The sequence below is a fragment of the Salvelinus namaycush genome, chromosome 25 (assembly GCF_016432855.1).
Source record: "Salvelinus namaycush isolate Seneca chromosome 25, SaNama_1.0, whole genome shotgun sequence".
NCBI lineage: Eukaryota > Metazoa > Chordata > Actinopteri > Salmoniformes > Salmonidae > Salvelinus > Salvelinus namaycush.
The window spans coordinates 12,098,712-12,202,960 of NC_052331.1; the positions used below are offsets into that span (position 1 = coordinate 12,098,712).

At 44.2% G+C, this 104,249-nt stretch overlaps 1 protein-coding gene across 6 annotated transcripts; it reads right to left on the reverse strand.

Moving 5' to 3' along the window:
• Positions 1–8,470: 8,470 nt before the first annotated feature.
• LOC120020255 (E3 ubiquitin-protein ligase mib1) lies at positions 8,471–98,879 on the reverse strand. Of its 6 annotated transcripts, none has more exons than XM_038963800.1 (23): positions 98,673–98,879; positions 97,812–98,026; positions 97,096–97,267; positions 89,429–89,558; positions 76,709–76,813; positions 74,870–74,936; positions 74,170–74,374; positions 73,782–73,968; positions 70,744–70,888; positions 70,385–70,518; positions 69,414–69,521; positions 68,994–69,191; positions 68,273–68,424; positions 20,285–20,417; positions 19,432–19,518; positions 18,723–18,881; positions 17,382–17,563; positions 17,030–17,219; positions 16,639–16,717; positions 16,329–16,472; positions 14,893–14,973; positions 14,235–14,335; positions 8,471–10,941 (listed from the first exon to the last, which is right to left on the reverse strand). In XM_038963800.1, exons 2-23 carry the CDS (start codon positions 98,011–98,013, stop codon positions 10,801–10,803), a joined length of 3,102 nt encoding a protein of 1,033 aa, XP_038819728.1. In that variant the 5' UTR covers positions 98,014–98,026; positions 98,673–98,879; the 3' UTR covers positions 8,471–10,800. The 6 variants fall into 6 exon arrangements, with proteins under 6 accessions (XP_038819728.1, XP_038819727.1, XP_038819730.1 ...); XM_038963799.1 differs by having other exon boundaries at positions 98,484–98,879; XM_038963802.1 differs by having other exon boundaries at positions 14,893–14,970; positions 16,386–16,472; positions 97,812–98,879.
• Between the last annotated feature and the right edge of the window lie 5,370 nt (positions 98,880–104,249).

Genomic DNA, 104,249 nt, shown 5'->3' on the forward strand with positions numbered 1-104,249 from the left:
AGATTTGGCATGGGTCCTGAGATCCTCAAAAGGTTCTACAGCTGCAACATTGAGAGCATCCTGACTGGTTGCATCACTGCCTGGTACGGCAATTGCTCGGCCTCTGACCGCAAGGCACTACAGAGGGTAGTGCGTACGGCCCAGTACATCACTGGGGCTAAGCTGCCTGCCATCCAGGACCTCTACACCAGGCGGTGTCAGAGGAAGGCCCTAAAAATTGTCAAAGACCCCAGCCACCCCAGGCATAGACTGTTCGCTCTACTACCACATGGCAAGTGGTACCGGAGTGCCAAGTCTAGGACAAAGAGGCTTCTCAACAGTTTTTACCCCCAAGCCATAAGACTCCTGAACAGGTAATCAAATGGCTACCTGGATTATTTGCATTGTGTGCCCCCCCCCTCCCCAACCCCTCTTTTAAACACTGCTGCAACTCTCTGTTTATCATATATGCATAGTCACTTCGCTACTGTACTATAACCTCGCTACTGTATATAGCCTGTCTTTTTACTTTTGTTTATATTTCTTTACTTACCTATTGTTCACAAAACACCTTTTTTGCACTATTGGTTAGAGCCTGTAAGTAAGCATTTCACTGTAAGGTCTACACCTGTTGTATTCGGTGCATGTGACAAATAAACTTTGATTTGAACAATGTCTACACTGTATTTCTGATCAATTTTATGTTATTTTAATGGACAAAAAATGAGCTTTTATTTAAAAAACAAGGACATTTCTAAGTGACCCCAAACTTTTGAACAGTAGTGTAGGTACAGTTGAAGTCGGAAGTTTACATACACCTTAGCCAAATACATTTAAACTCAGTTTTTCACAATTCCTGACATTTAATCTGAGTAAAAATTCCCTGTCTTAGGTCAGTTAGGATCACCACTTTATTTTAAGAATGTGAAATGTCAGAATAATAGTAGATGAGAATGATTTATTTCAGCTTTTATTTCTTTCATCACATTCCCAGTGGGTCAGAAGTTACACTCAATTAGTATTTGGTAGCATTGCCTTTAAATGGTTTAACTTGGGTCAAATGTTTCAGGTAGCCTTCCACAAGCTTCCCACAATAAGTTGGGTGAATTTTGGCCCATTCCTCCTGACAGAGCTGGTGTAACTGAGTCAGGTTTGTAGGCCTCCTTGCTCGCACACGCTTTTTCAGTTCTGCCCACAAATCTTCTATGGGATTGAGGTCAGGGTTTTGTGATGGCCAGTCCAATACCTTGACTTTGTTGTCCTGAAGCCATTTTGCCACAACTTCGGAAGTATGCTTAGGGTCATTGTCCATTTGGAAGACCCATTTGCGCCCAAGCTTTGACTTCCTGACTGATGTCTTGAGATGTTGCTTCAATATATCCACATAATTTTCCTGCCTCATGATGCCATCTATTTTGTGAAGTGCACCAGTCATTCCTGCAGCAAAGCACCCCCACAACATGATGCTGCCACCCCCGTGCTTCACGGTTGGGGATGGTGTTCTACAGCTTGCAAGCCTCCCCCTTTTTCCTCCGAACATAACGATGGTCATTATGACCAAGCAGTTCTATTTTTTGTTTCATCAGACCCCACTGTCCAGTTGCAAACCGTAGTCTGGCTTTTTTTATGGCGGTTTTGGAGCAGTGGCTTCCTCCTTGCTGAGCGGCTTTTCGATGTCAATATAGGACTCGTTTTTACTGTGGATATAGATACTTTTGTACCCGTTTCCTCCAACATCTTCACAAGGTCCTTTGCTGTTGTTCTGGGATTGATTTGCACTTTTCGCACCAGCGTACGTTTATCTCTAGGAGACAGAACGCGTCTCCTTCCTGAGTGGTATGACGGCTGCGTGGTCCCGTGGTGTTTCTTTTTGCGTACTATTGTTTGTACAGATGAACGTGGTACCTTCAGGTGTTTGGAAATTGCTCCCAAGGATGAACCAGACTTGTGGAAGTCCACAATTGTTTTCTGAGGTCTTGGCTGATTTCTTTTGATTTTCCCATGATGTCAAGCATAGGCACTGAGTTTGAAGGTAGGCCTTGAAATACATCCACAGGTACACCTCCAATTGACTCAAATTATGTCAATTAGCCTATCAGAAGCTTCTAAAGCCATGACATCATTTTCTGGAATTTTCCAAGCTGTTTAAAGGCACAGTCAACTTAGTGTATGTAAACTTCTGACCCACTGGAATTGTGATACATAAGTGAAATAATCTGTTTGTAAACAATTGTTGGAAAAATTATTTGTGTTATGCACAAAGTAGATGTCCTAACCGACTTGCCAAAACTATAGTTTGTTAACAAGAAATTTGTGGAGTGGTTGAAAAACGAGTTTTAATGACTCCAACCTAAGTGTATGCATGTAAACTTCCGACTTCAACTGTACGTGGTTGCAAAGGGCTTCAATGTTTACAGCTCGATTTGCCAAGGCAGGATACTCTGAGCGCAGCCCAATCCAGAAATCTGCCAGTGGCTTCTGATTAATTTCAATTTTCACAGAACCGCTTGTTGCAATTTCGATGAGGCTCTCTTGTTCAGATATCGATAAGTGGACTGGTGACAGGGCATGAAAGGGATAACGAATCCAGTTGTTTGTGTCATCCGTTTCGGGAAAGTACCTGCGTAATTGCGCACCCAACTCACTCAGGTGCTTCGCTATATCACATTTGACATTGTCCGTAAGCTTGAGTTCATTTACACACAAAAAAATCATACAATGATGGAAAGACCTGTGTGTTGTCCTTGTTAATGCAGACATAGAAGAGCTCCAACTTCTTAATCATAGCCTCAATTTTATCCCGCACATTGAATATATTTGCAGAGAGTCCCTGTAATCCTAGATTCAGATCATTTAGGCGAGATAACATCACCCAAATAGGCCAGTCGTGTGAGAAACTCATCATGCAAGGGGTCAGACAAGTGAAAATTATGGTCAGTAAATTAAACTTTAAGCTCGTCTCTCAATTTAAAAAATGTGTCAATACTTTGCCCCTTGATAACCAGCGCACTTCTGTATGTTGTAAAAGCGTTACATGGTCACTGCCCATATCATTGCATAGTGCAGAAAATACACGAGAGTTCAGGGGCCTTGCTTTAACAAAGTTAACCATTTTCACTGTAGTGTCCAAAACGTCTTTCAAGCTGTCAGGCATTCCCTTGGCAGCAAGAGCCTCTTGGTGGATGCTGCAGTGTACCCAAGTGGCGTCGGGAGCAACTGCTTGCACGCGGGTTACCACTCCACTATGTCCCCCGTGCCATCAGTACAGATACCAAAATGAGCAGCAGCTACATTTGGCTACATATGGACCGTTAGTGAAATTCCCACGACAGTGTAACAGTTAATGTGATTGGATGTTAATTATTTGACTAGGCTACCTGTATTTGACATTGTGTTGTTATTTCGCTGAACACTCATTTTATTTTTGGCCTTGAAAACGAGGCTACTCAGGCGAGAAAAAAACCTCACCCAAATGTATAGCCCCGTTGGAAAATATAAATGGACTGTTTGAAAATGTGAAGAACAAAACATTTAAACCATTTAAAAAAAAAATGTGAATCACATTTTAATTTGGCGTACCCCCAACGGCATTGCGCGTACCCCTGGGGTGGTGGTCCACAGATGGTGGTCTCAGAGTCATGTACCTATGTCCCAATGGGATTCCGGAGTATCGCGTCTTAGCGTCTCTGGACTATGCTTCATGCAATAGTAGTTTATCACAGGGGTTTATGTCCCAGGTTGTATTTAGGCTTAAAAGCATGTGTGGCACCTCTATGGATATGTGTGCTTACAGTAATGAAATGTATGTTTATGATATGAAAATGTATTGAAATTCATGCATGGTGAAGGGTTATTGGTCATTGAATGATACAGTATGGCATGATGGGTAGGCCTATTGCTATTTAAACCATGGCATTTATTTGTTTGGGAGACAGGACAGGGAACAGGTCCGCATGCTGCCATGTTACAGGTATAGTTGAAGCCCGGGTTTTGTTTGAAAATCTCTATTTGGTTCAGTGTTTCCTTTTGTTGCAACAACCAATTTGTCCTTTTGTTTTTGTAAATACTTGTACAGTTCGCCAGTAATCTTCACATTTGCCAATAAAAGCCTAACTCTAGGCAGAGAAAAACGATCTTCATTGTCAGCCTCCTCAATTTTCAAATCCTACCACTAGGTCAACCTTCACAGAGGGTTACTGGGATGTCATTATTAAATATAAAACTTCTAAAAAAGATTCTGATAGGACAATTTTTACACTTCCACCATATGACAACAATACAGGCTATCTGCCATCGATAAGAAAGCATAAATGAATATGACATCAGTCCCCACAACAGATAAGAGTTAATAATACTGTAGTAGGATATCTACTGTACAGACATTGCAGTATTCCATACTGTGGTGCATTTAATTGCTCTGCACATGCAACCGTAGGTGTATGCTAAGAAAGTGTAACTTGAGTGTTCAAACAACAAATTGGGTAACATGTGAACATCACATCAAGTCACGAGTTGTTTACTCATTTGTTCCCCCCTCCATGTTACATATGTGGTATGTTTCCCACATAAGAGGGCCTGGACACTTTGCCCTGATCAATAGCAATAAAGCAATCCGTTTGTCAGTCTGGGCCTGTATGAATGGAGGTGGGGTTGGTGAGGAGGAAGAATATAGCTCATTTACAACTTTACTGTAGAGGTGGGGAGGGCGGTGGTTTCAGGCTGAACTCCATGAACAAACATACACACACGAGCATGCACGCAAACACGAGCGCACACACACACACAGCCCCCACCCCCTACCCCCAGTATAAGGCCCCCTCCAAGAAGTGCATGTCAGAGTGCACTTTGCCCAGGCCAACCATAAAGCCTGACCATAAATATAGCTCTGGTTCTGAACTGGGTGACATGTGAGAGGACCTTCAGACGAAGAGCGATCAATGCCTCCAACACAGCACTCAGACCTAAGACAGGCACATATACTGCCAATTGCCAAACAGTTATGAAAATACATTACTCTTATCTGGAACTGGGATGACATGTCAACATCCCAAATAAAGAGGAAGGAATCAATTCCTTCCAACATGGCAGATTTGAAACTAACAAATACATTATTCTGAACATATCTAGGGGAAATACTATTTTCAAAAGGGGGTGGCAAATTGATTTCCCTTCATAATGTTCTGGTAGGAGTACATGCATGTAGCCTCTCTGAGTTATGTTGAATAGGCCAATAAACTGACTGGGTATTGGATATACTGCCACCTTGTGGTATGCTCTACAACCTGCACTTCAACTATATTGTTCCTCATCCTTCTTTAGTTTAGAGAAATATAATTCAACGTTTTGAAGTGATGGCATACTGAAACCTTCAATAGAATGTTTTCCTGCACCAAACATTATTTTAGCCAGGTATGCCTTCGTCATGGTGCTTCCACAATAACTTTAAAGGGAAAGATCACTGCAAAATCAAAGTTGACAAAAAATTGAAAGTTCAACTCAACATCTCCATTTTTATTTTTTAATTGAATATCAGAAACATACAAATATACTTGCAGTGAAGTCGCTCAACAACTACACCACACCAGTCAACCAACAGATTCCCATTCAGAGTGACACAGAGAAGCATCCTGGGTCAATGCCCTGCATAAGGGCATATTGACAGATCTCCCAACAGGCCAAAAAGTGTGAACCCGAACCCGCCAAGATCCCTCCACAGTTCCCCAATAGCTGTCCCTCAACCATTCGAGACCCCTCCCACAGTCCCCCCCAAGAATAAAAAATACAATTAATTCCATTCCCCACCCACAAGAACCCCCCAATGCTCCACCAAGAAAATGAACTAAAGAGAAAAAATAAAAAAAGACAGAAGACAGCGAACACGGCAAAAAAAACAAAAACAAAAAACAAAGGACATCAAGGACAACTAAAATCATAACAGAAATTATTCAGACCCCTTGACTTTTTCTACATTTTGTTACATTACATCCTTATTCTAAAATGGATTAAATTGTCCCCCCCCCATGAATCTACACACAATACCCCATAATGACAAAGCAAAACAGGTTTATAGACATTTAATTTGTATTTTTTTGCAAAAATATCACAAGTATTCAGACCATTTACTCAGTACTTTGCTCAGTTAGTCCGGGCAGCCAGCTCCATGAAGAGTCTTGGTGATTCCAAACTTCTTCCATTTAAGAATGATGGAGGCCACTGTGTTCTTGGGGACCTTCAATGCTGCAGACACTTTTTGTACCCTTCCCCAGATCTGTGCCTCGACACAATCCTGTCTCGGAGCTCTACAGACATTCCTTCAACCTCACGGCTTGGTTTTTGCTCTGACATGCACTGTCAACTGTGGGACCTTATCTAGACAGGTGTGCCTTTCCAAATCATGTCCAATAAATTTAATTTACCACAGGTGGACTCCAATCAAGTTGTAGAAACATCAAGGATGATCAATGGAAACAGGATGCACTGGAGCTCAATTTCAAGATCATAGCAAAGTGTCTGAATACTTACGGAAATAAGGTATTTCTGTTTATTTGTAATACGTTTAGAACATTTTTGAAAAACCTGTTTTCGCTTTGTCATTATGGGGTAGTGTGTTGATTGATGAGGGACATTTTTTAAAATCTATTTTAGAATAACACAATGTGGAAAAGGTGAAGGGGTCTGAATTACTTTCCTAATGCACTGTAAATATAGACCATCGGATGGAAAAGACACCACTTACCATCTGTGTGCTGGGTAAAAAAAGACCACTGAGGTTAAGGGGAGACAGTTGGGTGAACAGCTGGATGAATGATCCCTTTAAAACATAGTTTTGCTGTTTCTGTTGTGTTACACAGTATGTTATGTGGCAAGCCCTAGAGGGCCTGGTCCTTGTCCTGAGCCGTGGGTGTGTGATCAGCAGCAGATAGGCAAGGCAGGCAGTCTGCTGGTGGACTCCAATCATGGCTCAGACCCAGCCAGGCCCAGTCGTCCATTCAATCATCCATCACCCTGACTGACTGACTGCAGCACTGCCACCCCGTCGGGGTGCTGGAGACAGCACTATCTTCCCTGGCCTGAGGATCGGGGAGAATGGCTGTGCTGCATGGGGAGGGGAGGGCTGTTTGCTGACTGGGTCATGAGGGGTCGGGGGTCGTTATTCCCCCACCAGGCAGTCAGTTTGTCAGTTAACCCCTGCTGGGTTTGAGTGACAGGAGCCCATTAGTCCAGCCCGGGCAAGAGAGGGATGGAAACGACAGTCACACCAGGACACGGAGGACACTGACTGTCTTTGACCCCCCTCCCCCCAGCAGTGGATTTAGGTATAGGCGTCATGGGCAGCCGCCCAGGGCGGCATGGGACACCCGTACAATTATTATTATTTTAAATATTCCAAAAGGTAACATTTGCGCGATGGGTTTTCTATCGCTCATTTACACATCACGTTAATGATGTCATGTCACCGTGTGGGACTGTGGGCCAATTAACCTTGTCGGAGCGGGCGCCCTGATTCTAGTTTGTGAGCTAGGCAGGCCACTGCCTGGGAAGGTCTCCCACTCAGAAGTACGAGATGGGGAGGGGGACGGGGGTAGGTTGACCTCAAGTCTCCCCACTGGAAGCCTGAGGTAGGGGAAGCGGGGGAATCTATCAAATAGCTCACCTCTAACTTTGTACAGTACTAATGCAATTTAGTTTGTGGGTTTCTTGTTTGAAGTGCAATAATCAGGTTCTCTTCTTTACAAGTGTGTTATTCCATTTGTGTATTTGTGTGATATAGGATTTGTGAAATGTAGTTTTTGTTTGTTAGCAATAGCGTAATACTAATAATTCGATTCTCTTTTTCAATTTTTATTTATATACCCCAATGTGTTTCAATTTGTCTTTACTTATTTTTGTATATATTTTTATATGGTTTTAAATATTATGATTATTTATTATTGTTGTTCAAAATGTCTGAATAAAAATGAGTTAGTGCAGAATGGTGATTATTTTTTTGTGTTGTTCAAAATGTCTGAATAAAAATGAGTTAGTGCAGAATGGTGATTATTTTTTTGTGTTGTTCAAAATGTCTGAATAAAAATGAGTTAGTGCAGAATGGTGATTATTTTTTTTGATTTCTTTTTGGGGGGGGGGGGGGTCACCCAGGGAGCCATACAAGCTAGAACCACCACTGCCCCCCAGGACTGTGCTGTGATCAGTGAGGGAGATCATAGAACCATCCCTAGTGTCGGCTAATTTACCTTAGTTTGCAGCCCTTCAATTTTGTTTAGTCAATTACTGTTTTGTACATTGATGCGATCAGCCAAATGCCTCTAAATGTTTGTACATTTGTCAGACACAAAGACAGTGCGACGCCAGCCTACACAGCAGGGGAAGGCAACATGCTAATTAATTGTCCATCAAACATTTATAAATAAACAAGTTGACACTGTCGTCCTTCAGTCAATTTACATTCACAAGAAAAAAAGGGAAAAAAAGTACCTGTGGTTAGATGTACCAAGGTTCATTTTTAACTTTATTTCAGCTATACGTTTGTCTTTTAAAGCACTTTTAAGCAATACAGTGACCAGCTTTCATGATACATGTTGTACTGCATACATCAAACATTCATGCCAAAAAAAGGAAAGAGAATACTACCGAAACCTTTTTAAATCTGAACAGATATAAGTATGGAAAGTAAGGTACAAAATAGGCCTTTATAACAACTGCATCAAGACAACACTACGATAAAGCAATATTAGTGCTTCAAGCTTTTAAAATGTTAACGTGATCAGTGAACGGAATATAAACTATATTTCCTAAAAGAAATTGCTCATTTTCACTGGCAAACCCATTTGCGAGGGAGCTGGTCACCTTATACAGAAGTGAACTGCTTTTCCCTCCAGAGAGGGATGTGCTGTATTAGTGTCAACTTTGCCAGGGGAACCATGTTCTTCTTAGCCAAAAAAAAACACTGGTAGAAGGATACATGAAGAACCGGACAAAAATATATCCCTTTCCTTATCAATCAATCTTACTATTGACTCTGAACATGTTAAGACTTGCAGAGACAAAACAAGATATAAAATAATACTTTGATAATTTTTTTGTTGCTGGAAGTCTATCAAAATAAAAGACCAATTTCAACATTGATATTGAAGCAGGATGTGTGGGTGTGGGAGAAGCTACATCTAAATCCTATTTATGGGCAGCAATACAAAATAATTTACTCTATATTATCGTTTTGGCTTTCCATTAGATTGTACACTAGCTCAATACATTATTATATATTTATTTTTTAAAGAAAATACATTTAAATAAAATACAAAGTAAAGAGCACCTTTTCCCCAAACAACGTCTTTAACAGGTACATCATTTTTGGAAGCAATGGCACAGGAATAATCAATGGTTATTAGCGGTGCTTATAAGAATCATAGGATGGATGAATATCAGACAGACAATACCACCTATAGTCTCGGAACAGCTCCACAGCAACTTGTGACATACGTGTTGACATACCGTTGTACAAACGCTCAATAATGTGCGAATGCATCCATCCAGCGAGTACATGACGGACACTATTCACTTAGAGAAGGAAGTCGGCTGAATGAGACGTGTCTTGACTTGCATCTCCACTGGGAGTACAGTATTTAACCGCTGCAGCCCAAAGGGGATGCAATACTAAACATGTGCTGCCTGCCTGCATTTCTCCACAGAGAGAGAGAGGGTGGTAAACAAGGTACAGCTGATGAGGCGTTTACCTGGCGATTAGACGACCGCCGTATCACTACGTTATCAGAGTTAAGGTGGAGGTGGACCTCCAAAGTCATGACAGAAAGAACAGCACTTTTGCTTTACGTTCAATCAGAAGTCTTTCTACCTAGAGAGCATGCTAACTAGTGCAAACCTGTCCTGTTGATTGGTATTAAACACGCCGTAGAGGAGCATGTCACAACAATAACCCTACCTCAAATATGCACGTGTCGCAGGAGACCGGCTGAACTTTTTAAAAACGGACTTTGCATTTTTACAAACATGCCATCATACTGTAATTATCATTGATTAATGTTGAGTAAACTCCAAAAGAACGGAATATCCCAGTCAGTAGCTTCCATTATGAATACGCTTGCATAAGAAACACAATTCCAATAGAACCAATGATAAATGGGCTTTAGATTTAGCATCAGAGGCAGTCTTCCAGGCCATTTCGCAAGGCCAAGAGTCCAACATGACAGGGCTGCGTGCCAAGGACCCCACCACAGATATCATTGTAAGAGGACGAGTTTCTCTCCCGAGAGAGAGAGAGAGAATAATTTTTGTAGAATCAATGATAAACGGGCTTTAGATTTTGCTTGAGGCAGTCCAACAGAAGAAGAGTTGACGTGTCTTCCGGGCGTGTACATTTCCCAAGGCCAAGAGTCCAACACAACAGGGCTGCGTGCCAAGGACCCCACCACAGATATCATGATAACAGAAATGGTAAGAGAGAGATAGAAAGCAAGGTGAAAGGGCATTCTGAGGAGCAAAGCACTTTTTCCTCACACAAGGGGATCAAGAAACTAGTCTGCTACAGGCTTTTAACTGAGATACAACACCAAGGTTCTCTTAAGACAATGTCAGCTTTTTTTTTTTGTAACAAGGTTTCCATTTTTAAAAAGAAGCCACAATTGTAACGCTAAGGTCTATGTTTTGTTTTTCTGGTTGTAAGACGTCCTACGCTGGGCAGGGCTAGCAGACACAAAGGGGAGAGCAGTGAAGTTCAGATAGATGAGAGAGCAGCAGCTGGTGTGGTTGGTTGTTGATGGGGGGGGGGGGTGGTATAGTAGGCCGAGACTGAAGCCTGGGGCTCTAGTAGAGGAGGATGCGTCTCTCGATGGCCTTGCGGCAGATGGGGCACTCGCTCATGCGGTCGCCACACAGCTGGCAGGTGCCGTGGCCACACATGAAGATCATGTTCTTCAGCCGGTCCAGGCACACCGGACACATGGTCTGGAGAGATACGCACAGTAACACTTAGTACTCATCCCAGTTCTGATATAAACATACTGTATTTGGAAAATGGTTGCTGTAAGACATGGCTACAGATGCCAAGAGAGTATAAAGCCATGTCTAAGGGCAAGGAAAAGGTGTTTAATATCCACACGCTACTGTGCCGTCAGAAAGTATTCATAACTCTTGACTTCCACATTTTGTTGTGTTACAGCCTGAATTCAACATTTCTCACCCATCGACACACAATACCCAATAACGACAAAGTGAAAACATGTTTAGACATTTTTGCAAATTCAGTGAAACAAAACGGAAATCTAATTTACACAAGTATTCACACCTGAGTCAATACATGTTAGAATCACCTTTGGCAGCGATTACAGCTGTGAGTATTTCTGGTTAAGTCTTAAGAGCTTTGCACACCTGGATTGCACAATATTTGCACAGTCTTTTTTTTTCTTTCTTCAAGCTCTGTCAAGTTGGTTGGTTGAGCATAGCTTGACAGCCATTTTCATGTCTTGCCATAGATTTTCAAACCGATTTAAGTCAAAACCGTAACTAGGCCACGCAGACCTTGGTAAGTAACTCCAGTGTATATTTGGCCTTGTGTATTAGGTTAGTGTCCTGCTGAAGGGTGAATGTGTGTCCCAGTGTCTATTGGAAAGCAGACTGAACCAGGTTTTTCTCTGGGATTTTTACTGTGCTTAGCTCTACTCAGTCACCACCCCCAAACAAAAAACCCTAGCCCTTGACCCATGACAAGCATACCCATAACATGATGCAGCCACCACCATGCTTGAAAACATGAAGTGGTACTCAGTGATGTGTTGGATTTGCACCAAACGCTTGTAAACTCAGCAAAAAAAGAAACGTCCCCTTTTCAGGACACTGTCTTTCAAAGATAATTCGTAAAAATCCAAATAACTTCACAGATCTTCATTGTAAAGGGTTTAAAAACTATTTCCCATGCTTGTTCAATGAACCATAAACAATTAATGAACATGCACCTGTGGAATGGTCGTTAAGACACTAACAGCTTAGATGGTAAGCAATTAAGGTCACAGTTATGAAAACTTAGGACACTAAAGAGACCTTTCTACCGACTCTGAAAAACACCAAAAGAAAGATGCCCAGGGTCTCTGCTCATCTGTGTGAACGTGCCTTAGGCATCCTGCAAGGAGGCATGAAGACTGCAGATGTGGCATGGGCAATAAATTGCAATGTCCGTACTGTGAGACGCCTAAGACAGTGCTACAGGGAGACAGGATGGACAGCTGATCGTCCTCGCAGTGGCAGACCACGTGTAACACCTGCACAGGATCGGTATATCCGAACATCACACCTGCGGGACAGGTACAGGATGGCAACAACTGCCAGAGTTACACCAGGAACGCACAATCCCTCCATCAGTGCTCAGACTGTCAGCAATAGGCTGAGAAAGGCTGGACTGAGGGCTTGTAGGCCTGTTGTAAGGCAGGTCCTCACCAGACGTCACCGGCAACAACGTTGCCTATGGGCACAAACCCACCGTCACTGGACCAGACAGGACTGGCAAAAAGTGCTCTTTACTGACGAGTCGCGGTTTTGTCTCACCAGGGGTGATGGTTGGATTCGCGTTTATCGTCGAAGGAATGAGCGTTACACCGAGGCCTGTACTCTGGAACGGGACCGACTTGGAGGTGGAGGGTCCGTCATGGTCTGGGGCGGTGTGTCACAGCATCATCGGACTGAGCTTGTTGTCATCGCAGGCAATCACAACGCTATGCGTTGCAGGGAAGACATCCTCCTCCCTCATGTGGTACCCTTCCTGCAGGCTCATCCTGACATGACCCTCCAGCATGACAATGCCACCAGCCATACTGCTCGTTCTGTGCGTGGTTTCCTGCAAGACAGGAATGTCAGTGTTCTGCCATGGCTAGCGAAGAGCCCGGATCTCAATCCTATTGAGCACATCTGGGACCTGTTGGATCGGAGGGTGAGGGCTAGGGCCATTCCCCCCAGAAATGTCTGGGAACTTGCAGGTGCCTTGGTGGAAGAGTGGGGTAACATCTCACAGCAATAACTGGCAAATATGCTGCAGTCCATGAGGAGGAGATGCACTGCAGTACTTACTGCAGCTGGTGGCCACACCAGATACTGACTGCTACTTTTGATTTTGACCCCCCCTTTGTTCAGGGACACATTACTCCATTTCTGTTAGTCACATGTCTGTGGAACTTATTCAGTTTGTGTGTCAGTTGTTGAATCTTGTTATGTTCATACAAATATTTGCACATGTTAAGTTTGCTGAAAATAAACGCAGTTGACAGTGAGAGGACGTTTCTTTTTTTGCTGAGTTTATTTATGAAATGAAGTTGTATTTTTGCAGTTGTACTTTAGTGCCTTACTGCAAACAGGATGCATGTTTTGGATTATTTCATTATGTACAGGCATCCATCTTTTCACTCTGTCATTTAGGTTAGTACTGTGGAGTAACTACAATGTTGTTGATCCATTCTCAGTTCTCTCCCAACACAGCCATTAAACTGTTTTAAAGTCACCATTGGCCTCACGTTGAAATGCCTGAGTGGTTTCCTTCCTCTCCGGAAACTGAGTTAGGAAGGATGCCTGTATCTTTGTAGGGACTGGTGTATTGATACACAATCCAAAGAGTAATTAATAACTTCACCATGCTCAAAGGGATATTAAATGTATTTTTATTTTTAAAAGTACCATCTACCAATAGGTGCCTTTCTTTGCGAGGCATTGGAAAACCTCCCTGGTATTTGTGGTTGAATCTTTGTTTGAAATTCATTGCGCAACTGAGGGACCTTACAGATAATTGTATGTGTGGGGTACAGAGATGAGGCAGTCATTAAAAAAAATCATGTTAAACGCTATTATTGCACACAGAGTGAGTCTATGCAACCTAATATGTGACATGTAAAGCACATTTTTACTTCTGCACTTATTTAGGCTTGCCATAACAAAGAGGTTGCGAATACTTAGACTCAAGACATTTCAGCATTTCATTTGTAATTTAAAAAAAAAAAAAAAAAAACATACTTCCCCTTTGACATTATGGGGTATTGTGTGTAGGCCAGTGACACAAAAACTCAATTGAATCCAAAGTAAATTCAGGCTGTAACAACAGAACGTGGAATAAGTTCAAGGGTGTGGATACGTTCTGAAGGCATTGTAAGTGAAGGATTATTGGATGTGCCTAGCATACACACAAAGTGTAGATATCCCCGTGTAGATATCCCTTTAGTAGATATCCCCGTGTTGTCTTTCGTACATACCACCACGCTTACCTGCTCCTTGATGTCCTGCAGTTGTTGCTGCAGCTTCTGAACGTCAGCGTTGACATTGGTGTTGTCTTTGTCTCTCTGCATGGCCGGGATATTACCGCTGGCTGTAGGAGGGAAACAAGGATAGAACGCACACAAAGTTGAGAAAGTAACCAACAACCAACATATGCAGGCTCTCAAACTAGTGGCCCCCGAGCCGTTTCAATGCAGCCTAGAGAGACCGCAAGCGGGAGAGATTGAGAGAGAGAGAAGGGCAGATGTCTTTCATTCTGTTGGTGGCAATGTCAACGCAAACCTCCCTTTTATTGACATGCTGCTCTAAAGGCCAAACCAATCAAGCAATCATACAGCCCTGTCTATGTGGGACATTCTGGTAAGAGTTCTACACTTGAATCCAGGCCTTTTTTAACAAGCAGGGATTTCAGAGTTCGACACATGCACTTCCCCAGACAGTGTTTGGCCGAAAATGGTCCGAGGCCACGTGCTTGAGGGCACAACCTGACTGAATGGTGGAAATCAGTGTAATCGTGGGTGTGTGTGATTCTGTGTGTGGTGTGGAGCGGTGGGCGAAGGAAGAGGGGGTTTAGGCAGCAGGGCCTAGGCCAGGCAGGGCAGACAGCAGAGGGGTTTTTTGAACCAGGGCAGAGGATGAGATACTTACACCAACTTAGCGCCAGATTGTTGGGCTGGAGCAGATCCTGCTGCGACCCCCCTGCCATTAGAGCTGAGTTAGAGCTACCTGCTGAGAATAACCAGTCACAGTGTTATAGCAGGAGCCCCAGATACAACTCCACAAGACAAGGCCTGAGGAGGAGCAGTCTACTCTCTATTAAAAGGCCTCGAGAGAGAGAGAGAGAGAGAGAGAGAGAGAGAGAGAGAGAGAGAGAGAGAGAGAGAGATAGAGAGAGAGAGAGAGGGCAAGGAAAATGAGGTTATTAATCAGAAATAGATGTTAGGTGGTGGGGGGGGGGTGGGGGGGAGGAGTCTTCGCTAGATCGAGTAAGGCAGCTGGCTGCAACCGCTTCCGTCCAAGTCGAAAAACAAAAAAAACACTAAATAGTGTTATTAGGACCAGGAAAAAAGCTGTTTGGGTCAGCAGTACCCAGCAGGTAACCTGACAACTCTTTAGTGCTCCCCATTAAACACTAACTAACACTAAGGCTAGGAGAGTCTCGTCTAGGTTGGCATCCCTCTTCAAATGTCAAGGGACATACGGGAATGTGCATGTGCGCATCTGTGTGTGATAGACGATGTACTTTGTATTTGAAGAGATCGGTGTGTGTGTGTATGTGTGTGTCTGTGCGGTATGTGAGTTTGTGGCAACACACAGAAAGATCTTTCGACAAGCGAATCTTCAGCAGATCAATATAAAAATCAGTGAACTTACAACAGTTTCCCCTTTAACTCAACATAAAATAATAAGGACAACAAAATAAAGGGAACTGCGTGTGAGGTGCAGTCATAAAGGAGGGACAATAATGTGATCGAAAACCGTGTGCAACTTAAAGACAACACTAGGGGATGGTGAACGTAACCCAAAATACACACATTAAAAAAATGACCAACATTGTACCGTCACTGCTTAGCTAACAGATTGATTTGGATGGAGAAATGGACTGATGGCGATATTGGAAGCAGTTTGACAAATATACTTCTTGGGGCCAGTTAAGGGAGAATGAATAGCCAGTTATGGAGGCCAATTTCTGTTAATCACATGAGTGCATGCTGCTAAAATGTTATAAAACTGACGTGATTGAATTACATGTTATGATGAAACACATTCTATAAAAATTGGTCAGCCAGTTCTAGTCTGATTAAGTTGACGATCATAGATGACGCATTAAATGACCTCAACTAGGGAGGTGGTGTCCTAGTCTGGGAAAATAACACACTCGACTAAAACACACAAAACAATGACAACGCCAACGTTTGAATAATGAGTGAGCAAGACGGCTGTGAATCAGAAAACCAAAGCCAACAGCAACAGAACATGTTCATCGTGGGGGGGGAGGGTAAATGAAGGGACGGTGAGTCATGACAAGAAAGGAAGGAGGATAAAAAGGGAATTAAAAGGGAACGTGTGGAAGATTCACTCACTAAGGTCCTCATCATCCTCATCATCATCATCATCATCAGCTGCATCATCCTCCATACCTTTCCCTCCACAACACAGGACGAAGGGCGTGCGGCGTTCCACAACAGCCCGGCATTGTACGCACTTCTTCATGAGGCTGGCACAGTCTGCAGCGAGGGAGGGAACAAACACGGACAGAGTCACAGGTCAGTTAGGCCCGCTGGAAAGGGCGAAAGACTCGGGATAAAATCGGTCAGTTCCTGCAGCGAGACGGGGCCCCGTTCCACAGGGCACACCGGACGCAACCTAGGCTGGTTCACTTAATGTACTTACTCTCACAAGCGCACATGTGACCGCAGGGCTCGAAGAGCACGGCAGCCTTCTTGTCGGAACACACGACACACTCCTCAATCTGTACGGAGACAACAAAAACAAACATCTGATGTCAATGAAAGGAAAAAGAAAAAGTCGTACCTCTGATTGGAGGATGTCTTTACCCCCCCACCCCCCAAACAGATTGAAAACATCTATGAATTGATTCTCTCATTAGTAACTTATACAGCTTGATACTAACCGAAGCGCAACAATAGTTAGCCTAAATCATTCACGGACATCAATGGGAGACTTCGAGCAAAAAAGTAGATCCTAAGACAGAATACCGCCCTAAAATGTTCCAATACAGACATGATCACTTTATTGAGGCTGGGTAGGTGTGCAACAGTACCTTGGTTCTGGACTGGACCTGGTCCTTGCAGATGAGACACTTCTTGACGCGGGGGGAGCAGAGAGAGCAGGTGGCGATGTGTCCACACGGTCCGAACAGGGTGTCTCTCTTCATGTCAGAACACACCATACACTCCTCCAGGGTCTCACCGTTACTGTTCAGAGACGGGCTGCGAGAGCCCACCTGGCCACTGGAGGGGAGACACGGGGAGAGAAGAGGGCATTTGTGAGAAAGAGGAGACCGGATATAATGGAAGATAGGGGAGACAACTACTTGAAGCGCGACAACCGTGTTATAGTGTGGGTTATAAAGTCTGGGCTGGGAGCTGGGTAAAGGAGCTAGGGTTTCTTACCTGGACTTCTCCTTGTGGCACTTGGCCAGGGCCTTACAGAGGCTAGGGTCGGGGCAGAGGTCCAGAGGGGACTGGCCCTTCTTGTTGCGGATGGTCAGGTCTGCTCCGTTAGCTGCCAGGAAGCAGGCGATGGATGCTGCACTCTTCTTCTCTGCTCCCTGGGTGCCCAGGCCCATGATCAGCTGTGGAGGACCAACACACAGGAGTCAGTAACGCTGTCTTTTTCTGTCTCCCTTATTCTTTCACCCATTCTCGGTCTTTGTCCCATTCCATCTCCGACTTACCCCCCCTCCCAGCTCCACCAGACAGAGGAGAGGAGAGCAGAGCAGACCATGTCTAATTAGAATGTGTGAACTAGCGTATAGGGCTGTACAGGTTGAGGCTGGGTCCCTCTCCCATAGCATCACATTACAAGATGACAGTTGAATTAGCTACCCTAATGGCTCCATCAGTACAGATGTAAGCCACTGGTTAGAAAGAGTCAGACATGTTGAGGATAAATGACTTGGGAGACGGGGGCTTTGAAATGGCCCAGCCAGCCGAGTGAGGAGCTGTCTTGGCATAGTAATGAGCCGAAACGGTGCTTGAAATCACAATGAAGCAGGCCCCCTTATGTATATCTCTCAATGGGACTTTCTTGTTTAACCCACCTAGATAGAGTCCATTGACGCGCCAGTGAGTCAAAATCCCCATCAAAATCCGTCAGTTTAAGCTAGATATGTTTTTTTTTGTTGCTTTGGTTGTCTCAATCCACCGCATCCGCCAGTGTCGCACTTCCGCATCTGCGGTGAAAGGCGGCAGAGCTAGAGCGTTGTCTCTGTCAGACCATGAGACATCCCGAAATCAATCTTCTCACTTAAACGTCTGTAGCGTCCGAATGGTTTGGCCTACAACCTATAATGAACCGCTCTATGGAAAGGGGAGACTCCCACGAACGCGATGGTGTTCTCCGTTTTGCTCTACGACCCCACAAGTGTTACGGGACTCATCTTCAGGTAACCGGTACCGGTTTAAAAAAACGAATGAAGGTATGAAGGTTGTTTACCCAAAAAAGGCATTAAATATGTATTAAATAAATATATATATTTCATGAGTTTACAAATAAATATCTGCTAGATTTAGGACAGACACTTCAAAACCTTGTTTCTTATGATTTATTTTTGGACGGTCCTTTTTGCCATTTATGAATGTTTTACTCAATAGGGGTCCTAAAATTCCAAATCAAATAGCTAAATGATCCATTGTTTGACAATCTTAAAACAACTCCATATGTTAGCTTAGCACCCCCCCTCCCTCGACATCTTAGACTATAAATAATTAAATAAATGCTTAATCCCGTACCGTGTTTTTGGATGGTTCCCAGGGCTCCACCTTGCTGACGTCCTGCATGTCCTGCAGCTGGCGGAGCTGGGACAGCGTGTGGTGACGCAGCGCCTCGTGGAGAGGAGTGTCCCCATCCTTGTCCTGCACGTCCAGCTTGGCCTCCGCTCGCACCAGTAGCTGGAGACAGACAGATACAGAGCGTTCCAAATGAACATGGTGCTAATTTATAATGAGCATTTATTTGTATAACAGTTCAGTACCAATTTTTCAAAACGATCATCATCCAAATGAGTATAGCATCATATCGTAGCAAGACGTCCAAGCACATGACTGTGGTCCTGCTGTGCCAGTCTGAAGCACTTCCCAACCACTCCACAAGATGGTGATGTAACAGCTTTACCCAGACAGGAGCCACATTACTCCCCTCTCACGTTCCCTCTCAGAAAGCTTTCTCCTTTCTTTGGCACTACGTCAGCTTGGACCTAGCGGGCTAATTCTACTGCAGGAGATCCTCCATTTTAAATTAAACGTGGGTTACTGTCTTTGATGTTCTCAACAGCCTTTAGTGCACCGTCAGGGGGACAGATAGTGAGATAACTACAGATAGCATCTTCAATTAGTGGTAGGAGAGAGGGAGTGAGGAGAGGAGCGAGGGAGTAAGGAGAGTAGCGAGGGAGTAAGGAAAGTAGAAAAGAGGGAGGGAGTGAGTGAGTGAGGAGAGACTGACCCTGACTATCTGTGTGTGCTGTCTCTCCACAGCCAGGTGCAGGGCCGTCTGTTGGTTTACATTCTGGATGTCCAGGCTGGCACTGCCCTGAAAGGAGGAAACAGAGGGAACACACAGAGACGGGGGGGGGGACGGGGGGGGGGGGGGGGGAGAGAGAGAGCTATCGTTCAAATATTCTTGTATAAACTCCCCAGTATAACATGCACACACTGGTTCTGCGGTGTACCTCCTAATGTATACTACAGTACATTGGTGCATGACTGCATGGTTTAAGCTAGGGCTGAGCAATATATTGAATTCATAGACATTGATATAAAAGGAATTGGCGACTAGTTCTCATTCTGAGAAACAAGCGTCTTCTTATCCAGGTAGGCGACTTGATTTCAACATCTAAAAGTGGACAGGCTAGCATGTTGTTCAAACAGATGGAGATGGACAGAAGGGTGTGTTCATAACAGTTCAACTGTTCTACCTTGTTAGCAAGCAAATTGATCCAAGTTGGCTAGACTTTACATATAAAGATTAGCTGGTTACTCACTAGCACGTGGGCTTGTGCTTCAGGGATTGTTTGAGACATTTTCTATAACGCCTGCTACAAGAAGTTGGTCATTCTTAGTGGGGATGTGCATTGTACATGGCTCTGGTTAAATTTGTAACCAAAAGGGCATTTTCATAGCCAGATCAGTGGCTATTGAAAAAAGCAGGTTCAACTATTTTGATAAAATGTTAAAAAATGATGCTCTTATGGTTGTGGAAGGCATATATTTGGCCTAGGTATAATTTTACAAGCCCAGAATTAATTTGGCTATTCCAGACTGTTTGAAATGCAGTGGGGTGTTCGTGTGTGTCATACCTGGTGAACAAGCAGCTCGGCCACCTCTACGTGGTTGTTGAGTGCGGCCAAATGCAGGGCGGTGTAACCATCGTCCTTCTTCTCGTCCACGATCCAGGGCCGCGGCAGCTTGGACAGCAACACACGCATGGCACTGCAACGAGAGAGAGAGAGAGAGAGAGAGTGAAACCGAGAGGGAGGGAGAGAGAGGGATGAGCAGGAAGATGATGGTTTGGTGCATGACAACAGAATCCTAGGAAGGAAGGAAGGAAGGAAGGTCATGGGGGCGCAATCAATTGATCAGTGCTGAATGACTAGGGATGAGTCCCAAATGGTGCACTGCCTTTGACTAGATTCCTACCGGCCCTATGGGATAGGACAGTGATGGTCCAGTCACGTGGCCAGGATACATTTTGGAAATATGATATGAACATTCCTCAACGTATCAAAAGATTCGATTCTATATATCAAAGTCCAATACGCCGCTTGAAAGGCATCACTCCACTGAGAACCAACACACACTACAGAGAAAGGTGCCGAAACATACAGTGCACCAAAAAAACATTATTATTATTATTATTTTTTAACACACACACACACACAGGTTCGATTTTTTTCAACAGTGCATTCATTCTTACATGGAAACTACTAGAATGCTAACGATGGGCTTGGCTATTGGCACAACCACAGCTTCTATTTAGGCTAACCTTTGTGGAGTACTGTACAAGTGCCTGACGGAATTTGAGAAACCCACATCCTCAAGTCAAACCCAGTTGAAAGAAGAGAGAAAGTCTTTCCCTGGTGAAGCAGCACAAAAGCCCCCGTTATTGAGAGGCAAACTGGTCATTAACCACAGTTAGCTGCTTTCAGTCAGTTCTCCTTATGGGGGGGGGTGAGAGAATATATTGTTTAAACAGGGTTGTTTAAGAGGGGTGCGTTGCGAGGCAGCAGCGAGTGGTTATGCTCCTGTTTAAAGGTCATTTGGAGGTTACATGCCTTATAGAGAGATGGCTGCTGCATGGGGAAACGACATGACACGAAGGCAAGTAGTAGTGTGTCTGGACTGGAATAAGGCCTATTGACAATCTGCAGAGCACTTGGAAAAGAGAGCCAACTATGCAATGACGCCACACCAAAACAGAAACGGGATAGAACATTGGACTGGAGAGAGCAACATTACAATGGAAAACTGGCCTATATGGGCAGACCCTATTTGAACGTGGGAGAGAGGCGGAGCGGTAGAAGGACAGAGACAGGCATGCGACAAACCCCCTGCTGAGCAGACTGGGTCTTCCATCAAACCTCAGCTAGCCAACACACATCCAATTATCTCTCTATCCATCTCTCCATCCCCTCTTGCCCTGCCCTGCCCAGCCCAGCGTAAGCAGCCTGGGCTAGAAGTGACCAGCCCACAGACCAGTCAAGTAGCTCTCATCCCATCACACACTGCATGCAGTGAGGCAATATCGTAACCTCCCTAATACAGTCAACCAGGCCAATAGTCAAAGACTAAACCTGGCTATATCTACTGACTTTGTTGGGAAACTTTTCACAACGGCGTAGGTTGCATCTTTGAAACTGCGACAAAAAAAACAAAAAACAGCCAAGTACAAAAGGGTTTTGACACGGCTGAAAAGTTCTGGCAAGGCATGTACTAGAGAACCAGCGGAGGAAGGAAGAGGGAGCGCAGTAGTTGCTAGGTAGATATTAGGTCCTTATACACATGTAGTAGTGAAACAAAAAGAACGATAGAGCAAGAAAGAAAGTAGAGACGCAGGCACACGCTGGGAGTAGAGTAGGCTTTGGGACTCGGAGCTCTCTGGAGTACCGGTTAGCTGCAGGGTGGATTCTGCTAAACCCACACTCTCTCTCTCTCTCTTTAGAGTAATAAATAGCATCAGCATAGTAACCCTCCCAAGCTGCAGCAGAAGTTCAGTATATATCTGTACAGAGCAGAGCTGGCTGCTCTATTACTGCAGTGCTGCAGAATACCCTGATCCCCAGTCTCTCTCTCTCTCTGTCTCCGCACAGCGTCTGTCTTAAGCACACCTGCATTGCTTGCAGCCATCTTAAAATGCTTAATGCAGGAGAGCGTGGCTTAAACGTGTTGCCAACCAGCCACAGCTCTACTGCTACCAATTTTCTAAACAGTCAAGACGTGTCACTGCGAAATAGTGCAGTAGTTCGTAAGATATAAGATAATGATCACGTGGGACACTTTCAAGAAATTTCCCTCAAGAATATTTAAACAACTGTATAAACGAATAAATATTTGACAGCTGTATTCTTCTTCTCTATTCTACAGGACTAAAACACTTGAGTTGAGAGAGAAGATAATGTTGTCATCCCAAGAACTCTCTACAGCGTGACATTGAGAGTCAACCTTTCTGAATTGCACTCTCCGTGACTACAAGAGTTTATGAGACCCACAGGCAACCATCCCATGCAAAAGCTTGTGTTCTCTGGTCCTTGCTATCTGGTATCCTTGGGATGTCCCTACCCAATTGAAGATGAAAGGTAAAATGGTTAACGATGCAATATGTAACCTTTTGGGCGACCCAACAAAATTCACATAGAAATGTTAGTTATAGATCTGTCATTCTCATTGAAAGCAAGTCAAAAAAGTGGTAGATCTTGTTCTATGTGCACTATTTCTATGCTCCCCATCAAATTTTGTTTTTGCGTCTTTTACTTTCAGTCTTGTATACCTGCTTCAAACAACTTAAAATAAAATATTTTTGGTTATTGAAAAGATATTTCACAGCGGTTTAGACAGGACAATGATTCTCTACACTATACATTGTTTTGTCAAACTTAAAATTAGCAGATACCCATAGACTTCCAGTCATTGCGCTAAAGCTAGCTAGCATTGGCTCGCAAAACTACCCCTCTAACTTCCTTCATACTGGACACAGAGACAAAGGAATGGTAACCATGAGCTCAACTGACTCTGGGGAAGCAGATAAAGGGCCTCACTGCAAAATAGCCTATTTTGACTTTGTGTCTGTGAAAACTAGTGACAACCGGAAAATGACGCAATTATTCCAAAACTCATTGTTGGAACACATATTTTAGGTTGTGTTCCGCAAATGTGCATGTAAAAATGGAACAGAAAAAGCAAATGAACATCGTCTTCAAGAGTCAGTCAGACCTACAGACGTTTTCGTGAAAAGACAGATTTTCGTAATGTCTCATGGTCTCACAAACACCGCTGTAGCTCGGCCACCTTTCAACGCATGATGCAGAAGGCCAACAGAGGCAGATGGGGTGGATTGAGACGCAGCCAGAGTAACAAAGAAAAAACATCACTGGCTTAAATTAACAGATTTTGATGGCCATTTTTTAATGTTACTTAGATTAAAGATTTAAGGATTAAGAGTTAAGGATTAAGGTAAGCTTAAGGTTACAGTAAGGATAAGGGTTAAGCTTAGGGTTTAGGGTAGGGACATCCCAAGGATTCCTAATAGCACTAACCTTAGTTCTCCCCTCTCAGGATTGGTCGAAAAATCTCCTCAACAGACAATTTAACCAATGACAGCCCACCTTGCCTCCCCAGTCCCAGGTCCCCCACCAAAGTGACTAGGGCCTGGCAGCAGACTGGTGGTCTCTGGTGTTTGCTAGGTGGTACTGCGGCACTGTGCTGCACTGATCAATTAGTGCTGGTTGGGGTGGAGAGAGACAGAAAGGAGAGTCTCTCCAGTAAAAAAGAAGCTTGACCATAGAGATGGATAGAAGTCGCACTTGCACACTGCATGGACAGCGCCATCGAGGACTTTTACATTAGCTATCATGGCAAAGATAGGTACTCTCTCTTTCCAGCTCTATGAGGCTGAATAGATTGACAGGCTCCCTGCCACGCTGGGTGAAATGGGCAGACATTAATATTAATGCACCTGCCACGCTGCCTGGCTGGCATTGCTACAATGCAGTTAGCTATTTGCCGAAGAGACAAGATTTTTTTTTTTTTTAAAGGGGAGGATGGATGAAGAAATAACATACTAAATATCTCAAACTAAAAGCATAATTTTTGGGACAAATCACTCGCTCAACCTCGTTTAGATCTATTACTAAATGTTAGCATTGAGCAAGATAAGGAGACTAAACTGCTGGGTGTGACCCTAGATAGCAAGCTTTCATGGTCAAAACAGACTCAAATGGTTGCTAAATGGGAAGAGGTCTGTCCATGATAGGGCGTTGGTCTGCCTTCTTCACATCAATGCACAGAATTAAATAGAGCGATGACTACATGTAACTTATCCACCCCAGGTAACTCAAGCCAGCATTAAATCCAGTTTCAAAAAACAGATAAAGTTTGACATTTTTGCAAATGTATATATTTTTAAAAATACAACATTTACGTAAGTATTCAGACCATTTACTCAGTACTTTGTTGAAGCACTTTTGGCAGTTTTACAGCCTCGAGTCATCTTGGGTATGACGCTACAAGCTTGTCACACATGTATTTGGGGAGTTTCTCCCATTCTTCTCTGCAGATCCTCTCAAACTCTGTCAGGTTGGATGGGGAGCGCCGCTGAACAGCTATTTTCAGGTCTCTCCAGAGATTTTCGAACTTGACTGGGCCACAAGGACATTCAGAGACCTGTCCTGAAGCCACTCCTGTGTTGTCTTGGCTGTGTACTCAGGGTCGTTGTCCTGTTGGAAGGTGAACCTTCGCCACAGTCTGAAGTCCTGAACGCTCTGGAGCAGGTTTTCATCAAGGATCTCTGTACTTTGCTCTGTTCATCTTTCCCTCGATCCGCCGCTAAAAAACATACCCACAGTTTGCTGCTGCCACCACCATGCTTCACCGTAGGGATGGTGCCAGGTTTCCTCCAGATGTGATGCTTGGCATTCAGGCCAAATAGTTCAGTCTAGGTTTCATCAGACCAGAGAATCTTGTTTCTCATGTTCAGAGAGTCTTTAGGTGCCTTTTGGCAAACACCAAGCGGGCTGTCATGTGCCTTTTTACTGGGGAGTGTCTTCCGTCTGGCCACTCTACCATAAAGGCCTGATTGGTGGAGTGCTGCAGAGATGGTTGTACTTCAGGAAGGTTCTCCCATCTTCACAGAGGAATTCTGGAGTTCTGTCAGAGTGACCATCAAGTTCTCCCGATTGCTCAGTTATGCCGGGCAGCCAGCTCCATGAAGTCTTGGTGGTTCCAAACTTCTCCCATTTAAGAATGATGGAAGCCACTGTGTTCTTGGGGACCTTCAATGCTGCAAACATGTTTTGGTACGCTTCCCCAGATCTGTGCCTCGACACAATCCTGTCTCTGAGCTGTACGGACAATTCCTTTGACCTCATGGTTTTGCTCTGACATGCACTGTCAACTTTGGAACCTAAAATAGACAGGTTTTAATACATTTTAGAATAAGGCTGTAACGTAACAAAATGTTGAAAAAGTCATGGGGTCTGAATACTTTCCGAATGCACTGTATAATCTTGTATTGTAATTTGCACTGTACTATGTATTAGACATATATATTCTTTGTATGTACTGATATGTAGGCCGTGTGTGTATTTCAGTACTTTATTCATCATTTTCTGTACTAGGAATTATGTCATGTTTCATGTGGACCCCAAGAAGAGTAGATGATGCTTCTGCAGTGGCTAATGTGGATCCTAATAAATACCAAATACTTCATGTTTTATCTTGGAGGTCTGTGAGTGGGTTTTCACTGGGAGAAAGGGGGTATGTGGGAAAGAGGGGGAGATAGAGGGAGAGAGCACATTGGAGATGGGAGGCAGAGGCTGTGAACCTCTAGTAGTAGCAGGGCATATAGACTTGGCCAGGGCGTTAACACCAAGGAGGCTTGGAGAAAGATTCTGGAGCATGTGGAGGGAGGGAGGGAGAGAGGCCAAGTGTTAAAGGATGATGGAGACTCGAGCTGGAGAAATAAAAAGGCAAGCTCCTTTTGTTAGGATCTGTGTTAAAGCTTGCAGGCAGCAAGAGAGAAAGTGCCTCAATGCAGAAGGGCACAGCGGAGAAAGGAGAACAGGGGAGGGAGAGAGAGAGATGGATAGAGGGAGAAAGGGACCAATACAGATGGGGAGAGAGAGAGAGAGAGGGATAGAGAAAGAGACGGAGGAAGAGAGAGCAGAAGTGAAGGCGTGATGGAACTGGGTCATGCTGCGGGAGATCTCAGAAGTCCCTCAGGAGCACTCTATCAGGGCCTGTTGTCTTGGGCTGCAATTTGTCATTGACTAGGAGCCTGTATAGCGAGGGTGTGTGTGTGCATGGGTGGGTGGGAATGGTCAACAGGGCCATTCTGCTACCCTGTCCTAGCTGACAGCCAGCTGTGTGGTGGTCAGTACCTGGTACCCACAATGCAACAGGAGGTGAGGGAGAAAATAACTAATAGGACAGAGCTAAATAAGAACAGTGTGTTCCATAATATGTTTCGCTGACAAATAACAAAAAATCCAGCCTTAATATATTTGGTGTTGTCAATATTTTGGAAAGTTAACAGATAATGCGCTGTTTTCATCACGCAGGTATTTCATTGCATAAATATGGCTAGATGGAAACCTGTCTACTGCCAACTCCTTAAGGAATTTCATGCCAAACAAATTGAAACAGACTGGCATTCAGGCTACCATCCTCTAGCCGGTGCCCTCTCTCTGGTGTGAGTCTGGGGAGTGACAGTCTTCAGTGAGAGCTAGGCTAGATGATGTAAATATATGATGTAGCCTAAATAAGTAAATAGAGCCCCACAGGTTGGTCTTGGCTATCAAAAGGGGGATGGATGCCCAATGACCCAGTCCCACCGTTGAGATGGACTCCACCCTCTAGTCTCTCTCAATGTAGACTGAAAGGCTAAATAAACCAGTGCAGGCCAAAGCAGCACATCACAGAGGAACCAGGCTCCAGCTCCATAGAAAAGCCTTTGATTAGGCTGGCGTGGCTGGAATAATTCTCCCTGCAAAGTGACCTTCGCTGTCTACCTGTCGTAGTGGGTGCTTATGTTAACCACTATTTATTTGCATAAAACGGGATGGGAAGAAAGTTAATTGACTTGTGCATTTCTATGTTTTGGAATGGCTTGAATTGCTAAGCAATATAATGAATTTTGTGGTGACCAATAAAAAATTAAAAAAATGACTGGTGCATTTTTTAAAGCAACCGACCCAGATGTGGTTTTGTCCATCTCTGAAGTAGGCAATGATAATGCGTCGTTTAATTTTTTTTATCCTTAAATCACTTTGCATTGTGGAACATTCTGATTCATAGCAATTTAAGAAGACAGAGGTAGACAGTGAGGGGGACCTGAATTGCACATTAATGTCCCATTGGTTCTATATGACCCAATTATTTCCCCACAATGCTCCTCTGCCCCTTGCACTTCATTCCCTTCAGCACCTTAAAAAAGCCTCACTCATCTCTGCACCAGCCATAACACACGTCATGCCATAATACTCATAATCTACGTCCTGCCATAATACACGTCATGCCATAATACTCAATCTACGTCCTGCCATAATACACGTCATACCATAATACTCATAATCTACGTCCTGCCATAATACTCACAATACACATCCTGCCATAATACTCAATACACGTCATGCCATAATACTCAATACATGTCATGCAATAATACACGTCCTGCCACAATACACACCCTGCCATAATACTCATAATCTACATCCTGCCATAATACTCAATCTACGTCTTGCCATAATACTCAATCTACGTCCTGCCACAATACACGTCATGCCATAATACTCGCAATACACACCCTGCCATAATACTCAATCTACGTCCTGCCATAATACTCATAATCTACGTCCTGCCACAATACACGTCCTGCCACAATTCACGTCCTGCCATAATACACATCCTGCCACAATTCACATCCCGCCATGATACACATCCCGCCATGATACACATAATCTATGTCCGGCCACAATACACATCCTACCCCAACACACGTCCTGCCACAACACACGTATAATTCACGTCCTGACATAATATTCCTAATACACATCCTCTAGTGGGGGAATGGATCCAGAAAAATGTAAAGGGGAAATACAAGGGTGTGTGTACGTAGATCAAATCACATTTCATTTGTCACATACACGCGTTTAGCAGATGTTATTGCGGGCGTAGCGAAATGCAGTATAACAGTAATATCTAACAATTTCACAACAATACACACAAATCTAAAGAAAAGGAATTAAGAATATAAAAATATTTGGGCTAGCAATGACAACACAACAACTTTCCAAGTCACATGGACTAATGGACAAAATAGCTGGTAAACTATTACAGAACATTCTTTCACTACTCCGACCCTGCCTAGTGAGACATCTGCAATTTCTTTCACTACTCCGACCCTGCCTAGTGAAACAGCTGCAATTTCTTTCAATACTCCGACCCTGCCTAGTGAGACAGCTGCAATTTTTTTCACTATTCCGACCCTGCCTAGTGGGACAGCTACAATTTCTTTCACTACTCCGACCCTGCCTAGTGGGACAGCTGCAATTTCTTTCACTACTCCAACCCTGCCTAGAAGGACAGCTGCAATTTCTTTCACTACTCCGACCCTGCCTAGTGGGACAGCTGCAATTTCTTTCACTACTCCGACCCTGCCTAGTGAGACAGCTGCAATTTCTTTCACTACTCCGACCCTGCCTAGTGAGAGAGCTGCAATTTCTTTCACTACTCCGACCCTGCCTAGTGAGAGAGCTGCAATTTCTTTCACTACTCCGACCCTGCCTAGTGAGACAGCTGCAATTTCTTTCACTACTCCGACCCTGCCTAGTGAGACAGCTGCAATTTCTTTCACTACTCCGACCTGCCTAGTGAGACAGCTGCAATTTCTTTCACTACCATCCTTACCCTCATGATTGATTTCCTGACCATTTTTTCACCACAACTACCATGACTCTGACCATCAAAAATGGCACAAACAACACACAGTATAACATAAAAACTATTCTTGCCCCTGGGGATTTTTCATGCTGTTTCACACTGAGGTTAAGAAGCCATGCTTAGAGGGATTGACTGGGGGTTTGCAGAGCAGAACAGTGGTGGAGAATTAAGCTGCTCGAAGCGAGGGCCTTCGATCGACGGCCAGTCAGGCAGCCTCCTGCCTGTCAAAATATGGTCGACCGTCCGAGAGGCACCAAGGATCTACAGCATGCTCGTAAATCTAGCACTCTAAATCACTGGCTGCCTCGGCTTCCGGCCACACACACACACACACACACGTTTACACTCCGACGGATGGCTGAGTTCACTCTGTAGTAGATGAGCTGCAAGGGTACCAGCCACACTAGAATATAATAAACCAACACCTTTAAACCAATAACAAAAGGAGGAACAACCCTTTACCAGATTCTGTACATAAGTAAAGTGCAGTAATTGTAGAAGATCCAAACAGAGATTAAGAGGCTGCTGCAGTGTTGCAGGGATGGATGGGAGTCCTGTGGTGAATTCTAACTTCTCACCCTCTTCCCTACTACAAATGACTTCGGGGATTGAAGATACACGGGCAGAACGGAGTCCATATAGCTAATTAAAATGTATCCATTGATTGCAGAGGAAAAATTGGGAGTAAAACGCTTTGTATCCGCTACTGTCCCCCCCCCCCCCGAAGCACTGAAACAACGGGGCCATATGCCCCAGTGCAATACAGAGGATATGTATAATGTGGCTCACGAGGGAGCTGGGCTGTTTAAATGTACATTGTTGTACAGATAAGAACGAGCCCATAAAAACATGAATAAATTCCAACTGTAGTCCACCAGATCCGTGTGGGTGCATAGATAGAGTACCATACAGTTCTCAAGTTCTTGCTTTTCGTGTCCAAAATACAGGCTAAATAATGGACTTTTGATAACTTCTGTATGGTTTTCCTTATTCGCAATTTCTTATTCAATGGTGTTGTGCAGGGGTGTCAAACTAATTTTGCCCCAGGTTGCCGCATTTGGTCTTCAACTGAAAATGGATTACATATTTCCTCGCCATCAAAACTTGCATAAAATAATCCTCCATTCATCATTTTTGGAATTTTCAATATTTCATGCCTGTCTAGCTTTAATTTCAGTGATTATTAGCTAGCTGAACAGTCAAAAAACGGTATAAATGTAGTTCAATTATCTCTACACAGTTTTGATTTCGTTAGTCAGTCTGTCCTGCCACCCCCCGGATACACAAACCCACAGCAGGCTGGATTGGACCCCCTCGCTTATTTTATGAATATATACAGTTGAAGTCTGAAGTTTACATACATCTTAGCCAAATACATTTTAACTCCGTTTTTCACAATTCCTGACATTTAATCCTAGTAAAAGTCCCTGTCTTAGGTCAGTTAGGATCACCACTTTATTTTAAGAATGTGAAATGTCAGAATAAAAGTAGAGAGATTAATTTATTTCAGCTTTTATTTCTTTCTTTCATCACATTCCCAGTGGGTCAGAAGTTTACATGCTACCAAATACTAATTTAGTGTATTGCCTTTAAATTGTTTAACTTGGGTCAAATGTTTTGGGTAGCCTTCCACAAGCTTCCCACAATAAGTTGGGGGAATTTTGGCCCATTCCTCCTGACAGAGCTGGTGTAACTGATTCAGGTTTGTAGGCCTCCTTGCTCGCACACGCTTCTTCAGTTCTGCCCACAAATTTTCTATAGGATTGAGGTCAGGGCTTTGTGATGGCCACTCCAATACCTTGACTTTGTTGTCCTTAAGCCATTTTGCCACAACTTTGGAAGTATGCTTGGGGTCATTGTCCATTTGGAAGACCCATTTGCGACCAAGCTTTAACTTCCTGACTGATGTCTTGAGATGTTGCTTCAATATATCCACATAATTTTCCTGCCTCATGATGTCATCTATTTTGATAAGTGGACCGACCCTCCTGCAGTAAAGCACCCCCACAAGATGATGCTGCCACCCCCGTGAGATACAGTGAATTATAAGTGAAATAATCTGTCTGTAAACAATTGTTGGAACAATTACTTATGTCATGCACAAAGTAGATGTCCTAACCGACTTGCCAAAACTATAGTTTGTTAGTTAGAGGCGCATGACCAGAAAGCATGCTACACATTTTTTCCTCCGGTATTGAACACAGATCATCCCGTCTTCAATTTTATCGATTATTTACGTAAAAAAATACCTAAAGTTGTATTACAAAAGTAGTTTGAAATGTTGGGACAAAGCTTACAGGTAACTTTTGAGATATTTTGTAGTCACGTTGTGCAAGTTGGAACCGTTGTTATTCTGGATCAAACTCGCCAAATAAATTGACATTTTGGATATATATCGACGGAATTAATCGAACAAAAGGACCATTTGTGATGTTTATGGGACATATCGGAGTGCCAACAGAAGAAGCTCGTCAAAGGTAAGGCATGGATTATATCTTTATTTCTGCGTTTTGTGTCGCGCCGGGAGGGTTGAAATATGATGGTCTGTGATTGTTAGCTGGGGTGCTATCCTCAGATAATAGCATTGTTTGCTTTCGCTGTAAAGCATTTTTGAAATCTGACACGTTGGCTGGATTCACAACAAGTGTAGCTTTAATTTGGTGTATTGAATGTGTGATTTCATGAAAGTTTAATTTTTATAGTAATTTATTTGAATTTGGCGCTCTGCATTTTCACTGGATGTTGGCCAGGTGGGACGCTACCGTCCCACATATCCCAGAGAGGTTAACACATTTGAGCCAATCACAAGTGTTGTGACAAGGTAGGGGTGATATACAGAAGATGGTATTTTACCAAATAGGACTAAGTCCATATTATGCCAAGAAAAGCTCAAATAAGCAAAGAGAAACGACAGTCCATCATTACTTTAAGACATGAAGGTCAGTCAATACGGAAAATAAAACCCCTTGAATGAGTAGGTGTCCAAAATCTTGACTGGTACTGTATAACGTAATGTATATAATAAGATGGGCTTTCTTTGAGGGGGGAAGCAGCGTCTTAATTGCACGCAATGCATCACATAGACTTTTCACTTCAATCTCCTGTCACACTGCATTTATATGAGCGGTCCAACTTAACCAGGTAACTCACTGTGAATTATTCACCAGATGTCAGATTATGAACATTGTAGAACCAGATCTTTCCTAGATCAGAGTGTGTACCATGCATGCAGTAACATGGTGGCTAAGAACACACTAGATTTGAATGTGTACCATGCAGTAGCAGGCTGCAGTATTGTAGTCCTGGGATGACTCATCCATCAAGATATAATATGTTCTGCATTAATCTAACATGGACTACTAAACCGGTGTGGTTCATGTGCACAACATGATGTAGGTTAGATCCCATTATGAAGCTTTGTGCACTCAGAATTCGGTTTCATTACATCTACAATAACCATGAATGAAACAAAAATAATAACATAGTCAACAGTGTCCAAAAGGTGTCCTCCACAACACGCCGAAACACTATCATTGACTATAAAGAACTATCAAGTTGTGCCCGAATAGAAATTACGACAGCCGTTCCAATACAGCAAATGAATATAAACATTTGTTTTTAAATGGAGTGAGAAAATATTCATAGACCCGTCAGCCGTGTAGTAAGGAGTATATCACCTTCATATCCTATATTTATCACCTGCATTGCTGAAGCACTTAAAGGGAAACACAAATAAATCCTGCTCTTTCTAGGTTTGGCAAAGAAGAGCAGGGCACAGTATACACACAGTACCACTGCTTCATATACAGTACAGTGTTTTTTCTTTGTCAAAATGGGACTGTGCGGTGGGCGTGGCAATGGGTGCAGTCAGCCCGTCGACGCAGCTGAATTTTAGAACAATATTTTGTTAATTTTTTGTTTACCCTTATTTTACCAGCTAAGTTAACTAAGAACACATTCTCATTTACATCAACAACCTGGGGAATAGTCATAGGGAAGAGGGGGGATGAATGAGCCAATTAGAAGCTGGGGATGATTAGGTGGCCATGATGATATGAGGGCCAGATTGGGAATTTAGGCAGGACACTCTTCAAATCAAATTTTATTGGTCAAATACACGTGTTAAGCAGATGTTATTGCGGGTGTAGCAAAATGCTTGTGTTCCTAGCTCCAACAGTGCAGTAATATCTAACAATTTCACAACACACAAATATAAAGTAAAGGAATTAAGAATATAAATATTTGGACGAGCAATGTCAGAGCGGAATAGACTAACATACAGTAGAATAGAATACAGTATAAAATAATGAGGTAAATAATGCAAAATATGTAAACATGAAAGTGACTAGTGTTCCATTATTAAAAGTGGCTAGTGATTTCAAGTATGTATATAGGCAGCAGCCTCTGTGCTAGTGATGGCTATTTAACAGACAGAAGCTGTTTTTCAGTCTCTCGGTCCCAGCTTTGATGCACCTGTACTGACCTCGCATTCTGGATGATAGCTGGGTGAACAGGAAGTCGCTCGGGTTGTTGTCCTTGATTAAATGTTTGGCCTTCCTGTGACATCGGCGCTGTAGGTGTCCTGAAGGGCAGGTAGTTTGCCCCCAGTGAACCTCTGGAAAGCCATGCGGTAGCGGGCGGTGAAGTTACCGTACCAGGCAGTGGGTGAAACAGCCGAACAGGATGCTCTCAATTGTGCATCTGTAAAAGTTTTGTAGGGTTTTAGGTGCCAAGACGCACTGTTGCGCCTTCTTCACCACACTATCTGTGTGGGTGGACCATTTCAGATCATTAGTATTGTGTACGCCGAGGAACTTGAAGCTTTCCACCATCTACACTGAGGTCCCGTCAATATGGATAGGAGGGTCCTCCCTCTGCCGTTTCCTGAAGTCCACAAGCAGCTCCTTTGTTTTGTTGACGTTGAGTGAGAGGTTATTTTCCTGGCACCACACTCCCAGGGCCCTCACATCCTCCCTGTAGGCTGTCTCATCATTGTTGGTAATCAGGCCTACTACTGTTGGGTCGTCAGCAAACTTGATGATTGAGTTGGAGGCGTGCTTGGCCACGCAGTCATAAGTGAACAGGAAGTACAGGAGGGGGCTGAGCATGCACCCTTGTGGAGCCCCAGTGTTCAGGATCAGCTAAGTGGAGGTGTTGTTTCCTACCGTCACCATATGGGGGTGGCCATTCAGGAAGTCCAGGACCTAGTTGCACAGGGCGGGGTTCATACCCAGGGCCTAGAGCTTAATGATGAGCTTGGAGAGTACTATGGTGTTGAATGCTGAGCTAGTCAATGAACAGCATTCTTACATAGGTATTCTTCTTGTCCAGATTGGATAGGGCAGTGTGCAGTGCGATGGCAAATGCATCGTCTGTGGATCTATTGGGACAGTAAGGAAATTGAAGTGGGTCTAGGGTGTCAGGTAAAGTGGAGGTGATATGATCCTTGACTAGCCTCTGAAAGCACTTCACGATGGCAGAAGTGAGTGCTACAGGGCGATAGTCATTTAGTTCAGTTACCTTTGCTTTCTTGGGTGAAGGAACAATGGCGGACATATTGAAGCATGTGCGGACAGCAGACTGGGATAGGGAGAGATTGAATATGTCCATAACCACTCCAGCCAGATGGTCTGCGCATGCTCTGAGAATGGGGCTAGGGATGTCGTCTGGGTCATCAACCGTGCGAGGGTTAACACGCTTAAATGTCTTACTCACGTCGGCCACGGAGAATGCCACAGTCCTTAGTAATGGGCTGAGTCGGTGGCACTGCGTTATGCTCAAAGCAGGCAAGGGGTTTAGCTTGTCTGGAAGCAAGACGTCGATGTCTGCGACGGGACTAGTTTTCCCTTTGTAGTCTGATTGTCTGCAGACCCTACCACATACGTCTCATGTCGGAGTTGTTGAATTGCAACTCCACGTTGTCTCTATTGTCTCAACTCCACGTTGTCTGTATTCTGCCATATTCCCAGTCACCTTGCCATGGTTAAATGCGGTGGTTTGCACTTTCAGTTTTGCGCGAATGCTGCCATCCATCCACGGTTTCTGGTTAGGTTTTGATAGTCACAGTGGGTATAACATCTCTAATACACTTCCTGATAAACTCAGACACGGTATCAGTGTATTCGTCAAAGTATTTCTCGGTGGGAACCCGGAACATATCCCAGTCAGCGTGATCAAAACAATCTTGAAGCGTGGATTCCAAATTGGTCAGACCAGCGTTGAACAGTCCTTAGCACGGGTACTTCCTGTTTGAGTTTCTGCCAATAGGAAGGGAGGAGCAAAATGGAGTCGTGATCAGATTTTCCAAAATGGAGTCGTGATCAGAAGGGAGGGCGGGGGAAGGCCTTGTCGGCATCCCGGAAGTTGGAGTAGCAGTGGTTGAGTGTTTTAGCAGAGCGAGTACTACAGTCAATGTGTTGATAGAACTTGGGTAGCGTTTTCCTCAAATATGTTTTGTTAAAATCCCGAGCTACAATAAATGCGGCCTCAGGATATGTGGCATCCAGTTCGCATAAAATCCAGTGAAGTTCTTTGAGGGCCGTTGTGGTATCGGCGTGAGGGCGAACATACCAGGCTGTAACTATAACCAAAGAATTATCTTGGGAGGTTAACCTCTAACGAGTCACAAACCCGGATCCGGGATCCCCCCCATCAAAAAAGCTGACTAGCATAGCCTAGCCTAACGCCACAGGGATATCATATAACATAATTTTCATGAAATCACAAGTCCAATACAGCAAATGAAAGATAAACATCTTGTGAATCCAGCCATCATTTCCGATTTTTAAAATGTTTTACAGCGAAAACACAATATGTATTTCTATTAACTAACCACAATAGCAAAAGACTCAACCGCATATTTTCACCATTTTTCTAACGCATAGGTAGCTATCACAAAACCGACCAAATAGAGATATAATTAGTCACTAACCAAGAAACAACTTCATCAGATGACAGTCTTATAACATGTTATACAATAAATCTATGTTTTGTTCGAAAAATGTGCATATTTGAGGTATAAATCAGTTTTACATTGCAGCCACCATCACAGCTACCGTCACAAATAGCACCGAAGCAGCCAGAGTAATTACAGACACCAACGTGAAATACCTAAATACTCATCATAAAACATTTCTGAAAAATACATGGTGTACAGCAAATGAAAGACAAGCATCTTGTGAATCCAGCCAATATTTCTGATTTTTTAAGTGTTTTACAGCGAAAACATAATATAGCATTATATTAGCTTACCACAATAGCCAAACACACAACCGCATATCAGCAGCAAAAGGTAGCGATCGCAAAAAAACAGCAAAAGATATAAAATGAATCACTAACCTTGACCAACTTCATCAGATGACAGTCCTATAACATCAGGTTATACAATACACTTATGTTTTGTTCGAAAATGTGCATATTTAGAGCCCAAAACCGTGGTTATACATTGTGAAAATGTAGCAACTTTTTCCCAGAATGTCCGGATATATTTCTGACACTCACCTAATCTGACCAAATAACTCATCATAAAATTTACTAAAAAATACATGTTGGATAGCAAATGAAAGATACACTAGTTCTTAATGCAATCGCCATGTTAGATTTTTAAAAATAACTTTAGTATGACATACAGCATGCATTATTGTGAGGCAGCGCTCACCAAAAAGGCAGAGAATAGGAGTCAGTATTTTACACAGAAATACGAAATAACATCATAAATGGTTCTTACTTTTGCTGAGCTTCCATCAGAATCTTGTACAAGGAGTCCTTGGTCCAGAATAAATCGTTGTTTGGTTTTAGAATGTCCTCTTCTCCTGTCGAATTAGCAACATTAGCTAGCCATGTGGCGCACACATGCCCAAATTCTCCTGACGCAAAGAAAAGAAAATTCCAAAACTCGCACTAAACGTTCAATAAACTGATACAACTCGGTTGAAAAAACCTACTTTATGATGTTTTTCTAGTATGTATCAAATAAAAACAAAGCCGGAGATATTAGCCGTCTAAACCGAACGCTTTTCAGAAGCCAATGCTGATGTCCTTCCCGCGCCTAGGGTAGAGAAAGGATATTGTGGGCATGTCATTCCAAGAGCTCTTGTTCGACCTCAGATCAAGCTAGACACCCCATTCCACCTTCCACTGCCTGGTGACATCTAGTGGAAGGCGTATGAAGTGCATGTATATCCATAGATTTCAAGCAATTGAATCGGAAAGCCCTGGAACAGAGCCTCGATTTCAGATTTTTCACTTCCTGTCAGGAAGTTTGCTGCAAAATGAGTTCTGTTTTACTCACAGATATAATTCAAACGGTTTAGAAACTTGAGTGTTTTCTATCCAATAGTAATAATAATATGCATATTGTACGATCTAGAATAGAGTACGAGGCAGTTTAATTTGGGCACGATTTTTTACAAAGTGGAAACAGCGCTCCCATATTGACTAAAGGTTAATCATGAAACATTCACCCCCGCCCTTCTTCCCGTATGCGCAATGAACTGAGAACCCAGCTGGCTGTATGGACCCAGCTGGCTGTAAGGCAGTATATCCCGAAAGAGTTATGTTTCCGTCATGTTTCCGTCACGTTACAATCACTGATGTCTCTCTGGAAGGAAATCCTCGCCCTGAGATCGCCAACTTCATTATCTAGAAAACTGAACATTAGCGAGCAATATACTCGGAAGTGGTAGGTGGTGTGCACGCCTCCTGAGTCGGACTAGAAGTCCACTCGGAATACCTCTTCTCGGCTGTGTTTTTGATCAGCCTCTGGAATCAGTTCAATTGCCCTGGGGGGTAAACAAAGGATCCGATCAAGGAAAGTAAAATTCTTGGTCGCAATGCTGGCGAGTTACCGCAACTCTGATATCCAAAAGTTCTTCCCGGCTGTATGTAATTAAACAAAAAAATTAGGGGCTAATAACGTAAGAAATAACACAAAAAAACTAAAACACTGGAAAGTTGCCTAGAAGCACAGCTGCATGATCTATTGGCACCACTTGCCTTACGATAAATGCCATGGGATCTTTAGTGACCAGAGAATAAGGACACACGTTTAATGTCCTGATAGACAGCACTTTATATAGGACAATTTCCCCAATTAATGCCCTGGGGCAATGGGATATTTTTTGATGGCCAGATGAAAGAGTGCCTCCTACTGACCCTCCAACACCACTTCCAGCATCATCTGGTCTCCCATTCAGGGACCATCCAGGACCAACACTGCTTAGGTTCAGAGGCAAACCAGCAGTGGGATGCAGGGTGGTATGCTGCTGGCAGTGTACAGACATTCTTGCATTTTTAAGCATAGTTCCTGCAATTATTCAAAATTCTTCATGGAACAGAGCATTTCTGGTCGTTTTAAAGCGAATTTCCTACGATTCTACATATTTTGCCATGGAGCTGAGAGAATTTTGTACTTTTAAAGCAAATTTCCTGCAATTCTATGAATTTTGCCATGGCTAATGGTGTGTTCTTTTACTTAAACATAACAAAATCAATACAGCTAAATTTATGTAATTTTCAATTCTCCCTGACAGTCTAGCTTTTATTTAGGTGATTATTAGTTGTCAGATTATATTATTTAATAAAAAATACACTGAGTATACCAAACAATAGGAACACCTAATATTGAGTGGCACACCTAGGGCTATTACGGTGACTGCACTACCTACCGCGAGGTCACGAGTCATTAAGGCAGTCAAAATCCACGCGACCGTTTAGTCATGGTAAATAGGCTTCTCCAAGCTCTGATGCTGCTGATGGTCATTAGTAGCCTACCAAACTTACTAACTGCCAAGTACTCTGCACTCTTATTGTCCCTCTAATCACTCTTATGCAAATGTTATCGAAAATCAAATCAAACACTTAATAAGAGCCCATGAGCTCATGTTGTGCAACATTTCTATAGGCTAAATGTAGACAAAATCTTCCATATGCACCTCAGAATTGGATAAGGAAGTCCCCGATGTGTCTGTATTCACTTGTAGTCTGTGAGAAAGACCAAATCACGTGACAGAGAGCCATGTGAGTGAGAAGTGCTTCGGAGCATGCAGCACGCAGGGAGAAGGGAATTAAAATGATTATATTCAGCCCAAGTGCACAATGGTTACTGGATGCAAAATAAAAATAAAAAAATTATGGGGCATTACGGCCACATAAAGGGGATACTGCCGGGAAATTCAAGGCATTCAAGTGCTTTTCAAATTGTGAACGAGAGACTGATGAAGTGCGTACAGCCTGCACAAAAAACAAAGCAGAGCTCATGCCTTTCATATAACTTTTTTCAAATCATCAGTCGCATCATGCAGCCATACAATGTATTAAAAAGCAAAACATATAGCCCGACGATTGTATCACAACTAAAGTTACATACACAACTCTAAATTAAGCATATAGGGTACCTATTTCTTTGTTAACCGCTCAACACAGAATAGCCGCATGTGTGCACTCCCTCATATCATTTGGAGAAAATATTTATATTTTATTCAGCTTTGTTCAATTGTATTCTTCATACTATAAAATAATGCCATGTAATTCTAAGCAAATATTGTCTGCTAAATTACCTTGTGTAGCACACAGCCATATCAGGAGCTAACATAAGGACAACGCAGAGTATGCTATTCTGTTCTTCTGAAATAGACATTTTCTTCATATCATCTTTCTTTAGACCTGTAAAATGAATAATGGATTTATTGCGAAGGTGTAGGGTATATTACATTCATTTAGACTTTTTTTTTTTTTTTTTTAGATGTTCCAAAAGGTCTGCATCAGTGGCTGTGTGTGGAAGCCAGGAGATACTACATTTGTTTATGTTAATTAACGGTCAATTACCGTGAGATTACAGGAAGTTATTTGCTTGACAATCACCGGCTGACAACATTTCGTGACCGCCACAGCCCTAGGTTGCACCCGCCCTCAGAACAGTCTACAACAACGTGTCGAAAACGTTCCACAGGGATGCTGGCCTATGTTGGCTCCAATGCTTCCCACAGTTGTGTAAAGTTGGCTGGACGTCCTTTGGGTGGTGGACCATTCTTGATACACACGAGAAACTGTTGAGCGTGACAGACTCAGCAGTGGATTTAACAAGTGACGTCAAAAAGAAATCATAGCTTTCACCTGGTCAGTCTATGTCATGGAAAGAGCAGGTGTTCTTAATGTTTTGTATACTCAGTAGGTCCATTATCCTTTCTACATCATTTAGATCTGGCTTTAGTCATTTAAGTTTTGATTGAAAGCACCCCCCCATGGGCATTAATATGGACTTGGTCCCCCCTTTGCTGTTATAACAGCCTCCACTCTTCTGGGAAGGCTTTCCACTAGATGACGGAACATTGCTGAAGGGACTAGCATCCAGTCAGCCACAAGAGCATTAGTGAGGTCGGGCAGTCTGCGTTAAAATTAATCCCAAAGGTGTTTGAGGGGTTTGGGGTCAGGGCTCTGTGCAGGCCAGTCAAATTCTTCCACACCAATTGACAAACCATTTCTGTATGGGCTCCCGAATGGCGCTGCGGTCAGTGCTAGAGGCGCCATACAGACCCTAGTCTGGGCTAGGCCGTCATTGTAAAATAAGAATTTGTTCTTAACTGACTTGCCTAGTTAAATGGACCTCGCTTTGTGCACAGGGGTATTGTCATGCTGAAACAGGAAAGGGCCTTCCCCAAACTGTTGCCACAAAGTTGGAAGCACAGAATCATCTAGAATGTCATTGTATACTGTAGTGTTATGATGAACTTATGTAGCCTACCACTTCGTGGCTGAGCTGTTGTTGCTCCAAACGTTTCCACTTCACACTAACAGCACTTACAGTTGACCCGGGCAGCTCTAGCGGGGCAGAAATGTGTTCCTTGTTGGAAAGGTGCCTTGTTGAAAGTCACTGAGCTCTTCAGTAAGGCCATTCTACTTTTTCCTGTTACATTTGAGTGTGTGTGTGTGTGTGTGTGTGTGTGTGTGTGTGTGTGTGTATGAAAGTGAATGTGTGTGTGTACATGCACTTGTGTAGTCACTTTCACCCAAAAGCTCTGTGTGTCCTTAAGCAGGAGAGCAGCACCCATCCTCCCCACCCCATACATGTGCTGTAGCAACACAGTGGCCAGGACCTGACGTTTTCAGCACACCACAGAAACAGAGAGAGGGAGCATTTAAGCACAGCCAAGTGTATCTATTGGCCCAGAGCCACACTTGGCCCGACCGCCAGAGGTGTGGTAGTTCTGATTGGACAATAGACACGGGTGGATTCAGGCTTGTATTAGCTTGTCCTCTGGCTGATCTGTTGGACAGATCCCAGCGCTGAGCGAGAGAGAGGTGGACTAAGTGGACACTGGCTGGGTTGGGGATGTTGGAATTAAAGTCCCTCTCTGCATGTCACTTGGGTTCCAACAGGTTGGAGGCAGTGTCATTTAGGTGTATGGTAAAACTGGCTCTTGGCAGGGCTCTACACGTGAGTTTTTTTACAAGGAGCATGCGTGCGCCTAAGTTAAAATGTAGGCGCACAAAGAAATAAAACACACTTTTTCTAGGTGCACTGTGTGCTACTAAATTAAAATTCAAGGTCACACAGCAAAATATTTAGGCGCATATACGAGTAAAATGGTCCTATTAGGCTCTAGACACACATAGCGAAATGTGGTCTACAAGTGCAGCTCATCTCGTCTCCTTCCAAAGGTTACCTGGAGTAACGCATCTCGGTGAGATCACATATCTTTTAATGAATTACAGAGCACTTATCTCCGTCCTCCAGCCATCCAATCTGGAATTAGGCCAGATCAACTGGGGAAAGGACCGATCATACACACTGCAGATAAACAACAAACGTATCATAATAAAAATACAAAAAAAGGCCTCTGTATGTAACTATGTGTCCCCTCTTGGTTTTATCCTGCAACAAGGAAAACGCTCCTATGTTCAATGTGGCTCAGGAGAATTGTAACTGTGCGTGCGAGTGAACATACGGCAACAGGGAGTAGTATTGCATTATCCTCGTCAAACACCTTCCCCGTCACCTCCCTTTATTGACACTGTGCAAGCACCTGTCTTAGTCCTCTCCCATATTACCATATGAATATGAAAAACCATCAGGTAAAAATGCCAAACATACAGAGTGTGCATGTACGTACCATACACACTGAGTATACCAAACATTAGGAGAAGGCTCCTAATATTGAGTTGCCGCCCCCCCCCCCCCCCCCCCCCTCAATGCCCTCAGAACAGCCTCAATGCGGCGGGGCATGGACTCTACAAGTTGTCGAAAGCGTTCCACAAGGATGCCGGCCCATGTTGACTCCAATGCTTTCCACAGTTGTGCCAAGTTGGCTGAATGTCCTTTGGGTGGTGGACCATACTTCAAACACAAAGGAAACTGTTGAGCGTGAAAAACCCAGCAGCGATGCAGTTTGAGACACAAACCGGTGCGCCTGGCACCTACTACCATACCCCGTTCAAAGGCACTTAAATCTTTTGTCTTGATCATTCACCCTCTGAATGGCACACATACACAATCCATGTCTCAATTGTCTCAAGGCTTAAAAATCCTTCTTTAACCTGTCTCCTCCCCTTCATCTTCACTGATTGAAATGTATTTAACAAGTGACAACAGTAAGGGATCATAGCTTTCACCTGGATTTACCTGGTCAGTCTCATGGAAAGAGCTGTACTTATTGTTTGGTATACTCAGTGTACATGTGCAGTGTGTGTGGGCATGCTTGCCTTTGTGGGTTTGTGTGTATTTAACTGTGTGTGTTTTGTGTGTGTGTGTAGCTTCATTGTTTGGTATACTCAGTGTACATGTGCAGTGTGTGTGGGCATGCTTGCCTTTGTGGGTTTGTGTGTATTTAACTGTGTGTGTTTTGTGTGTGTGTGTAGCTTCATTGTTTGGTATACTCAGTGTACATGTGCAGTGTGTGTGGGCATGCTTGCCTTTGTGGGTTTGTGTGTATTTAACTGTGTGTGTTTTGTGTGTGTGTGTAGCTTCATTGTTTGGTATACTCAGTGTACATGTGCAGTGTGTGTGGGCATGCTTGCCTTTGTGGGTTTGTGTATATTTAACTGTGTGTGTTTTGTGTGTGTGTGTAGCTTCCCCTGCAGTGTGGCTTGATGGAACAATGGCTAGAGGATCAGAGGCTGAGGTTGGCTGCAGCCACAGGCTAACCCCTCCATCAAGCACACAGTCACCCCCCACCCCCCCCACCACCGACCCCCTGGTAAGTGTAGCCATTCATAAATCACTTTAATTCCATCCGGTGCTCAAGAGCCTCACCCTCCAAATGATTCGCAGAGTGGCGCACCGGTCTAAGGCACTGCATCTCAGTGCAACAGGCGTCACTAGAGTCCCTGGTTCGAATCCAGGCTGTATCACATCCGGCCGTGATTAGGAGTCCAATAGGGCGCCGCACAATTGGCTCAGCGTCGTTCGGGTTCGGCCGGGGTAGGCCGTCATTGTAAATATGAATTTGTTCTTAACTGACTTGCCTAGTTAAATCCAGGTTAAATGAAATAAAATAAAAAATTCGGGGGGAAAATGGTTGAGGGAGGGCCGACGAGGGAGTGATAAAGTAATATATATATATATTTTTTTTAATGTAACCTATATTTAACTAGGCAAGTCAGTTAAGAACAAATTCTTATTTACAATGGCGGCCTACACCGGCAAAAGCTGGACAGAGCTGGGCCAATTGGGCGCCGCCCTATGGGTCTCCCAATTACCGTCTGGTTGTGATACAGCCTGGATTCAAACCAGGGTGTCTGTAGTGACGCCTCTAGCACTGAGATGCAGTGTCTTAGACCGCTGCACCACTCGGGAGCCCAAAGAAGGGATGAAGGGAAGAAGATTCTTGCTGATGGAAGGAAGAGTGGGAAGGATTTACCTCAAAAGCACAGTATGGTAACAGATCTGTGTGTGCGGTCTTGCCAACTTCTATGGTCATCATTGTCATCGATGATCACAGGAGTTGGCAAAATAGCACAAACAGATCTGGGACCAGGCTACAAACTAGACTCAATTGAAAAAAAGAGGTTATAATCCCGCAATGGTGTTGGTGTGATAGACAGAGCTGAGTTGGACAGCTGAAAGAAGCCTCACGGGTCAAACTTCAGCAGCCAGGATCACAAAGTCAAAGACCTTGAAAAAGCTTCAAGATGATCTGAAGGATCTTCAACAAACTCCTGCAGTCCATCAAGTTCGAGGGAATCTCTTTCAAGTCCAGACACTTGTGACAGAAGCTGTGTCAATCACATGGGAGAGTATCAATTGAATAGCCCCCCAAAATGTACTTTTTAAAAAATCTGTTCAACCTGAGAGCACATTGTGAATGTCGAGAACACGTTGCTCAAACTCATCCACTCATTCTGGCACATGGAAAGTCCAAAAACAAGTTCTTGACTAGTTTTCAAAAGCTTTCATGGTTTTTGCACACCGAAATGTTCGGTTCCAGAAAGGAACCGCATTGAGACCTACCAAAACACTACGTTGCCAATCAATCTCTTATAAATGGCTTGTCTTAGTGGAACTCTTGGTTGAATGGAGTCGTCATCTTAAGACAGTAGATTGAAAACAGCTACCCCACCCCTTTATCCAGCTGAAACCATCCAATCAATTAGTGCTGTGGCCCCTTCCTTCGCATATTGATCGATTACCTGCTCAGCTTAAACATCCAGCCCGTACTATTTATCACCCAGGCAGGGAGGACGCATGTGAGGCCGCTGGGGCTGGTTGAGTGATGCTGCTTCAGAGACAGATGCTTGCCTGTCTTGAGGTAATTCTAATTAAACTGCTGGGCTTGGTTCAGGTTGGGCTGGCTGGGCGAAACGGGACCAGTCAGACAAACCACTGAGGGTTTAGCATTAGGGACTGGAGTTTTTCCCCTGGCTGACCAGGTCACCTGACCAGGAAAACTCCAAGCTCTAGCCATAGCCTCTAACTGGGGCCTGACTTTGTTCGGTCAAAGTCCATGTGTTTGCGAAGCAGTACCTCATAGTGGTACATTTTTTGAGCGACCGCTTCAAGTGAAGCAAACTCAACGGCAGCACACTCTTACACCACACACTGGCGGGAAAATGGCTGCTGGCTCGGCTGGGGTTGGCTAGAGCAGAGGAACTCGCTATATGAAGGCTAGGGTGTTTTTACACTTGGTCTCTTTCAGACAATTCATGTGAACTCAAGGCAGTTGACTTAAATTGTTTGTGCAGTGTGAACAATCCAAAAGGAAGAGACACCAGAGCCCCGAAAGCGAACTGAGACCATCTCGAGAGGTGGTCCGTGTTCGGTTCGCTTGAATTCCGCAGTCTGGTTCCCTTTTTAGGGCAAGGTGAACACAAAGCACCCCAGGTTCACTTGTCATTATTCCCACACCACACACTAGACAACTGCAACACCATTTCCCCTGCCATAACCCCTCACACTGATGCCACAAAAGAGAGACGATGAGCAGACTGGCAGAAAAAAACGTGTGCTGTTTTCGGCTACTGATTAGCGATTGTCAAGTACGTGCAGAAGTTTTTTGTTCAGATTATTTGTTTGCAATATGTTATCTGTAGGCTAAGAGAGCTTCATAAGCTGTTTATTCGAATGTGGGGGTTAAATACTGTGAGAAGACAACAACGTATTTGGTTACAATCAACATAGGGTACTAAATGTATTCAAGCTTTTAAGGGGTGGTAGCCGACATTGAGTGTGAAATTTTCAATTACAGCGTTATTTAACCTGCAGTTATTCTTCTGCTATCTATTTTGATACCAATAATATTTCCATGTTAACAGTATCTTCTGATTGCATTTAGTTAAAAGATGAGACAATAATAATTGCAATCTATTAGCTTCCAAAATAGGTTTGTCTAGCTTTGCGATACTTCCTGATGGATTGGCTTATCCTGCGCACTTGGTGAAAACCCAAGTGAATGTTGAAAAAAGATCTTGGTTCCTTTCTAAACATAGCAATGTGAACGCAAAGGGGACTCGGACCACAAAAAAAAGTGAATTGAACTGGCAAAAGATTTGAGTCCTCATTCAAGGCAAGGGCAGTGCGAATACAACGCCAACAGATATTTTACTTATTTTTTTACCCCAGAGTTCACTTTAAAGAGGACTGAGATCGGTGACAACGTGAAAACATCCCAATAAAAGGTGTGTCAAGGAAGAGTCAGCGGTACCTAAAGTAGTAGACAGCAAGCATCACATCATAGTCAATAAGTTATGAAAGAATAATGTTGATGTACAATATTTAATGAGAAAGAAAAGAGCTGGCTAATAAATTAACTTAAAATCAGCAGAGAGCGCAACCATTAGTTTGACTGGTGGAGCCCTGCTTGAAGCCTCCCTTCTGGGCAGTGGGACAGCCAGCCTCCTCTTTCCTGCTACTTACTGCATAGTAGACCTACCTCACACATAAGGCTGGGCAGTATACCGTTTTTTACGATATACCGGCATTGATGCACGGGACCAGTTTGGGTTTTTACTTTACCTTCTATAACGGTATTTGAATGTTTGGTTTGTTGACATGTGATATGCCGTGTGTAACTTCAATTTTTATAATTTACTCCGCTACTTCAGTTCTCTCCGCTCGCTCCATGCTGCGTTCCACACAGACCTAGCCCCGTCACTCAAGCAGCGCATTTGTTGCTTGACAACCAGACACTTACGTTCAGTCTGCATGGTCAATGCAGCACATGCAACAATGTTGTTGATGACGACGATGCTGTTTCCACTTTGCTTCTTAATATAAATCCACAATTACACAGCTATTTTGTGTTTTCTTAGCAAGTTGTGGCTAAGTCGTATTAGCCACTATTGCTAATCGCTAGTTAGCTGGCTAGATGTACCGAGTCAGAGCAAATTTAGCTAGCTATGCAGCCTGATACCAGTGATGGTGTAACATAAATCAGCATGTTGTTTGTGCAACAGTATCTTTCAAATCAAAGAGGAATAGTAGAAGCATGAATATGTTAGCTACATAGAGTGGCTAAGAGAAAACATTGAATGTATCCAAAGATTATTAAGTCCCCTAGGAAACACTGACCAACACTTTGGTTCTTACCCTGGTATTTTCATTCGTTGTCATGTCAAACAGTGAGCCCACTATCATTTTTTAAACTATAGAATTAGATTAATAATTTTTCCACAGTTCACCCAAGTGTGTTGATCTAAACCGCAAGTCAAATAGCCACATTTGATTAAAAAAAATAAGGCCTAGATTTTTTGCCCATATTGTCCCACCCTAACATGGCAGTGTGGAAATTCTCTCAAATGAGTGCAGGAAATGCAGAAATCGATGAAAATGCAGAGTTTAATTGAACAGTATAAAACAATCAGAGTGGAGAGAGACCCATTGAAATCTCATAGAATGTACACTATATATACACAAAAGGATGTGGACACCCCTTCAAATTAGAGGATTCAGCTATTTCAGCCACACCCATTGCTGACGGGTGTATAAAATCGAGCAAACAGCCACACAATCTCCATAGACAAACATTGGCACTAGAATGGTCTTACTGAAGAGCTCAGTGACTTTCAAAATGGCACCGTCATAGGATGCCACCTTTCCAACAAGTCAGTTCGTCAAATTTCTGCCCTGCTAGAGCTGCCTCTGTCAAATCAAATGTATTTATAAAGCCCTTCTTACATCAGCTGATGTCAAAGTGTGGTACAGAAACCCAGCCTAAAACCCCAAACAGCAAGCAATGCATGTGTAGAAGCACGGTCAACTGTAAGTCCTGTTATTGTGAAGTGAAAACGTCTAGGAGCAACAACGGCTCAGCCGCGAAGTGGTAGGCCACGCAAGCGCTCAGGACCATCGAGTGCTGAATCGCGTAGCATGTAAAAATCACCTACCCTCAGTTGCAACATTCACTACCGAGTAACAAACTGCCTCTGGTAGCAACGTCCGCTACTGTTCGACGGGAACTTCCTGAAATGGGTTTCTATAGGAGAACGCTACCTGCCCCAATGCATAGCGCCAACTGAAAAGTTTGGTGGAGGAGGAATAATGGTCTGAGGCCATTTCTCATTGTTCGGGCTAGGCCCCTTAGTTCCAGTGAAGGGAAATCATAACGCTACAGCATACAATGACATTCTAGATGATTCAATACTTCTAACTTTGTGGCAACAATTTGGGGAAGGCCCTTCCCTATTTCAGCATGACAATGCCCCCGTACACAAAGCAAGATCCATACAGAAATGGTTTGTCGAGATCAGTGTGGAAGACTGGCCTGCACAGAGCCCTGACCTCAAAAAAAATGTTTTTTTTTAATACTGTGATACTGGCCATATCACCCAGCCCTACTCACACATACATAAAGTAGCGTCTGGACAACGCAGCAGAATGACACGTGCCTGACAGGAGGAATGCGGCAATGAAGAGCTGTTGAGTGTGTAGCGGTGGCTGAGAGCGGGGGGATGTACGCACGATGGTTGAGTGGAGATGGTCAAGTAAGAATACAGTTATGTAGTGTAATAAAAAAGGGCTATGTTCGGAAGTAATGCAATACATAGGGAATAGGGTACCATTTAGGACATAGCCCTAATAAACATAGGACTTCCAGAGACGGGGATTTGAGCCGAAACCAGTTGAGAGCAGAACAAAAAAAACAATAACTAAGCACAAACCCCCACCACAAACACAGCCCTCCTCCCTCTCTGATCTGCTGACACTAAGTGAAATTATGTCTGTTAGCAGTGGAGTTATGACTGGTTTGATTTAAAGAGGGCCCTGCCTATCTGCTAAAGGAAAGTGGAGACGGACTGTGGGACTCCTTTTTAGAGCCCAATAACAGGTGGACGGGACGTTCCAGGCCTGCCATTTATACAGTTGCAATTCTGCACTTTCATTGGCCATGTAAGGTCAAGCTTTGAGCAGACACATTAGCCTGGAATGAATCCATTCCAACCTGGCAAATGGTCAATTCTTGTAATAGCCATAAAGATAACGTAATTGAAAAGCTATAAATTTTACTGACAATATATTAATTGAGTTGCATACTTAAATCTATGCAAGGATTTCTTACACTCGCCCCATAAAAAAGCCAGGGATATAGTTTTGCTATAGTGGAGATGAGGAAGTGTTGCCAGTGAGCTTGTTAGCAACGATATATACATCAAATCAGCAGATATGCTTTGGAATGAAGAGCATTAGGCTAACGCAAGGCACTAGGCTACTCTTTTTGATGACAACACACTTTCCTCACAACATGAGCCCCTCTCCATCTCAGCTACTGTGTCTCTGAGCGGTTTTCGTTCTCTTTTATAATGACACAAATACCTCAGAGACATTTCCATATGATTACTTCTTGCAGGGGACATGACAGTAAATGGTGTGAAAAAACATTGGCCTGGAATAATGAAATACACATCCTCGGGCGATGCAGTTAAATGCAGGGTAGGGGGTGTGGGGCTGGTGCACTGTCACTACAGGTAGCAGGAATAGGCAAAGACAAGCGCTGCTCCAGAGCGAGCGAAAGAGAGAGAGAGAGAGAGAGAGAGAGAGAGAGAGAGAGAGAGAGAGAGAGAGAGAGAGAGAGAGGACACAGAGGACATTCCAGGCAGCGCAGTAGATATGCCCTGTGACGAGACCAACAGATTCGTCGTGCCTCGGCAAAGCTAGAAAAAGCCACTTGAAAATGATTTCAAAAGCTCAAAAGGAGAAAAGACAAAGCCTCTGGGTAACACGCGCGCACTAAGCTTCGAGGTGAGGCTGACACATGCACAAGTAGATCAGCTGCTCTCCAGTACCCTTTCCACTTCTCACCAGCACAATCTCTTTCCCTCCCTCCTCCTCTCTTTCTCAAATGCGCAGTGTTTCTAAGTATAGAGCTTGAGCAGACGCGAGCTCGACCATAAGCAGTGTGCTCCAGCGCTATTTAAAAAGCGGATAGGGAGAGAGTGAAGGGGGGTTCAAAGGGAGGGAGAGAAGAGGGGGAGTTGAAGTAAAACAGGGGAGGGGGAAAGAAAGACTCAGGAATATACAAGAGGAACCATAAGAGGGAGACCACTTTATTTGGCGGTACTAAAAATAGCGCAGCAAATGGCAGAAGCAGCAGACAGTGTGGGGCTTGCCTGCACGGCCGGGCCAAACCAACCGACACTACTCGCCTCGCAGGACGGATGGATGAGAGGTGCAATCGATAGGCGGGGGAACTGGACGGAGGCTTCCCGGAGCCTGTGGCCAACAGTTGCTGAAAGGGGTTTACGGAAGGGAAGGGGGAGTGACGCGGAGACACACTGCTTGACTAAATATGGTCAGGGAGGTGGTGGTGGAAAGAGAGAGACAACGGAGCAGCCCAGCAACCTGGGACCAATTCTGAATGCGTGTTTCAAATGCTTGGCTAGCCATAAAGAGAGAGTCAAGTAACGAACGGTAGCTTTGCTTTCTGTACTGTGAGGAAGGGACACAACAGAAAGAGACTCATAGAAATACCCTTTCTAGTCATTGCATTTCTATGGGGGACACCACCAGTTAAGCTTGTCTTATTCGCTGTGTGCGTTTTAAGTGTGCGTGAGTTAGCTGCCCTACCTCCCACTACCACCCTCTCTAGGCCGTGACCTTCTCCCCCTGAAGAGGTGACCCCTGCTGGGTTGGTTTGGCCTAATGAGGGTGTCACGTCTAGTGTAAAGATTTCAGCTGTGAACTATGAACGGCCTCATAATAGCTCCAGTTCACCCTAGCAAGAGGCTTGTTTTTTTTACCCCACAAAAAACAAAAAAATATATATTTTATTTTTAAAGGAACTCAGTCCGGCTCTTCACAGTTGTAATAGTTCACAGGGTGCATTATCGAAATTGGGTAGTGCATCATCAGTTCCTCTTGTCATGTCAGTTGTTGCATACCTAAGAGAGCTATTTATAACTTGTCTTAATTTTGGTGTCACTCAAATATGACATGAATACACATTAGACATGGCAAAATGTATAGAATTGCGAGAAAATTTGCTTTAAATGTGCAACATTTTATCTCGCAACACTTGAAAAAATGTGTAGAATTGCAGGAAATAAGCTTTAAACCTGCAAAATTATCTAGACCAACAAGAGGGGTGTGAACAGTTTGTGTCAAACAGTGCTTGTGCCCATAGAAATAGACGTGGTACTGGTGCTGGAAGGGGCCCCGAGTGAACAAGTTTGTGAACCCCTGGTGTAGAGAATCAATGAACCATCTACACTGCTGTGAAATATATTTTCCATAACAAAAAAATATTGTATTTTCAACTGTTTGAAGCTGGTGTACAAAACCAGAAGTAAAAGATGCAAAACCAAAACTTAACAGCAAGCACAGAAACAGCGTACATAGAACAGATCTACCAATTCTTAAACTTGCTTTCAAAGAGAATGACAGATCAACACCCATTTCTATGTGAATTTGGTTGGATTGCCCAAAAAGTTATACATTGCAGATTTAAATAAAAGGTTAATAAAATAGGCTACCCTTTTCCTCCTTTAACTGTGTTCGCTAACTGTAACATGAGCAAATTGCTATCAAGACCTGTTTTTATGGCAAATATTTTCAAAACTACTCGGCTGACTCCCTCACTCTTCTCTTGTGAAGTAGTTGCACTGAATAATAAAAGTGTTGCGTTTTAGAAATCCCCAGCACAGAAAGCGCAGAGGCTGTATGTGTGTCATATGAATAAGAAGAAAGAGGGAAAGGGAAGGAGGGAGAGGGAGAATACGTGCTACACTTTCTGCCTGTCTCCTACAGACCAGGGAATCCTCCCTTCCGTCTCTCCCTCAGAATGCACATGGTACAGAGGAATGCTGCAGTTTTTTCATTCCTCCGACACCTTTTTCAAACGGCAGCTAGCTCCTCATGTCAGACCGATGTCTTTCCCCTCCTAAAGGTATGGCTTGAGTGTGTGTGTGAGAGAGAGAGAGAGCCCCCCCCACCCCCCCCCCCCACCTCTCCCTGACTCTGACGCTCCCTCCCCCAACCAGAGAGCTGATTCAGCGAGTCAGGCATGCACCCAGCACACGATGGCTGCAGCAGCTGGAGCGCAAGCTCTCTAGGTCATTATGGTTCTCCTCACTACAGAAGAAGAGAGAAGGAGGAGGAGGAGAGGGAGAAGAGGAGGAGCAGCCCCAGTTAACAAACTGATCTGACAGGTAACATATGCTCCCCCCTTTTTCATTCAAAAGGGGGAATTTACCCGACGGGCCCCTGACGTCTCTTCTCTCTCCTCCGTCCTCTTCTATCTCTTTCAGGGGAGGGACGCAATCCATTATTAAGCGCATGGCTTGGCTGTGAGTAGCGTAGTCAGTCGGAAGGGGGGAGTGGAATTTACTGTTCTGCAGTAGCAGCAGTCAGCAGCACACAGTAGCAGCCAGCCAGTAGGACAGAAAATAACTTAACCAACCAACACCTTGGGGCTTGTCTCTTCTGGGGTCTCTTGCTGGCTGCCTGGGTAGACCCACAGGAAGAAAAAGGGAACACCGGCCGGGAAGGAAGGAGTGTGGAACGAAAAAAAGAGAAAGAAGAAGCAGGTGAAGGTGAAATGAACGTGGAGGAAAAGTTGCTGTCTGTTCAGTTGACGTCCACATGGATATTTTTGTTGTTTCCCTCTCTCCCTCCCCCTCCCGCACTCACCCGGTTGTGCTGTGGCCGGACATGCTGCTGCAGCAGCATCAGAGCTCCCGCTCTGCCTGGCTCATTAGGTGTCACGGTTGCAGCCCCTCTGATATCTAATGACGGACTCGTTAGCTCAAACCCGCACTGACGTGGAGACGGAGACAGCCAAAGACAGAACCATTCGCTCTTCGTCTTCACACTTTGTCCTCTATCTACCTGACCGGGAACTCATCCATTTTTTTGCATCCACTTGCTAAAGGAGATATCTGATGGCGATAGAACATTTCTGGGTATTTGATTACCCTCGTGCCTTTTCATTCACTAGCCAAGATAAGACCTAAGACTTCATTTTTGGAACGGGGTCATCATCATCGTCGTCGTTTTTTCTTTAAATCGTAGGGGTACGTTTTGAAGACATGATAGTCCCGAGGATGACGGCCGGATGGTCAGAATGTGGATGATATCGTCGGTGTGGATGACGACGAGGTGTCGTAACGAAGCCATAACGAACGGCGTCGGTTGCCATGGCGAACAAACGGGACTTGAGTTTTAAACAGAACAGGGGAGGATGAAATGGACCGGATTGACGGTACAAAACTGGGTCAGTGAATTAACACCGATGTGGAGGTAGAGGGGTGGGGACAGGGGGGAGGAGGGCTGAAGGGGGTTACGGCTGACTGAGTGGATGTGTGTCACTGGCTGGCTGAACCCATGCAGTGGTGGTAGTAACCCAGTTTCTCTCGCTCTTCCCCTCTCCCTCCCTCGCTCTTTCTCACACTTGCTAGGGGCAGGCAGGCAGGGCACAATACTGCAGTGCTACTGTATATCTCAGACCACACCATAGCAGGCCGGGGCAATGCCAGACAGCAAGGCACCAACTCTGCTCATTCACTCCTTCCCTTTACGTCAGTCAGTCAGTCAGTCGCTAGTTAGCTAGTCCTCCAGGAGGAATCCCCCCCTTCTCACTCATTCTCTCGGGTGGCTGTGACTTTTCCTAAACGGGACGTCACACCAACACAGCAGAGCTGCCTCACCCACCCACCCAGCCAGCCCTGAACCATCTTTAAGCTGAGAACAACTGGACAGGACACCTCCAATTCTCAATGGCCAACTCTTCATTCATTCCTATTTCCAGAACCAGAACTCACAAATACTTTTCACTATATATGGCATTAACACATCCACACTCGTCATCCACATTCACAAACATAAGTGTTTAGAGGTAACATGTAAACTAACTCTCCCCCACACAGCCATAGCTGTCAGCCAGTCAGCACCTAAGCTAGACTGCTAGTGGTTTAGAGAGGGGGGTTGGGAGTACAAGCTGCCACCAGGCAGTGTTGACTTGTGGAATGTGTTGAGCTGGGTTAAAGATTCATTAGAGACTCGCTGAACTTTTCACGCCGTCGCGCAAATCGTTATTGATCTATCGCCTCCTATCTGTCATATTCTCCCCCTCTAACAGAACAGCTGCTGCCACCGTAAACACGGGACGGGCAGGTGAGGAGGGAGAAAGAGTGACAAGAAGAAAGGGAGCGAAACACCCACAGAACCAAGGAACAGAGAGAAAGAGGTGGAGAAAAGAGCGAGGGGGGAAATTAAAAAAAGAGCAGCGCCACCAACGGCCAATCAACATACAAGTGCTGAGTGGGCAGGCCAGCAGTATTAGCGCATGCATGTGACCTCTGGCCTGCCTGTTCTGCACTGCCTGCCTGTGTATGAGCCTAAAACCCAAATCCTGTCCACAATAGCTTCCTGTTCCACTTGGATAGATCGCCACCCTCGTTTTCAAACATCAGCAGGAGGCAACGGGCCAGCAGGGAGCTGGGTGGACACTGGACACACCGCTAGCTGGGGGGCGAGGGGCAGACAGTGACACCAGAGACATGTATGGGACAAGAGCGAGGAGGGAGGGAGGTGCATAACTGGTTAGGGATATGGGGAAGAGGGTGGGAGTAAGAGAGAGAGAGAGCGGGGGGAGGATCAGGGAGGTGTAAAAGTATACCATGTAGCCTACGTAACTTGAAAGTGCTCCCCTATTTCCAGGACAGTAGGATCAAGCCTCATACAAGACAAGGTGCACAGAGGCTAACCACCTACCAAGGACGCAAAACCAGCAACGAACAAGTCAACTACCCTTAGTCTCCACCGCTTTTACATTTTTGACCCACCTCTCTACACTCGTCCTCTTTCTTTTTTTATTTGCTGGAAGAAGACCAGGACAACCTTTTCTTGCTGTTAAATGAGAGCGAGAGAAAAGAAAAGAAAAAAACTCCCTGTTCCCAATGGTTTGTCCCAGTTCTCTGGAGGACTGATGGGATCACTGGGACAAACAGCACCGACTGGACTGGAACACTTCTGAAAGTAGTGGGGGGGGGGGGCTGGTTCAACTTTACTGGGTGGCTAAAGAAAAGCAGCCTCAAGTGTTGATCTGAAATCACGCTCAAAGTCACCTTACGGTGCAGACTCACACTGCGTTCTTAGGAGGGGGAAAACGGTGAGAGAGAAAATCTATGCTGCCACTACTAGCTGCTCCGTGCGACCTTGTGAATTCCCTGTGATTACCTACTTGGTGTACATACTTCTTTATGTACCCATATGAATATATGACTGCTATGGAATGTAAAGAAGTATGTATTCTTGGTGAGGTGTGGACCCTCAACTGGCGGAGCGACGGGGAATGTTTCTTGATTGATGAGTCGCTGTTTTTTTGTTGTTGACGATCTATATCGCTGTGTGTGGAGATGATTGTGAACACGACCGCGATTTCGGGGGGTGTAAATTAGAATAGTGGGCGGAGTGGAGAGAGGGGAGAAGACATTAGCTATAGTGTTTTGGGGAAGTGTCACTGCAGCAATATAACTGCTGTAGGGACAGTTAATGCTGGTTTCTCTAACTGGCAATATGATCCACAATATTAACCAAGAAATCAGAATATTTCCCAAAACGATTGTTTAGCCTACATGTGTCTACCAGAGTGGAGATATAGGGTTAGCGTGTTTGGCTTGTATTATTCTTCTGTGTGGCGGAATTAATTGGTTCTGTCAGTTAGTTCCAGTCAGTAAGGAACGACTTGGTTGGAGCTAGTAAGGAACGACTTGGTTGGAGCTAGTAAGGAACGACTTGGTTGGAGCTAGTAAGGAACGACTTGGTTGGAGCTAGTAAGGAACGACTTGGTTGGAGCTAGTAAGGAACGACTTGGTTGGAGCTAGTACGGAACGACTTGGTTGGAGCTAGTACGGAACGACTTGGTTGGAGCTAGTAAGGAACGAGTTAGTTGCGTCACCGACAAACTCAGAAGTAATAATGACCCTGTGCCATAGGAACAGGTCCTCCTTTCAACATTGGTGGGCTTTACTGCATTATGGCCTTTTGAATCACAGCCAGCTGCAACTTAGCTTGCGACCAGTACAGGGGGAGGGAGAGGGAGAGAGAAATAGGTATGCCAGAGAGCCAGGCCAGAGCGCCACTATTAATACTATAATCTTTTCCAAAGGTCCCTCGGGACAGGAAAATAAGGAAGGTGAATTATGGCAAAATGTTGCTATCTTTGTTTAATAAAAGCGCGGCGATGGGATGAAAACCCAGCAGAGAGGAGAGTTGCTGAGGAGGCAGATCAGAGAGAAAGAGGCAGGCAGGCACTTGCTGCCGTTTAAAAAGCTGCTGGCTCTGCCACAGTGCTGGATCATACGGCAGGCATGGTGTGTGGCGTTAGCCCTACTGTGTGTCCAGTCCAGCTATAGCCTGAGCCATGTCTCTCCCAACATACCCCCCCGACCCCTCTGAAAACCCCTCTGCACCCCTCCGCTGATTCCTAGCCTCATTGTTCAGTTTGCTATGCTTGCCAAATGCTTTGCTGCGCCGCACGGCAGTTGGCAGTGCAGCTTAGGACCGTCGAAAAGTGACAATGCAGGATCAGGGCCAGCTTCGGCCCTGTCAGACGATTCCAATTGTATCACTGCTTCAAACAAATAAAGGCCCACAGGAGAGAGAGGAGGGGGGAAGAGGGCTGTGGCAGCTGAAAAAGGTATAACAAAACTAAGAAAGCGTTTCCATTGCGTTTTTTGTCTGCAGCGTAAAACAAAAGCTTGTGGATGTTGTTGTAGTGAGCTGAGCGCTGCACTAACACAAAATCTGCTAAAAGCAGCACAGTGCAAACCAGACCATGCTAGCGCAAAGCAGTCAAGCAATGACTTCGTCTGGGACACCTTTGTGCTATGGGACTAGTTTAATGAAATACAACACAATGGCACTCCGTTGTGGTTTGATTAACATGCTGAGGATGGCGCTGCGAGGATTGTATTCCATTTGCCTTCCATGAGAGAAAGTGAAAGGAGGTAGGGAAGAAGCAAGATTCTTAATTCAGTCTTTGACAATGTGCACCAGTGCCATTCCAGCGACATCAAGACAGGGGAAAAAAATACGAAATTAAAAAAAGTCAAATTTTTAGACTTCAGAAAGAGAGGTGGAATTTGTAACCTACTTGTTCCCTCTTAATACATTCTGGTTTTTCTTTTTACCTCAGTGCAGTCATATTTGATTCATGAAGATAAAACTGGTGGTATAGGCACTCAGATTCTCTGTGGTGTAAACTAAAATGCTTGAAGACTGAGACAGACCTGCGTTTGCCTTTTCTATGAAGTGTAGGCTAGCTCAGGGTGCAGCTACGCTTTAGGGTAAGCTAAGCCGTTACTGCTTGAAGGAGGGGGTTTGGAACTCGGAAATTAGAAAACGTAGAGAAAGGTATAAGAGACCTTCCCAATGAGGGTAGGGTGAAATGGTTACGTCAAGCTCAAATGTCATTTCAAGAGACTATCTGGACAGAAGATTTAGGCTACTAAATGTATTTCTCTTTAGTTACCCCCCCCAATCTAACCTTTCTCAGTCCTTCTGTCAATAACCATCTGCTTATGTCTCCATCCCTCAATCTCTCCCTCCCTTTCTGTAAAGCCATAGCAGCTATTCTACCAACTGTCTACGGGGTCTCTCTCTCTGGCCATAACCTGCTGTCTGACTGACACCACACAGCAGATGCTGACATTATCAAATGCTCAGTGCCTGACTGTCGGTCTGTCGACCCCTTGCTTTTGCCCTGTTATGGACAGTGGACGAAATGGTGCAGCCGGCCCCCACCCATCTGACTCATCTAGTGTGTGTGTGTTGCAAATAGCCTCTCTCCTGTGCCATACCGAGCTGCCCCTGTGCTGATCTCTCTCTATCGCTCTCCCGATCTGTCCCTCAGCTGCTGCTCTGCTCTTAGAAAGTGGCTCTTAGGTGTACTCATAGAATAGCCTATTCACATCAAAACTGTTCCCGAAATTTGGAGCAAGAACAAGGTATAATAACTAAATGAAAGTTAAAAAGCACAGTTAACCAGCAGGCCTATGACATTCATTGAAAGGACCACCATGAAAGACATAAGAACGCTCATCATTTAAATACATACTATTTTAAAATCAGTCTACGATGGATATGAATGACTGGGCCAAAGTAATGGCCCCTTGAGCGCTGCATTAGGAGTGTGTGAGGCTGACTGCGGAGGTATGGGTGTCGGCCTCGGTTTCAGTGACCTGGCGTGCGCACACAGACACGCAGCAGGTCCCATCCGTCACAGGCTGTAATTGCTACATGACTCCGGGACATTTGACTCAAGTGCACCGCGACAGATTATTATCCTTTTCTTAGGGAACCATTTTTCCTCCCTCTCTCAGATAGAGGTTGGTTTGGCAACTTAAAACATGGTAACAAGGATAAATAGACTGGCTGGGAGGGCAGAGCAGAGCGTGAGGGAGATATGGCTGTGGCGTGGGGAAGAGGGGGTGGGGTAGAGTAGCGATTTTAGTTAATGGAGCGGACAGACATAATACTTGATGGCTGATGTCCTAATTGCAGTATTAGTACACTACACATTTCCCTGTACTGTATTAAACTGTATATTCATGTTTCCAGCTTGTTCCATCTGGGATGCCTACACTCCAGTCCTTGACCCAGTGAACACCTAATGCTTTGCTAAAGCTGGTAAAAAGGAACCAAATCACCTCTTGAATGGATTTGGTCCCCTTCAACCAGCTGTAGCTATGCTTTGATGACTACATACCGTCCTACCGGAGCTCCTCTCTCTTCAATGTTCTGACTGACTGGATGATAGTGTCAATGATCAGGTGTAGCCAGATGCCTCGACTTAGACGGCTCTCATCTTCACTAAGTGATTATTGATCAAGTGTCATGTTTCATTGCTGAATCTGTCTGCCTTTCTTCTATCTTGACTAATAAAAAGAAGCCAACAGAGATGCAACAAACCGCTGTAGCGTCCCTTACTCTTCGACTCGACCGTACAACGCATATACAAAACTGGCATTCCAACCAGATACGCAACTCAACGGCTGTTTTTGAAAAAATAGCAGGGGACGTACAGGTAACTGCAAAAACAATGGAAACACTTGAGGGGTATAAAAAGTAGATTGAAAGCAGGTGCTTCCACACAGGTGTGGTTCCTGAGTGGATAAAACAATTAACATCCCATCATCCATCTATAAAAATCCTGGGCAGGGCATTATTTTGCCTAATATGGCTATGCCCCCATAGGATGGCAATACTCCCATCAACAGGGCACAGGTGGTCACTGAATGGTTTGATGAGCATGAAAACAATGTAAACCCTAAGCCATGGCCGTCTTAGTCACCAAATCTCAACACAATTGAACACTTACAGGAAATGCTGGAACGGAGCCTGAGACGGTGCTTTCCACCACTATTTACAAAACTCCAAACTATGACCTTTCTCGTGGAAGAATTGTGTCGCATTGCTCCAATAGAGTTCCAGACACATGTAGAATTTATGCCGGCTCGGGTTGGCCCAACGCCCTATTAAGACACTTTATTTAGGTGTTTCCTGTATTTTAGCAGTTACCTGTACGCAGTGCGCTTCAGAAATGTACAGCATTCCGCGCTGAGTTAACTCACATGGCTGTGTAAAGAACGCAGCAGCAGCCCAGGGGCCACGCCAGAACTAGCTCCTCCAACTGACTACCACAGGATGATTTATTAACATACAATTGGTGTTGAGACGTGGGGAGGCAAGCCAACGCAGCACAGTGGGGCCACATTAAACGGTTTGAAAGTGCAGATCTAAGGGAACATTTTATAGAGAGCGAAGGGGAGTGGGGAATAGTAGACCAGCTCCGGACCACCTCCTTGGAGAAGCCTCCTTTGTGTGTGTGTGAGCGAGAAGAGGGGAGATAAGAGCCAGATGCTCCAGAGGACGGGAGCTAAACGCACAAATCATAAGGAGCAGACGCCTCGCAGACTGACACACACACAGCCGCAGTACATGCAGGCAGATCAAACCATTCCTCTGCACCCCCCCAACACCACCTTTCTGCCTCTTTCCGTTACTCGGTCTCTCACATACAGAATTGCATCACACTTGGCTTTCGTGTTTAATGTCAATCTGACCTGACCTAGCTGTGACATCACACTCCCTAAACCCATGGATATAAGTGACTGAAATGGGCCAACATCTGGTTGAAATAGTGATCTAAAAAAGGGACATGGGTGTTAACAAAACAAAATACAAGCCTATGAAGAACCTGAAGGGTTGCACTTGTAATTGAGTGGTTATTGCAACTGTGCCATTATACTATTATAACCACAAAGTAGCCTAAAATGTTTGATTAGCTTGTATAAAAAAATTAAGAAAAGGTTTTCAGCTGCAGCTGCTCAAGAACAATAAAGATGTATTGAATTGAAAGTTAGAATTAGAAATGTTGTCTTTGGCTTCACCACATAAAAACAGACATAAAACTCCAGCATGAGCACGCCATTCTTGAGATCATTAAATAAAATGGACGCAGTTAAAAAAAGTGCTAGATTGCCAGCGCAGTTCCAAGTTGATATATTTTGCATTGTCAGTCTAAAGCAATAATCATAGTGTTCATCATAAGAGTTTATCAACACATATCAGTGGTTAAAGACCACCGTCATCAAGATTGAAGGGCACCTGGTCATCTCCATGACTCTGATCATCTTATGCATGTCACGGTCCGAGACCACCGTTTACAGAAAAACGTTATACTTTATCCTTGAACTACGAGTAGCCTTGCACAACTTCAAGTCAGGGTTTTTCTGCCATTGTAATCCTTGCGCGGCCTGCCTAAGTGTTTTTCGGGTTGCCTAAATCCATTGTTAAGTTAATACATTTTAGAGACGGAAAAAGACATTCAGTGTAAAGTTAAATGACTAAAACGGATATAAAGTACGTAGAAAAGATAATGGACCTATATATGTTTTAGGGCTGACCCCAATTAGTCGACTGTTTGGTCGTTAGGCTGTTGGTCGACCGAGATTGTATTTGTTACTGCTCGACTAAAACATACAGTACTAATCAAAAGTTTAGACACACTTACTCATTCCAGGGTCTTTGTTTTTACTATTTTCTACATTGTAACCGTGAAATAACACATATGGAATTATGCAGCAACAAAAAAAAGTGTTAAACATATCAAAATATGTATTTTAAATTTGAGATTCTTCAAAGTAGCCACCCTTTGCCTTTAAACTTTGGACATTGGCATTCTCAACCAGCTTCACCTGGAATGCATTTCCAACATTCTTGGAGTTTCCACATATGCTGAGCACTTGTTGGCTGCTCTTCCTTCACTCTGCAGTCCAACTCATCCCAAACAATCTCAATTGGGTTGAGGTCGGGTGATTGTGGAGGCCAGGTAATCTGATGCAGCACTCCATCACTGCCCTTCTTGGTCAAATAGCCCTTGCACAGCCTGGAGGTGTGTTGGGTCATTGTCCTGTTGAAAAACAAATGAAAGTCCCACTAAGCGCAAACCAGATGGGATGGCGTATCGCTGCAGAATGATATGGTAGCCATGCTGGTTAAGTGTGCCTTGAATTCTAAATAAAATCCCTGACAGCGTCACCAGCAAAGCACCCCCACACCTCCTCCTCCATGCTTCACGGTGGGAACCACATATGCAGAGATCTTCAATGCAAAACAATGACAACTGAGATATGGGCCTTGATGTCTGATGAATTGAGATCCATTTGATAGAGACTATAGAGTGGTGCGTCTCCTGCTCTTCCAGGGGGTTAGGTTCACCCTACTCTACAATTCACCTACTCTACATCTCACAAAGAAACAGCCGTTAGAACCAAAAATCTCAAATTTGGACTCATCAGACCAAAGGACAGATTTCCACCAGTCTAATGTCAATTGTCCGTGTTTCTTGGCCCAAGCAAGTCTCTTCTTCTTATCGGTGTCCTTTAGTAGTGGTTTCTTTGCAGCAATTCGACCATGAAGGCCTGATTCACGCAGTCTCCTCTGAACAGTTCATGTTGAGATGTGTCTGTTACTTGAACTGTGAAGCATGTATTTGGTCTGCCATTTCTGAGGCTGGTAGCTCTAATGAACTTATCCTCTGCAGCAGACGTAACTCTGGGTCATCCTTTCCTGTGGCAGTCCTCATGAGAGGCAGTTTCATCATCATGCTTGATGGTTTTTGTGACTGCACATGAAGAAACTTTTAAAGTTCTTGAAATGTTCCGGATTGACTGACCTTCATGTCTTCAAGTAATGGACTGTCATTTCTCTTTGCTTATTTGAGCTGTTCTTGGCATAATATGGTCTTTTACCAAATAGAGCTATCCTCTGTATACCACTCCTACCTTGTCACAACACAACTGATTGGCTCAAACGCATTTAAGGAAAGAAGTTCCATAAATGAACTTTTAACAAGGCACACCTGTTACTTGAAATGCATTCCAGGTGACTACCTCATGAAGCTGGTTGAGAAATTGCCAAGAGTGTGCAAAGCTGTCATCAAGGCGAAGGGTGGCTACTTTGAAGAATCTCAAATACAAAATATATTTTGATTTGTTTAACACTTTTTTGGTTACTACATGATTCCATATGTGTTATTTCATAGTTTTGATGTCTTCACTATTATTCTACAATGTAGAAAATAGTAAAAATAAAGAAAAACCCTGGAATGAGTAGTGAACTAATCCATCGCGGAAGCCTAGACTAACAGCCAATTTATTTTTTATCCTAAAATATTGCCGGAGGCTCCAAATGGAGGGTGTGACGCAATTGCGGAGCCTCCAGAGACATGCAGATGCAAAATCGAGCTTCTTACCGCATCGCCATGTGCCTCCCAAATTTTGTAACAACGCGGAAGGCTCTGTATAGCTTCGCATTGACATGATTGGTTGACGGTAGCTCTGCACTGCTCCGTGAAGTGCAAGAAGTATGAATGACCTTGACATCTGCTGAGGCCATATCACCGTAAATGCTGCATGGTCAATGCAGAAGTCGGATTGACCATGCACCCAGATGCACAATGCCCTTCTCTCTCCAGAATGCGCTCTCTTCCGCCAATTTGTGCACATTCATTGTTTCATAACTTCATTGTGTGAATTGTTTGTGTTTGACTGTTAGTGTATATCAATTCCCCATTACATATATCACCTGTAGTACATTTACTGTTAATTCCTATCATTTCTAATCTACAATGTTTGTTGCTTTGGTTACGGTAATTATTTAAATGCATTCAATATTATTATTCCAGTCTTCCCGTTCTCATTGCCTGAGTGGACACATTGTTTGCAGAGCGCCCAACCTATGCTATACTTGTGAGAAACAAGTTTTGGTTAATTTCATTCAATTTAGTCATTGTCTTTTGTTTGGAGTGCTCCTGTCAATGTTGAGTAAGGACGCGTACACATAGAAGTAGGCCTCTTCCTTTCAATAACCACTCAGCGTGAAAGCGAAGAAATGTCATGCTCTGATCCAGTAGAAAGGTCATAAAATAGGCCAACCTGATAACTTCTTATCAGTGCTCGACTTGGACTGAAATAGGTTCCGATACTCATTTTGGATGCTGGTACTGTTTATATTTAGGTGCAGGAGCTCCACAATACTTTTGAGCTCGTATTCTATAAGAGGAACAGGAGCTCAAGCAGTAGAACATTTGAGGTGCCGGTACTCGGCTCCGGTGAGCTCCTGCCCAAATCAAGCACTGCTTCTTATCCTTGACGCAAATGCTCACTGCAGGGTAAGTGAAGGCCCAGAATATTTTGTACAATGTTGCAAGTTTGCTAGCACAAGCTTCAGGTCTGGACTCAACTTAATAGTTGATACAATGTTTCAAGTTCATTGTAGACAGGACTTATGTAGCCAATGTGTTCTATAGGATTTAAAAAAAATAAAAAAAATAATCAGGATATTTTCTACCTGCAGGCTGCAATTTATTATTCGTTGGCTTTATGTAGGCAGTATTCATTTTGTTATTATGTTTGAGCAAAAGAACGCAGCATTATAATTGCAGGAAACTAGTTTTAAAACAGCAACATTCTCGCTCAGCTCTAATGTAGAATTGCAGTAAATTAGCTTTAAAAACAGCAAAAATGTCTCAGCTCCATGGAGAATTGCTTTGAATTGCAGGAAATTGTCTCAAAAATGCTAACTTAATCTAACACTGCCAAGACAGGGGCCTATAAAATGTTCTAAAGTTTGGCGCGCCGACAGGCCGACCACACGCACCACCTAAGCCCCCATTTGATAAAAAAAACAGCCCTGGAGGTGAACCTAGCCTGGTAATAATAGCATAACAGTCTCAATCCCAATTCTCTCCCAGTCAGATAAGCTAATCTCAAAGTACCTACTTCAGGTGGTAAAACCCTCATTGTCATTCCAGAAATGTCTGCACTGCAGCAGCAGCAACGATCCCAGAAACCAAACAAACATCCAACACAACCATTTCACAGCAGTCTTCACTACAGGCATCTGTAAAATATATTTTTGATGTAATTATGACCCGTTACAACGACCAACAGCAGAAGCGATCTCCTCTCTCTAGTCTCCATTAGTTCTGGCAGAGTGAACCGGTGCGTGCGCCTGGTAACCCAGCAGGTCAGGTAATTAGTACTATACGGGGTGTCCTATCCGTTTGTTGGTGCGTTAAAGCTACATTATGCAACTTGAAGGGGAAAAAAGTGTCCCGTCTACTTGACCATTTAACAGATTCCCAGATCCCAGACTGTAAAGGGGATGTTGAGAGCTGTATTAAAAAAGGGTGAGAGGCATGTTAAAAGGTGGCGGAGCGGTCTGGTCTGCCACTGCAGGGCCTGCTCTGTTTGGAGCCCCGTACCGTTTATGACTCACGGGCTATTAATCATATTGTTTACAGTGCTGTAGAAGCTAGCACCTTCCAGCCTTGCAGCCAGACAGAGCCAGAGCTGCTGAGAGGAACCAGTCCCCCCCCGTCAGGGGCAGAAGCAGCAGTAAAAACACACACACACACACGTAGACATACACAACACACTCACACAGTACATACACACGCACATGCAAGCTTAACCCTCCATACCCAATTTAAAAAGGTGTCACCTCAACTCCTCCTATTTACCAAGTAGCCTAAATTACACACTAATTGTAAAAGACACAATAACTGACTCACAGAACCTTTTGCTTTATATGAAAACACGACCATTTCAATCTGCTTTCAATCTCTCTCCCTCTCTATTCATCCGTCTTCCTCCCTCTCTCCCCCTTTCCATCTCTCAGACAAGCACATACAAAACGTGACGCGGTATGTGTGAGTAATGACAGCGGTGATATATAGTTCAGCTCCCGCATTAGCAGGCGTCCCTGCTGGTAGAGTTAATTTGTCTCCGCGTTTGGGCCTCCACTCCACAATCCACTCCACACACACTGTCAGATGCCAGACTCCTCTGTCACCTCAACTCCTCCTGTGTCCCCCCCCCCCCCTTCATCCTCAATAACATTTACCCACACCTGGAGGGCACTACCACACACGCACATTGGCTGCCCGCCATTACTGTCTGATGTTTGAACATATGGCTGATGGGTGGCCTATTTAGTGTACATGGAGGGATTGTCAGATTTGTTTCTCTGGTCCCAGATGATGCACAAGACATGCAACTTGGATTATAAGTACAATCAATACAAGAACCTCCCGTGGCAGGAAGTATTCATCCATAACTGAACATAAATAGCCTGAACAGAAGCTTGAGTCATGTACCACTGAACAATAATCATTTCAACTGAACAAACACCACCCGACAAATATTTAGAGGTAAAGGATTTCATTTCCCGACCTATTTTCAAGGGTTTGGCATCGCCACTGACAGCCACTAAACTCTGTCTTTCTGACAACCACCTAGGGTGCTTTTGAAGAACACGACACTACTACTGCAGTCAAAACCTACTCCCAGACCCAAGCACTCCATCAGGACTCAAACGCCACTGCACTAAAGCACTGCTAAAAAAAATACATTCATTTCAACCAAGGGAGACGTCCTTTCCAAGGGGTTTAAGATGTGCTCGAGTCCAGACGGCCATTTTTCTCTCTCTCTGCAATATTGTGGAGGAGCTTGAGTGTGAAATCAAAGTAAACGACATACACATCTTGGTTTCTCTGAAGGCGAGGGGGACAGAGGTTGGGTGGAAAGCAAGGCAGCACGTCACGACAACATGTGCCCTGACCTGTAACAAATACTGACTCCAGCACTTCTCACCTTTACTGTACGGTTGATATAAGACTGACAACTCCCACTGTTACACACTGGAGGGAATCAGGGTATAAAATGAACACCCGCCAAATGCGAGTAGATTAAGATATTGGCGGGTAGGAATGTCTATTTCACCAGCCACGTAGGCGGGTGGTCAATTTGCAGGGCTCTACAGCGCGAGCATTACATTCACATTTGCAAATAACAGTCAAAAGTCAAGTATGAGCAGGTGCTAAAATCTGCCATTTTGTTTCATAGCTGCTAATCGCACAAAGAAATACGAATCCTGTATCCCACCTCACACAGCAACAATACCTGGCTGGGGAGCTTTACGCACAAAGTGCTGACAATAGCGTGCAACTACAGCCTGCAATTCGGGGCGTTCTTGCATGTGGGAGTTCCTGCATCTGCCCCCCCCCTCGAGCATCCCATTGGTTCCTTCATGAACCGCCCCAACTAGCTTGCTAGTTAGCACAAGGTGTCACCCCAGCCTGCTGTGTACTAGCTAGTTTGACACCGCCTCCCTCCTGCTTCTCAATGCTGATAGATTCATTTTTGGAGGCACTGCGCACAGGCATAACAGTTGGTCTAATTTACTCTAAAGTCAAAGAAGTGAGACTTGGTCCTCGTGTTTCTTGGCTACTACATTGTTTTGTTCACAAGCTCGGTTGCTTTTCGATGTTGGTTTGAATCTGCTGCTTCAATTGAAAGCAAAGAGTCGCCGTCTACTACTAGTCAGATCCAAAATCACACACAACTCAAGTGGCCCCGTTACCACAGTAACTGCTCTTTAAGGGGCAGCTGAACATTTTCTCATCTGATAAAATGTTGGTTAAAGAACTGAAAATGTTGCTATTTACCACATTACTGGTTTTAGAAATAATACAAAGCATGATCATGTTTTTTTGGGGTGTTGTTTATGTTATTATGGCAATAACAACAACAAAAAAGTCAATCTTAGGCCCTGGAGGGAATGCAGTGTGCAGAGCATTAATGTACAGTACAATGGGAGTCCTCTCAGTCCAGTTGCCTGGACTGAAACACACTCAGAGTTCAGGATTCATATGAAACGGGAAAAAAGAAGAAAAGCGGAAACATTTGTCCCCCATCTTTTGATGCCATTAACTAGTTAAATCACCACATTATGACAAATGACTTTAATGCGCCTGACTAAGGCCACAAGGCTTGTACAGTAATAGGCAGGCCGGCACAGCGAGGAACGCCGATTGCAATCCAGATTGTTTTAACTGGCTATCTATCAGTGGCAGGCAGTGCCATAGGAGGACTCAGAGGGGCTCACTGTATTCCAGTGTGCTACTGCTGTCTGTGCCACTCCCAGTGGACTGCACCATACCAGACTATGTCAGGCAGGGCTGAAATAGCAGGTGCGCCAGAGCCCTCTGACCCCAATTCCCTCTGTCCTCGTGCCAATGGAATGTGTGTCAGCTAAGGGGAATGATAATGTCCCCTAGCTAGCCCTGACCAGACACCACGAGCCAGACCTACAGCCAAGCCACAAGGGCAGCGGCTAGTGTGTGTGTGTGCGCACTCTCCACCAGTCTAGAGAGAACATGTTTATGTCCAAAACCCCAGGATTCTCAAGCTGACCGGTATATTGTAGTCTCTCTTAGCTACCTGCCTTAATGTGTGTCTCATGCATGAGAATAGCCCATAGCTACAGAGTGGAGCAGAAGCAACCAGGTGGAGCTAGAAATAGACGTGGCCAAGGACGAGGAGGCTACTGACAGAGGCCGTAGACTTGCCTAGTCTAACAGTCAGAAACAAACACATCAACCTCAAAAAGTCATTTGCGGTTCAGTGTGGTCATAAGCCATTTTCTAGCAGTACCATTCAATTTGTTCATTTGCAACCAATAAAAGTAAAACTTGTTCGAAACACTTCAACTTGGCAAGCCACAAACTCAACTGTAAAGACGCCAGGGCCTCCCATTCACTTGGTTTCCTGTGAAGCCAAAGGCAGATTTCCACATGGACTTTTTTCATCAAACCAGCCCTGGTTTGGCGGTTAGGGCCAGGTAAGTATCAGGGTCGTACCTGGGGTTCCCTCGGAGGGCAGCGTGGTGCAGGGCGTTGAAACCGTTGTTGTTGGTGATGGTGACATCTGCACCCGCCTCCAGCAGCACAGACAGCATGTCATCCCTCTTCTTACTGATGGCATCATGTAGGGGGGTGTCTCCCTCTGAGTCCTGTAGGGGGCGACATTATACCAACGTCACTTTGACCACCTGCACCACACCCATTATCACTAACAAAACCCATATAGAGTTCAACTAAACCCTTGAGTACAGCGAGATCCACTCAAATATTTGGTTAGAGGTTGGATACATGACAGCGCTCCAAAGCAGGTATCTGCAAACTCCCATCTCCTGAATGTTTGTACATTCACTGAAGCGACAGCCAGACTGACTCACTCCTAAAAATCGGGGACAATTTGCGTTGAAATATCCAATGCCCTACAGAGCATTTATCATCTTAGGGTCAAGCATAAAATATCACAGACCAAAAGAAAACAAGAAGTACAATTTATGGGTGAATCAAAATCAATGAAAACATACCTGCCACCACTACACCAGCATGAGATTCACTTCTGAGTACACGGTTTACAGCTGAAGACTCAAAACACTGTCTACTCACGTATACATGTACTCACTCATCTGTGTGTGTGTGTGTGTGTGTGTGTGTGTGTGTGTGTGTGTGTGTGTGTGTGTGTGTGTGTGTGTGTGTGTGTGTGTGTGTGTGTGTTCTGAGCGGTTACCTGGAGGCTGGGGTGGCAGCCAAAGTCCAGCAGGGTCTTGACCACCTGCAGATGGCCCTTGTTGACAGCGATGTGCAGGGGGGTCTGTCTGCGCTTGTTCCTGGCGTTCAGGTCGGCCCCGCCTCTCTGCAGCACCTCGATCACAGAGCCCTCGTCCCCGAAGGACGCGTGGTGCACCGCCCGGTCTCCATCCTTGTCCTGGGAGGAATATACACAGACTGACACACTGACCCGATGTCTCCACTGTTTACATCACTGTCTAACTATGACTGACCAGGTTAGCTTTTTAGAGTACGACGCGAGACCTGTATAGGTAGATTGGTTTTGGTTTCTCTAAAAGTGGTTTCTCTGTTCATTTTGTTATTGAGGAGAGTTTAAATATATGAGTATTGAGAGGGGACTATAGTTGGATGTACAAACCTCGGCCTCCAGGTCCACGTTGTGTTTCAGCAGCAGCTTGAGGACGTCCACGTGTCCGTTCTGACTGGCCGCCTGCATGGCTGTGTGTCCAGCACACTGCCCGTTCACCTACAAAACACACAATATAACACTGTTTGTGCGTTTTTGTATTTTGAGTTTATCCAGTGCACTGCCTCGTCACTTGCAAACAAAAGACAAATATGGGTGTGTATTTCATTGCCAACTGCGGTACTGCAATACTTGGGGAATAAATATTAATGCAGGCTCCTTTGGGAGTCACAGAACGTGTCTTGTCCTGGCGGGCAGATCGCTTGGCACAGCTCACCGAGCTTTAAGCAATAATTTCACTGAAAGGCACCAGGGCACCTGGCCAGCCCTCACAGCACTGACACACACAGCCGCTGAGACTGCTGCAGAACGCTGCAGAACGCTAAGATGATCTACTCTAAGCAGCTCTCGAAAGGCAATAGGAAATAGGAGAGTGCAGACAGCTCTCCTTAGGGGAAGGTTGTTGGCCTGGTTGATGTAAGGACGCATCACAAAAAGGGACAGGAGTTTTTCCTGACTGCCCCCTGACAAGGAAAAACTCTGTGCCCCAACTATAGCGTATAACTAGGCTCCAGAGTTGTCCTAGTAAGGTGTAAAATTGGCCCTAGACCATAACATGGCGTATGTTCACCATGTCGAGACGGTGAACGAAGCAAGCACTGCAGTGCACGCCAATGACCTGGATGCTTGCACTGGGCTGGAGCGGAATGTTTTTAAGATGAGGTGTGAAGTAAATGGCTGTGACTGACTGCAGTAAATGGTGCTGTATAGAAGGCACATCAGAATGTTTACCTGTGCCCTGGAGAAATGTCTTTCTTTATAGCATTATTTTGCAATCTCAATTTGCAATGAATAGATCTTAAGGAGAAAAAAAGGGGACCAAATTAAACCCTGAAGCTGTGTTGAATGCAGGGATCACTTACGTCCACGTCAGGTCTCTTGAGGATGTCCTCCACCTTGGCCAGGTCGCCATTGGCTGCTGCTTTGACCAGCTCCTCGTTGATGTCACCAGACTCTTGGGTCTCAAACAGCTTCTTCAGCAGCTGAGACAGACGCTCTACACACACACACACAGATGGAGAAAAAACATTCTAAGTTCATCCTCTAGATCCAAGGAGTGAAGAATGTGTGCGGTGTGTACGAGTGGTCAGTGTACGTGCATGCCCACTTATAAACGGGCTAGAAGCAGACACGGAAAAAATATTTGTTTATGGTCTGTGTATCTCTGTGTGCACGCACATCCACTATGTGTCTGTTCTGACTGTGTGTGTGTCCTGCCTACCTCCGGATGCATTGGTGACAGCGGAGCCAGCGGGGGCCACTTTGGTGACGGCAGCAGGGTTGTAGGTCCATGACGTTCCGCACACCTCCACCTTCAGGTCGCTGTCTGAGTAGATCTGCTGCACGCGGCCCACCTTGCCCAGGGTCTGACGGAAACAATACATTATTACATTGCTACAGCGTTTCATTACAATCACAAAAGAGCATAAACACATCGTATTGTTAGAGATACATTGTTAGTTTGTCTTTGAAGACAAACCAGTGCTGCGATGAAGGAGCTTTCTCATAAATAAGTACTGAAGAGTATTGAAGTGAATTCTGAAACTCCTTTAAGCATTCTGGTGTCTAACACAGGGAGGGTAAATGATCTAAGACATAACAAAGATATAGAAAACAAAAGCAAAATCCCCCCCCAAAAAATGTCACACAACTCACAACTCTCACAATTCTACAAAACCCTTCTTTCCTCTTTCAGGAAGAAAGACTTGGCCCTTCCTTTCCAAAAACATGACAGGAAAGAATAATCACAGATGACTAAAAGCACTGTTCTGATTATTCATTCAAAGGGAAGGGCAGTTGAACGGCTGAGCGAACGCCACACTTATTTCTCATCTATATAGCCAATTACCTGGGACCTTGTTGATGTCCGTCAAGGGACACACACCAGAAAATAGTTCCACTGAAACGCCGTACAAGTTGAGTAATGAAAGGCATTTGCTGGCTGTCTCGCCGGTTCGTTCCAATATCCACAGTCTTCAGCATACTAGATAAACGCAGTGTGTCGGGCATGCATTCTTTCTACATAGTATGCTAATGTCAATATTAAAACAGACAAACACTACGTTGCAATATGCACTCGGTGGCCAGTTTATTAAGTACACCAACCCGTTCACGAAAATGGTTCGCACCCACAGATGGTGAGTCCCGTGGCCGTGGCATGCTATATATAGCAGGCAGACGGCCATCGAGGCATTTAGTTACAGTTCAATTGAAAGTTAGGATGTGCAAAACGAGTGACGTAGCAACTTTGAGCATGGTATGATCGCCGGTGCCAGGTGCGCCGGTTCCAGTATCTCAGAAACGGCCGGCCTCCTGGTCTTTTCAGACAGTGTCTACGGTTTACCGAGAATGGTGCGACAGACAAAAAAAACAGCCTGTCAGCAGCAGTCCTGTGGGCCAAAATATCTCGTTGATAAGAGGTCGAAGGAGAATGGCAAGAGTCATGCAAGCTAATAGGCGACCCACAAAGAGTCAAATAACAGCGCAATACAACAGTGGTGTGGAGAACGTCATCTCGGAACTCGTCGGTCGTGGTCACGGATGGGCTATTGCAGCTGACGACCACACCGGCTAAAAACAAGAAGTGATCACCAACACCTGACAATTGAGTAGAAAAACAACTTGTTCTTTTAGGTTCTGGGCATTTGTTTTTCAGTCCAACAAAAAAACTTAACAAAGTACCTATGCAAAGTTCTCAATGTCACTCAAAAACTAATTCCAGTGTCAGCCTGCCAGTTTAAAATATATGCCAGTGTGTACACGTGTAGGCTACCTGCCCCTCCCTTTCCAAAGTATAGGCTACTGTAGCCCACTGACGTTATGCGTGATTCAGAAATTATGGAGACAGATTTTTTTTATTCGAGAAGAACGGATTCACTTTTTCAATGACAGTTGAGGATACTATAGATATCACGTTTCACATGGGATTTGTGAAATGTTTATATTTTAATTATGGTGCCGCTCCGCACACACAAGCTTGTTAGCAAATGCTGGTCCAACGTTAAGCCAACTCTCGGAAGTTCAAAGACATTCAAAGTTCCTCCATAGAAGCCGCCTCTCCGTTGGTGTAATTCTGTGGGCCTAATTCAGATAATGTAAATCACATAAGATGCACTGCGCTTCAAGCCAAGCCTCCTCTCCTCCACCCTCTCTTGCTCTCTCCCCACACGCAACATTTCAGTCGTCCTACACTTGTCTGTTTAATGCATGTGAACAACTATTGCACTTGATTGGTGAAGTCATTTAATGTTGAGCAAAAGGAAAAAAGAAAACGATTTCAGGTGTATCAAAAGGAACAATATCAACCAGTACTTTTTGGGGTTTGAACCGGTTCAGAACTTTATTTTGCTGGTCGGAAAATTGGAACAGAACAAAATAATAGTTATATTCGGAACAACACGATTGCGTGCGCAACTATGGGGCAAAACAAACGGGGTTGGCTTAGATTGTTGACAACTTGTCAACTATATTTTGTCTCCAATGTTTACTGAAAACATAAAGTTGCACAATGAGCGCTTGTCTCTCAAATACATCGTTACAGTGGTTGGTTAGCTAGCAAGCAAATGTTTGCCATATTAGCATTGGAGTGACAGACAAAACATGGTAATCAAGAACAAGATCCAACGAGCTACTTACGATTCCCCACATAGTCGTTTCTTGTCATTGTTGCTAGCTCTCTGCCCATCCAGAACCATAACACACAGCCTTCTGCCCCTTTGAAGAGCGTGCATCGTTTTTGTGACGGCTAACCCGTCTATAGGGGGCTGTAGCAGGCAGGCAGAGAGCAGCACTATCAGTGGGTAGTGATCAAAGTAAGTACCTATCACTGGGTTTTAAAGCTCGTTAGCTGCCGAGGGTGTTGGTTTTAGTGGAGTGTTGGACGATTGTAGTGTGATGTAACATACAGTTTGATGAGATGAAGCAATGACTATCCACGATTATGCCAGTTTACAGACTTTTAGGCTAAAATCACAATAGCCTAGTTTCTGCCATAGTCATCACATAACGTTACACCCCAGCGATACTGTCATTGTTACGTGGGAGGTGAGAAGAAAGAAAAATGCCTTTATGCTGACGAAGGAAACACTTCCTTTTGACCACTGATGGTGCGAGTTCTGGTTTTAGTTGCTTATACAAAATCCTAGTCAGAAAACACAAGATGTCAGTTTAAGGGTTTTACAGGTGTTTGTCTGTTACAGGCACCATGGCATAGGCCCTCCAGTTGTGAGGTTTAAGGGTGTGTGAGTGTGTCTGTCTTACAGGCAGCATTGCCTCGGCCCACTCCCCGTGTCCTCTCTGCAGCAGTTTAATGCGGTCGATGTCGTAGCAGATCTGGACCAGGTCTCCCACCAGGAACTGGGAGCTGCCGCCCTCTGCCCCCGCCGCAACACCTTCCCCACTACGCACCACGTTGGCTTTGGTCAGCACCGCAGGGTTGAACGTCCACCTGTAACACACGTTGGTAACGCTTTATGTCAGATGTGACATGGAAATTAGTGTCGTAAATATTTTTCATTAGGCCAAATACGTTTCAAGTCCATGTCATACTCTTGTTATGACACAGAGGATGCTGCTTGTGTTATGACTGGATTGACCTGACACCCCTATACTTGTGCACTGGTCTGAATCATGAACTGGTAGAGCTCACCTGTTCCCGCTGGGGTACTGCACCACAATGTCGTGGTCCTCGTCAATTCCACACACGGTACCGGTGGTGGTGAGGGTCTCGAACATGCCGTCTGTCCAGCCTCCGTGGCCGTGCTGCAGGGACTGGACTATCTCCAGGTCCAGGTCGATGTTGACCAGGTCTCCAATCTGCAGACCGCCTGGGTTTCTGTTGCCATTCTGTTCGCCTGTGGAGAGAGTGCAAGGGGAATACATACTGGTTACAGTAAGGGGGGGGGGGGGTACATTCCTTACGCTATGTAACCTTTATCTATCTAGGCTAGTCTCATTAAGATGAAATAAGGTGGACAAATCAGATCCTGGAGAGCCTTGTGTGATTATTTCATTTGGTTTCTGCAGTGCTGCATCGGTGCCTAACATAACCCAGGTATCCCTGGACAGAAAATTCTGAGAGAAGAGAATAATTTTCCCAGCCAAGGAGCTGGGATTGTGGGAATGCTGTGCCAGTGTGACCTGTGACTGCACCCAGGCTGTCTCCATGCAGCCTGGTCCTGTCTGTATCTGTGTGGTGCTGCCACCTAGTGGACTATACCAGTAACTGCAGCCTGGCATGGATGTGCTCCTGATGCCCTTGGACTCCACTGCAGAACACTGTGCTGGGGAGAAATTGGTGCAATATTGACGGTAGGTGTAGTGCAACGGATTACTAATACAGTACTCACCTAGAACAGGGCAGTGGTCTCTGTAGAAAGAGCCTCCTTTGGCATCCTGGACACATTTCAAATCCGACTGAAAAGGAGACGGGGGAACAAAGTGTCAGCTAATTATCGACTTGATTCAATCTATTAGAACTGCAGCAGAAAAATGCGACAAGAGTAAAATCACACTGCCTTAATACTGCAGCGACATTCTGTTAAAGTTACTGCAGGGTAGCGTGGCAACAACAGCATTACCCTCAGGGCTCTGAAGGATATGGAAACATTACATTACAAAGCTCTGGCTCGGCAGGGCAAAGAAGCCACTGCATCATGTCATTTGTGATGACTCAAATGTGGATGTGCATCTACTGTGACATAGTTAGAGGGCAGCCGTGCTGATTACAAGGCAGTGCAGACATCTATCCAGAGATGAAGGAACACAGCAGGGTTCACTAACAGTTCTATCCTAAATAGCACCCTAGTCCCTCCTAGTCCCTATATAGTGCACCACTTTTGGTCTAAGTTAGTGCACTATAAGGGAATAGGGTGCCATTTGGGATGCTAGCCATGTTCATAGATGTGTGATATCAACCAACATGACTCTTTTTGATGACCTTTTGCACAAAACAAATGTGTAAAAAGATAAGGGTAAGGTAAGCACGTTGAGGAAATGCAGTCTTTGGTCAATGTGTGAAGCCAAGAAACCAGACTGTGGCTTTTTGATGCTATTTGAAAGAAACTACTTTGTCAAGTGAAAATACATTGATTGTGCGCACCAAAATGCAGTTTCTTTGACCTTGTCAACAGTGCTCTTTTTCAGTCTTACTACCAATAACGTCAAAGCGTGTTACAAAAAGTGTTAAAGTAACAGATCATTTAAACACAAACAGCAAGGTTGACCAATGACCAGGACATCAAATCATATCTATTTTTTTGGGGGGGAGCAGCATATATAATCCGTGCTTTAGTGCAGCCTTTCTTAAATTCTGGGTTGAGACCCAGTCAGAGTAAAAAAATTAAATAATGTTTTTTCTTTTTTTTTAGGACCTCAGTCTCTTTCAGCTTACTGTTGAAACTTAGAATAGTAGAATACACAAGGTGCAAGTTTGAAATGTTGAAAATGTTTTATTGTTTGAAATGTTTTATTTTGTTATGTCAGTCACTGAGAGTCACTCAATTAGCCGGGCTTGCAGGGCACGTGCCCAGGTGCCCTAACCTCCAGGGGGCTCACATTGATTTTATTATTTAGGAAAAAATTGCTGGGGGGAAAAAACGTACATTTCGCTCCGCCGTCAAGGGGATTGGGAGGGCACTAAAATGTTCTGCCTGCAAGGTGGGGGGGCTCCCAACCAAATACCTAAAAGGGTGCATGTTTTCATGAGCTTCAATCTCAGGAAAACATAGAATTTATAATTTGGGTCCCAGAATGAAAAAGCTTAAGAACCCTTGCTTTATTCAATCAGATGCCGTATACCCTAACCCCTCAAACCTACCAGAACTATTAGAATAACAAAAGACAAATCTGTTACGCAACCCAGCGCTCTGATTGGCTGTGTTCATAAAAAGCAGGAGTGTTCCGCACCAATCAGCACGCTGCCTGTCATTTGTGGCTCGTGTGGGACCCCTCCTCCTTCACTGAAGCTGACCTCCATGTTTGCTCTCTTCCTCAAAGAAAGAAGGGAACAGATTGCCTTTCTCATGTAGATCCCCTCTCTCCTTCCAGCTGCCTGCCACAATGGGGCCCTGGCTGGCTCTCCACCACAAAGGCTTGGCAGCACAAGAAAGACCCCAGGCTCTGTGGTCAAACACAAAGACCAACTGACAGCTGATCTTTTGTGAGTGAGTGTGTGGTGCTTTACTCACCATCCCCTCGAAGCCCACTCTGTAGAGGTTCTTGGCCCCGTTGTCCCAAAGTACGTAGGCTGCACTGTGGGGGCTGGCTGCACTCCAGTCCTGGATCTCTGTCACCTGGGGAGGAAGAATGAGAGAGGGAAATCTGAAAAGAGTAAGGAACTAGCAAAGACATTCCCATCTAAGAATCATGCTAAAGGCATGCCTTGGGGTTTTCATACTGTGCTTCCGTTGTCAAATGTATTCTGTGCATTTGGGCAAATAAACAAATAATGGCACATAAATATATATCATAATATATCATTTAACATGGAACCTCAAACAGAAAAAGCCTAAAGAGTAGAAAGGATGGAGTAGGTATACACAGTGCATTCGGGAAGTATTCAGACCACTTGACTTTTTCCTCCTTTTTCTACGTTACTGCGTTATTCTAAAATGGATTAAATTGACTTTTTCCTCATCCACCAACACTCAATACCCCACAATGAATGAGTGAAAACAGGTTATTAGAAATTTTGGAAAACATAGTATAAAAAAAACCTGAAATACGAAATTGACATAACATGCTGACCAGACCGGACACATCGGGTGCGGTGCGCAAGCGTCGCAAAATAAATGTAGAAATCCATGTTATTCAATTATTGCGCGCCAACGAGCGTCTGCGTTGCCACAGGCTAAAATAGAAGTCATTCCTATTTCTGACGCAGATCGCGCTGCAAGTCCTGCCTCTCCCATCTCCTCAAATGGTTTATAGAAGCAGGTACCCACGTGCCATCTCCTCATTGGTTATACCCACGTGGGTGATTGAAAGACTAAATGTTTTGCCGGTTGTCGTGGTAATACTATGAAAGTGTAGATGCCAATCACCATATAAGTTCAAAGATGAAAAAGCCTGGAAGGAGGAGAGGACTAGAAACGATTCGGTTGGCCGTTTTATTTGTGGATTAATTGTCGGAGTAGAGGCCCTTGAGCATTTCAGGTAAAACTCAATGTTTATATCCCAGGACAAGTTAGCCAACAACAGCAAGCTAGCTAAATAGGACAAATTAGCTAGCAAGTGCAAGTTAACAAGCTAAATTGCCATACATGTTTAATGCTTTTCGACCTGTCCCCAAATGAATGTCATTGGTTCAGAGTTTGTTTTGTTATTTTAACCTGCCTGTCGTGATCGCGTTTGGCGTAGAGGGACAAAATACATTTTTGCACAATGGCGCACGCGCGTAGCCGGTTTGGGTTCCGCGTAAGTGTTCAGAACTTTTGCTATGAGACTTGAAATTGAGCTCAGGTGCATCCTGTTTCCATTGATCATCCTTGAGACTTTTCTACAACTTGATTGGAGTCCACCTGTGGTAAATTGAATTGATTGGACATGATTTGGAAAGGCACACAACTGTCTATATAAGGTCCCACATTTGACAGTGCATGTCAGAGTAAAAACCAAGCCATGAGGTTGAAGGAATTGTCCGTAGTGCTCCGAGACAGGATTGTGTCGAGGCACAGGTCTGGGGAATGGTACCAAAAAATGTCTGCAGCATTGAAGGTCCCCAAGAACACAGTGGGCTCCATCATTCTTAAATGGAAGAAGTTTGGAACCACCAAGACTCTTCCTAGAGCTGGCCGCCAGACCATTCTGAGCAATCGGGGGAGAAGGGCCTTGGTCAGGGAAGTGACCAAGTACCTCTGACAAAGCTCCAGAGTTCCTCTGTGGAGATGGGATAACATTCCGGAAGGACTACCATCTTTGAAGCACTCCACCAATCAGGCCTTTATGGTAGAGGGGCAAGACGGAAGCCACTCCTCAGTAAAAGGCACATGACAGACCGCTTGGAATTTTCCAAAAGGCACCTAAAGACTCTCAGACCATGAGAAACAAGATTCTCTGGTCTGATGAAACCAAGATATAACTCTTTGGCCTGAATGTCAAGCATCACGTCTGAAGGAGACCTGGCACCATCCCTAAGGTGAAGCATGGTGGTGGCAGCATTATACTGTGGGGATGTTTTTCAGCGACAGGGACTGGGAGACTAGTCATGTTTGGGAGAAAGATGAACTGAGCAAGGTACAGAGATCCTTATTGAAAACCTGCTCCAGAGCGATCAGGACCTCAGACTAGGGGGAAGGTTCACCATCCAACAGGACAACAACCCTAAGCACACAGTCAAGACAAGGCATGAGTGGCTTTGGGACAAATACAACTACTGGGACAACTAATGGGAATGTATATTACACTCGCACAAATGCAATCAGTTATTTTTCGTATTTGCATTTCAATTCTTTCACTAGCAAATGCGAGTAAACTGCTGGCACTTTAGAGCCTACTGAAAGTCAATCTTATGTTTGCTAACGTTAGCTTGAAACAATTAGTGTTTACCTTTCCACAAAACAGAGTCTAAAAGGGATGTTTACATGTACAGCTGACAGTCGGCAAACTCGGCATCACAACAAACAGGAGGGGCAGACACGGGGTAGCTACGTCCAATAATAATGCATTAATCTCCATGTCCGTTGACACAAACTCCATACATGTCTGTGTGTTGCAGCTCGAGAATCGGGATGTTAGATTTACTCAGTGGATTAATTGTTTATTAAAAAGGTTTTAAAAAGTTTATACTTTTTTATTTTTTTAAATCAGGCCCTATTCATTTCTGCATACTTTTAACTCAGATCTCGTACCTGCGTACATGGACAGAGAATTGCGCAGTTGGCAGGTCTGATCTCTGGAGATACCTGTAAATAGCTGTGCCGCGACGCTTCCCGATCCAACCTGACAGAGCTTGAGAGGATCTGCAGAGAAGAATGGGAGAAACTCCCAAATACAGGTGTGCCAAGCTGGTAGCATCATATCAAAGAAGACTCGAGGTTGTAATCGTTGCAAAAGGTGCTTCAACAAAGTACTGATTTCTGCTCTCGTAAAAGCCTGGTTTTTCTGCACGTTAACACTAGAAGTTTATAATCTAAAATCAATCAATTGAAAGTGTGAGTTCACAGCTCCAATCCAGACATGTTGGTCATTACTGAGACTTGGTTAAGAAAGAGTGTTTTGAACACTCATGTTAAACTTTCTAGATATAACCTTTTCGGCAAGATAGATCTTCCAAAGGTGGTGAAGTCGCAATCTTTACCAATGAACACCTTCAGTGCTCGGTTGTCTCCACCAAGTCTGTCCCCATACAATTCTATTTTTTGGTTTTACGCAGTCAACTTTCAAATAACTCTGGTGGGTGTTATCGGCCACCATCAGCATCAGCCTGTACCCTAAATGCCCTAAGCTCTCTCCTGGCCCCTTACACGAAGTCTGAATTTGTCCAGCTAGGTGACCTAAACTGGGACATGCTTAAACAACCTGACCAATTCCTAAAGCAATGGGACTCCATGAATCTCTCTCAGATTATTACCAATCCCACAAGAAGACTCTAAACACCCAGAAAAGGCCTCTCTCCTCGATGTTAAGTCTGGTGATTTCGGTAATTACCTTAGTGATCACTATTTTACAGCCTGGGTTCGTAATGGCTGCTCAGTGAAACGAGCTGTCCTGATGCATTAGACGCGTGCTAAAAAACATTAATGAGCAAGCCTTCCTTCATGACCTGGCCTCTGTAAATTGGTGTAGAATCAGCTTGATCACCTCTGTCGAAGACGCATGGACCTTCTTTTTTATATTTTCAGTGGAATTGTTAACTTCTTATGGCTGGGGGCGCTATTTTCACGTTCGGATGAAAAGCGTGCCCAGAGTAAACTGCCTGCTACTCAGGCCCAGAAGCTAAGATATGCATATTATTAGTAGATTTTGATTGAAAACACTCTGAAGTTTCTAAAACTGTTTGAATGATGTCTGAGTATAACAGAACTCATATGGCAGGCAAAAACCTGAGAAAAAATCCAACCAAGAAGTGGGAAATCTGAGGTTTGTAGTGTTTTAACTCTTTGCCTATCCAAGATACAGTGGAAATGGGGTCATATTGCACTTCCTAAGGCTTCCACTAGATGTCAACAGTCTTTAGAACCTTGTTTGATGCTTCTATTATAAAGGAGGGGGGAATGAGAGGGGATTGAGTCAGAGGTCTGGCAGAGTGCCACGAGCTGGTCACACGCATTCACATGAGAGGCAGCTTGCGTTCCATTGCATTTCTGAAGACAAAGGAATTCTCCGGTTGGAACATTATTGAAGATTTATGATAAAAACATCCTAAAGATTGATTCTATACTTAGTTTGACATGTTTCTACGAACTGTAACATGACTTTGTCTGAACTTTCACCTGGACCTGCCAGCGCGTCGTCAGTTTGGATTGTGTACTAATCGCGTGAACAAAAGGAGGTGTTTGGACATAAATTATGGACTTTATCGAACAAATCAAACATTTATTGTGGAACTGGGATTCCTGGGAGTGCATTCTAATGAAGATCATCAAAGGTAAGTGAATATTTATAATGCTATTTCTGACTTTGTTGACTCCACAACATGGTGGATCTCTTTGGCTTGTTTGGGCTCTGAGCACTGTACTATTATTGCATGGTGTGCTTTTTCGGTAAAGCTTTTTTGAAATCTGACACAGCGGTTGCATTAAGGAGAGGTTTATCTAAAGGTCCATGCATAACACATGTATTTTCATCAACATTTATAATGAGTATTTCTGTAAATTGATGTGGCTCTCTGCAAAATCACTGGATGTTTTGGAAGCAAAACATTACTGAACGTAACGCGCCAATGTAAACTGAGATTTTTGGATATAAATATGAAAGTTATCGAACAAAACATACATGTATTGTGTAACATGAAGTCCTATGAGTGTCATCTGATGAAGATCATCAAAGGTTAGTGATTAATTCTCTATTTATGCATTTTGTGACTCCTGTCTTTGGCTGGAAAAATGGCTGTGTTTTTCTGTGGCTATGTACTGACCTAACATAATAATTTGGTGTGCTTTCGTCGTAAAGCCTTTATGAAATCTGACACGTTGGCTGGATTCACAACAAGTGTAGCTTTAATTTGGTGTATTGCATGTGTGATTATTTCAAATTTTTATAGTAATCTTATTTGAATTTGGCACTCTGCATTTTCACTGGATGTTGGCCATGCGGGACGCTAGCGTCCCACATATCCCAGAGAGGTTAAAGGCACAGTCAACTTAGTGTATGTAAACTTCTGACCCACTGGAATTGTGAAACAATGAATTATAAGTGAAATACATTTGTTTGAACAATTGTTGGAAAAATTACTTGTGTCATGCACAAAGTAGATCTCCTAACCGACTTGCAAATCTATAGTTTGTTAAGGAATGTGTGGAGTGGATGAAAAACACATTTTAAATGACTCCAACCGAAGTGTATGTAAACTGCCGACTTACACCGTATATACTTAAAGATGAATTATTTTCTTATTCAGGCCCAAGTTCTATTTCTCACTTTGTGGGGTAAATAATATTCATTCTAAACTAACAGTATATCTGCTGCTAGGCTGGGGGACATGTAATAGCAGTTAGATGTGTGGAGGCTGGAGTTGCCTGAGCATATTGCTTACATCATTGCAAAACAAATTATACCATTAAATAACACAGCAAAATGAACCCTTTAAAATTGACTGTGGGGAATCTTATATTGAATACAACTAGGGTCTAGACCGGAGCAGGGTCCAGCGACAGAACAAATCAGTTGGACGGGCATTTGATTTCCATAGGGGAGCAAGTTCTCTTGCCAATGGACCTTCTATTTTTTTGTGTGTTTTTAAGACTTGTAGCCTAATTTAACTGTAAAATTAGGCTACATGTACTACATTTTAATAGGGTGTTACGGGTCAAAATGAAACTTTGGTTCTGGTGTTATACTTTCTATTCCATGTTACAGAGCAGCTTCTCAGGAACACAGAAGACTATTTCAAGAGGATAGGACTTAACATTACTGAGATATCTTACTCAAGTAATTGGAGAGAGAAAAGAAAAAGTTACTTTGTCAAAAAAGGCACCAAACCCTGTCTAGATTCTTAATTTCATTTTGGTCATATTGTTATGACATTTTCAGGGCTGATGTAGAACACAGAGACGATTCAAATAATGTTGTATTTTATGAAAATATGCAATAGTATGCAAATTAGTCTGTATGGAATACATAATTATAGGAACTTAAGCCCAATAATTTAAAGGTAGGGTGGTACTATTAACAAATCATAAAGCTTTATGCAAAACAGAGTTTGTAACAATTTGAAACTTTATGAAATTCGAAAATTACTTTTTATACGATGTTATGCAAATGAGATACATACTAAATATGCTAATTAGTCTGTACGGAATTAACAATACAGCATGTTAAACCCGTTCATTTAATGTCAGGTAGTCACGTCGTTGACATATATTGATGTTTTATGCCGAACTGAAAGTCTACACTGAGGAGTAAGATGCTGCCCATGCGCGTGCACACACAGCTGTTGGATTCAGCAGCCCAACTTACTAGGCCTAGAGCTAAATAGTACGCCCATCCCCGCATTCACGCACGGAGCCTGACACACACAGAGCCTGACACACACAGAGCCTGACACACACAGAGCCTGACACACACAGAGCCTGACACACACAGAGCCTGACACACACAGAGCCTGACACACACAGAGCCTGACACACACAGAGCCTGACACACACAGAGCCTGACACACACAGAGCCTGACACAACACAGAGCCTGACACACACAGAGCCTGACACACACAGAGCCTGACACACACAGAGCCTGACACACACAGAGCCTGACACACACAGAGCCTGACACACACAGAGCCTGACACACACAGAGCCTGACACACACAGAGCCTGACACACACAGAGCCTGACACACACAGAGCCTGACAACACACAGAGCCTGACACACACAGAGCCTGACACACACAGAGCCTGACACACACAGAGCCTGACACACACAGAGCCTGACACACACAGAGCCTGACACACACAGAGCCTGACACACACAGAGCCTGACACACACAGAGCCTGACACACACAGAGCCTGACACACACAGAGCCTGACACACACAGAGCCTGACACACACAGAGCCTGACACACACAGAGCCTGACACACACAGAGCCTGACACACACAGAGCCTGACACACACAGAGCCTGACACACACAGAGCCTGACACACACAGAGCCTGACACACACAGAGCCTGACACACACAGAGCCTGACACACACAGAGCCTGACACACACAGAGCCTGACACACACAGAGCCTGACACACACAGAGCCTGACACACACAGAGCCTGACACACACAGAGCCTGACACACACAGAGCCTGACACACACAGAGCCTGACACACACAGAGCCTGACACACACAGAGCCTGACACACACAGAGCCTGACACACACAGAGCCTGACACACACAGAGCCTGACACACACAGAGCCTGACACACACAGAGCCTGACACACACAGAGCCTGACACACACAGAGCCTGACACACACAGAGCCTGACACACACAGAGCCTGACACACACAGAGCCTGACACACACAGAGCCTGACACACACAGAGCCTGACACACACAGAGCCTGACACACACAGAGCCTGACACACACAGAGCCTGACACACACAGAGCCTGACACACACAGAGCCTGACACACACAGAGCCTGACACACACAGAGCCTGACACACTATTCACCAAGTATGTACTGTCACAAAGGCTAATAACATCGCTTACTTTTAAGGTAGGCCTACACCTGAGATGGGTTACATTGTAATGTTATTTTTGGTGGTGATGAGTTAACTGCATTGTTTCAAGTAAATAATTAGCCTAGGCTCAGTAGAGTCAGTGGGCTGCCTGCTAGCCAGCAGCACAGCAAAATAGATGGAACACATTTTCGAATTCACTGGTATTTAGCTACGGTTTTAAATCGATTGTAGTGCTGCAGCCACATAATACTGGTAGTTTCCATTTGAAAGAATAAAACGATCAATTAAAACATTTGTTGCTGGTACAAAACAGCCAATGCTGCACAGCGCTGCCTCGCAACAATTGCCTCCACGAACGGCGTCCAGCACTCCCACACAGCTAGCAACTTACACTAGTCATGGAAATCGGGGTGGTGGACGTGAATTTGGACCCGTCCCTGACAACCCATACATCAAAACGTAGCTACGAAGCTCTGCTTTGCAACCTGCTACATTTATTGTGTCTCTGATAAAAAATACAACATTTCACCTTATACTTCAGTCCAAGGATGTCCAACGACCGTGAAAGAACCTCAAGACTTTCCAATACTTCTAAGTGTAACAGTTTAGCTTCCGTCCCTCTCTTCGCCCCTACCTGGGCTCGAACCAGGGACCCTCTGCACACATCAACAACTGACACCCACGAAGCATTGTTACCCATCGCGCCACAAAATCCGCAGCCCTTGCAGAGCAAGGGGAATAACTACTTCAAGGTCTCAGAGCTAGTGACGTCACCAATGAAACACTATTGGCGCGCACCACCGCTAACTAGCTAGCCATTTCACATCGGTTACATAAGCATAACAATGTCACATCAATCTTACTCTGGTAGGTTGAGGAATGAATACCTTCCACCAAAAGCAAATATGAACACACTGATTTCGCAGGTTTCACAAGAAGGGCTTCCCCACAGAGTAGAACGTTCTTAGCACGGCACTTGCTTTACATTTCAGGTTCATATCTCGTAAATGTCATAATTTACACTTTTGCAATTTTTAGACATGGGTAACAACTGCCATATTCATGTTGTTTTCAAAGGATTTATTATACTTTGATGACCACAATATTGACATTTAGTAAAAATGGATTTTATAAAATTCTTGCATAGCGTCCATTGTTTGTTGCATCACCCAAAACCCTACTTTTAACATGGCATGAACACAACCAGTCATGTTTTCATCATTGTCAAACAAATCACTTCAAAAGTATGTTACCGTAGCACGTTATTCCTAAAAAATGATTGTATCCAAACAATGCAATGTGCACCCGCTAACTTTCCTTCACTTAACAAGTGGCTGAAGCCATCTCACCAGACCAGGGCCTAAAATGAACACCCGCCAACTGCAGGTAAATTTTGGTATTGGTGGGTAAAATTTCTATTTCACCAGCCACGTTGGCAGGTGGTCAGGGCTCCACAGTGCGAGCATTTCACTCGCATTTGTGAGTAAAAAGTCAAGTATGATCACATTTATAGTAAAATAAATGCTGCAGTATCCTTTTTCAGAGTATTTCCGCAGTGTTGTTTCATAGATGGTAAATCAAATCGCACAAAGTCAAAGAACTACGAATCGTATATAGCCTATTACACCTAGTGCTGCAACACTGCCTGGCTGGGGGCTGTGCGCATGTGAAGAGCTGAGTGACAGATTCATTTTAAGAAGCGCTGCGTATAGGCATAAAAGTTGTTCTAATTTACTTGAAACGAAAGTCTACTGAAGTGAGACTGTCATTGTGTATCTTGGCTATTTACATCGTTTGTTCACAAACCAGGTTGTTTTTCTATGTTTCAGTTTCAACTGCTAGTGAAGCAAACTATTACAGACTACAAAGGGAAGCACAGCCGCGAGCTGCGCAGTGACACGAGCCTACCAGACGAGCTAAATCACTTCTATGCTCGCTTCGAGGCAAGCAACACTGAGGCATGCATGAGCGCATCAGCTGTTCCGGACGACTGTGTGATCACGCTCTCCGTAGCCGACGTGAGTAAGACCTTTAAACAGGTCAACATACACAAGGTTGCGTGGCCAGACGGATTACCAGGACGTGTGCTCTGGGCATGTGCTGACCAACTGACAGGTGTCTTCACTGACATTTTCAACATGTCCCTGATTGAGTCTGTAATACCAACATGTTTCAAGCAGACCACCATAGTCCCTGTGCCCAAGAACACAAAGGCAACCTGCCAAAATGACTACAGACCTGTAGCACTCACGTCCGTAGCCATGAAGTGCTTTGAAAGGCTGGTAATGGCTCACATCAACACCATTATCCCAGAAACCCTAGATCCACTCCAATTTGCATACCGCCCAAACAGATCCACAGATGATGCAATCTCTATTGCACTTCACACCACCCTTTCCCACCTGGACAAAAGGAAGACCTATGTGGGAATGCTATTCATTGACTACAGCTCAGCGTTCAACACCATAGTACCCTCAAAGCTCATCACTAAGCTAAGGATCCTGGGACTAAACACCTCCCTCTGCAACTGGATCCTGGACTTCCTGACGGGCCGCCCCTAGGTGGTGAGGGTAGGTAGCAACACATCTGCCACGCTGATCCTCAACACTGGAGCCCCCCAAGGGTGCGTGCTCAGTCCCCTCCTGTACTCCCTGTTCACCTACGACTGCATGGCCAGGCACGACTCCAACACCATCATTAAGTTTGCAGGCGACAACAGTGGTAGGCCTGATCACCGACAACGACGAGACAGCCTATATGGAGGTGGTCAGAGACCTGGCCGGGTGATGCCAGAATAACAACCTATCCCTCAATGTAACCAACACTAAGGAGATGATTGTGGACTACAGGAAAAGGAGGACCGAGTACGCCCCCATTCTCATCGACGGGGTTGTAGTGGAGCAGGTTGAGAGCTTCAAGTTCCTTGGTGTCCACATCACCAACAAACTAGAATGGTCCAAGACATTCGTAAAGAGGGCATGACAAAGCCTATTCCCCCCCAGGAAACTAAATAGATTTGGCATGGGTCCTGAGATCCTCAAAAGGTTCTACAGCTGCAACATCGAGAGCATCCTGACTGGTTGCATCACTGCCTGGTACGGCAATTGCTCGGCCTCCGACCGCAAGGCACTACAGAAGATAGTGCGTACGGCCCAGTACATCACTGGGGCTAAGCTGCCTGCCATCCAGGACCTCTACACCAGGCGGTGTCAGAGGAAGGCCCTAAAAATTGTCATAGACTGTTCTCTCTACTACCGCATGGCAAGCGATACCGGAGTGCCAAGGCTAGGACAAAAAGGCTTTTCAACAGTTTTTACCCCCAAGCCATAACTCCTGAACAGGTAATCAACTGGCTACCTGGACTATTTGCATTGTTGCCCCCCCCCCCCCCCCACCCCTCTTTTACACTGCTGCTATTCTGTTTATCATATAAGGGGGAAGTAACTATACATTCATGTATATATGTACATACTACCTCAATTGGCCGGACCAACCAGTGCTCCCGCACATTGGCTAACCGGGCTATCTTCATTGTGTCCCGCCACCCACCACCCGCCAACCCCTATTTACGCTACAGCTACTCTCTGTTCATTATATATGCATAGTCACTTTAACCATATCTACATGTACATACTACCTCAATCAGCCCGATTAACCGGTGTCTGTATGTAGCCTCGCTACTTTTATACCCTCGATACTGTATATAGCCTCGCTACTGTTATTTTTCACTGTCTTTTTACTGTTGTTTTTATTTCTTTACTTACCTATTGTTCACCTAATACCTTTTTGCACTATTGGTTAGAGCCTGTAAGTTAGCATTTCACTTTAAGGTCTACTACCTATACCTGTTGTATTCGGCGCACGTGACAAATAAACTTTGATTTGAGAAGACAACGCTTCTACTATTCAGACTCCATCTCACAGGCAAAAACATAGATGAGTCACGCTACCACGGTAACCTTCCATCCTTAAAGGGGCAGGTTAATTTTTTTCTCTCATCTGTGATATTTTGGTTAAAAGACTCAGGTCACAAAAAATGTAATTATTCAATAAACTACATTAGTTTATTCTTATTAGTAATACATTTGTTGAAGAAATATTAAAGTATGCTCATCCGTTTTTAATTTTAGAGGCAAATAAATATTTTGGTTGGTAAAAAAAAAAATCTGAGTTGCTGGTAGATTTTTAAATCTTTCTGCCACAGTGGCTGGTGGACCAAAAAGTAAATTATATGCCCCGTACCGGAGCAAGTGAAACAGCACCCCTCTGTCTTACTATAAGTAGCCCATATATCTGATTCTATCTGGCAACAAAACAAATTGACATGACCATACTCTTTTTGGCCAGACAGCTTTCAAATACATTGGCAACACATACTGAGTCAGAGGGGCGCTGTTTCGCTCACTTGGATGCTTATTCTGAGATTGATGAGTCTTTCTGTCGGCGCACATCTTGGTCAAATAAATGACCAATATTTAAGTATTTTATTTGGACAGGCAAATAGGGGGTTGGGGTCGGCCTACCGTACCTAAGACCCACCCATGGACCGGAGTCAAACTTCTAGAGCTCTATGGAGCTGTTCTCTTCATATATCTACACGGTGAATGTTGAAGCTGGAATGGTGAAACTGCCACGGCCGTTTGCAATATTACAACAAATTTAAGGCAAACAACCAACACTTTTTATCCCTCTGACATCATTGCACGGGCAATACAACAGCATCATATGTACTGCATTGTTTTATGCCACGATCCACGACACTCCCCAGCTCTGCTCCGTCAACAAAACAAAAGCAAGAACAGCAGCCGTGTGGCAAAAAGTGGTGCCGTTTCCCCTACTGCAGAATCCATTTTAAACAAATGCAACCTCGAAGTGTATTCTGTGGTGATGAAGTATGTATGTCTTTTCACAATTATACTAATGTAGGGGACTGACTGGGATGGAACCAGTCAGTCCAAAGGAACAAGGCTGGTCCCCAAATCCATTATACTCCTATCACCTTCTGGGACCTAATGAGGAAATCACACCGTAGCAAGACATTTTTTCATGGTACATTTTTTGCAACAGAATGAGTACCTTTCCTCTCCTGCCGTTGCCTCCGTCCTGATCCTCCCACTGCCAGTCCACTCCCCTCACCACCCGGCCACCTGTGTAGATGCCTCGGGCTGTGATCTTCTTCGACTTGCGGCGAGACTCCAACAGGACTCTGTCAAAATAAACAAGAAAATGTATGTTTATTTTACTGACAGTGGGTGGGTGAATAACAATAGTTGTCATTTGATGGGTGTTGAAGATGGAAATATTCAACCAATGTTGGATAAAGCTGGACATTTATTTATGGTGGCATTGAAAGACCTATTATTGGGCACATCATGCAGTTGATGTATTAGTCCATCTATGATTTAGGTCTAATAGCTATATCAGTTTTTACAATGTTCATTCAATGTTATTAGCCAAAAACACATTTTGTTGATATGCCAATTTAGACCTTTTCAAGAACTGAGCATAAAGACTCCTCAACTCCATCTCTTTTGCTGAAGACTTAGAGCTGCTAACTGGATTTGAGAGGGAACTAATCGAGGATGTTTAACTGCGCAGTGTACTAAAAACGGTCCCAGTTTTGATTATGGGGATGAAAAGCCATGCTTAGCTAGCCATGAAAACAGACTGAACCATTACCACAACAGTGAGCAGAGCAGTAGGCTTGCCAGATGGGCCCGTCTGATCGTCAGAGCAACATTTCCAACATATCTAGGCTATACACTTAATGTTTCACTATGGCAGTCGTTAAACTAACTCTACAGCCCATTGCCAGCACAACAATGGATTAGGCTACCCCAAAGTAGCCTTATCCATAGTGTCTAATGACATGTTAAAAAGATTGAGGGCACCTGGTTAAAAGAAATTGCACAATTACTTGTGTCAAACCTCTATTTGGGTATCAGCAGATAATCACATTTCAAGAAACCTTGTCTTGTCGTCTTTGACCTGGATATTCCAGCGCTTCAAAATAACAAATAGGATTTGGCTTGTTTTATTTACTAGTTGCTGGCATGCATCTTTCAGACTCTGGGTCATCCTGGGTTAACCCTTGCACACTGTCTATTGAGAGTAAACAAACAGAATTAACAGCCTATAACAGTGCCTTCGGAAATTATTCAGACACCTTGACTTTGTCCACATTTTGTTATGTTCCAGCATTATTCTAAAATTAATTAAAAAAGCAAATCCTCAGCAATCTACACACAATACCCCATAATGACAAAGTGAAAACAGGTTTTTAGAAATGTTTGCAAATGTATATAAAAGAAAAAACATTAATACCTTATTCAGTATTCAGACCCATTGGTATGAGACTCAAAATTTAGCTCAGGTGCATCCTGTTTCCATTGATCATCCTTGAGATGTTTCTACAAATTCAATACCACCTGTGGTAAATTCAATTGGCTGGACATGATTTGGAAAGGCATACGCTTGTCTAGATAAGGTCCCACAGTTGACAATGCACGTCAGAGTAAAAACCAAGCCATGAGGTTGAAGGAATTGTCTGTAGAGCTCCGTGTCAGGACTGTGTTGAGGCACAGACCTGGGCAAGGATACCAAAAGATTTCTGCAGCATTGAAGATCCTCAAGAACACAGTGGCCTCCATCATTCTTAAATGGAAGAAGTTTGGAATCACCAAGACTCTTCCTAGAGCTAGCCGCCCAGCCTAACTGAGCAATCAGGGAAGAAGGGCCTTGGTCAGGGAGGTGACCAAGAACCTGATTAGAGTTCCTCTTTGGAGATGGTAGAACCTTCCAGAAGGACAACCATCTCTGCAGTACTCCACCAATCAGGCTTTTATGGTAGAGTGGCCAGATGAGATTCTCTGGTCTGATGAAACCAAGATTGAACTCTTTGACCTGAATGTCAAGCGTCACGTCTGGAGGAAACCTGGCTCCATCCCTACGGTGAAGCATGGTGGTGGCAGCATTATGCTGTGGGTATGTTTTTCAGTGGCAGGGACTGGGAGACTAGTCAGGATCGAGGCAAAGACGAACAGAGCAAAGTACAGAGAGTTCCTTGATGAAAACCTGCTCCAGAGCGCTCAGGACCTCAGACTGGGGCGAAGGTTCACCTTCCAACAGGACAAAGACCCTAATCACACAGCCAAGACAATGCAGGATTGGCTTCAGGACAAGTCTCTGAATATCCTTGAGTGGCAAAGCCAAACCCAGACTTGAACCCGATCAAACATCTCTGGAAAGACCTGAAAATAACTGTGAAGAACACTCCCCATCTAACCTGATAGAGCTTGAGAGGATCTGCAGAGAAGAATGGGAGAAACTCCATAAATACAGGTGTGCCAAGCTTGGAGCGACATAACCAAGAAGACTCAATGCTGTAATCGCTGCCAAAGGTGCTTCAACAAAGTACTGAGTAAAGGGGCTGAATACTTATGTAAATGTTTTATTTCAGTTTTTTTATTATCAATAAATTAGCAAAAACTTTTTGGGCATTGTGTGTAGATTGATGACAAAAAAACAACAATTTTAAACTATTTAGAATAAGGCTGTAAAGTAACAAAACGTGGAAAAAGTCAAGGGGTGTGAATACTTTACGCAGGTGTATATTTGGAAAAGTATAGAATGCATCATGATATTGTCTGCTCCGTAGCATTGTTATTACTTGACCGATGAGGCACGCATCCAGTTTATGCTTCAAAACCAACTTTATAATAGATTATATTTTACTCAAAATTCCATGACTTACTGTAAGGCGTTGTTGGCAGAATAGATGGATGCAGCAGTTCAATGCATGACTCAAAATTCACCAATACATTTATTGGTAGCTATCAAGTTGTAAATCACAGCTGGCCTGGTACATTGTTTGCTGCCTCCACCCATTCAGGATGCACTGTTTCAGTTTCAAATAGTCAATATAAAATAAAAACTGACAACTGTAACTAAGGCTGTCAACACAATCAATCTAGCAGGGCAATGATGACAAGTCCGTCATAATGTGGCAAATAGGCTAGCGCACACGTCAAACAAGGCCCACGGGGCAAATAGGACACAAAAGCGAGTATAAATGAGTCAACAGTTGAGTCATCTACTTCATGAAATTACAGCCTGATGCACTTGCATCTGTGAATTGAAGTTCAATTGCGCTGCTTTTGTGTGTCCCGTTTACAGCGCGCAGCGGTGGGAAAGTGTCCTAACTAGGCTACTAAACTGCTGCAGTCTGGCTTCGGTTTTTAAAGCTTAAACAATGAGTAACCAAAAAAGAAAACCTGCAAACCATCCAAAGGAGAAAATTGTAGGCCTAATACATTAACATTTGAGCAGTAGCCTAGGCTGGCAACTCAACTACAAGACATTTTGAGCGCACCATACAGGTACTGCATTCAACTGCACCGGTGATCCATGTAGTGCAAAAAAAATTAAAAACATGTTTTAAGTTACAACATATTGCTTCGTTTTTGTTCTTTGGAGTTATTAGGGTCGCGGCATATTATGCACATCTGCAAGCATAGCAGCAAAAACAAAAACACGTTGGCTTGACAAAAAGTATTTATCCCTTTTGTTTTAATATGTTAAAATGCTATATACAGCATCCATATGTACATAAGTGCACACTATAAAGTAGCACGTTTTTTTGTCAAATCAAAAAGGCTATATTTGGCCCGCAAGTTAGTTGTGGTTTTTCCAATATGGCCCGCTAGCTGCTGGGAGGATGTCATGAAATTGGAGTTGTTGAGTGACCAACTTTTTCACTCATATCGTTTTTTTGGTGGCTACAGCTAGAGATGCAGGTGCCATTTGGTTAGCTAGCAAGAAATGTGAATTGCTATGCTAGCTAGCTATGGTGAACTTGAACAACTTATCCACAGTTAGTGTCTCTCTTAGATGTCAATCAAATGCATTTGGCATTGATAAAATGAGTGGGCAGGGAAGTATACATTCAGTTGTCAAAACGTGGGTTTAGACAAGCATGCATTAGCAAGCAAGCGGCAGAAGGATGAGCAGGCTACTACTCCCCAACGTTTATCAGTTCAATTGTGACGGCCAAATAGCTGAAAAGGTTTGAAAGGGTTTATCTAATGTTCCCTTGATAGATTTTAGCTCATCTCCCTCTGGCTCACATTAGTTGTCGATCTTAATGCTGTTGCGGGTCTGCTGTCCCCACTTGCTTCAAGATGTCTACCATTGTTCCTGTACCCAAGAAAGCAAAGGTAACAAAACTAAATGACTATCGCCCCGTAGCACTCACCTCTGTCATCATGACGTACTTTGAGAGGCTAGTTAAGGATCATATCTACCTTACTTAACACGCTAGACCCACTTCAATTTGGTTACAACCTCAATAGATCAACAGACAATGCAATCGCCATCACACTGCACACTGCCCTATCCCATCTGGACAAGAGGAATACCTATGTCAGAATGCTGTTCATTGACTATAGCTCAGCCTTAAACCCCATAGTACCCTCCAAGCGCATCATTAAGCTTGAGGCCCTGGGTCTGAACCCCGCCCTGTGCAACTGGGTCCTGGACTTCCTGACAGGCCGCCCCCAGGTGGTGAAGGAGTGAAACAACACCTTCACTTCGCTGACCATCAACATTGGGGCCCCACAAGGGTGTGTGTGCTCAGCCCCCTCCTGTACTGCCTGTTCACCCACGACTCAATCATCAAGTTTGCAGACGACACAACAGTAGTAGGCCTGATTACCAACAATGACAAGACATCCTACAGGGAGTAGGTGAGGGCCTGGAAGTGTAGTGCCAGGAAAACAACCTCTCACTCAACATCCACAAAACAAAGGAGCTGATCGTGGACTTCAGGAAACGGCAGAGGGAGCACCCCTTATCCACATCAACGGGACTGTAGTGGAGAAGGTGGAAAGCTTCAAGTTCCTCAGTGTACACATCACTGACAAACTGAAATGGTTCACCCACATAGACAGTGTGGTGATGGCGGTGCAACAGCGGCTCTTCAACCTCAGGAGGCTGAAGAAATTTGACTTGGCACCTAAAACCCTCAGAAACTTTTACAGATGCACAATTGAGAGCATCCTGTCGGGCTGTATCACCACCTGGTACAGCAACTGCACCGCCCGCAAACGCAGGGCTCTCCAGTGGGTGGTGCGGTCTGCACAATGCATTACCGGGGGCAAACTACCTGCCCTGTCCTACAGCACCCGATGTCACAGGAAAGCCAAAAAAGATCATTAAGGACAACAACCACCCGAGCCACTGCCTGTTCACTCAGCCATCATCCAGAAGGCAAAGTCAGTAAAGGTGCATCAAAGCTGGGACAGAGTGACTGAAAAACAGCTTCTACCTCAAGGCTATCAGACTGTTAAATAGCCATCACTAGCACAGAGGCTGCTGCCTATATACATAGACTTGAAATCACTGGCCACTTTAAATATGGAAAACGTGTCACTAATGTTTACATATTTTGCATTACTCATCTCATAAGTATATACTGTATTCTATTCTACCGTATCTTAGTCTATGCCACTCTGACATTGTTCGTCCAAATATTTATATATTCTTAATTCCCTTCCTTTAGATGTGTGTATTGTTGTGAAATTGTTAGATATTACTTGTTAGATCTTACTGCACTGTTGGAGCTAGAAACACAAGCATTTCACTACACCTGCAATAACATATGCTAAACACGTGTATGTGACCAACAAAATTTGATGATGTAAAGTCACACTATTGCTACTGCCTGTAAAGACACAGGCAAGTTCAAAGTGAATGATGGCAGACCCGTGTGGCAAATGGCTTATTTGCATATAGGCCTACTGTAGCCCTGGTTGGCTGTGGCGCCCCAGTCTGCGTAGGCTCCGGTCCTGAACAAGACAAACTTTTTTATTAGGTATTATTTGCTGCAGTGTCTATTAATTGTCCAATCGCACGGCCGCTTTCCCACTCTATATTGCTATAGAATTTTTACAAATGCCTTACCATGTTATTCCCAAACGTTCTATGAATTTATGAAAATTACCTTATCTAAGTGCTCGCTTGTCAGAAAATGTTTAAAAAATAATAATAATTTAACTATAAGTGTCTTTCTTCCTTGGGGTGTATATGAACAGATTTTTATAAATGTTCATGTTGACAAAATGCTGTCAGTTCCACTTTAAATGGTAATTGGTCAAGAGAGAACCCACAGACTCATAAATAGCCACAGACTGCCGACAGTGAAAGAATTTAATGTGGCATAACAAAAAAGTCCATCATGCCTTCAGTTTAGAGCAGTGTCTGTGGGGGGGATGGGGACAATTAACAGTCTCAGGGGAACTGAAGTCACAGGTCGTTGAAAGGGTGCCAGCGGTCTCGCCATGCGTTTGGTTTGTCCCTTTGGATCTAATAAAGGGCTTGAAGCAGTTGGAGGGATGGCTCTAGCAAGAAAATATCTCCACTGTATGTAATAATGCAATAACATGTCCTGGTTGCATTCTCTGCAGATTATGTTTCAGTCAGTTCATTTTGAAAACCACAGAAATACACCAATTGTTGTTTTCATAAACTAACTTTTCTGCTCCTTTTGTTATTGGGGGCGGCAGGTAGCCTAGTGGGCCAGTAACCGAAAGGTTGCTAGATCGAATCCCAGAGCTGACAAGTTAAAAATCTGTCGTTCTGCCACTGAACAAGACAGTTATCCCACTGTTCCTAGGCCGTCATTGTAAATAAGAATTTGTTCTTAACTGACTTGCCTAGTTAAATAAATGTAAAATTTAAAAAATACTTCAGACTTTTACATTTCTGTCCTATCATAACCATTGAGGTACAATAAGAACTGGAGACTGAGTCCAAGATGTCAGACCAATGTTTTCAAGGTAATCTACTCATCTTCGCATTCGACGATTCATACTGTGATTGGTCCGGTTTATACGGACCAACATCACATGCGTACTAGCACGACTTCATAACGTCATCCAAAAACAAGGCAGACATTGGATGAATATAAATATAAAATATTAATATCTTCGGCTGTGAGCGATGGGGAAAAAATTGGCCTCAGCAACAACTATTTGACTAATTCCATTGATGTTTTGCGCACAAAGGTGATGACTAAAGTGTCTAATTAGTAATTTTCAAATCTGACTTCTCTATGTAGCCATCTATGGAGCAGAACTGTCGAAGCAGTCGAAACCGTGCTTCTTGACCGGTACCCTGGCCCCTTGACCATAACATTCTCAAGACATGTTGTTGTTATGATTTGGCATTTTATGCAATTGTGCTTTGTCTTCCATTTGTAAATCTTCTATGGAAGCATATAAAGACAGACATGGCCAGTAACATGGGATTGGCTGAGGCCCCAACAACATAGCTGCTTCTGAAATAGAGTCTGAGCAGTCGCCTGGCAACAGAGAGCCATGATCGGTGGCCACATGTTGAGTCTGCCTACAAGGCTGGGCTCAGGCACCACTTCTCAAATGTGAGAGAGACAGACAGCCAGGGTGAAACAGAAAGCCACAAAACAGAGAATAAAATGGGTGGGTCCCTCAATATAATCAACCAAAGGATGTAGATTAGAATTGTTATCATTTAAATCATCACTAAACCATAGAGTTTGTCATAGACATGGGGCTGAGTTGACAAAGCATCCCTACACATTGGTTCCACGTTGTCTTTATTGCGGCCACAACGCATAGATAATCAGATCTCACACTGAGTAACATGACTGCATTGAAGATGACCTGGAACGTAATCATTAGCTTCACAGGGCAGCTGACAGTACTCACCTCTCGCTGCCAGGGGTGGTGATCCTGTAGAAGCGGTGTCGCAGGTGGTGCTTGTCTCCGTGGTAACAGGTGGTACAGAGGTCATAGTTGGTGCACTCCGCACACTTCCAGCGGATACCGATGATAGGCTGCTGACGGCAGGTGTCACACATGGTACCGTCATGCTTGATACCTGAGAGGGAGTAGTAACAAGGCAGTCAGGAACATTTTTGCTGGGCAGCAGATTGCCTAGCGAGTGCCGCAGGTGTCTAAGGCACTGCGTCGCAGTGTTGCGGCATCACTACAGCCTGTGTGTCTGCTAAATTACTCAAATGTAAATGTTGGAGGTGTCAAGTGTGAAGCAATGATGCCTCTGCCCGCAGCTCTGGGGCTTGTTGAATTGCCATCTTCATGCTGTACCATCGTTCATCAACACAAATAACAGTAAGCATACAATACACTAGGTCTAAACACTCAGAGGGAGAAGTTATTCACAAAGCTTGCTTTGATGAAGATATCTTAAGTAGTCATCCTCACGTCTAACTCTAGATGTCAATCAAACTCAACGTGCTCCATGTAGCACGCTTGATGCATTGCAATAACTTGTAACGTGGCGTTATGCCAAACAACAGTGTACACATCAACACCCAAATGCATAGACTAATTGAAACAAATTATTAACAAAAACAGGACATACTATATGTTTAGCGATCACAGAATCAGCAGGGCAACATTACCTGTGGGAGCACTGTCAAATATCCTCACGTCGTATGCACCAGAGCACCGGTAGTTGGCCGCAGTCCCGTTATCCCAGACAACAACCACTTCTTCCGGACTTTCGAAACTCCTGACGGTGCCGACATGTCCCTCTCCACCATCCTGTTTTCCCCATTTCCAATCGGGTCCACGGATCACTCTCGCACCAACTCCTTCCATCATCACACGGTTATTCCTGCCAGTAGTCATTTACGAAAAGGTCTCGCAAATAACGTAACACAAAAAATATATAGCCAACTAGCAGGATATGCTAACTAGCTAACTACCTGTGTTTGGCAGGATAATTTTGAGAAGCAAAACTGTTCTGTTGTCCAGAAAAACACAATTTAGCAATGTCTTGTTAGCTTGCACGTTACGTTAACTAGGCTAGCCTGCTTGCGGTAAAGTTCCAAAACAATATAGCAGACACAAGCTAACAGTTAGTTGCAAAGGCAAATATACATTGCTAGTCAAATGTATCGTAGTGTGATGTGAATGTAACACGTTAAGTTAGCTTGCTTGTTAAAACAACGCGTTGTACTTGAAAATCAAAGCCAAGCTAACTCACTAACATTAACTGTTAGCTAGCTAGCTTTGCCAACTAGCTACTGCCAAACATTAGCTACCAAAGTAAGCTGTTGAATGGCACGCACTTTCCACTCCACAAGCTGTTCGTCTGCAATGTTATGGAAATAACTGGTATGTCTCAGTATCCCCTTTCATGTGCTTTTCGTCCCAAGAGCACAAGACATTGTCACCCCAAGAGCGTGTAAAGTAGCCACATCGTCACGAAATGGTATACCGTTATTAGCTAGCTAGCTATTTAGTTAGCTAGCTTGTACCTCTGCAAGAATGCCACCTCCACAACTTAACGTTAGACCACGAGCGTAGATTCGTCCTTTTTGTTGGATAAATTATTTCATTCGTAGGTACGTTTAGCCTATGTATTGGATTTATATCTCAAATGTATTTATTTTGTCAAATGGCTCGCAGAAGTAAACTCAGTATAAACGCGTCGCCATTATTGTCAATCACCAAGCAGACGGAGGTTTACCACAGACAAACAATGAGACAGATATTTCACTGGATGTATAAATGTGAAGCATCCGCTTGGTGTTTTCTCTCACTACCAAATATGGTAGTGAGAGGAAGCCCACTGGCGTGCAGTGGGAGAACATGGAACGATATGGCTTTTGGCCGACATTCTGCACATTTTATCATCATGAAACCTTTGATCTCAGTACAGTTTTCTGTTCCCAAAATTATAATCTGTTATGAAGAGTGGACTAAGTTTTGTAGACTTTGCCATTGGAAAAAGTCGCTGTTTAGAAGGAGTGCAAAGGCGAATTCAGTTACTGCACACAAACACTTCAGAGTAGGCGTTCCCTAACGGAAATATGCAGATAGAGCTAGAACACGCCAATAGGATCTCGCTAGCTCGTGCTTGGCTCTGCCCACCTCCAGGCTTGTTCTGCACACTATGACTCATTTGTTTACATTGGAAACGACAGGCGTATGTGTATCTTGGTTTAGTTGTAAAAATCTTTGGGTTGACGACGAATATGTTTGGTTTGGAAAGCGAGGGTTTTGCCGCGTTCAAACACTAGTAGGAACTAGGAAACTCGGAAATATCCAACTTGCCGATTCGTTTTACACGGCACGTGTATAACTACAAAAATATCAAGTCTGATGTTTCTGCGTTGTCTAGTTTCGACTAGCACATGAACCCAGCAATAGACAAGCTCAAGGGGTAATTTGACAAAGCGCAAGGTGGGGCAATTTGTTTTGTCGAAAATGCAACATGCAAATGTTCTCAAAATGCAAAACGAGGGGTTTTATTACTTATTTTATTGAATGCATTCCTCCAATTTCTTCCTAAATGCATTTCCTCTTTTTTAGCCTGATGTAGTTGCACTCTTTGTAGGACTATGATAATGAAGCAGCCTAGGCATATGATATACACTGCCCAGTATATCAGGTAAACCACCCTGTTCACGAAAATAGTATGCTCCTACAGACAGTGAGTCACGTGGCCGTGGCTTGCTATATAAATCAAGCAGACAGGCATTGAGGCATTCAGTTACTGTTCGATTGAACATTAGAATGGGCAAAAAAAAGGGCCTCCCGGGTGGCGCAGTGGTCTAGGGCACTGCATCGCAGCGCTAGCTGTGCCACCAGAGTCTCTGGGTTCGCGCCCAGGCTCTGTCGCAGCCGGCCGCGACCGGGAGGTCCGTGGGGCGACGCACAATTGGCCTAGCGTCGTCCGGGTTAGGGAGGGTTTGGCCGGTAGGGATATCCTTGTCTCATCGCGCTCCAGCGACTCCTGTGGCGGGCCGGGCGCAGTGCGCGCTAACCAAGGGGGGCGGGTGCACGGTGTTTCCTCCGACACATTGGTGCGGCTGGCTTCCGGGTTGGAGGCGCGCTGTGTTAAGAAGCAGTGCGGCTTGTTTGGGTTGTGCTTCGGAGGACGCATGACTTTCGACCTTCGTCTCTCCCGAGCCCGTACGGGAGTTGTAGCGATGAGACAAGATAGTAATTACTAGCGATTGGATACCACGAAAATTGGGGAGAAAGGGGGTAAAATTTAAAATTTAAATAAATAAATAAAAAGAATGGGCAAAAAGAGTGACCAAGGTGACTTTGATCATGGTATGATCATAGGTGCCAGGCACGCCAGTTCCAGTATCTCACGCACGACAGTGTCTAGTGTTTACCGAGAATGGTGCTACAAACAAAAAACATCCAGTGAGCGGCAGTTCTGTTGGTGAAAACAGCTGTGTGTGTGTGTGTGTATGTATGTATATATATATATATAAAATCATGTTGTAACCAAAAAAGTGCTAAACAAATCAAAATATATTTTATATTTGAGATTCTTCAAAGTAGCCACCCTTTGCCTTGACGTGCAAAGCCACATCATGCTGTGGAGATTTTTTTCAGCGGCAATGACTGGGAGACTAGTCAGGATCGAGGAAAAATGAACAAAGCAATGTACAAAGAGATCCTTAATGAAAACCTGCTCGCCGTCAATTTCTCCCCCGATTGCTCAGTTTGGCTGGGCGGCCAGCTCTAGGAAGATTCTTGTTTTTTTTGGGGGGGGGGGGTCGGGGGGTCAAGGGGTCTGAATACTTTCTGACGGCACTGTGTGTGTGTGTGTATATTTATATATATATATACACTGCTCAATAAAATAAAGGGAACACTAAAATAACACATCCTAGATCTGAATGAATGAAATATTCTTATTAAATACTTTTTTCTTTACATAGTTGAATGTGCTGACAACAAAATCACACAAAAATGATCAATGGAAATCAAATTTATCAACCCATGGAGGTCTGGATTTGGAGTCACACTCAAAATTAAAGTGGAAAACCACACTACAGGCTGATCCATCTTTGATGTAATGTCCTTAAAACAAGTCAAAATGAGGCTCAGTAGTGTGTGTGGCCTCCACGTGCCTGTATGACCTCCCTACAACGCCTGGGCATGCTCCTGATGAGGTGGCGGATGGTCTCCTGAGGGATCTCCTCCCAGACCTGGACTAAAGCATCCGCCAACTCCTGGACAGTCTGTGGTGCAACGTGGCGTTGGTGGATGGAGCGAGACATGATGTCCCAGATGTGCTCAATTGGATTCAGGTCTGGGGAACGGGCGGGCCAGTCCATAGCATCAATGCCTTCCTCTTGCAGGAACTGCTGACACACTCCAGCCACATGAGGTCTAGCATTGTCTTGCATTAGGAGGAACCCAGGGCCAACCGCACCAGCATATGGTCTCACAAGGGGTCTGAGGATCTCATCTCGGTACCTAATGGCAGTCAGGCTACCTCTGGCGAGCACATGGAGGGCTGTGCGGCCCCACAAAGAAATGCCACCCCACACCATGACTGACCCACCGCCAAACCGGTCATGCTGGAGGATGTTGCAGGCAGCAGAACGTTCTCCACGGCGTCTCCAGACTCTGTCACGTCTGTCACATGTGCTCAGTGTGAACCTGCTTTCATCTGTGAAGAGCACAGGGCGCCAGTGGCGAATTTGCCAATCTTGGTGTTCTCTGGCAAATGCCAAACGTCCTGCACGGTGTTGGGCTGTAAGCACAACCCCCACCTGTGGACGTCGGGCCCTCATACCACCCTCATGGAGTCTGTTTCTGACCGTTTGAGCAGACACATGCACATTTGTGGCCTGCTGGAGGTCATTTTGCAGGGCTCTGGCAGTGCTCCTCCTGCTCCTCCTTGCACAAAGGCGGAGGTAGCGGTCCTGCTGCTGGGTTGTTGCCCTCCTACGGCCTCCTCCACGTCTCCTGATGTACTGGCCTGTCTCCTGGTAGCGCCTCCATGCTCTGGACACTACGCTGACAGACACAGCAAACCTTCTTGCCACAGCTCGCATTGATGTGCCATCCTGGATGAGCTGCACTACCTGAGCCACTTGTGTGGGTTGTAGACTCCGTCTCATGCTACCACTAGAGTGAAAGCACCGCCAGCATTCAAAAGTGACCAAAACATCAGCCAGGAAGCATAGGAACTGAGAAGTGGTCTGTGGTCACCACCTGCAGAACCACTCCTTTATTGGGGGTGTCTTGCTAATTGCCTATAATTTCCACCTGTTGTCTATTCCATTTGCACAACAGCATGTGAAATTTATTGTCAATCAGTGTTGCTTCCTAAGTGGACAGTTTGATTTCACAGAAGTGTGATTGACTTGGAGTTACATTGTGTTGTTTAAGTGTTCCCTTTATATTTTTGAGCAGTGTATATTAAACACTCTGTTCAAAAGTTTGGGGTCACTTAGAAATGTCCTTGTTTTTTTTCTCCATTAAAGTAACATCAAATTGATCAGAACTACAGTGTAGACATTGTTAATGTTGAAAATGACTATTGTAGCTGTAAATGGCTGATTTTTAATGGAATATCTACATAGGCACACAGAGGCCAATTATCAGCAACCATCACTCCTGTGTTCCAATGGCACATTGTGTTAGCTAATCCAAGTTTATAATTTTAAAATGCTAATTGATCATTAGAAAACCCTTTTGCAATTATGTTAGCACAGCTGAAAACTGTTGTTTTGATTAAAGAAGCAATAAAACTGTCCTTCCTTAGACTAGTTGAGTATCTGGAGCATCAGCATTTGTGGGTTCGATTACAGGTTCAAAATGGCTAGGAACAAATAACTTTCTTCTGAAACTCGTCAGTCTATTCTTGTTCTGAGAAATGAAGGCTATTCCATGCGAGAAATTGCCAAGAAACTGAAGATCTCGTACACCGCTATGTACTACCTCCTTCATAGAACAGCACAAACTGTCTCTAACCAGAATAGAAAGAGGAGTGGGAGGCCCCGGTGCACAACTGAGCAAGAGGACAAGTACATTAGAGTGTCTAGTTTGAGAAACAGATACCTCACAAGTTATCAACTGGCAGTTTCATTAAATAGTACCCGCAAAACACCAGTCTCAACGTCAACAGTTATGAGGCGACTCCGGGATGCTGGACTTCTAGGTAGATTTGCAAAGAAAAAGCCATATTTCAGACTGGCCAATAAAAAGAAAAGATTAAGATGGGAAAAAGAACACAGACACTGGACAGAGGAACTGCCTAGAATGCCAGCATCCCGGAGTCGCCTCTTCACTGTTGATATTCCATTAAAAATCAGACGTTTCCAGCTACAATATTTATTTACAGCATTAACATTGTCTACACTGTATTTCTGATCAATTTAATGTTATTTTCAAGGACAAAAAAATTGCTTTTCTTTCAGAAACAAGGACATTTCTAAGTGACCCCAAAGCTTTGAACGGTAGTATGTACAGTTGAAATTGGAATTTTACATACACTTAGGTTGGAGTCATTAAAACTTGTTTTTCAACCACTCCACACATTTCTTGTTAACAAACTATAGTTTTGACAAGTCGGTTAGGACATCTACTTTGTGCATGACACAAGCAATTTTTCCAACAGTTGTTTACAGACAGATTATTTCACTTATAATTCACTGTATCACAATTCCAGTGGGTCAGAAGTTTACATACACTAAGTTAACTGTGCCTTAAACAGCTTGGAAAATTCCAGAAAATGATGTCATGGCTTTAGAAGCTTTTGATAGGCTAATTGACATCATTTGCGTCAATTGGAGGTGTACCTGTGTATGTATTTCAAGGCCTACCTTCAAACTCAGTCAGTGCCTCTTTGCTTGACATCATGGGAAAATCACAAGAAATCAGCCAAGACCTCAGAAAAATAATTGTAGACCTCCACAAGTCTGGTTCATCCTTGGGAGAAATTTCCAAACGCCTGAAGATACCGCGTTCATCTGTACAAACAATAGTACGCAAGTATAAACACCATGGGACCACGCAGCCGTCATACCGCTCAGGAAAGAGACGCGTTCTGTCTCCTGGAGATGAATGTACTTTGT

What these genes read in the sequence shown, in the direction of transcription:
- LOC120020255 (XM_038963796.1), bottom strand. Translation starts at nt 98,040, where the DNA reads ATGACTACTGGCAGGAATAACCGTGTGATGATGGAAGGAGTTGGTGCG. An exon ending in TGTCACCAATGCATCCGGAG is followed by an intron (nt 70,519 to 70,743) that starts GTAGGCAGGACA and finishes GTGTGTGTGTAG; the next exon opens with AGCGTCTGTCTCAGCTGCTG. An exon ending in ACGTGGACCTGGAGGCCGAG is followed by an intron (nt 69,192 to 69,413) that starts GTTTGTACATCC and finishes TATTCCTCCCAG; the next exon opens with GACAAGGATGGAGACCGGGC.